The sequence below is a fragment of the Dasypus novemcinctus genome, chromosome 9 (assembly GCF_030445035.2).
Source record: "Dasypus novemcinctus isolate mDasNov1 chromosome 9, mDasNov1.1.hap2, whole genome shotgun sequence".
NCBI lineage: Eukaryota > Metazoa > Chordata > Mammalia > Cingulata > Dasypodidae > Dasypus > Dasypus novemcinctus.
The window spans coordinates 94,563,967-94,708,145 of NC_080681.1; the positions used below are offsets into that span (position 1 = coordinate 94,563,967).

The window sequence follows — 144,179 nt, forward strand, 5'->3', positions numbered from 1 at the left end:
TTATTGTAGGCTTCAGCTTTTTTGGGTCCTTTTCATAATCTCCATTGCTATATTGATATTCTCTTGTGTTTATCTATTGTTCTCCTGACTTCCATTTTTTCCCCTTTTAAAAATATATTTATTTATTTATTTGAGGTACCGGTGCCAGGGATTGAAACTGGGACCCTCATATATGGGAAGCCCGCACTCAATCACTGATTTACACCAGCTACCCAGTGTTTGCTTTTTCTTTCCATTTGTTTGTTTTGTTTTTAGGAGGTACCAGGGATCGAACCTGGGACCTCATACATAGAAAGCAGGTGCTTAACCTCTTGAGCTACATCTGCTCCCCTCCTGATTTCCTTTTGTTCTTTGTCCACACTTTCCTTTAGCTTTTTGAGCATATTTAGGATTGTTTTTGTTTTGTATTTCATTAAATTGTCCTACATATTAAATTTATTTTGTATTAGAGAAATTGTAGTTTTACAGAAAAATCACGCATAAAATATAGAATTACCAGTGGTAATTTGGAGTTATGTAACCCAGAAAAACATAATCTACTCTTTAAACTTAATCCATTCCTATGTGGAAACCCATTGTAAGTAGGGCTTTTTGATGAGGTTACTTCAATTAAGGTGTGGCTCAACTCAATTGGGATGGGTCTTAATCCTGTTGCTGGAGTCTTTTACAAGCAGAATGAAATTCAGACAGAGAGGGAGAAAACCACAGGAAGCAAGAAAACGAAGGTCAGAAGAAGCTGGAAGAGAAGGGAGAAGCCAGGAGAGGACACCATGTTCTTTGCCCAGGACCAACAATCACCAAGAGCGAGCCCCAGAATGCCACTCTTTGGGAAGAAAGCATCACATTGATGATGGCTTGATTTGGACTTGTCCTAACCTCAAAATCATGGGCCAATAAATTCCCACTGTTTAAGTCAACCCATAGAAAGATACTTATTTGGGCAGCCAGAAAACTAAAACACTACTCTATTATTAACATCTTTCATTAGTGTGATACATTGATTACAGCTGATGAATAGGACGAATTTTAAAAAGTCTTTGAAATATCCCAGGTCTGGTCCTCTTTATTGATGCTTTCTAATGCTTTAATCTTCTCCTTTGCCTGGGTCATCACTGCCTGTTTCTGTAATCTTTTGTTGAAACCTGGACATTTTGATATTTTAATTATCATTGGAATTTAGACTCTGGGGCATCTCTTCCTTAAGCTTGTATCCAACTAGTATATGACAGAACTTTCCTTGAATGCCAGGAGCTAACAACAACAAAATAGTAATAAGAGATGGTAAAAAAGAAAACACCTTTCCCAGTTTTTGTAGATTGACCCATAGAAGTGCTCTCCTTCAGAGCTTATGTATACAATGAGTCTAGAAAATAGCTCCAGTCAAAGTGTAGAGGGCCTTCCTGATCCTCTCTGCACATGTCTTTTCTTGGGCAAGTGCATTTGGCCCTACAAATTCTTCTTATACAGGTTCAAAATATCTCCTTTTCTCTAGAATACAGTTTTCTTATGGTCTTGGGCACTGTATTATATGTCCTACAGCCAGCAATCCTTTGCCCCAGATAGCATGACTTGACTGCTCTCCCACAGTAGTCCATAGTGAAGCTCTCTGAGCTGCCTTCTACATGCAGGGCAAGTTTTGGACACTGAGTCACTTAGCTACCACATGTTACTTCCCTCACCAAAGTCTTTTGCCATATGTTGGAGCAAGATGTCTGCCGATGTCTGCCAGGGTTCAGGCTTCCTGGGTTCCTCTCTTCCCGGGGCTTACTTCTCTTTCCTCACAACCAACCTCCTCTCTGTGCTTACTTCCCAGGGCTCCAGCTCAAGACTCCAACCTCCCTTCCCTATAGTACAGGTTCTCTGTAAGTCCCGTCCACCAAGGGGGGGACTGAACGTCCTAATGCCATGGCCCAATCAATGCCTCAATCATTATTTAATCAAGTAAAAGTAAAACCTCAGAATCCAATACATCCTAATATGCCCAGAGGAAAAGATGAGTTTACAAACATAATCCAATATTTCTTTTTGGAATTCATCAATAATATCAAACTGCTACAGCTGGTAAATCAATAAATAATTATACTGGTTGAAAAAAATCATGTAAACAACAGGAAGATTAAAAGGTAGAAATTGTTAACAGAATTGCCTTTAGTACTTTCAGTACTTCCTTTAGGAAGTGAGATTGAGTAAGAAACAGGGAGGAAGTTAGACTTTATCTTCTCTTTCATGCTCTTCTTAAAATTTAAGATAGTATGTAAGTGTGCCTCTACATGGTAAAAAAATTTTGAAAGCTTTAAAAGTTGTCTTAATGTTACAAAGAGAGAAAGAGAATTATATTCTTATCTATTGGGTAAGAAGATAGATGAAGGCATTTTCTCAAAAGTTTTTAATATCAACGATATGTTTGATATAACTTTCCCACTTAACAATAGTTAAACTAAGAAATCTTGACATTGTTTTTATCTATTGCTGCCACTAGGTAATGGTATCATGGTCTTTTTTAATGGCTCAGATGACAGAAGTAGATTGTTTCTCATCTAAGGGTATTTACTGTATTTGGTCATTTGGTACAATTGTTCATTTTATTGAAAAGCAATGTAAACTATAATCCATGCAGTGCAGCAGTGCTCCAAAATGTATTCACCAAATGCAATGAATGTGCCACAATGATGAAAGAGGTTGTTGATGTCGGAGGAGTGGGGGTGCGTGGGGGGTATACGGTAACCTCCTATATTTTTTAATGTAACATTTTTTGTGATCTATGTATCTTCAAAAAAATACAATAAAAAGTTTAAAAGGAAAAAAAGAAAAGCCAGTAGGTGTGTAGACCTTGATTATTAATAAGCATTTTTAATTAGTGAGCAACTTTATTAAAAATTCTTAATCTATATAAAGATTTTTAATTTCTTGAGTGCAAAATAGAAAACTGAAACCTATGAGCTTAGACACTTTATGTCGCTGTTGTTTCTTGAATTGATATTCATTGTATATACTTTCAGTACTCTCTGAAGTTAAGTTGAAATTCAGGCTTTGCAAGTTCTCACTTGTTATTACAGTTTTATTAAGCTTCAGGGGTTACTTATTAAAATAACAAGGTGGAATTGACTTAAATTGAGAGAATTTTCCTTGGGTCACACAAAATGGTTCTTCTTAGAACCAAATACAGAGGAAGTAGAAGATATAACTGTTGGTACTTCTCTACATAGATATTTTTAGCTACTTGATTTTAAAATATTGGTGGGCTCTGGGGAGGCCAAGGGAGAAGACGGACCAGGGGTTGAGCTTTGTGGGATGAGCTGTATTCGGATAAATAGAATAAGGATGCTGAGCCTGTTCTAGAATGTAAAAGGCGATTTGGGCAGAGTAGAAAGACAGGATTTTCAGGGAATACCATTTAGCCCTCAGAGAGTGAGAGTAAGGGGTGATAGGTTTGGAAAGATGGTTTTGGTTTTTATTTTGGGTACAAAAGCTTGAAACATAGCCTGAAAACTAGGAAGAAGTATTGGAGGTTGTATTAGTCAGCCAAAGAGGTGCTGATGCAAAATAACAGAAATCTGTTGGTTTTTATAGAGGGAATTTATTTGGGGTAGAAGCCCATAGTTACCAGGTCATAAAGCATAAGTTACTTCCCTCACCAAAGTCTGTTGACACTTGTTGGAGCAAGATGGCTGCCGACTTCTACAAGTGTTCAGACGTCCTGGGTTCCTCTCTTCTTGGGGCTCATTTCTCTTTGGGCTCAGCTGCTCTGCTTTCTCCACAAGGCCGGCTGTAGACTATCAGGCAAATGGCTTATCTGTCTTCCCCGGGAACTCTGCTGTGTCCAGTTGAGCCTTCTCTCCTCCCTCGCAGATCTCCTTCTCTTTGTGTTTACTTCCCAGGTTCCAGGATCTAAACTCCAAACTCCCTTCTCTGCAGGGCTGTTTCTCTGTGAGTCCCCACCCACCAAGGGCGCAGGGACTCAACATCCTACTTATGTGGCCCAATCAAAATCTCAATCATTATTTAATCAAGTAAAAGTGAAACCTCTGAATCCAATATAATCTAATATGCCCAGAGGAGCAGACTAGTTTACAAACATAATCCAATATCTATTTTTGGAATTCATAAACAATATCAAACTGCTACAGAGGTTTTTATTTTGTTTTAAGAAAATCAGCTTATTGTTCTTATAAAACATGTATTTTTAGTGTTAAGAATTTAAGCAATGCAAAAAAAAGCACAAAGAAAAGATTTTTTAAAACCCTTAAATCCTATTATCTAAAAATAGTATTACCCTTCAGTGAACATCATTCTAAATATCTTTCTGTGTGTATATACAGATAGACTAATAGAGAAATAGGTACATTTATGTATATATACACTTTTTAAAAATTGCATCATAATACTTGTTATTTTAAAACTAGTAAATTCAATTTTACTTGAATTTAACAGACTAAAAGAAGTTAAGAGAAAAGATGACTTGAAGTAAGGGTTTATTAACTACAAGAGCTATTATTTCTTAAAAATATCAAATTGGTATCTAGTGATTTTTGACATTATGTTGTTTGGTCTTTTTAAAAACATGTTTTTGGGTTTTTTTAAAGATTTATTTTTTATTTATTTCTCTCCCTTCTCCCCTACCCCCCATTGTCTGCTCTCTGTGTCCGTTTGCTGTGTGTTCTTCTGTGTCTGCTTGCACCCTTGGCAGCACCAGGAAACGGCTTCTCTTTTTTGTTGCATCTTGCTGCGTCAGCGCTCTGTGTGTGCGGTGCCACCCCTGGGCAAGCTGCACTTTTTTCATGCAGGGCAGCTCTCCTTGCAGGGCACGCTCCTTGCGTGTGGGGCACCCCCATGCAGAGGTGCCCTTGCATGGCACAGCACTCCTTGAGTGCGGCAGTTCTGCACATGGGCCAGTTCATCACATGGGTCAAGGTGGCCCTGGGTGTCTAACCCTGGACCCTCCCGTATGGTAGGCAGACACTCTATCAGTTGAGCCATGTCTGCTTCCCTAAAATACATTTTAAATTATAATCAATTGGCCCTGATGTAAAAGACAAGGCCATTAACACACTCCATGCTATTTACCACAATCCTTTCTCACAGGTCCAAATATTTCTTAGTCATGTTATTTTACATTGTTAGTTTGTCTAACATGTATATTCTAAAAAGAATAATTCATACACATGTTCAGTATTAATTCATTATTTAAATGGATTCAGTGCTCATCACATATCCTTTTACCAAGACTTCCCTTTTCTTGAAGTCTTAATTTTGTCTGTTTCTTAGTATTGTCTCTTTTAAGTATTTTCTCAAGAAGAGTTTGGGAGAACTCTTTTCTATGAGTTCTTTTATTATATTTGTGAGAATCTTCCTAGTGCCTTTATTATTTTCCCAAGATTGTAACTTTATTTATTAGATAAAACTTTTACTTTGAATGTGGTTTAGAGTCATAAGATGAAACTAAAGAATTTCTTAAAAGTTTTTGCTTGATCAAAACTAACATAAAACTATAACAGATTATATTATAACTCAAATTGACAAACCATTTTCTAAAGTAATTCTCTGATTTATGCTATCATAATTTTCTTATGGAATACTGGCAAAGAATGTAAAGTTACATGTGTAACAAATGGTAAAAAGCAACTATTTTGTGGTTTGAATAAGATGAGTAAAAATATACATGCATTACTCAAAAATATTAAGGTTAATCTCTCTGGAAGGTTAGCTTGCAAATAAATAGAAGAAACCCAAATCTGCATACTGTAAAAGCTGTCCTCTTCAAAATTCTATTTTTCCAGGTAGATACTTCTTCTATTTATGGTGTGTGAGTTGGATCATTTTTCCATTCATTTTGCAATTGATTTCCAACTTTGCCACTTCAGGTAGTTCTCCAAATTTTATTTCTTCTACCTCTAATTCTGTAAGAGCAGCCAGAATTTTTCAAACTCTACTGGTAATTCCATTCTTTCTAAACTCATCTTTTCTCATGGTCAAAATGTGTATTAAAGTTATATCCATTTTCTTTAATAAATTTGCCAAAAAGTTCAAGTCCCAGACCACGTAAAAATATTTCCAGATCTCCAAATGCTGTATATGAACTAAATATGTGATCTTTCTCTTTATCAGAATCTGTTGTCAACAGTTTAAAAATAGTCTTTTTTAAAAAGATTAATTTAATTTATTTACTTCTCCCCCCACTCCCCCTACCCCCATTGTCTGCTTTGTGTCCATTCACTGTGTGTTCTTTCTGTGTCTGCTTGTATTCTCATTAGGCGGCTCTGGGAACAGATCCTGAGAACTTCCAGAGTGGGAGGGACACAATCTTTCTCTTGCACCACTTCAGCTCCATGTTCTGCTATGTCTTCTCATTGTCTCTCCTCTGTGTCTCTCGTTGCGTCATCTTGCTGCGCCAGCTCTCTGTGTGGGCCAGCACTCCTGTGCAGAGCAGCACTCCCACGTGGGGCAGCGTTCTACGTGGGCCAGCTCGCTGCACGGCCAGCTTACCTTTATCAGGAGGCCCTGGGCATCGAACCCTGGACCCTCCATATTATAGATGGGAGCCCAACTGCTTGAGCCACATCCAATTCCCAAATAGTCTCTTCTTTAGTTAATTGTTGAAGCTTTCCTTCCAATGGTTTTAAAGATAAAGAAAGAAAGCTGAAGATCTCTAGATGTTTATTTCTTTTTCCAATTGCACTTGGTGTCTTTCCATCTTTGGTTTGTAGCATTTTATTAGCTCCAAGTTCAAGTAACTTCAAAACTACATGTTTATGACCCTAACATGCTGCCCTTGTTAAAGCAGTAAAACCATTCTCATCCTGGGGGTTAACCTCTGCTCCATGAGCAACAAAGACAGCAACAACCTGAGGGTGACCATCTTGTGCAGCATACATGATTGGAGTCATAATTCTCCTACAAGCAACATTTGGATCAGCATTTCTTGAAAGTAGTAGTTCTACACACTTCAAGAACTGTTCCTCTGAGCCACGAACTGAACATGCAGTTATCAGAGTAGTTTGCTTATCCTTATCGAAGCTTGCACTGGCGCCTCTGTCCAAAAGGACCCAAACCAGCTCTACATTGGCAATGCTAACAGCATACCTAAGAGGAGTCCATCCATACCGAAAAGTGGAATCTACGCTAATGCCAGAATCCACAAGTTCCTCCACTAACACAGTATCTCCTGTGGTCAATGCTTTCTTAAATGTTTCATTCTTTTCTTCAGTGGATAACGGCCCTGTTAATTTCTGAGATGCCTGGTCGAGATACCTTATCTCCCAGCCATCATTCTTGCTGTCCCTACTCTTCCTTCACTAGTTACTGGCAAGCCTCACAGTCCCACTGCTGCTGCCATACCCACCCGGCCACTCTCTCCAAAACTGTAACTTTTAATTTTAAAATAATTTCAAACTTATAGGACAGTTGCAAAAATAACGCAAACCCCATAAAGGAGAACCCCAACACACCAACAACCCTCCAGATACCCAGACTAACAATTTTAACATTTTACCACCTTTGACTTATCTATCTTCTATCTATCTATCTATCGATCTATCTATCTATCCATTTGAGAAAAGGTTGCACACATAATACTTATGTGTACAGTTCCTACAAACAAGGGTTTTCACTTATGTAGTCACTGTAAATGCAGTTATTAAGTCCAAGAAATTTAACATTGTATAAAGCTTACATTCTATATTCCATTATTTCTTATGTCCCAATAATGTCTTTTTGAGCCTTTTCTCCTCCATTTCTTAGATCCCATCCAGTATCATGTGTTACTTTTAATTGTCATTCTTTAATTTCCCTCCTTCCCTCCTTTCTTGCCTCCCTCTCTCCCTCCCTCCCTCCGTCCTTCCTTTCTTTTTAAATTGTGGAACATGTATACGTATATACAACATAAATCTTCCTGATGGAAGGAATAAGGCTGTATACTAGACCCTAACTAAAACATCTGGATAGGGCTTAACAGTTGCCCAGTATTGCCAGATGCCTTAAAATTATCAGTGCTCTAGGAAGTGGATGTGGCTCAAGCAACTGGGCTCTGAGCACTTCATTCACTCACACACTTCAGAAAGACCAAAATGATAGAAATAATGGGTAAGTGTGTGGGGGAATGCTTTTATAACATCGCTCATCAGGTCTATACTCCTTGTCAAACATGTCAACAATACAATCCAGGAAAGCTATTAAAATTTGCCATGGAACATTCTCCTTTACCTACCAGGCCCATGCTAATCTGGCATATAGACTTTATCCAGCTTTTCCCTTCTCATAAATATGTGCTAGTAATGATCAGTATGTTCTCTCACTGGGTAGAAGCCTTCCCTTGTAGACAAGCTACTTTCTTTTTTATAGCCAAGAAACTACTTGGGGGAAGTAGATGTGGCTCAGGAACTAGCTCCCATCTACCACATGGGAGGTCCATGGTTCAGTTCCCGGTGCCTCCTAAAGAAGACAGCAAACTGGCTTGATGGGCAGGTGTGACAAGCTGACATAATAAGATGATGTAGCAAGAGACACAAGAAGAAAAACTTAATGAGAGACACAGCAAAGCAAGGAATAGAGGTGGCTCAAGCAATTAGGCACTTCCCTCCCACATTGGGGGTCCCGGGTTCAGTTTCCAGTGTCTCCTAAAGACACAGCACACAGCAAGTGCAAACAACAAGGAGGGCAGGGAGAAATAAATTAATTAATTAATTTAATCAAATAATCTTTTTTAAAAAAAGAAACTACTTGAAAACATCATTCCAACTGGGGGTGGCTCCACCAAATTTCATAGCAATCAAGTACTCATTTTACAGGACAAATAATTAATGAAATATGCAGGTTTCCCTGTATATCAAAGGCAGTATTAGCCCATACCACTCCCAATCTTCCAGCCTGGGGGAAAGGACCAGCAGGATAATCAAACAACAATTAGCCAAGCTTACTGACTTTCTAGAATTACCCTGGCCTAAAATATTTCCATTAGTCCTGCTCAACTTTCACTTAACCCCTTCAAAAAGCATACTCACCCCATAAAATTACTTCCTCACATGTTTTATAGATCCTAATATTGCTCAAGAAGACCTTAAATCTTGTGAAGCTCTAATGAGCTACTCTCAAGCTTTTGTTTCAGAGGTTGAAGATGTCTTTGAAGGAGGAGACCATCACCTAACTCCAAATGATCCCAAGAGTCTGCAGTCTGGAGAATATGTGCCCGAGAAAAGATATCAATTTAAAAATTCTTTGGAACATGACTGGAAAGAACCTTATCAGGTCCTCCCCACCAATCAATGTGCTGCTAAACTTGCTGGTATAGGCCCTTGGATATACCTATCTCAATTTAAATGAGCATCAACTAACCGTTAGAAATGTATGCCACTGGCGACTGCAATGACAACTGATATGGACAGCTTTCCCCAAGACCCATGGATCAAGAAACACACATTCTTTCTTTTTCTTTCTCCTTCTCTTTCCTTCTTAGTCCCTTGCCATTTGCCATCCTTCTTCCCCCAGCTGTACAAAGGGCTGCCAACCTGGACTATTTATCAAATTGCTGGGTATGTGTTAATTTAGACCTCACTGAAAGGGCACGGTTATTGGCTGTACCTATAGACATTCAGACCTGGATAGATGTAAAAGGCATAATTCACATAGACCAAGTAGGGGACAAAAGGGATGGGTAATTAATAGATAAATATTAGAAATGGTTGCCCCATTGGACTTATCTTAATCTTGAAGAAAAGGGGGCCCCCATTGCACAAATTTCCCAGACTGTAATGAATTTCTCTCTTTGCATAAAGAATGATAACAGCACTGGACCTTATCTAGGGACTATCCCAGTCAATCTCTGCAATCAGACCCTTCAGTATAAACAAGAGGAAGGTACATGGTATCCTCTCTCTAATGACACAATAATTAAACAAGACTCTGTTGATGATGTACTTGACATTTATTTAGAGCTAAATGAAACAGCCTTTCCTACCGTTGGAAACATTTCAAGATGTTGGAAAGCCTGCTGTCCTTGACTATAATGCAGACAATCATACTATCTGTCTAGACCAATTCTTAGGCTTCACTTGGACACAGGTGCCTAACAGTACTTCACTCATTTATAATCATTCCCACACCTTACTCTATCAACTACACTGTAGTGTCCATTATTCACACTTTTTGACTAGGACCCCATGATTTTACTGACTTTGCTAGTAAAGACGCAAACTCCTGGATATCTGAAGTCCAAAAGAGAGCAGTCTGGCCAGCATGGGTTATTTCTTCCTCTGTGGAATGAACACCTCTATGTCCTTACCACCAGCCTGGAGTGGGACTTGCACAATAGCAGGCTTACTCCCTGACCTAGAGACTAGGGACCTTCTTGGATATTGATTTATATGTCCCTCATAAGGGCTGGGAAGTTTTCAGTCATTATTTCCTCAAATATTCTTTCTGCCCCTTTTCCATTCTCTTCTCCTGGGACACCCAATAATGTGAATGTTTCTGTGTTTCGCATTGTCATTCAATTCCCTGAGACCCTTCCATTTTTTCCAGTCTCTTCTCTTTCTGTCCTCCTGTTTTTTCCAGTTCAGATATTCTGCCTTCTAAGGCACTAATTCTGCCTTCAAGCAATTCAAATCTGCTACTATATGCCTTTAATGTATTTTTTATCTCATCCATTTTGTCTTTCATTCCCATAAGGTCTATTACTTTTCTTTGCAGGCTTTCAAATTGTTCTTTATGCTCTACCAGTGTCTTTTTAGTATACTTTACTTCTTTAGTCATATTTTCTGTAAATCTTTGAAGTGATTTAGGAGTGTGATTATCACTGATTAATTGTATTAAATCCTGTATCTCTTCAGGATATTTGGTTTGTTCTTTTGCCTGCGCCATCTCTTCCTGTGTCTCTCTGTCCCTCACCCTCCCGGGAGTTGTGTAGCACTCTTCTGGTCTGCTGACCCCCAAAGCAGGTCCCTCAGACAACTTTGGCTCTTTCTCTGTTGTTTTTGTAAGAGCATTCAACTCTGCCTGTTAGCCTTTTGCCATTGTTCCACAATCCTCTCCAGGCTGCTTTAAAACTGTCTTTCGGCTGTTGTTCAACTTCAAAGAAACACTTTAAGAAACATGGATGATTGGGAAGCAGACTTGGCCCAATGGATAGGGCGTCCACCTACCACATGGGAGGTCTGTGGTTCAAACTCCAGGTCTCCTTGACCTGTGTGGAGCTGGCCCATGCGCAGTGCTGATGCATGCAAGGAGTAGCGTGCAACGCAGGGGTGTCCCCCGCGTTGGGGAGCCCCATGCGCAAGGAGTGCGCCCTGTAAGGAGAGCCACCCAGCGTGAAAGAAAGTGCAGCCTGCCCAAGAATGGCACCGCACACATGGAGAGCTAACACAACAAGATGATGCAGCCAAAAGAAATACAGATTCCCAGTGCCACTGATAAGGATAGAAGCGGTCACAGAAGAACACACAGCAAATGGACACAGAAAGCAGACAACTGGGGAGGGAGAGAAGTAAATAAAAAATAAATCTTTAAAAAACAAAACAAAAAACATGGATGATTAAGGCAAAAAACACAATTACTTAAAAAAACTCTCCAGTCTAGGCCCCACATGCACAGAAAAAGCCTGGTGCTACCTCAAATGATAAGTGAAAGAATTTGTCTTAAATTAGAAAATATTTAAGGTAAATATGTATAAGGTTTTATGATGCTGCATTTTAATTGACTTTTTCATTAACAAGTAACTATCAGTCCCAACAGCATCAGAAAGGGCAGTGGGCTTTTCCAACACTCTTAAACATCCAAGAGGTACTCATCAGTCTGGAAGCCCTGTCTTTCTGGAACACAGGCATAGTTTTCCTTTTCTGTGCTTTAGCTCATGCCACATTTCATATTTGACTTTGAAAATCCTACTTTTCCTTTAAGATCCAGAATAAATACCACATTCTGCCACGATTAGCCCCGGTGGAAATTAGCCCTCCCCTTACACATTTCTAATAGAGAGGTGAGTCTTTCCTATTCTTTTTCAAAATATTTTTCTTCCAAAGGCGATGTAGTGCAGTGGTTAAAAGTAACAACTCAGTGGGGGAGAGGGGTCAGTGCATGGCAACTCTATTTTCTGCGTGATTTTTTCTGTAAACCTACAACTCTCTAAAAAGTGAAGTCTATTAAAAGGAAGGGGAAAAAGGTAAGGACTTTGGACCTAGCCCATTTGCCTTCTCTGTGACCTTGGGTACCTTACCCAAGTTCTCAGGGTTTCAGTATCCTAACCCGTTAAATGGCGGGGAGACGAGGAGAGGTGTATACAGCGTTGCCATACAGATTAAATCAATTAATAGATGGTAAAACACTTAGAATAGTGCCTGATAGGTAGTAAACGCTGAATAAATGTTAGCATTTTGTTTGTTAAGCATTCAGGCAAGTGCAAATAATTCACTGTAGCGGGTGATCTACGAGAGAGCAGAATCCCAGGCCTAGCCAACAGTCGGCCAGAGGCACCTGGCAGCTTTGCGCGCTCAGGTCTGATGCGCACCTGGCTGGGCCGGGCTGAAACTCAGAAGAAGATGCTACCGCCCCCGCCCGCACCACGCCCAGGCCGCGGCCGCCGACTCCTCCGGCGCCGCGTGCCCGCGGTCATGTGATTGGGCCAAGATGGCGTCGCGCAGCTTCTTCTGCCTCTTGGTTACAGTTCTTCTGCCCGCGTCCTGCGCGGTCTCGGCGCCCGCGCGTCTTGAGCCGCCCGCGCCGCTTCCGCTGGTGATCTGGCACGGGATGGGTGAGTGAATGAGAAGAGGGTAGAATGGTTTGGCGGCTCTTTCCCTCTCCAACCTTGGTTTCCGCAGAAAGAGGGTATAGGGGACAGTGGTCACGTAGCGCCCGGCTGGCCCAGCGTTTTAGAATTTTGGAGGCTATCTTGCATTCGGAAGGGAGAGGGGGGCTCTTTTCTGGTGAGCGCTCATAGTGCGCTGTGCGCTGTGCACTGTGCTAGGAGTTTCACGGGCTGTCCTGGTTTCTCGCAGCCGTAGCGTCAGGATGCGGCACTCGGCACTCGACCAGCAGGCATCTGGCAACATTATCGGGACATCCATTCTTGTATTCAATCGCACATTCAACAGGGATTTGTTAGGCACCTACAGTTCATTCATTCAACACCTAGTTATTCGGTTCTTGCTAGGTATTGAGGTTACAGCAGTGAAGTAAAAGACTAAATTGCTTGCTCTTTTATAAGTTACTTTCCAGTGGGAAGGAGAGACAATCAGTCAAAATAGTAAAACAGGTATCAAGTGCTGATAAGTGCAATGGAAAAAAATTAAGCAGGGAGGGGGATAGAGACTGTGGAGGCAGAGACTTGTAATTTTATAGAGGAAGGTCAGGAAAGACTTCACTGAGAGTGACATATGTGCAAACCTTGAAGTGTGTGAGGGAAGATCCCATGAAGATTTCTCGTAGAAGGAACAGCAACTGCAAAGGCCCTGAGGCAGGAGTACATATGGCACACTCAAGGAATAGCAGTCAGGTCAGTGTGGCTTTTAACTGAGTGAGCAAAGGGAAGAGGATAGGGGTTTAGATCAGAGAGTTAGGGAAGGTACAGATGTCGTTGGGCCCACTAAGGCTGTTGTAGGGACTTTGGCTAGAGTGCGATGGGAAGCTTTCGGGGAATTTTGAGGAGATAAGTGACAGGATCTGACTTAGACTTAAAAGGATTGCTCTGGTTGTTAAGAATAGATTGTAGGGGGTCATGGACAGTTTCAGGGAGACAGGTTAGGAAGCTACTGTGATCCTTTAAACAAGACATGATGGTGGTTTGCATTGGCATAGTAAAAATGGAGGTTTTGAAAAGTGGTCAAAGTTTGAATCTATTTATATGTATATATTTAAATAAAAGTTTATTGAAATATATCATTCATATATGAACATACATAAACATTAAGTATATAGTCAGAGTTCTGAACTTACAAAACAAACATGTATATCGTCATACAGGGCTCCCATAAGTCACCCCACTGACAACAAGTTTGGATATATTTTGAAGGTGGAACCAATGGGATTTGCTGACAGATCATATGTGGGGTGAGAGAGAGAAGTCAAAGATTACTTCATGGTTTTTGACCTGGACAACAAGAAGGATGATGTCACTTTACCAAAATGGGGAAGCCTGTAGGCTGAGCAAATTTAGATTGGGGAGAAGATCAAGAGTCTGATTTTGGATTTATTAATATTGAGATGCTTGTTAGACACCCAGGAGGTGTTGTATAGACATTTGGGGTGCAGAGTCAATGACGGAGAGATACAGACTGGAGATTTAAGTAGGTAACCTTCATCATATGAACAGTATTTAAAGCCATGAGAGTAGGGGAGATCGCCTAGGGAGTAAGTGCACATAAAAAAGGAAAGCAGTCCACGGACTGAGCCCTGAGGCACTCCTACATTTGAGGTTTCAGGAGAAACTAGCAAAGGAGAGTGAAGGAACAACTAGTATAGGTGGAGGAAGGTCAGGACAGTGTATTGTCCTAGAAGCCAAGTGAAGAAAATGTTTCAAGAAGAAGGGATTGATCAACTGTATCAAATGTTGAAGAGTCAAGTAAGATAAGGACTGAGAATTAATTATTGGATTTAGCAATATGAAGAGTGTTAATGATTTTAACAAAAACAGTTTCAGTGGAGTGGAGAGCGCAGAAGCCTAATTGGAGTTAGTCAAAGAAAAATACTTGGAGAGGAATTATGAGCATAAACTTTTAAGGCCCTGTGCCAGCTGTAGGGCTACAACAGTGGGATTGAAAGAGGACACAAGATAAATACTCTTGTGTTCTCCCAGAGCTCCAAGTTAGTCCATAGAGGAGGCAGTGAAATAACAATTATACTTCAGTGTGGTGAATGTTGATCTGAGAGAAACAGAAGATAGTCGAGGCCTCAACTTTTCTTTCTTAAAAAAATGTTTCTTAACCTCCTCACAGGTTGAAAATAGGATGATTAAGTTCAAAATGGGACATGAGCTCAGTCCACATCTCCCACTCAGTGGTCAGTAAGTCTGCTTTCACTTCTTAGCTCTGGCTCCTTTAATACAGGAAGAGAAACTGAACAGGGACCAGGATGAGGCAAGTAAGGTACCTCGGGTGCAGAATTTAAGGAGGTTGGATGATGGAAAAATTTTGGCAATGGATGATGATGATGGCGGCACAACTTCATGAATGTAACACACTGAATTGTCTATTTGAAAGCAGATAAAATGGGAAATTTTAGGTTGTATATAAGTTACCAGAAAAAAAAAAAAAAAAGACCATGGAACTATGCAATGCAAAGAATGAAACTGATGTAAACTATGTTAACCCTAATATAACTAACTCAGTGGTATAATTATAATATTGTTTTATCAATTGTAAACAAAGATACCACACTAATGCAAAATGTTAATAATAGGGAAATTGTGCGTTTAGGGGGGTGATGTATGGCAGTGCTCTACTTTCTGCAGGATTTTTCTGTAAACCTACTACTGTAATAAAAAAAAGTAGTGAAAAAAAAGAAAAATCTAAGGAGACACTTGCTCTCAAGTTGTGCAAGTTAAGAGTTAAATAATGTTTGTATTCATGAGTTTCCATCATTGTTTTTGTTGGCTAGGAGATAGCTGTTGTAATCCCTTAAGCATGGGTGCTATTAAAAAAATGGTTGAGAAGAAAATACCTGGAATTTATGTCTTGTCTTTGGAGATTGGGAAAACCGTGAGAGAGGTAAGCCTGTTCATAGTTCTGTTCCTTTGAAGGTTTGCTGACTGGTGTCAGAACTGTCCAGTTAAAATGCTTACCTTTCCAGACGAGCAGAGCCAGCCAGCCGTAGCCTGCACCCTCTCCTACACACTTACCCTTAGACACCCCTTCTTCCCCCTCCCCCTCCATCCCCCATACTCCCCTTCCTCCTCTGTACTCTTGCAGGGGCCACCCTTGCCTTCCCTCTCACTTCTGTTGTTCCTCCCCTGGCCTCCTGCCCTTCCTCTTCCCACCACTTCCCTTTTCCCTCAGTTGCCTCCTGCCTGCAGTTTTTGGTATTCACCCTCACCAGTGACCAAAGAATTGACCATCCAAAGTCCAGCTCCCCAGAAAACTGCTGGACTTGGACACCACCATCTTGGCTACTTAAGCATGGTAAGGAAGTTGGCAGTTAGCATCGGAAAGAAGGGAGAATCAGTTAAGAAGATGCACAAGGAGAGTGGTGCATGTATCAACATCTCAGAAGGGAAATGTCACGAGAGAATTATCACTTTGGCTGGGCCCTCTATTGCCATCTTTCTTTTTTTTTTAATTTTTAAAAAATTTTTCTGACTCTTTTTTTTGTCTTTATTTTTTTAAATTACATTAAAAAATATGAGGTCCCCATATACCCCCCACCCCCCTAATGCCTTCTTTCAAGACTTTGCTATGATCATTGACAAACTAGAAGACATCAGCTGCTCTGTGACCAATAACACAGCTGCTAGCAGACCCCTGGTCACCCTGAGGCTGGTGGTCCCTTCTAGTCAGTATGACTCTCTCATTGGGAAAGGTGGCTGCAAGATCAAGGGACACATGAGAAAGCACGGGGCTCAGGTCTAGGTGACAGAGGATATAATTCCAACTCAGCTGAGCAGGTCATCACTATTGCTGACATTCTCCAGTCCATCACTGAGTGTATCATACTGATCTGCTGGTCATGTTGATGTCCCCTCTGAAGGTCGTGACCTTCCCATACCTTCCAGTTCTCTGGACATCTTTGCAGGTAGTCAGGACAGATACAGCACAGGCAGTGACAGTGTGAGCTTTCCCCACATCACCCTGACCTGGAGGGACCACCTCTAGAAACTTGTACATTCAAGGACAGTATGCCATTCCACAGCCAAATTTGACCAAGTTGCCCCAGTTGGCAATGCAAACAGTCTCATTTTCCTAGGTTGCATGGTAACAACAGATTCAGTGCATGTGTAGATGTATCTACTCAGGCTACTTCTCATGAATTCACCATTCCAAATGATTTGATTCGCTGCGTAATCGAGCATCAAGGCACCAAAATCAGTGAGACCTGTCAGATGCCTGGGGCACAGATCAAAATTATGAACCCAGTGGAAGGATCTTCAGATAGGTTACCGTCACTGCATCTGCCACCAACCTTAGCCTGGCTCAATATTTAATTGGTATCAGGCTTTCCTTGGGGACCCGTGGATGGGGCGCAGTGTGGACAATATGGATGCACGTGTGATCCCTTTCTGCTGTTCACCACCACCCATGATCCATCTGTGTAGTTTCTGAACAATCAGCCATTGCAGAATTTAAAGATATTGTAGGGCGGCGGACTTGGCCCAGTGGTTAGGGTGTTCCATCTACCACATGGGAGGTCTGGGGTTCAAACCCTGGGCCTCCTTGACCCGTGTGCAGCTGGCCCACGTGCAATGCTGATGCGCACAAGGAGTGCTGTGCCACGCAGGGGTGTCCCCCACGTGGGGCTTGGAGCGCGCCCTGTAAGGAGAGCTGCCCAGCACGAAAGAAAGTGCAGCCTGCCCAAGAATGGGCAACACGGACAGCTAACACAACAAGATGACGCAACAAAGAGAAACAGATTCCTGTGCCGCTGACAACAACAGAAGCGGACAAAGAAGAAGACGCAGCAAATAGACACAGAGAACAGACAACCAGGGTGGGGGGGGGAGGGGAGAGAAATAAATAAATAAATCTTTAAAAAAAAAAATTTTGTAAATTTTAAAGGGTTTCTAAAAACCGTCCATTTGTGAGTCTCACCCCCCCACGCCATGGCTCCCTCATCTGTTTGTTCATTGTTTTTTGCGCTTGTTGTCTGCTTGGTTTTGTTTTTGTGTTTGTTGTTTTTTTGCTCGTTGTCTGATCACTGTCTGTTTTTTCTTTAGGAGACACTGGGAACCAAACCCAGTACCTCCCATGTGAACCATATCCACTCCCTGCTTGTTTTATTTCTGCTCATTGTCTGCTCTGTTTTTTTGTTTTGTTTTGTTTTGTTTTGTTTTTTTACTCATTGTCTGCTCATTGTTTGTCTTCTTTAGGAGGCACCAGTAACCGAACCTGAGACTTCTCATGTGGGAGGCAGGTGCTCAACTGCTTGGGCCACATCCATTCCCCTGATTTTTAAATTAAAGCATTTTATAATCCCTTTCTCTGTTCAGCTGTTAATGCTGAGTATTTAATTTTATAAGCCTCTTCCTGTTTTTTGTTTTTGCTCTTGAATTTTTTTCCTGCTTGTTATGGATATATAAGAATGGAATATTAATACATTTCAGTTTTAGAATGTAAAAAAATATATTTTGAAATTTTTAAAGCAAACTAAAAAGTAGTAAAAAAAAAAAAAAGAAAAAACAAAAAGGAAACATGTTCTAACCCATGTGACCATTTGATTTTAAAGAAACCCAGAACACTAGCAGCTCTGCATTAGAAGTCAGTCGTCCTTGCAAAATCCTATTTAGGTCTGTAATGTCAGGAATTTTTTTTTTAATTGAAAGATGGACTAGAGCTTTTTCTTTGCAAATAGAAGCTGGATGCCACAGTGGAAAAATATAAAATTTTGGCAAGAAATCATACAATGATTCTTTAACTCTTGAGTGCCTTATATGAGGACACCAACGTAAACAATTTCACCTCTTAGAGGCGATGCCAATGGTTGTTTTCAGCCCCATTCTTTTTTTTTTTTTTTTAAGATTTATTTATTTATTTAATTCCCTCCCTCCCCCGGTTGTCTGTTCTCTGTGTCTATTTGCTGCGTCTTGTTTCTTTGTCCGCTTCTGTTGTCATCAGCCACAGGGGAAGTGTGGGCGGCGCCATTCCTGGGCAGGCTGCGCTTTCTTTCGTGCTGGGCGGCTCTCCTTATGGGTGCACTCCTTGCGCGTGGGGCTCCCCTACGCGGGGGACACCCCTGTGTGGCACGGCACTCCTTGCGCGCATCAGCACTGTGCATGGGCCAGCTCCACACGGGTCAAGGAGGCCCGGGGTTTGAACCGCGGGCCTCCCATGTGGTAGACGGACGCCCTAACCACTGGGCCAAAGTCCGTTTCCCCAAAATGAGTTTTTTCTTTTTTTTTTTTTTTTGAGGTCCCAGGGCTGGAGATTGAACCCAGGACCTCATATGTGGGAATCCAGTACCCAACCACTGCGCCACATCAGCTTCCCTAGCCCCATTCTTTCACTTCCTTGTGGCTTCTTTTTTAGGACGTGGAGAACAGCTTCTTCTTGAATGTGAATTCCCAAGTAACAACAGTGTGTCAGATTCTCACTAAGGATCCTAAATTGCAACAAGGCTATAACGCTATGGGATTCTCCCAGGGAGGCCAATTTCTGTAAGTCCCTTTCTGTGATGTAGCACCACTTACATGAAATTGATTTTCTCCTTTTACTTAGATAGAACTGCTCTGATTCTTTTGAAATCCTCAGCTGTCTTGGAAAGGAAACTAGTCTAAAATGTCCTATGTAAGAAACTTTATGAAACTTAATTTATTTTCTATGAAAAAATGAAGATTTATGTTTGCCCTTATCAGAAGCATATCCTTAAAACTCTGTGGCTTTAGGGAACCATGGAGGATTAAGTAGCTTGGTGTGTAAAGCTGATCTTGATGATACATTTCCACCTAACAGAACTGACAACTCTTTTTTTTCCCAGGAGGGCAGTGGCCCAGAGATGCCCATCACCTCCCATGATCAATCTGATCTCAGTTGGGGGACAACATCAAGGTAACTTTGATTGCTTTTTTCTTTTTTTCTCTGTTCTAACCCATGTAACCATTTGATTAAACAAAACAAGACCAAAAAAAAATAGCTCTGTTTGCAAAAGAAGTCAGCTATCCTTGCAAAATCCTGTTTCTGTTGCTTGTGTCATACTAGTTTGAATTGAAGAAAAATAGGAAGAGGCCTGGAACACAGATGAATCATCAGGTGGCCATCCACTTCTTTCCAGTTAAATTGGCATGGTTTCATGGAATTGAGATGGTTGCAGCCATGTAGCAGGAGGTGGTCGAAGTATTAGGAAAATCTAATGACCTTTCCTTGCTTCCTGACATTGGCAATGTCCTATTGAATTTAGGCTTAGGTAAAGACTAGTGCCTAAGATTTTTTTTTTTTTTTTAAATACATCTAGACAAACTGGTTTATTCAAAGAGGTACAAACTCATATAAGCTATTTTTTCTATGGCAGTGGGGACTGAAATTCTCCTTTTGATTTCTTTTTTTTTAAAGATTTATTTATTTATTTAATTTCCTCCCCTCCTCCGGTTGTCTGTTCTCAGTGTCCATTTGCTGTGTCTTGTTTCTTTGTCCGCTTCTGTTGTCGTCAGCAGCACGGGAAGTGTGGGCAGCACCATTCCTGGGCAGGCTGCGCTTTCTTTCGCGCTGGGCGGCTCTCCTTACGGGGTGCACTCCTTGCACGTGGGGCTCCCCTACGCGGGGACACCCCTGCGTGGCAGGGCACTCCTTGTGCGCATCAGCACTGTGCGTGGTCCAGTTCCACACGGGTCAAGGAGGCCCGGGGTTTGAACTGCGGACCTCCCATGTGGTAGACGGACGCCCTAACCACTGGGCCAAGTCCGTTTCCCCTAAGATTTTTTGTCTATAAAATTAAGAGCAAAGACTAAACCCTTTGGAAACCAATAGGTTTTCTATTTAGACTGAATTACATGCTTTTGGGGAGGCCTTTTTCTTTGGACTAGACATTTTATCTCTTGTGTTAGATAGAGCTTTAGCTGGTATGGTATGGAGGCAGAATGATTCTACTTATTATCAGGAAACTTGGATCTACCTATTCTGTTACTCAGGGGCAAGTAATTTGGTAGCTTAGGTTACTTTCACAGATGGGGGAAATTAAAATTTGGCCCTGCCCATCTTGTGGGAGAATGAAATGAAATAATAGGTAGGAAAATACTTTTTAAATGTATAAATATTATACAAATACCAGTTGATAAAAACAGCTTTATCATTCATTCATTCAACAAATATTTTTTGAGCACTTCCTATATGCCAGGGACAAGACAGACAAGGTATCTGCCTTGATGGAGCTTTCCTTCTAGTGGGGGGATGAGGGGAAGGAAAAGATTGACATGAAATAACTAAACAAATATAGACAGTGGTAACAGTGATAAACAGGAAAAAAATCGGGATAATATCTGAGAGACAGAATAGTGGTTATAGTGGTTAAAGGTGTGGGCTCTGGAGCCACACTGCCTGTGTTCAAACACTGGCTCTATCATTACTGTCTAACCTGGACAAAGTTTTTAACCTCTCTGTTTTAAAGTTTCCTATCTCTATTTTGGGACAAATAATGATATCTATTCAACATAGAAGTTGTGAGGATTAAATTAATTGCTGCCATAAGTGCTATAACTATGCCTGGCAATGAGAAAACATTATTGATGAGGGTAAGAGTATAACTGGGCTCGAAGCCAAACTCAGCATGTAAATGCAATGCCTTCCCCCCAGCGTGGGACATGACACCCGGGGATGAGCCTCCCTGGCAACGAGGGACCACTATCAACTACCAACTGATGATGCAACTGGAAAATGACCTTATACGGAAGGTTCAATGCGGATCAGCAGAATATCCATGTCTACATAAAATACCATGACTTTAAAATGCTGTTTGACCTAAAGTAAGGGGGAAATGGAAAGGAGAAATGAGTTTATATGGCTACGAGTTTCTAAAAAAGAGTCTGGAGGCTGGCAGAAGGTTTGCCCTCATGCACAACTGAGCAGAGTCAGAGAGACAGATAAAGCAGATACAACCCCCAGATATTGGTTCCTTTGAGGGCTAAAGAGACCCATGGGAGTTATGGTCATGGCCGATGGGGTTAACTACCAGGGCAGATGGCCCCTCTTTGGAAATGGTGTTTATGTGTGGTGAATCTGGACTCAGATGGGATCTCCCTTCATAAGACTTTCATGCTAATGTGCTGGAGGTGCAGTTAATGTTGGGGTTTAAGATATATTTAGGGGATTTGAATCTCTGGACTGACAATGTGATAGCCAGATCCTGAGCCTCAACAGACTCCAGCAACTACAATCTGATTTATTGGACTTACCACACTCACCTAAGATGGAGTTGAAGAAGGACAACCACCACACCATGGAGCCTAGAGTGATTACAACTGAAAATGGGAGGATTGCATCCAGCATCCAGGTGGAATCTGAGCCTCCTCTTGACATAGAGGTGCAATGGACACAACCAATCCAATGTCCACATAGAAGAGGTGGCATTGGATTGGGAAAAGTGGACATAATGGACAAAGGGTATGGGGAAAGGCAGGAAGAGATGAGAGGTGGAGGCGTCTTCGGGACATGGAGCTGCCCTGGATGGTGCTTCAGAGGTAATCACCGGACATTGTAAATCCTCACAGGGCCCACTTGATGGAATAGAGGAGAGTATGGGCCATGATGTGAACCAATGTATATGAGGTGCAGAGGTGCCCAAAGATGTACTTACCAAATCCAATGGATGTGTCATGATGATGGGAACGAGTGTTGTTGGGGGGGGGGGAGAGGGGGGGGTGGGGGGGGTGGGGTTGAATGGGACCTCACATATATATTTTTAATGTAATATTATTACAAAGTCAATAAAAAATAAAAAAATTAAAAAAAAAAATTAGAAAAATTAAAATAAAAAAAAAATAAAAAAAAAAAAGAGTATAACTGGGGGAAGGGACTGGAGTGGGGAAAGGGTGCTACATAATTAGGCCAGTTTGATAAGGCTTCTTCCAAGCTAAGACCTGAGAGATGAGAATGAACGCAACCATGCAAAGGAGGAAGAAAAGCACATCCTCAGGGAAGAGCAGGTGCAAAGGACCTTTGCCAGGAAAGAGTATGAGAGCACCAGAAGGAAACTTGTTAGGTTATAAGCTCTCAATCTATTATTTTTTAAGGAATAAATGGATGAACCAGCAGCTGACTCTTATTAGGTTGTTGATGGTTTCTCACAGTGCTTTGCACTTGGTCGATATTCAGTACATGCTTATTGAATGAATGGATATTTGTCTTCTGTCACTGCAGGTGTTTTTGGACTACCTCGGTGCCCAGGAGAGAGCTCTCATGTCTGTGACTTGATCAGGAAAACACTGAATGTTGGGGCTTACTCAAAAACTGTTCAAGAACGGTATGTATGGCTGGCTGAAAACAATACAGAACTGTCGCTGTGGGAAAATGTTGTGCAGATGTTCATGCTGTCAGTGATTTCCAGAGTAGTTGCTAATGATACTCAAATGAGATATTTTTTGTAAAAACCTTTAGAAAATACTAAGCCTAAGGAATTACTGTTCATATTTGGAGGACAGATTTTTTCTGTTGTTAGCCTCCTATATCAGTGTCACCATCCACTCATGTATTTGGGTGTTCATTCAAAAAATACAGAATCACTTTGGGAATATGTTCTTTTGCATTTGTTTCCAAATTTAACTATATATCAGGATACCTGGCAATTAATTAAAAATAGATTCTAGGGCTCTGTCCCTAGAAATTCTGAGTCAGGAGGTCTGGAATATTCTAGGTGATAACTGGGATTTAGTCTCAGCCAATGTGGTTCTGGTATCCATCCTGCTGTGTTCCAAATGTATCATTCTTGTCTCATAATAACTCTTTGGTTCAACACCTCCTTGAAGCCATTTTCCAAGGCACAGCCTTGTGAATGACTCACATAGAAGGAGCCTGCAGCTAGCTCTCCTTTCTTTTCCTGCCCATTGGCTACATTAGATTGCCACAAATCTCTCTTGGGTCCACAGTGCCACCCCATGGTCAGGGCAAGAAACTAAGATGCTTTATATCTACCTCCTTTTGTTCCCCTCAGGCTAACTCAAACCATACCATGTTTTACACATCACCTGGTTTTTATTAGTTATACCAGGTTATTTATATCCTACCAAGTCTCTGTTCTCATGGATATGTTTGACCTCTTTAAACTCCATTCTTCTTTTTCTTCTAACTCTTACCCAGATACCTTAGAAAAATCCATCCTTTTCTTTCTTTACATTTCTTTGTTTTGTGAACCAAAACACAATCCTTGGCAATCAGAATTATATTAATAACTATAAATGAGCAGTCTGGGCGGGAGAGTAGCATAATACCTGGGTATGGATGAAAAGTGTTAGATTAATGTGTTTATCTTCTCTTTCTCCTTAAACATTAATGAAGTGATAACAAACAAATAAAAAGGGATAAACTCACAAGGGGGAAGAGAATAGGACAGGAGATAAGAGGTAATAAAAGATGCTAACATGTTCTTGAAAGAGATAAAGCAGATGAGTGAGTGATAATTATTTTAGTAAAGCAGAAGAAGCTGAACCTTTATGTCTGTAGAGGGAGACACCAGAGGAGAGCAGGCTAACTTTTTTTTATAGCTCAGAAAGCCTCAGAAATTAGAGGTATAAAATACCTTGGAAGGGCTAAAAACAGATTTTCCTTGTTGGAAATGTGTATAAGGAATGGTCAGACTTCCCAGTCTCTAACTTGCATATCTAACTCATCTTACCCCACCCTGACTGGAGAAGCAAAATTTATTCTTTGGAGAAATTTAACTAGAGAAGCACCAGACTTGGGAATATGAAGCACAGAATGGTGGTAAGGTGCCATACTGAAAACCCACGCCCTTTCCTTCTACTCACCTTCCAAAATGAGAACAGCCAGGCTTATTGCCTGCTAGGCAGAACTTTGGTGGACTTCTCTCTGGAAAAATTGACTGACCCAAGAGAAAAAACTTACAAATTGACATTTTAGAATCTTCCAATAAATCAGGTCTCTCCAGGATTTACTAACATACTGGGGAAGATGGGGCTTTTTATTTGACATTAATCTCATTTTGTAACCATTACCATTTGTTCCAGTGTATTAGAGGAAAATGTTGAAATAGATAACTGTAACTATCAAAAAAAAAAAATATATATATATATATATATATATATATATGAATAGGGAGCCAAGGACCACCAGACAGTTGTCTGGAAAAAAGCTTCCAACATGAAGGACAGACCAAAATGAATAAAAAGTAAAGAGGAAGAAACAGCAATTCACGGATCAGAAAACTTAAAAACAAAACAAAAAAGCCTGTAATTATTATCTTCAGAGAGATAAGAAGAGATTGCATCCATGACTCAAGAACAGAATGCTAATAAAATCAATAATCAGAGTAAGAGAGAGAAAATCTTGGAAATTAAAAATGATAACTGAAATAAAACATTTATTAGAGATATTAGAGAATAAAGAAGTAGAGGGAAAAAAAGAATGGAAAAGAAAATTAGAGTAATTCAGGAACTCCAATATCTGACTAATAGGAGTTTTAAAAAAGAGTACAAAATGGGGGCCCCACACAGGAGGACAGGCTCCAGCGAGGATGCAAGGAAATTGGAAAGTGTTTTCATGACCCTGAGAAATAGTATATGGTGCTACAAAATATTGAATGTAAGGATCAAACAAGCAAATGTAGAGATGACTTCTGAGCTTAAGTTGCCCATGATGTACAGAGCTATGCATTTTCTGGTCAATGTGATTAATCCCACCCAAAATGGGACCAAGAATTTCATATAGAGCTTCTCCAGATGTTGAGAAAGCCCGCTGTGTTTGGTTAGGAGGACATATCCTACATCTGTGGCTTCTGATACATCATCAAAAGATATAGCCAGAGGAAACTCATAGGATCATAGTCTGCTTAATCAATACCACGTTTACCAGCTTTGGTGTAAAATGCCTCTAAACAAAAAGAAGTTCTAGGAACGCAGATGTGGCTTAAGTGATTGGGCTTCCACCTACCACATGGGAGGACCCAGTTTCGATCTCTGGGGCCTCCTGGTAAAAAAAATCATTTCTGTGTGACATGCCAGTGCCTGCGCAAGCGATTCATGCAGCAAGATGATGATGCAACAAAAGAGAGACGAAGGAGAGAGTCAAGGCAAGGCACAACAGAAACCAGGAACTAAGGTGGCGCAATTGATAGGGAACCTCTCTCCATATCAGAGGTCCCCGGCATTGAATCTCGGTGAATCTTAGAGGAGAAAAACAAGAATAGCAGATAAAAAGAGAAATAGACACAGAAGATCATACAGCAAATGGACACAGCAAAAAACAGCAGGGCAGGGGGCGGGGGGAAAAGAAGTTCTAATGCTGCAGCCCCTGCAGAGCACACCTCCCTTTTTCTGGGATGGGAACTTCCTCATTTGGGAAACTCTTTCTCCCTCTCATCCCAACCTGGAAGCCCCAGCAACAGATTTGATAGAACCAAGTGGTGGTCATGAGTCTCAAGTAGGCCTGAGATTTTTCAGACTGGGCACAGGCAAAGGGATTTAGCCCCTCTCTGATGTAGAAGAAGGGGTAGCTCATACACAATAATGAATGATGCTTACCCATGCACAGCAAATCTCCACAGCTGTACCCAAGGTGGCCACAACCACCTGGACTATTAGCCAGAAGCCCACAACTTTGCTTCCAACTCAGCAAGGCAATCTTGGAATGCAATTGAGGTTTATAGTATTATAGAGGTCATTTAATTTTTTTAAGGGAAATTTCAACAGTCTTACTTAATGCACAAATGGACAGATACAGTATTTTGTCTTAGGAAAAAGGCATCACCTACAGGCTATTTTCAAGGGCTTGTTCTATCCCTTGCTAACACTTGGCTTTTGAGAAAGGTGTTTGGTGCTTCAGTTTCTGTTTTCTCTATTAAAAAAAAAAAAAGGATTAATATATAACCTACTTATATTACAGAATTCTGAGATGATAAATAAGAGAAAAAAAATAAAAGCACTTGGCAAACTGTAACATAATAAAAAGGCAAATGGTTATCATCATAAATGTTAACTGTTTATTGATTATAATAAATTGTTTAATAATAGTAGCTAATATACACAAATTCATGTGCATAACTTTGAAAGATATATGTGATCTAAATGCTATGCTCCATGTTAAAAACAGAAATGTTATAATACAGACTTTTTCTTTTTTCATAAAAAAGGACTATAATTGTTTCTTTGTCATAAAAAATAAATGCCTTGACATTAAAGTAATTTGTTAAATTAAAACAATAATAAGTGTTCAAGTGACATTCTAATTCCCAGCTTTAAGGAATTATTTTCAATGTAAAAAATCAAGTTAATTTGAGAGTCAAAATCAATCTTCTGGAAGAAGCAAGCAGACTTAAAAATATATTCTGTAAAAATCACAACAAAATTTAATGGGATAGTTTGTAAATCTGCTTTGCTTATTCAGTAAGATACTATCCAATCATTGTATACTTATTTTCATATTCTGTTAGTGCTCTGAATTCAATAAACTTGAAACATCTGCTTTTTCTTCCAAATCTGTTATATCTTAGAAGAAGGATATCAAGGGGAAACTATAAATAAGGCATTCAGCTACTCATGGTTTTGAAAACTGGAGGCCGTGGTACCTAATCTAGATAGTTAAAAAGTTATATTTTTTTAAGTTAACAAAAATTAATATTGTACTTAAGCATGAAAGGTTTAGATTTTTCAATTTTGAGTCTAAAAATTTTAAAAACTAGGATCAAGATGGTGGAATGAGAAACTTTAGGGTTCTATCCCCCCACAGAAGCTTTGAAGAACCAGCAAGAATTGGCAGAAACATCTTTCAGGGCAAGGGCCAAATCAAGAAAAAGACCACTTAAAAGCTCAGTGTGGCGCCAGCCCATGTTCCCAGTGCAGATCTCTGGTTCTGGTTTCAGAGGGAACAGAGTAACCCTCTTTACATACTAGGAGCATGTATGTCAGACCCAGTCTGTTTGGTGGTGGCCTGAGGGACTCCCAGGCCCAGAACGTGCCCTGCACGTAGAGGGTGGCTCACTCGAGTTATACTGCCAGTAGCAAGGATTGTTGGCTGTCAGACATACTGTGCAGTGCCTGGGATTGTGCGAAAACTGTTCCTAAGGAAGAGGGAACATTTGTATCCATGTAAATAGGGGGGTTCCTCAAGCCATAATACATGACGGAGGTAGGAGGCAGGGAGGCCCCGGTGTTTTGCCTAGAGCTGTTGTCTAAATTCGTTTTATAGATGAGCTCTGAAGAGGAGCACTCACACAGGTGAATCAGCAAAGACTGGGAAAGGTGTCTTCTTTTTTATCTTTTATTTTTGTTAGCTCCTGCATTCAAGGAATGCTTTAACACTAGCTGGATGTAACCTTAAGGAACAGATGCCTCAGATCTAAATTCCAGCAATACATATTAAAATATCAAAGTGTCAAGGTTTCAACAAAAGATACAAAACATACAAAGAAACAGGAAGTCAAAGGAGAAGGTTAAAGCATTAAAATCTGTCAGTGAGAAAGATCAGACCTGGGACATTCCTGACAAAGACTTTTAAAAAATTATCCTAAATATGTTCAATTTGCTAAGGAAAATACGGACAAAGAACTAAAGGAAGTCAGGAAAAAGATAGATGAATACAAAGAGAATATCAATAGGGAAATAGAAGTTACAAAAAGAAACCAAACAGGCCTGGAGACCACAGTAGTAGAAATTTTTAAAAATCTCTGGGGCTTCAACAGCAGAAGAAATAATTTATGACCTTGAAGACAAGACAATTGAAATCATCTAATCTGAAAGAAGACGGAATGTAGAAAAGTGAACAGAGCCTGAATAACTTATGGGACACCGAAAGGAGAAGGAAAAGAGAAAGGGGCAGAGAGAATATTCAAAGAAATAATGGCTGGAAATCTCCCAAATTTAATGAAACACATGAATATACATGCTCAATGAACTCCAAACAGGATGAGTCCAAATAGACCCACACTGTACCGTGTTACAATAAAACTCAGATGCCAAAGATACAGAGAGAATTCTGAAAGCCTCAAGAGCAAAGCAGTGTGTCATGTACAAGGGAGCCTCAATAAGATTAAACACCAATTTCTCATCAGAAACATGGGGGCAAGCAGGCAATAAGAAGACATATTTAAAGTGCTGAAAGCAGAAATTGCCAAACAAGAGTTTTATATCTGGCGAAACTGTATTTCTAAAATAAGAACAGAATTAGGACATTCCCAGATAAACAAAATGGAAGTTCGTTATCACTAGACTGGCCCTACAAGAAATGCTAAAGGAAGTTTTTGCAGGTAGAAAGGAAAGGACACTAGACAGTTGACTGAAGCATATGAAGAAATAAAGATGAGATAATGACATGAGTAAATATAAATGCCAAAGTAGTGATAAATCAATGGTTTTGGACTCATGCAGTTTAAATATATAATTTGGGACAGGAACTACATAAAGGTGGGGGATAGAGGAGTATGGGGACTTAGTTTACGTATACTATTGAAGTTAAGTTGGTATCAAAGCAAACAAGAATGTTATAGATTTAGGATGTTAAATTTAGGCCCTGTAGGTTCTGGGAAGATGGCCGACTAGTAAGACACAGGACTCTCTTCTTTCCCAGAAAAATAGCTAAAGGAGAGGCAGAAACAGCATGGAAACAATTCTTTTAGGGTTTCGGACACCAAGGGAAGGCTGGACACAGCCCAGAAGAGAGAGGGACAGAGGAAAAGAATTGTGACCGCAAAACCATGGGTTAAAGCCACAATTACCAACATCCTCCCCCACCCTACAGATACTTTTGAATTTTCAGGCCTTAAGATTGGTGGCTACAAAGGGGGTCCCAGGGACCCACCTCTCTAGAAAAGGGTTGAGAGAGGGACACAGCCTAAGGCTGACTCAGCTGTTGACCCACAAAATTTGGTCTGCTGTGTCCCATAAGCCCTTCCAGGCCAGGTGAGGCTGCACCATTGTTTGCCTTGGGAGCCAGCAAGGGACTAAAGAGATCCAACCCTCTCGATCTCCCTCTTTACTGACATGGACTGGTTGTTGAGGACATAGAGCGGAGTGGAATGATTTCCTACCTGGGAAAAGAGAGGGGACTGTCAGCAAAAGCTGGAGAACTTTGAATTACGAAGTTTCTTAGCCTTCAGGCAAGATCCTCTATCACATTGATCCAGTCTGTGTTGTAGCAAACATATTCTGACCAGGCACTGAACTGAGAGGACTGCCAAAGAGCGCCATCTGCATGAGGGCCAAGGATGTGCATATAGGGAAATTAAAAGTAAATAAGTAAGAAAACTTAACAAAGATGTAAAGCACTTATATTCAGAAAACTACAGTGCATTGTTAAAAGAAATTTTAAAAGATCTAAATAATTGGAAGAATATTCTGTGCTAATGGATTAGAAAACTAAATATCATTAAGATGTCAATTCTACCCAAATAGGATACAGATTCAATGTATTTCTGATAAAAATTCTATCAGCATTTTTTAAACAAATGGAAAACACAATTATCAAATTTATTTGGAAGGGAAAGGGCCCTGAATAGCCATAAACATCTTAAGGAAAAGTGAAGTTGGAGGACTCTCACTTCTGGACTTTAAATCATATTACCTAGCTACAACAGTAAAAACAGCATGGTACTGGCATAAAGATTAGACATCTAGGCCAATGGAACTGAAGTGATGGTTCAGAAACAGACCCTTAACATCTATGGTAAAATGATTTTTGACAAACCTGTCAAACCCCCCCAGCTCAGGCTGACATCTTTTGAAGAAAAGGTGCTGGGAGAACTGGATATCCATATCCAAAAGAAAGGAAGAAAACCCCTATCTCACACCTTATACAAAAATTTACTCAAAATGGACTATAGACCTAAATATAAAAGCAAAAACCAGGAAACGGACTTTGGCCCAGTGGTTAGGGCATCCGTCTACCACATGGGAGGCCCGCGGTTCAAGCCCCGGGCCTCCTTGACCCGTGTGGAGGTGGCCCATGCGCAGTGCTGATGCGCGCAAGGAGTGCCATGCCCCACAGGGGTGTCCCCCGCATAGGGGAGCCCCACGCGCAAGGAGTGCACCCATAAGGAGAGCCACCCAGCGCGAAGGAGGGAGCAGCCTGCCGAGGAATGGCGCCGCCCACACTTCCCGCGCCGCTGACGACAACAGAAGCGGACAAAGAAACAAGACGCAGCAAAAAGACACAGAAAACAGACAACCGGGGGAGGGGAGGGGAATTAAATAAATAAAAATAAATCTTAAAAAAAAAAAAAAAAAAAAAAGCAAAAACCATAAAGCTCCTAGAAGAAAATGTAAGAAAACATCTTCAAGACCTGATGGTAGGTAGTAGATTCTTAAACCTTACACCAAAAGCACAAGCCATGAAAGAAGTCATGGATAAATGAGGACCTCCTTTTGTTATATAAAGGACTTCATCAAGAAGGTGAGAAAGCAGCCCACTCAATGGGAGACAATATTTGGAAACCACATATCCAATAAGGATTTGATTTCCATTCTATATAAAGAGATCATACAACTCAACACTAAAAGAGCAAGCAACCCAATTTTGAAATGGGCAAAAGATTTAAATAGACATTTTTCCAAAGAGGATATACAAATGGCCAAAAAGCACCTGAAAAAAACGTTCCATATCACTAGCTATTAGGGAAATGCAAATCAAAATGACAATGAGATATCATAGAACACCTCATAGACTGGCCATAATTTAAAAAACAGAAAACAGTAATGCTGGAGAGGATGTGGAGAAATAGGAACACTCCTTTACTGTTGGTGGGATTGTAAAATTGTGCAGCCTCTTTGGAAGACAGCTTGGCAGTTCTTCAGGATGCTAAATATAGAAATACCATATGATCCACCAATTCCTCTACTAGGAATATATCCAGAAGAACTGAAAACTGTGACATGAACAGACATCTGCACACTGATGTTCATAGCAGCATTATTCACAGTTGCCAAAAGGTGAAAACAACCCAGGTGTCCATCAAACGATACATGGAAAAACAAACTGTAGTGTATTCATGCAATGGAATATTATGCAGCTGTAAGAAGAAATGAAGTTGTAAAGCATATGACAACATGGATGAACCTGGAGGACATTATGTTGAGTGAAATAAGTCAGACACAAAAGGACAAAAAAAGGGGGGAGCAGATGTAGCTCAGTGATATACAACAGCAAACTCTAAATGATAGAAGAAAGAATAAGTAATACAGAAGACAGAACAGCTGAAATCGAAGAGAGAAAAGAATGGAAAAGATTGAGCATGGGCTTGGGGAGTTGAATGATAATATGAAATACAACAACATATGTGTTATGGAAGTTACAAAAGGAGAAGAGAAGGGAAAAGGGGCAGAAAGAGTATTTGAGGAAATAATAGCTGAAAATTTCCCAACTCTCATGAAAGAAACAAACCTTCATGTCCAAGAAGCCCACCATACCCTAATCAGAATAAATCCGAACAGACCTACTCCAAGACACATACTATTCAGAATGTCAACATCAAAGATAAAGAGAAAATTCTGAGAGCAGTAAGGGAGAAGCAAACCATCACATACAAGGGACACCCAGTAAGGCTTAGTGTGGATTTCTTATCAAAAACTATGTAGGTGAGAAGACAGTGGTATGATACAATTAGGACACTGAAAGCCTCTTTGGAAGACAGCCAAAAATCCTTTATTAAACTATCCTTCAAATATGAAGGTGAATTTAAAATATCCACAGAAACTAACAGAGTTCATAAAAAAGAATCCACCTTTGCAGGAAATATTAAAGGAAGCCTTAGAGCCTGACAGAAATTGACAGGGGAGAGAGGCTTGAAGGAGAGTATAGAAGAAAGAGTAGCAGAAAAGATATCCAAAAAAGTAAAAAGACAGACAAAAGTAATATATGACACATGAATCCAAAGAATAAAATGATGGAAGTAAATCATGCATTTAGTGTAATATCATTGAATGTGAGTAGATTAAACTCCCCAATCAAAAGATATAGACTGACGGAATGGATAAAAACACATGAGCCATCCATATGCTGCCTACAAGAGACTCACCTTAGACCCAGGGATAGAAACCAACTGAAAGTGAAAGGTTGGGAAAAGATGCTCCACGCAAACAGTAACCAAAAAAGAGCAGAGGTAGCTATACTAATATTGAACAAAACAGACTTTAAATGCAAAAAAAGTTATAAGAGATACAGAAGGCCATGATATATTAATAAAAGGGACAATCCACCAGGAAGGATTAACAGTCATAAATATCTATGTACCTAACCAGGGTGCCTTAAAATTCAGGAGGCAAACTCTGGCAAAACTGAAGGATAAAATAGACATCTCTACAATAATCAATGGATACTTTAACATACCATTTACATTATAAGATAGAACAACTAGACAGAAGATCAACAAGAAAACAGAGAAATTGAACAATATGATAAACAAGCTAGACTAACAGACATATACAGAACTCAGTGGGTTATGTATTCTTCTCAAGTGCTCATGGATCTTTCTCCAGGATAGACCACATGTTAGGTCACAGTGCAGCTCTCAATAAATATAAAAAGACTGAAATTATACAAAGCGCCTTCTCAGATCATAATGGAATGAAACTGGAAATCAGTAATAGATGGGAAAGAGCTAAATTCTCAAATATGTGGAGCCTGAACAATACATTCTTAAATAATTAGTAAAAGAAGAAATTGCAAGTGAAATAAGTAAACATATTAAGATGAATGAAAATGAGAACACAACTTATCAAAACTTATGGTATAGGGAAGTAGACTTGGCCCAGTGGTTAGGGTGTCCGTCTACCACATGGGAGGTCCGCGGTTCAAACTGGGCCTCCTTGACCCGTGTGGAGCTGGCCCACGTGCAGGGCTGATGCGCACAAGGAGTGCCGTGCCACGCAGGGGTGTCCCTGCGTAGAGGAGCCCCACGTGCAAGGAGTGCACCCTGTAAGGAGAGCTGCCCAGTGGGAAAGAAAGTTCAGCCTGCCCAGGAATGGCACCGCACACACGGAGAGCTGACACAACAAGATGACGCAACAAAAAGAAACACAGATTCCCGTCCCACTGACAACAGAAGCGGACAAAGAAGAACACGCAGCAAAACAGACACAGAGAAAAGACAACTGGGGCAGGAGGGAAGGAGAGAGAAATAAAATAAATAAATAAATAAATCTTAAAAAAAAAAAAAAACTAATGGTATACAGCGAAGGCAGTCCTGAGAGGGAAATTTGTAACTTTTATAGCCCTAAACTCCTATATAAAAAAGAAGAAAGAGCTAAAACTGAAGGTCTAACTGAAAAACTGGAGAAACTAGAAAAAGAACAGCAAAGCAAGCAGAAGGAAGGAAAAAAATAAAGATTGGAGCAGAAATAAATGACATTGGGAAACGAATGTAGCTTGAGCAATTGAGCTCCTGTGTACCATATAAGGGATACAGGTTTTGATGCCCAGGGCCTCCTGGTGAAGACAAGCTGGCTTCTGTGGCAGCTGGCCCACATGGAGTGCTGGCCTATGCAGAGTGCTGGCCCGCTCAGGAGTGCCGTCCCATGTGGAGAGCTGGCGCAGCAAGATGATGCAACAAAATGAGACACAGAGGAGAGATAATAAGAGATGCAGCAGATCAGGGAGCTGGGGGCAGGGAGGGGAATAAATAAATCTTTTTTAAGTAAGAAATAAATGACATTGTTAACAAATAAACAATAGAGTAAATCAACAAAACCAAAAACTGTTTTTTGAGAAGATCAAAAAATTGACAACAAAGGAAAAAAGAGAGAAGATGCAAATACATAAAATCAGAAATGAAGAGGGCTAAGTTACAACTGACCCACAGAAATAAAAAGGATCATAAGAGGATATTAGGAGGAAAGTGGATATGGCTTAACTGATAGAGCATCCACCTATCATATAGGAAGTCCAGGGTTCGAATCCAGGTCCTCCTGGCCCATATGGTGAGGTGGCCCACATACAGTGCTGTTGCATGCAGGGAGTGCCATGCCGTGCATGGGTGTCCCCTGCATAGGGGAAGCCCACATGCAAGGAGTGTACCCCACAAGGAGAGCCGCCCCATGCGAAAAAAGCACAACCTGCCCAGGAGTGGCACTGCACCCATGGAAAGCTGACGCAGCAAGATGATGCAATAAAAAAGAGACACAGATTCTTGGTGGTGCCAAGAATGCAAGTGACACAGAAGAACACACAGTGAATGGACACAAGAGAGCACACAATGGGGGGAGGTGGGGAAGAAATAAATAAAAAAGAATATTATGAGAAACTATATGCACTATATACCAACATACTAGACAACCTGGATGAAATGGACAAATTCCTAGAAATGCACAAACAACCTATATTGACACTATAAGAAATACAAGAACTTAATAAACAAATCACACTTAAAGAGATTGAACCCATCATCAAAAATCTCTCTACAAAGAGAAGTACAGGACCAGATGGCTTCACAGGTGAATGCTGCCAAGCATTTCACACAGAATTAACACCAATCCTGTTTAAATTCTTCCTGAAAATTGAAGATGGAAAGTTGTCCAACACATTTTAAGAAGCCAACATCACCCTAATACCAATGCCAAATAAAGACACTACAAGAGGGAAGTGGACGTGGCTCAAGCAATTGGGAGGCCCATGGTTTGGTTCCTGGTGCCTTGTAAAGAAGACAGCAAGCTGGCATAACAAGATGACACAACGAGAGACACAAGAAGAAAAACATAATGAGAGAAACAACAAAGCAGGGAGCAGAGGTTCCTTGTACTTCCTAAAGAGGACAAGCAGGATGGCAAGCTGGTACAACAGTTAGGTGCGGGGAGCTGACACAATGAGATGACACAACAAGATGACACAAAAAGAGACACAAGAAAAAGTATAACAAGAGATACAACAAAACAGGGAACAAAGCCTAATCGCTTAAGCCAGATGGGAAGATTAAGATTGCTTCCCACATTGGAGATACCAGGTTCAGTTCCCAGTGCCTCCTAGAGAAACAAAGAAGACGAACAGACACAGCAAGTGCAAACAAGAAGTGGGTGGGGAGAGAGAAATAAATAATATAAATATTTAAAAAAAAAAAAAAAAAGACTACAAGAAAAGAAAATTACAGACCAGTCAATCCAGCATCCTTTCTTGAAAAATATACTTCAAAAGATAGGAATAAAAGGAAAATCTCTCAATATGCTAAAAGGCGTATATGAAAAACTCACAGCCAAAATTGTACTCAGAGGAAAGAGTGAAAGCTTTCCCTTTAAGATTGAGAACAAGACAAGGATGCCCACTGTCATCATTGGTAGTCAGCATTATGCTAGAAGCTCTAGCTAGAGCATTTAGACAAGAAAAATAAAAGGCATCTAGATAGGAAAAAAGGAAGTAATATTCACTATTTGCAGATGACACAATCCTATAATTAGAAAACTCTGAAATGTCAACGACAAAGCTACTTGAGCTTATAAACACATTCAGCAAAGTGGCAGGATATAAGATCAACATGCAAAAATCAGTAATGTTCTGTACACTAGTGTTGAACAATCTCAGGGAGAAATCGGGGAAAATTCCATTTTTTTAAAAGATTTATTTTGTTTATACATTTCTTCCCACCCCTTTGTTTTTTACTTGCTGTGTGTGTCTATTTTTCTTCCTTGTTTCTTTAGGATGCACTGGGAGCCAAACCTGGGACCTTCGATGTGGGAGGGAGGTGCCTAATTGTTTAAGTCACCTCCACTTCCTGCTTTGTTGTGTCTCTCATTATGTTCTCCTCCCAGGGTCTTTTGTTGCGTCAGCTCACTGTGCCTGCCCATCATGCCAGCTCACTGTCTTCTTTAGGAGACACCAGTAACCTCTGCTTTTGCTTTGTTGTGTCACTTATTATGTTTTTCTTGTATCTCTTGTTGTGTCATCTTGTTGCACCTGCCCTTCGCACCAGCTCATTGTCTTTTATAGGAGGCACCCGGCATCCAAACCAGTGACCTCCCGTGTGGTAGGCAGGAGCCCAGTCGCCTCTCTGCTTCCCTCCATTTTCAATAACAACAAAAAGACTCAAATACCTAGAAATCAATTTAACCAAAGAAGTACAGAACCTATATGCAGAAAACTGTGAAACAGTGTTTAAAGAAATCAGTGAAGACCTAAACAAATGGAAAGAATTCTGTGTTCATGACTTGGAAATATCGTGAAGATGTCAATTCTACCAAAACTGATTTATAGATTAAATGCAATACCAATCAAACTCCAGCAGCCTACTGTAGAGAAATAAAAAGGCTATCAACAAATTTATATGGAAGGGAAAGGGCACCTGAAGAGCAAAAGTGTACTAAAGACGAGCGACATGGGAGGAATTTCACTGCTTGACCTTGAAACATATCACAAAGCTACAGTGATCAAACAGTATGGTATTGGCATAAAGGTAGACACATCAATCAGTGGAATAGAAATGAGATTCCAGAAATAAACCCTCACCTATACAGTCAACTGATTTTCAACAGACCTACCAAAGCCATGTTAACAAGACAAAAGAGTCTCTTCAACAAATGGTACTGGGAAAACTGAATATCCATAACCAAAGGAATGAAAGGAATATCCATAACCAAATGAATCAAAGACCTAATATAAAAGCCAGGACCATAAAACTAGTAGAAGAAAATGTAGGGAAACATCTTAAAGACCTTGTGATAGGTGGTTGTTTCTTGGACCTTATACCCAAAGCACATACAACAAAGGGAAAAATAGATAAATGGGATCTCCTCAAAATTCAACATTTTTGCACTTCCCAGGATTTTGTCAAAAGGGTGAGAAGGCAGCTGACTCAATAGGAGAAGATATTTGGAAATCACATGTCAGATAAGGGTTTAATATCTAGGATATGTAAAGAGATATTATAACTCAACAATAAAAAGACAAACTACCCAATTAAAAACTGGACAAAAGACCTCAATAGACATTTGTCCAAAGAAGAAATACAAATGGCAGAAGAGGGAAAAAAAACACATGAAAAAATGTTCAACATCACTAATGATTAGGGGAATGGAAATCAAAGCCACAATGAGATAATCATTTCATACGTATTAAAATGGCCATTATTAAAAAGACAGATAACTACAAATGTTGGAGAGCTTATGGAGAAAGAGGAACACTTTTTCACTGTTGGTGGGAACATAGAGAATGGTACAGCTACTGTGGAGGACTGTTTGGCAGTTCCTAAAGAAGTTGGGTATAGATTTGCCATGTGCCTCTGCAGTACTACTGCTGGGTTTATACCAAGAACTGAGAGCAGTGACATGAACAGACATCTGCACACCAGTGTTCATAGTGGCCTTATACACAATTGCCGAAAGTTGGAAACAACTCAAATGCCCCTCAACATATAAATGGGTAACCTGTGGTATATTAGCATGATGGAATATTATGCAGCTGTGAGAAGAAATAAGTTGTAAAGCATATGACAACATGGATGAACCTGGAGGACATTATGTTGAGTGAAGCAAACCAGACACAAAAGAACAAATACTGTATGATTGCACTACTATCAGCTTTTCAGTATAGTGTGTAATGTCATGGAGTTAATAACATGATGATGGGTCACCAGAAAATAGAATCAGGTTAGAGAATGGAAAGCTGAGGGTTAACTTGTGTAGAATTGGTAAAAAGGATGTATGTTAATATTTGGAAATGAATAGAAGAGGTGAAAACCCAACACGATGTTTGTAACTAACAGTAGTAGTATGTGGGTAAGAAACTAGTTTAAAGGGAAAGTCTAAGGTCATGTATATTACTAAAAGGAAAGCTAAAAAATGTAACATGGGACTGTATAGCATGGTAAAACCATGTGAAATATAAATATGGGTAAAATTGCATATATAAGACCATTTTTCTTTGAAACTGAACAAATGCATGTTAATACAAGATGTTAATATCAGACAACAAAAACTATTATGCTAAGTGAAAAAAACCAATACAAAGTACTACATATTGTGTGATCCTATTTATATAAAATTCAATATAAAACATTTTATAAAGATGAAATTAGATTAGTGTTATGTAGGGCTGGGGAAGGACTGCTAAAGGGTGTGGAGGTTTTTTCTGGAGTAATGAAATTTTTCTAAAATTTTTTGTGGTGATGAATACACAATATTGTGATTATACTAAAAGTCATTGATTATACAGTTGGGATATATTGTATGGTATGTGAATATATCTCAGTAAAAACTGCTTAATAAATAAGTAACTGCAAGAATAGCCAGAAATAGCAGCTGTGTACAGCAGGGAAAGCATAGAGAGGAGTGAAGAATTTTCTTGTTTGTTTGTCTGGTATTATTATTATTATTATTATTACTAATGAAAATGCTCTAATAACAATTGAGGTGATAAATACACAAATATGTGATTATACCAAATACCATCAATTGTATGCTTTTTTCTCCTTTTTAAAAAATATATATTTTATTTATTTTTAAAAGATACATAGATGACATAAAATGTTATATTAAAAAAATATAGGGGATTCCCATGTGCACAACTCCCCACACCTCCCACTTCCCCACATTAACAACTTCTTTCATTAGTGTGGTATATTGATTACAATTGATGAACACATTTTTTAAAATTTATTTTATTTATTTATCTCCCCTTCCTGCCCCCCCCCACCTGCCCCAGTTGTCTGTTATCTGTGTCCATTTGCTGCGTGTTCTTCTTTTAGTCCGCTTCTGTTGTCAGCGGCACGGGAATCGGTTTCTTTTTGTTGTGTCATCTTGTTGTGTCAGCTTTCCGTGTGTATGGCACCATTCTTGGGCAGGCTGCACTTTTTTTCGCGCTGGGTGGCTCTCCTTACGGGGCGCACTCCTTGCGCGTGGGGCTCCCCTATACGGGGGGCACCCCTGCGTGGCACGGCACTCCTTGCGCGCATCAGCAATGCGCGTGGGCCAGTTCCACACGGGTCAAGGAGGCCCGGGGTTTGAACCGCGGAACTCCCATGTGGTAGACGGACGCCCTACCTACTGGGCCAAGTCTGCTTCCCTGATGAACATATTTTAGAGCATTGCCACACATCATGGATTATAGTTTACATTGTAATTTACGCTCTCTCTTACTTCATTTGGTAGGTTATGGAAGGATATATATGTCCTGTATCTGTCTTTGCAATGTCATTCAGGACAATTCCAAGTCCCAAAAATGCACTATATTACACCTCTTTTTCCCTCTCCCTGCCTTCAGCAACTCCAGTGGCTACTGTCTCCACATCAATAATATAATTTCTTCCATTGCTAGAATCACAGTAAGTCTATATATGTAGAATACCAGTAAGTCCACTCTATCCCATATTTTATTCCCCAGTTCTGAGGATTCTGGGATGGTGATGCACACCCACCTCTAATTGAGAGGGGCCTTCGATCCCATATGGCTGATGGATGGGACTCTGTTGCTTTCAGTTGTAGACTCTGTCGATTCCCTGGTGTGGTGGTTGTCCATCTTCACATCCTTGTTAGCTGTCCTGGGTGAGTTCAGTGAACTGGAGAGTATATGTTGCAACTCCACTAAGGCTTAGGGCCCAGCTGGCACATGGACAGCCCAAAGCGTCAAGTCTCTTGGACATATACCTACAAACTCCAGCGCCAACTATAGGTTTAATAAAAGGGACAGAAGAGGCAGTATAGAGAAGTCACATCTGAGTCCAACTCTGTTGCATTCAGGAGTACAAACTCCAAAGTAGGACCCCCTGGCAAGGCATCAAACTCAGGAGCTATCTGTCACGACTGTAGGACCTAGGTGTCTCTATAGCCCTCAGGATGATTGTACACTTTGGATAAATTGTATGCTTTATTAATATGTGCCAATAAAATTGATTTGTTTAGAAAAAGAAAAAAGAAAAAAACTTAAGTCCCATGGTAACCATGAAAAACTATCAGAGAATATGTAAATTCATGGGGAAAGAAAATAGATTACTAGAGGTGGGGGCATAGACAGTGGGGAGTGAATGCAAAATGAGTGTAGGTTTCTCTTTGGGGTGAAGGGGAAGTTCTAATAATGGAAGGTGGTGAAGGTACTGCAATATCACAAATGTGATTAATTCCACTAAATGGTATGCTTAGAAAGGTTTACTATGGGAAGAATTATGATTTTGTTTACAATTAAACAAAAAGAAAGAAAGAGAAATTAAAGAGATAATGTCATTTAAATGTAATACATGAGACTGGGTGGGATCTAATAATGGAGGAGAAAAGATTCAAAAGGACATTATTAGGAGAGCGGGAGGTAGCTCAAGAGTGGGAGGGAGCATGAGAGCAGGAGCCACAGGCAGGCAGGTAGTGTCTGCCTTCTGGATCCTGGATCTGTGCCTGTCCTCAGGGGCAGCGAGGGGACTCTACTGTTGACTGTGAGACAGGCCGCTAGGGGCAGGGACCCCCACTGTGCAGTCCCCTCGCCATCCCAGGAGCATGAGTGCAAGCTGGATGCAGGGCTCACCAAGTTCCTGCCAGCTGAATAAAATGCATCTGCACAACTCTCCGCCAGAGGCCCACACAGACCCCAGGGCTGGCAGAGTAGTGACAGAATCCTGTAGGAGCAGGCTGTTTTAGGAACCTACAAAGCACGAGGTGTCTGGCCATCTATCTACAGAGACTACACCAAAATTAGTGCTTGTTCTAGGTGCTACAGGCAACATTTCTTATTTGCTGTGCTTCCTAATCCTCAATTTCTTCTTTTCTGTGTGTACTGATTTCAGCTAACAACACTATCCCCTTTCCTTTACATCTTTCTGTCCTCCATCATTTATTGTTTCTCTTACATTCCATCTCTCTGTTTAGTCCCCAGTATTTCTCACTTTTTATCTCTAATACCTCTATTCTGATTTCTGTCTTTTACTCACTCTTTATTTTATTGTCCTTTCTTTTCTCTTTCCCTCTCTCCTGACCACACTGGCCTTTTAATTACAGGTTATACTCATTATAGGTTCTCCACCTTTTTACTGTTGTAACTCTACACAGCTTACATGAGTTCAGTGTCCATTCTGCTAGATCTCAATATGGGTCTTCTGCTAACATTCACTATCAATATTGCTATTAAATTTTTCTTTTCTTACCCCTTTTGCTTTCTCTGGCCCTCATATTTTCCTTCAAGGGAACTTAGCCAGCAACAAGGAAATAGAATAAAAAGAACAAAGTGACAAAGAGAAGACTTAACACGCACACAAAAACAACAACTAATTAAACCTCGAGACAAAGAAGCTAATCAACTGCGTCAACCCAACAAGATAAAATGATGACTAGACAGCAACAAAAAACTACAGACCATACCAATAATCAGGAAAACATGGCCCAATCCAGTGAACAAACTAAAAACCAGGAAGAGGAGTGGAACATCGAACAGTTGTTTAAAGCTCTCAAAACATGTATCATGGACCAATTTAATGAAGTGAAGGGAGAGATTAAGCATATTAAGAAAAGACTTGGAGAGCATACAGAAGAAATTGTAATCATACAAAAAAAGATAATGGATATAATGGGGATCAATAGCACAATCCAAGAAATCAAAAATACACGCTCAGCAAATAACAGCAGATTTGAAGAGGCAGAGGAAAGAATTAGTGATGTGGAAGACAGTACATCTGGAATCAGATACTAGAATTGATTGATAAAAAGATAGAAAAAATCCAACAGGGACTTAGGGACCTGAATGACAACACAAAATGCACAAACATACACATTATAGGCATCCCAGAAGGAGAAGATAAGGGAAAGGGGACAGAAGAGGTGTTGGAGGAAATAATGGCTGAAAACTTCCCACACCTATTGAGGGAGATGCATGTACATGTCCAGGAAGCACAACGCACCCCAAACAGCATAAATCCCAACAAGCCTACTCAAAGACATATACTTGTCAAATTATCCAATGCTTAAGACAAAGAGAAAATACTAAAAGGAGCAAGAGAAAAGAGAACCATCACCTACAAGGGAGGCTCCATAAGAGTAAATGCTGATTTCCCATCTGAAACCATGGAGGCAAGAAGGCAGTGGTATGACATAGTCAAGGTACTAAAAGAAAAGAATTTCCAACCAAGAATACTCTATCCAGCAAAGCTAGCATTCAAGAATGATGGAGAGTTGAAAACATTCACAGATAAACAGAAACTAAGAGAGTATGCCAATAAGAAACCTGCCCTTCAAGAAATACTGAAGGGAGTTCTGCAGGAGGAAAGAAAAAAAAAACAGGAGAGACAGAGTTGAAGGAGAGTATAAGAAAAACTAAAACAACAAAAAGAAAAAAAAATCAAACATAAGGCAAACACAAATCCAAAAAAAATATGACTAATATAAGTAATTCCTTGAAAGTAATAACACTGAATGTCAATGGATTAAACTCACCTGTTAAGAGATGCAGATTGGAAGATTGGATATGGAAATATGACCCATCTATATGCAGTCTACAAGAAACACATCTTAGACCCAGGGATTCAAGGAGATTGAAAGTGAATAGCTAGAAAACAATCTTACAGTCAAACAATAACCAAAGAAGGGCAGGAGTGGCTATATTACTATCAGACAAAATAGACTTTAAATGCAAAACTATTGTGAGAGACAAAGATGGACACTACATATTAGTGAAAGGGATAATCTTTCAAGAAGAAAGAACAATCATAAACATTTATACCCCTAACAAGGGCATCTTCAAATATGTTAGGCAAACACTGGAGAAACTAAGAGAAGGAATAGATGCCTCTACAATTATAGTGGGGAACTTTAACACACCACTATCACCATTGGACAGAACATCTCAAAAGAGAATCAATAAAGAAACAAAGACTTTGAACAATATATTAGAGGATCTGGATCTAATAGACATATACAGAACATTACACCCAAATACAGCAGGATATACATTCTTCTCAAGTACACATGGATCATTCTCCAAGATAGACTACATGCTAGGCCACAAAGAAAGTCTCAATGAATTCAGAAAAAGATTGAAATCATACAAAATAATTTCTCTGACCACAGTGGAATGAAGCTGGAAATCTGCAAGGGCCAGAGACCCAGATTTGGCACCAAGATACGGAAATTAAACAACACATTCTTAGAAAAACAGTGGGTCAAGGAGAAAATCTCAACAGAAATCAGTAACTCCCTTGAAACAAATGAAAATGATAACACAACATTCAAAACTTATGGGATACAGCAAAAGCTGTACTGAGAGGGAAATTCATAGCTATAAATTCATCAAAAAAGATGAAAGAGAGGGCAGACTTGGCCCAGTGGTTAGGGCGTCCGTCTACCACGTCGGAGGTCCACGGTTCAAACCCTGGGCCTCCTTGACCCGTGTGCAGCTGACCCATGCTCAGTGCTGATGCGCACAAGGAGTGCTGTGCACACAGGGGTGTCCCTCACATAGGGGAACCCCACGCTCAAGGAGTGTGCCCCGTAAGGAGAGCCACCCAGCGCGAAAGAAAGTGCAGCCTGCCCAGGAATGGTGCTGCACACATGGAGAACTGAGACAACAAGATGACGCAACAAAAATACAGATTCCTGTGCCGCTGACAACAACAGAAGTGGACAAAGAAGACACAGCAAATAGACACAGAGAACATACAACCGGGGTGGGAGGAAGGGGAGAGAAATAAATAAATCTTTAAAAAAAAAAAAAAGAAGACTAACTGCACAATTAGTAAAAAAAAAAAACAACAAACTAACCCCAAAGAAAGAAGAAAGAAAGAAAGAACAGAAATCAGAGCAGAACTGAGTGAAATAGAAAATAAGAAAGCCCTTCAAAAAATAAAACAAGGAGCTGGTTCTTTGAGAAGATCAATAAAATTGACAAACCCTTAGCTAGACTAACAAAGAAAGAAAAAAGAGAAGATGCGAATACACATAATAAGAACTGGGAAAGGGGATATCACCACCAAACCCACTGAAATAAAGACTATCATAAGAGGCTACTTCAAAAAACTATATTCCAACAAGAACAACAATTTAGAGGAAATGGACAAATTCCTAGAAACACCTAAGCTGCCTATATTGATGAAAGAAGAAATCGATGATCTCAACAAACCAATCACAAGTAAAGAAGAGAATTGGTCATTAAAAACCTCCCAACTAAGAAGAACCCTGGGCCAGATGGCTTCACAGGTGAATTCTTACCAAACATTCCGGAAAGAACTAATGCCAAACTTGCTTAAACTCTTCCAAAAAATCGAAATAGAAGGAACATTGCCTGACTCATTTTATGATGCCAACATTACCCCTAATACCAAATCCAAACAAAGACACCACAAGAAAGGAAAATTATAGACCAATGTCTCTAATTAACTTAGATGCGAAAATCCTCAACAAAATACATGCTAGTCATATTCAACAACACATTAAACGAATTATACACCACAACCAGGTGGGTTTGCATTCCTGGTGTGCAAGGATGGTTCAACATAAGAAAATCAATTAATGTAATATACCACATTAACAGATTGAAGGAAAAAAATCACATGATCATATCTGTAGATGCAGAAAACGCTTTTGACAAAATACGGCACCTTTTCTTGATAAAAACACTTCAAAAGATAGGAATAGAAGGAAACTTTCTGAACATGATAAAGAGTATATATGAAAAACCCGGGAAACGGACTTTGGCCCAGTGGTTAGGGCGTCCGTCTACCATATGGGAGGTCCGCGGTTCAAACCCCGGGCCTCCTTGACCCATGTGGAGCTGGCCATGCGCAAGTGCTGGATGCGCGCAAGGAGTGCCGTGCCACGCAGGGGTGTCCCCCACGTAAGGGAGCCCCACGCGCAAGGAGTGCGCCCGTGAGGAAAGCCGCCCAGCGTGAAAAGAAAGAGCAGCCTGCCCAGGAATGGCACCTCCCACACTTCCTGTGCCGCTGACGACAACAGAAGCGGACAAAGAAACAAGACGCAACAAATAGACACCAAGAACAGACAACCAGGGGAGGGGGGGAGAAATTAAATAAATAAATAAATCTTTAAAAAAAAAAAAAGAAAAGAAAAACCCACAGCTAACATCAATTACAATGGTGAAATCCTAAAACCTTTCCCTCTAAGATCAGGAACAAGACAAGGGTGCCCACTATCACCCCTTCTATTTAACATTGTGTTAGAAGTTACTTGCTTGAGCACTGAGGCAAGAACCAGATATAAAAGGGATCCAAACAGGAAAGGAAGAAGTCAATTTCATTATTTGCAGATGACATGGTCCTATAGATAGAAAGCCCTGAGAAGTCTACAACAAAGCTTCTAGAACTTATAAATGAGTTCATTAAAGCCGAAGGTTATAAGATCAGTGTGCAAAAAATCAGTAGCATTTCTGTACACCAATAATGAGCAATCTGAGGAGGAAATAGAGACACAAATACCATTTACAATAGTAAGTTAAAAAATCAAATACCTAGGAATAAATTTAACCAAAGATGTAAAAGACTTATACACAGAAAACTACAACACTGTTCAAGGAAATCTAAGAAGACCTAAATACATGGAAGAATATTCCCTGTTCATGGATAGGAAGACTAAATATTATGATGTCTGTCCTACCAAAACTGATCTACAGATTCAATGCAATCTGAATAAAAATCAACACAGCATTTTTTAAAAACATTTTTTATTTTTATTTTATTTCTCTCCTCCTCCCCTTTCCCCCTCCCCCCCCCCCCCCCCCCCCCCGTCTGTTCTCTTGTGTCCATTCGCTGTGTGTTCTTCTACATCTGCTTGCATTGTCAGGCAGCACTAGGAATCTGCATCTCTTTTTTGTTGCATCATCTTGCTGCATCAGCTCTCTGTGTGTGCAGCACCACTCCAGGGTGGGCTGCGCTTTTTTCACCTGGGGCAGGCTGTCCTTGCAGGATGCACTCCTGTGTGTGGGACACTCCTATGTGGGGGCAGCCCTGTGTGGCACGGCATGGCACTCATTGAGTGTGGGCCAGCTTACCACATGGGTCAGGAGGCCCTGGGTATTAAACCCTGGACCCTCCGTATGGTAGGCAGATGCTCTATCAGTTGAACCATGTCTGCTTCCCAAGCATTTTTTAATGAACTAGGAAAAATAACTATGAAATTTTTTTGGAAAGCAAAGAGGCCACGAATAACCAAAGACATATTGAAAAATAAAAATGAAATTGGGAGGAATCATACTACCTGACTTCAAACATACTGCAAAACTACAGTAGTGAAAACAGCATGGTATTGGCAGAAGGATAGACACACTGACCGATGGAACCGAATTAAGAGTTCTGATATAGATCCTCATATATACACTCATCTGATATTCAACAAGGCCACTAAACCCACTCAAATGGGAGAGAATGGCCTCTTCAACAAATGGTGCCTAGAGAATTGGATATCCATGTATAAAAGAAGGAAAGAGGATTACCAGCTCACACTTTATACAAAAATCAACTCAAGATGGATCAAGGACCTAAATGTAAGAGCCAAGACCATAAAGACCTTGGAAAATAATGTAGGGAAGGATCTACAGGACCTTGTAATGGGAAATGACTTCATGAACTCACACCCAAAGCATGAGCAGCAAACGAACCAATGGTTAAATGGGACCTTCCTCAAAATTAAAGCCTTTTGCACCTCAAAGGAGTTTGTCAAGAAAGTGAAAAGAGAGCCTACCCAATGGGAGAAAATATTTGGTAACCATGTATCTGTTAGGAGAGTTATATCCTGCATATATTAAGAAGTCCTATATCTCGAAAAGCAAAACAACCCGTTTAAAAAATGGGGAAAAGATTTGAACAGATGCTTCTCCAAAGAAGAAATACAAATGGCTAAAAAGCACATGAAAAAAAATGCTCAAAATCACTAACTGTTAGGGAAATGCAAATCAAAACTACAATAAGATACCATCTTACTCCCATAAGACTGGCAGCTATCAAAAAACAGAAGACTACAAGTGCTGGAGAGGATGTGGAGGAATGGGAACACTCATCCACTGCTGGTGGGAATGCAGAAGGTCCAGCCATTCTGGAGGACAGCTTGGTAGTTTCTCAAAAAGCTAGCAATGGATTTGCCATTTGACCCAGCAATTCCACTGCTGGGGTATATACCCAGAAGAACTGAAAATAAGGTCACAAACTGATATGTGCACACCAATGTTCATAGCAGCATTATTCACTATTGCCAGAAGTTGGAATCAACCCAAATGCCCATCAACAGATGAATGGATAAATAAACTGTGGTCTATACATACAATGGAATACTACTCAGCTATAAGAAGGAATACAGTACAAACACATGTGATAACATGGATGAATCCTGAGGACCTTATGTTGAGTGAAGCAAGCCAGGCATGACCCCTCTGAAAGCAAACAAGCTGTCTCAGAGAGCTAGAGACTGGAGGATAAGCTTAAAGGAATTTGGGGGGGAGAGGAAGGTTGGGAGCTGACGCCTACATGGGTGAAGTCTATGATAAGCTGGAGGTAAGATTTGTACAGGGAGGGGATAAGATGGGGGCATAGGGATACCTTTGGGTGGGGCTTTGCGGGCTTGAGAGGGACTAGGGTTGGGAGGATGGGTCATTTCGCCCAAGGAATTGGAGGGAGGGATGGGGGCAACAGTTGAATATGGGAGACTATCAGGTACATGGTTGAAACTATAATGTTGAGAAAACTCTTTAGAAAATATAATAAGAAAGGATTATGTGTTTAAGGTGCTTAACACACCTTAGGGTGTACTGGCGGGGGGGCTCTGGTACAGGGGCAGGCTTCTAGGGAGTGTGTGAGTGCTCATTTTGTTATAGTGTGTTTTATTATTGGTGGAGACCCATACAATGAGTGTGAAAGTGTACCTACATCCTGGGGAGGATTGATGTTCTCAGAGGGAATTGTGTCTTTCGGGAGAATCGGGGGCTCCCAATGGGTTAGGGCTGTCTAGTATGTCAAACCCTCAGCATTGTTGCAAGTATCTGTAAATCTGGTCCCTCAAGTAGTGAAGATTGATTGTCACTGTGGGCCCTGAGGGGAGGAAGAAGAGAGGTATAGAATAGATGGAAGCAGGGCAACTGGGGTGTCGGAATGTTGGCCAGAAGGGTATCGGGAATGAAAAACAAAGAGAAGACTGGGATCAGGGGGTCTAAGAGCACAAACTCATTAGAAAATTTTATTGTTTACAAGGGGCTCTCTGTACACCCCAGTCTACATGAGAACAAGCATCAACATGCAGTTAATTAGTAGCATTACTCATGATCTAAGGAATTCAAAAAATCTTATCTCAAGGTGCAAAGTCTTAAGTGTTTTATTTACTATAAAATATATGTGCTCATTTTTATCTCTGCCTGTGGCATCATCCTGATAGCCATCAAGCATTCAACTGTTGCATTCCTTATGTTGCAACCGTAGCCATGGAGACAGCACGTCTCTCCTTGCAAGACCACTGTGCCTCAGTTTCCAACACTGGGGGGCAGTGAAAGTGCTCCATAAGATCATGTAATGATGGATATAGGACATGTTAACTTACACCAAAATTGTATAAAAGTCTGTAAGCTAAAATGTAAACCAGGGGAAACGGACTTTGGCCCAGTGGTTAGGGCGTCCGTCTACCACATGGGAGGTCCGTGGTTCAAACCCCGGGCCTCCTTGACCCGTGTGGAGCTGGCCATGCGCAGTGCTGATGCGCGCAAGGAGTGCCCTGCCACGCAAGGGTGTCCCCCGCGTGGGGCTCCCCCACGCAAGGAGTGCGCCCGTGAGGAGAGCCGCCCAGCGAGAAAAGAAAGAGCAGCCTGCCCAGGAATGACGCCGCCCACACTTCCCGTGCCGCTGACGACAACAGAAGCGGACAAAGAAACAAGACGCAGCAAATAGACACCAAGAACAGACAACCAGGGGAGGGGGGGAATTAAATAAATAATAAAAATCTTAAAAAAAAAAAAAATGTAAACCATAATGTAAAACATAAGGAAACTAAAAATTTTAAAAGGAAGGAAGAAAAGGAGGGAGGGAGGGAGGGAGGAAAGAAAGGATGTAGACACTTAGCAAGAAATGAAAGAGAGTGCCTTCCCACTGTACATACAGGGCAACACCTATTACAGTGATGAAAGGCAAATGTTAAAAACATTTCATTTTTTTAATACACCAACTTAATTTTACTTTATTTTAGTATTTCTAAATTAGTATGTATTCTATTTCTAAACTTTAAACCCATCACTATATTTCCATTTCCTGTTAATTGAATTTGACATTATATTAGTCTTCATTGTTGAAGAAATTCTGGACCACAGTGAGATTCAACTATGGCAGGGGAGGAACACTGGTTGGGGTGTTACTGATGGGGAGCACATGGGTGGGAGGGAGTTCTCCAGGGCATGTATATAGGGGACATAAAAATGTTCTGATATATGTTGGATATTTTCATAGTAATTACAGTTACAAACATCAACTGAGGGAGTGCTGAGTTCCTACCCAGGGGAGCTCTGTTACATTCCCCAGTGGAACAGCCATAATCCCCCAAGGGCAACAGCAAAGACCAACAAGGAAGTATGGTCGAATAATGAGCCCTTAGTACTGATTACTATGCTTATGAGCCTGTGTACCTGAAATATGCACTAGGCCTAGAGCTGCAGGGTGCCTAAGAGTTACCTCCTGAGAGCCTCCATGTTGCTCAAATGTGGCCACTCTCTAAGCCAAACTCAGCATGTAAATGCATTCCCTTCCTCTCAGCATGGTATGTGACTCATGGGGTTGAGCCTCCCTGGCACCAAGGGATTACTACCAATCACTAGCTGGTGATGCAACTAGAAAGAGACCTTCAATAAAAGGATGAACTCAGACCAGCAGAATATTTCAGCTTACATGTAGGATCCTGTGTTAAAAACTGCTTTTTGACCTTGAATAAAAGGGGGAAATGGCAAAGACAAATGAGTTTATATGGCTAAGAGGCTTCAAAAAAGAGTCGGGAGTTCATCAGAGGGGTTGTGCTTACACACGCTTCAGCAGGACCCCAGAAAAAGCCAAAGTAGGTACAACCCTAGGTACTGGTTCTCCTGAAGGCTTCGGAGGTCCACGGGATATATGGTCATGGCAGATTTGGAGTTCTGTGCCATGTCTGAGTGCCCTACTTTGGAATTTGTGCTCCTGAGTGTGATAGAACTAGACTAAGATATGATCTCTCTACACATGCCTCTTCTGTCACTTTTACTGAACGTGTGGTTGGCACTAGGGATGGTGTTTACTCAGGGGACTTGAATCTCTGGACTGCCCATGTGTGCCAGCTGGGCCCTGAGCCTCAGCAGAGTTGCAACTCCTACTCTCTGGTTCATTGGACTTACCCACGTCAGCTAACAAGGAGGTGATGATGATCAACCACCACACCAAGGAATCAAGAGTGCCTACAACTGCAAGCAGAAGAATTGCATCTGTCATCCATGTGGAATCTAAGCCCCCTCTTGATCTAGAGGTGGAGTGGACATCACCATTCCAGGATCCACAGAATGGAGGAATAAAATATGGATTTGAGTGGACTTACTGATATTCCACTATAAAAATATTGTGACTAGTAATAGAAGAAATTGTAGTGTTGATGTGGAGAAATTGTCAACAGTAGTTGCTGAGGGCAGGGAGAGGGAAGAAGAGATGTGATGTGGGGGCATTTTTGGGACTTTGAGTTGTCCTAAATGATATTGCAGGGTCAGATGCTGGACTTTATATATCCTGCCATAATCCACTGAATGTACTGGGGGGGAGTGCGAACTACAGGGTAAACTATTATCCATGTGGTGCAGCAGTGTTCCAGAATATGTTCACCAAGTGTGATGAGTGTGCCACAATGATGGGAGAAGTTGTTGGTGTGGGAGGAGTGGGGTGGGGAGGTCGGGGGTATATGGGAACCTCTTGTGTTTTTTAATGTAACATTTTTTGAGATGTATATATCTTCAAAAAAATACAATTTACAAAAATTATGGGGGTGGGGGGTTAGGGAGTGGATTATACGGGAACCTCATGTTTTGTGTGGGGTTTTTTTGTTTTTTTTTTTAAGATTTATTTCTCTCCCCTCCCCCCCAGCCCCCCCCCCCCGGTGGTCTGTTCTCTGTGTCTGTTTGCTGAGTCTTGTTTCTTTGTCCGCTTCTGTTGTTGTCAGTGGCAGGGGAATCTGTCTCTTTTTGTTGCATCATCTTGTTGTGTCAGCTCTCCATGTGGGTGGCGCCATTCTTAGGCAGGCTGCACTTTCTTTCGCACTGGGCAGCTCTTCTTAAGGGGCACACTCCTTGCATGTGGGGCTCCCCTACGCGTGCGTGGCTTGGCACTCCTTGTGAGCATCAGCACTGTGCATGGGCCAGCTCCACACGGGTCAAGGAGGCCCAGGGTTTGAACCGCAGACCTCCCATGTGGTAGACGGACGCCCTAACCACTGGGCCAAGTCCGCTTCCCCCTCATGTTTTTTAATATAACATTCTTTGTGCTCTCTTAACTTTAATAAAGTGTTAAATAAAAAATATATATATATATATATATATAAAGGACATTTTTAGGACATAAGAACAGATTGGAATATAGAATGTAAGCTTTACTTCAATGTTAAATTTCTTGAACTTGATAACTGCACTTAAGGTGATTACATAAATGAATATCCTTGTTCATATGAAATGTACAAGGCAGTATTATATGTTTAAGGAGTATGATGTGTACAGCCTGCTCTCATATGTTCGGAAAATTATGGATGGTAGATTAGATGGATGATATAGATAGAAAGGTAAAGAAAGGTGATGGGGAGAAAGAGAGAAACAGCAAAGGTGGCAAAATGTTAAAATTGGTGGATCTGGGAAATGGTGGGACTGGGGGTGTGCCGGAGTTATCAGAATGGGATTTGTAGTATCTTTTTTTTTTTAAAAGATTAACTAATTTATTTATTTCTCTCCCCTTCTCCCCGCCGCCCACCCCGGTTGTGTTCTGTGTGTCTGTTTTCTTTGTCGTCGTCTTTGTCCGCTTCTGTTGTTGTCAGTGGCATGGGAATCTGTATTTCTTTTCATTGTGTCATCTTGTGTCAGCTCTCCGTGTGGGCAGCGCCATTCTTAGGCAGGCTGTGCTCTCTTTTGCGCTGGGCGGCTCTCCCTCCGGGGTGCACTCCTTGCGCATGGGGCTCCCCTATGCGGGGGACACCCCTGCGTGGCACAGCGCTCCTTTGCACGCATCAGCACTGCACATGGGCCAGCTCCACACGGGTCAAGGAGGCCCAGGGTTTGAACCATGGACCTCCCATGTGGTAGGCGGACGCCCTCACCACTGGGCCAAGTCCACTTCCTGGTTTGTAGTATCTTTGCAACTACCGTGTAAGTTTGAAATTATTTTTTAAGTTAAAAAAATACAAAGGAAAAAAAGAAAAAAAAAAGTAGGGAAAGAGCAGATTGGAATGATCAAGGAAATAATACAAGAAAATATCTCAGAACTACAGTTGTATTAGTCAGCCAAAGGGGTGCTGATGCAAAGTACCAGAAATTTGTTGGCTTTTATAAAGGGTATTTATTTGAGGTAGAAGTTTACAGTCACAAAGCCATAAAGCATAAGGTACTTCCCTCACCAAAGTCTGTTGCCACATGTTGGAGCAAGATGGCTGCTGGTCTCTGTGAGGATTCAGCCTTATTCTTCCAAGCCTTGGGAGGTCCCAGCTCCTTCTGTTTTCAGCTGTAGGCTACCACAAGGCTCATCTCTCTCTTCCCCAGGGCTTGTTTCTTTCTGGCCTTTCTCAGCTGTTCAGGGCTCTGGTCTCTTCAGCTTCAAGCTATCAGGTGAACAGCTCGGCTCTCTCCTAGCGCCTCCAGCAATCAAAACTAAAATTCTCTGTGTTCTCCTCCATGTATTTACTTCCCTGTCTTTGACTGAGCATCCATTTATATAGCCCATAAAGGTGTATGTGGGGGAGAGGGGGTAGGACTCAAACCAAGTCGCCTAATGATGTGGTCAAATAAAAGCCCTAATCTTGATTTAATAAAGTGAAAGTGAAACATCTGAACCTAATAACAATCTAATACACCCAGAGGAATAGATCCATTTACAAACACAATCCAGTATCTAGTTTTGGAATTCATAAACAGTACCATACTGCCACCAAGTATCCAGGGCAATGAGTGGGGAAAACAAACAGAACAAGCCCTCACCAAGGGATATATACTCCTGGAACACTAGGGGTAAATAGATCGCAGTGAGGCCACATACAGAGAGACTTCTTTTTTTTTTTTTTTTTTTTATTTTATTTTTATTTAATCCCCCCCCTCCCCTGGTTGTCTGTTCTTGGTGTCTATTTGCTGCGTCTTGTTTCTTTGTCCGCTTCTGTTGTCGTCAGCGGCACGGGAAGTGTGGGCGGCGCCATTCCTCGGCAGGCTGCTCTTTCTTTTCACGCTGGGCGGCTTTCCTCACGGGCGCACTCCTTGCGCGCGGGGCTCCCCCACGCGGGGGACACCCTTGCGTGGCACGGCACTCCTTGCGCGCATCAGCGCTGCGCATGGCCAGCTCCACACGGGTCAAGGAGGCCCGGGGTTTGAACCGCGGACCTCCCATATGGTAGACGGACGCCCTAACCACTGGGCCAAAGTCCGTTTTCCCCAGAGAGACTTCTAATGGCAGCAGACCCCTGAGAGCAACACTACTAGCTAGAAGGCGATTTGCTTTTTTTATATATTGAAGGAAAATGATTTCCAACCTAGATTTCTATGCTTAACCTCAAAGTAGTAATCAAGTGTGCGGGGAAAATAGTTATCTGCAGACAGGCAAAAATGGAAGAAGAAAAAAAAAGACCTTTCCTGCCCTCTCTCTAGGGGGTTGTTGGAGACCCTAGCTCTGTGACCTTAGGTGTCTTTGAGCCTCTTCATTTTGCTCATCTCTAATATGAATTTAACAGTACCATTTCCCTGAAGAGTTGTTGTGAAGAGTAAACAAATTGGGTGTAAAGCATTTAGTGCAGCGCTGAGTTAGTATTGAGTAGGGAAGTTTCAGCTGTTATCACTAAGGGTGCTGTGTTAAGAATTGTTACTCAACTTTGTTTTTTCTGTATCCTTTGTTACAAGTATTGGAATGGTTTTGTTTTCTCTTTCAGTCGCAGTGTAAAATATTTCATTCATAATTTTGTCAAATATTGATCTACTGATACATACCAGTCCCTACTGTAGGTCCTGGGGATATAGTGGAGAACAAGACAATTAGGGTTCCTTGCTGTCAGGAAGTAACATACTAGTGGGGAACGGGTCCTCCAAGGAAACAGATACACTAGATAGCCTCTAATAGTGATAAGGCCATGACAGAAATAAACAGACGCTGTGGCTGGGAGTCGCGGAAGGGGTACCTACTTTGGACAGATGGTCTTTGAAGAAGAGGATCTTTAAGCTGGGATCTGAAGGATGAGAAGGAAAGAGCAAGTGAGGAGCTAAGGAAAGAGGGAACAGGCAGAGGGAATAGCAAGCACAAAGGCCCTGAGGCTGGCCTGCGCTTGGCCTGTTCTCGGCCAGTGTGGCTAGAGCTTAGTGTTAGAGAGGAAGAGTTGGACGGAGAAGTAGGGCCTTCATCTTTCAAGGACTGGTGGGCTGTGTTAGGGGTTTGGATTTTATTCCAAACATCATGGGAAACTACTGGGAGGTTTTAAGCAGTGGAATAACATGGCCTGATTTATGTTTTTGGAAATCTCCACTGCTTTCTAGAGATTAGATTGTAAGGGAGTTAGAGGAAAAACGGCGATAGTTAGAGGGCTGTTGCTATGAGGGATGGTGGTGACTTGGACACGAAGGTAGTGATGGCAAGATGGAGAGAAGTGGAGGAGCAGATGTGGCTTAAGCAGTTTAGCACCCATCTCCCACGTGGAGGTCCTGGGTTCAGTTTCCAGTGCATCCTGAAAAAACAAAAACAGCAAGCAAACCAAATGAAAAACCAACTCGGGGAAGGCAATGTGACTCAGTGGTTGAGTGCTGGCTTCCCACATATGAGGTCCCAGGTTCAATCCCCAACCCCCAGTACCTAAAAAAAAAAAAAAGTGGAAAGAAGTGAAATGACTTGAGGTACATTTAATAATGTAGATGAAATGGACCTGTGAGCAGGCTATAGCTCACCATTTATAAAAGTTTCCATGGAAAATGAATTGAGTTCTCAATAGCTCATTTACAGATTAACTTTTAGAATATTTTTCTAATTTTATAAAGTTAATTTATTTGCTTTTTCTTTTTTATGTTTCTTTTTTCTTCATAGTTTAACTTAGGGTTCACTGTTTCTATTGTGTAGTTCCATGTCTATTTTTTTATTCTAGTACAATATATGCACCCAAACATTTCCCCTCTTAAACACATTCAGATATTTAATTCAGTGCTGTCAATTACATTCACCATCCATTACCATTTTAGTTTCTTTATATAGGCAAAATATCATTTTTTTAAAAAATCAACTTTATTGAAACATATTCACTGTTCACAAAAGGATATGTTATGCTAAACAGTCCCACATTTCATCTTTTAGCTTTCCTTCTAGTGATATACACAACTTTAAAGTTTTCCTTTCAACCACTATCATACCCATATATTAAAATTAGTGCTGCTAATTATTAATACTATAATATGCTTTCACCTCTATCCATTTCCAAACATTTAAAAACAATTTTTTTATCAATTCTACACAAATTAAACCTCAGCTTTCCATTCTCTATCCTCATTCTATCTTCTGGTGACCTATATTCTAGCTATTAATGCCATGAATTTGCTCATTATACTTAGTTCATATTAGTGAAATCATACAATATTTGTCCTTTTTGGTCTGGCTTGCTTCATTCAACATAATGTCCTCAACTTTCATCCATGTTGTCATATGCATCATGACTTTATTTCTTCTTACAGCTGAATAATATCCCATCATATGTATATACCACAATTTATCTGTTCATCAGTTGGTTGTTTCCATCTTTTGGCAATGGTGAAAAATGTTGCTATAAGCAGTGGTGTGTAGTTTTATCTGTTTGTGTCCCTGCTCTCATTTCTTCTGGGTGTATACCTAGAAGTGGTATTGCTGGGTCATGTGGCAAATCTATATTCAACTTGTTTAGGAAGTGCCAGTCTTCCACAGCACCTGTACCATTCTACACTCACACCAGCAGTAGAAAGTATTCCTATTTCTCCACATCATCTCTAACACTTGTAGTTTTCTGTTTTTCTAATAGTGACCATTCTTACAGGTGTGAAATATTTCATTGTAGTTTTGATTTGCATTTCCCTAGTGATGTTGAACATCTTGTCATGCTTTTTTTTTAAAGATTTGTTTTATTTATTTCTCTCCCCTTCCCCCCGCCCCAGTTGTCTGTTCTCTGTGTCCATTTGCTGCGTGATCTTCTTTGTCCACTTCTGTTGTCAGCAGCACAGGAATCTGTGTTGTTTTTTGTTACATCATCTTGCTGGCTCACTTCTCCGTGTGTGCGGCGCCATTCCTGGACAGGCTGCACTTTCTTTCGCGCTGGGCGGCTCTCCTTTCGGGGCGCACTCCTTGCACATGGGGCTCCCCTATGCAGGGGATACCCCTGTGTGGCACGGCACTCCTTGCGCGCATCAGCTCTGCTCATGGGCCAGCTGCATATGGGTCGAGGATGCCCAGGGTTGGAACCGCAGACCTCCCATGTGGTAGACGGATGCCCTATCCACTGGGCCAAGTCTGCTTCCCTTGTCATGTTTTTTTTGCCATTTGTATTTCCCAGTTAAAAATGTCTATTCAAGTCTTTTGCCCATTTTTTAATTGGGTTGTTTGTCTTTTTATTTTTGAATTGCAGGATCTCTTTATGTATCCTAAATATTAAACCCTTATTGGATATGTGATTTTCAAATATTTTCTCCCATTTAGTAGTCTGCCTTTTCACACTCTTGACAAAGTCCTTTGACATGCAGAAGAGTTTACTTTTTTTAAGATTTTATTTACTCCCCCTCCCCCCCATTTTTTGTTCTCTGTGTCCACTCACTGTGTGTTCTTCTTTGTCCACTTGCACCCTCGGTGGCACTGGGAAACTGTGTCACTTTTTTGTTATGTCATCTTGCTGCGCCAGCTCTCCATGTGTGCGGTGCCACTCCTGGGTATACTGCACTTTTTTCACATGGGGCAGCTCTCCTTGCAGGGTACACTCCTTGCATATGGGGCACGGGGGCACCTCTGCATAGTACGGCACTCCTTGCATGCAGCAGCTCTGCAGGTGAGCCAGCTCACTACACAGGTCAGGAGGCCCTAGGTATCGAACCCTGGACCCTCACATATGGTAGGAGGACACTCTGTCAGTTGAGCCACGTTCGCTTCCCAAAAGAGTTTAATTTTGAGGAGGTCCCATTTACCTAATTTTTCTTCCATTGTTTGTGCTTTAGGTGTGAGGTCTAAGAACCTACTTCTTACCACCAAATCTTGAAGATGCTTTCCTATACATTATCTTCTAGGAGTTTTATGGTCCTGGCTTTTATATTTAGGTCTTTGATCCATTTTGAGTTGATTTTTTTATAGGGTGAGATCGGGGTCCTCTTTCATTCTTTTGGTTATGGATATCCAGTTCTCCCAGCACCATTTATTGAAAAGACTGTTCTGTCCCAGTAAAGTGGACTTGGTCGGCTTGTCAAAAATCAGTTGACTGTAGAGGTGAGGGTCTATTTCTGAATTCTTAATTCCATTCCATTGATCATGTATCTGCCTTTATGCCAGTACCATGCTGTTTTGATCACTGCAGCTTTCTAATATGCTTTAAGGTCAGGAAGCATGAGTCATCTGACTTCACTTTTCTTTTTAGGATGTTTTTGGCTATTTGGGACCCTTTCCCTTCCAAATAAATTTGGTAATTGAAGTTTCTATTTCCTTAAAGCAGGCTGTTGGGATTTTGGTTGGGACTGTGTTGAATGTGTAAACCAATTTGGGTAGAATTTACATCTAAATGAGATTTAGTCTTCCAAACCATGAACATGGAATGGCCTTCCATTTGATTAAGTTTTGTTGTTGTTTTTTAATACTCTTTTATAGTCTTCTGAGTACAGGTCTTTTACATCCCTGGCTACATTAATTCCTAGATATTTGATTCTGTTAGTTGCTTTGCAAATGCAATTTTTGTCTAGATTTCCTCCTCATATTTTTCATTACTAGTATATACAAACACTACTGATTTTTGTGTGTTGATCTTGTATCCTGCCACTTTGCTGAACTTGTTTATTAGCTCTAGTAGCTTTGTTGTAGATATTTTGGAATTTTCTAAATAAAGGATCATGTCATCTAAGAAGAGTGAGAGTTTTACTTCTTTTCCAATTTGAATGCCTTTTATTTCTTTTTCTTGCCTAATTGCTCTAGTTAGAACTTCTAGCACAATGTTGAGTAGGCATCCTTGTTTTTTTCCTGATCTTAGAGGGAAAGCTTTCAAACTTTCTCCTAAGTACAATGTTGGTTATGGGTTTTTCATATATGCCTTACATCATGTTGAGGAATTTTCCTTCTATTCCTGTCTTTAGAAGTGTTTTTGTCAAATGCCTTTTTGCATCAATTGAGATGATCTTGTGGTTTTTTTCCTTCAGTTTCTTATTGTAATGTATTACATTAATTTTCTTGTGTTAAATAAACCACCTTTGCAAACCAGGAATAAAACCCACTTGATCATGATGTATAATTCTTTAAAATATGCTGTTGAGTTCAGTTTGCAAGTGTTTTGTTGAGAATTTCTGCATCTATTAATCTGTAATTTCCATTCTATTAGTATCTTTATCTGGCTTTGATATAAGTGTAATGTTGGCTTCATAAAATGAGTTAGGCCATTTTCCTTCTCAGTTTTTTGGAAGAGTTTGAGCTGGATTGGTATTAATTCTTCTTGGAATGATTGGTAGAATTCACCTGTGAAGCCATCTAGTTCTGGGCTTTTCTTTGTTGGGAGCAAAATCTCATTGTAATACATGGCTAAGCCGTCTGAGACTTGAAAAGGCAAGTAGTCCAAGTAGAGTGCTAGGCAAGGGGACAGTGAAAGTTTACTTTATGTAAAGTAATGAAATGAAATACTTTGCATTTATCCTAGGTTACCTTTTTTTTTCTTTTTAAAGTGATACCAGGGATTGAACCCAGGACATCATACGCGGGAAGCAGGCACTCAACCACTGAGCTACATCTGCTCCCCAATTAGAGTTGGTTTTCTCCTTTGTTTGTTTTAGGAGGTACCAGGAATTGAACCTAGGACCTTGTACATGGGAAGCAGGCACTCAGCCACTTGAGCTACATCTGCTCCCTCTAGGTTGCCTTTTTGTTATTTAGGGATTCTGGTTGGAAGGAAGAAACTAAATCAAGTCAAAGTATATTTAAAAAGGGATTTCATACTATTTTGGTATCCAAAGGCCTCAGTGGGACTGGAATCAAGAAATGGGAGCTTTCAGGAGCCAAGGTAGTCTCTCCAACTGTTGTTGTCTTTGCTTCTCTCTCTGTCCACTGCTTTTTTCTCTGTGCCAATATGCTATCCATATGGTGAAAGATGGCTTTGCACAGCTTCCCAAGTTTTAATCCTCTCTATTTAGGAGATTTTTTGTCTGAAGGTAAAATGTCTTGGCCCCAATTTCAAATTCTTGGGGAAAGGACTCTGCCCCAGTACAGGACAAGTGTTCACCTCTGCTCTCATAAGCTATGGCCAGAGACCTTTAAAATTTTTCAAATATATTTATAAACTGATCATAGAATATCACTCAGACTGCTTAAGACCTGACTCCTGCTTCCTTTACCCTCAGTCCTATCTGCTTCTAGGCATGAGGCACTGCCATCATCTTGATTACATAAGACTTTAAGTACCATCAGGGTAGTTTTGGGTGGGTCATTCCTATTGGAGAAATTTTTATTTCTCTCCCTGCCAATCTGGATAAAGAGCCCCAATCATGTTCCAATTACACCCCTTTCCCAAAGGATTTCCCTCCAGGCCCATGCTGCTGTTGTTTTTTTGTTTTGTTTTGGTTTGGTTTGGTTTGTTTTTGGTGGGAGTACTATAGATGAAGGAACTAAGTGTAAAACAGCCTCTGGGAGGCCTTTGGTAAGGCTATCAATTTTGGCAGGGAAGCCCTCCAGACATACCAGAATACTGAAAACTGGTGTCATCATTAAACAATATAAATTCTTTGTGATTGAAAAGTTAGATCTCCATCCTAGTCTGAGGATGGCAAGCTAGATGGAGAGAGACATGGTAGAAAGAAGAGGCAGAGGTGATGATGTTTGATCTGAGTTTTGCAGGATGAGGAACAAGGGAGTGTGAGGGAGATGGGGTTGTGGGGACCAGGAGAATGATGTGATAAAGCTCAGTGCCACAGGACAACCAAATATTGATGAGAACATTTCCTAAGCCTTTTGAGCTATCTGTACTGTGCTGAATAGCCAGTGCTTGTCTCAGGTCTCTTGCTGATAAACTTGTCTACCCTAATACAGAAGAAACCTCAGTGAACAGGAGCTGGGTCTCAAATCAATCCCCTTTCTTGTGGTAATTTGCATAATAGAGGCTCATTAAGTGAGGGTGAATTTTGTCCTTTTCAAGACTGTGCATTTGACCTTGGGGGATTGGTCTTGTACTTTTGAAGTACAAGCTGTGCTATATGACATACAGCTTCGTCACCGTCATTCATTTTTCTTCTTACAGCCTGGTGCAAGCAGAATACTGGCATGACCCCATAAATGAAGATGTGTACCGCAACCACAGCATCTTCTTGGCAGATATAAATCAGGAGAGGGTAAGCACCCATATCAGGTTACCATAGTTGTGTACTCATTTTTCTCTTCAGGGCATCATAAACAAATCAGCTGTTTTCCCAAAATATCCTTTTTATCTAAAATATCCGAGGCAGGACCTGGAAACAGAAATTCTCTTGTTTTTTTTGGGGGGGGAGTAGAGGGGGGTGGAGAGGAGGGATGCAGAGTTTGAGATTCACTTCCTTTTAGGGAGGTTGATATTATTTGGCTCTGTTCCCTTAAGTCCTTCCCCTCTCCTGGTGTTGAAGAAGCAGGATAAGCTCATAATTTTGTTTCCTGGGATATGTAGAAATTCCCAGCTGCTGTCTTAAGTAGGGAGCCTTCTTGGGTCCCTTTGGGGCACATGGAGGCTGCAGAATGGACTATGTCCCAGACAAGAGGATGGTTTGAAAGATTCTGGTAAACTAGATGGCACAATTACATTAGTTTTATCTTGAAGGAATTTTTTAAAACTGAAAATTTGAAGGGAAAACAAACTAAAAAATACACAGAAGTGGAGCAGGTGGAGCTCTGGTTAATAAGCATGTGCTTCATGTGCGGGAGGCCCCAGGTTCAATCCCTGGTACCTCCTAAAAACAAAACAAAACAAAAAACACAATAATACAATGCAACCACCTAGAATGTAGTTTCTTATTTCTCTGGCAAGAAGCCTCTCTGGCCGCTTCTGGAGGGCACAGTGGCAGCTTCACAGCTGCACCTGTTATGCCGTTGTCATTAGGGGAGTATCAGGCAGATAGGACTGTAAGAAAAGGCTGTAAAAATATATTCTGGGCAGGGAGCTGGCAATGCAGCCCATACCCATGGGGGAAACATAGTAGCCTTTGGTCAGGGATATTAGAGCCTGAAAATAGTGACCTCAAAGTGCTGCTGGTCTTTCCTCCAGGGTGTCAATGAGTCCTATAAGAAAAACCTGATGGCCTTGAAGAAGTTTGTGATGGTGAAATTCCTCAGTGATTCCATTGTGGATCCTGTGGATTCGGAGGTGAGACACTAATTAGGACACAACATGCCAGGAGAAATAGGAGTAAATGGCACTACAATGCAGCTTTCTGCTGAAAAAAGCCTTCAGTACTTTCTACCACCCGTTGTGTGAAGCAGTTCTTCACCTGAGGTCCATAAATGGACTTCTGAGAGTTGTTAACCCCATGCAATGGTATATAAAATTGTGTAACAGTAGTCTGTGGGGAAGATTCTATTTTCATCAGATATTCAAAAAGATCTGTGACCTAATAGAGGTTTATAACCACTAGCTCAGAAGTTTATAAAACCCTAAGCTTGGCATGCAAGGTCTGCCTTGATCTGGCTTTACCCTGTCTTTTCAACCCTTCACTCCCCACCTCACTCTTTGAACAAGCCATACTGTACTATTTGAAGTGCCCCAAACTTAGCATGTGCTTTTACTCTTGCGTGCCTTTTCTCATGCTTTTCCCTCTTTAGCATGCCTGCCTTGGCTTCTCCATCTGACATGCTCAGTTGTCAAGGCCAAACTCAAATGTCACTTCCTCTGGGATGCCATCCCTGGTCTAAGCAGAACTGCTTCCTCTTTTGTACTCATCAGCCTCTATTAGAGCACTAAGCACGTTATGGCAAGCCAGAGGTTGGCTAACTATAGCCATAGGCCAAATCCAGCCTGCCACCTGTTTTCTTAGGGCCCATAAGCTAAGACCAGTTTTTACATTTAAGTGTTTGGGTTTTTTTTAAATCAAAATATTTTATATGTGAAAACTATATAAAACTCAAATTTCAGTGTTCATAAATAGTTTATTGGAACACAGCTATCCTTATTCTTTATACTGTCTGTGACTGCTTTTGTGCTACAGTGGTAGCATTGAGTAGTCAGGACCATGTGGACCTTAAAGTCTAGAGTATTTCCTGTTTGGCCTTTACAGAAAAAGTTTGCTGACTTCTGTGCTAAACTATTCGTTGTTCCTCTGCCTCATTAGACTGGAATCTTCATGGAAATAGAGAACATAAATACATCCTTGAATGTCTAGAGTTCTGCATAGGTATTTACACAAGGTAGTTGTCCAATAAAAGTAGGAAGTGGCAATTCTGGGGAAGTGGAAAGCTCTTTGTAAAGATTAACTCATCCCTCCAGATCCTCTCTTAGAGATGATTCAAGACATACCCTTAGGGAAGCGGACTTGGCCCAGTGGTTAGGGCGTCCGTCTACCACATGGGAGGTCCGCGGTTCAAACCCCAGGCCTCCTTGACCGTGTGGAGCTGGCCCATGCCCAGTGCTGATGCGCGCAAGGAGCGCCCTGCCACTCAGGGGTGTCCCCCGCGTAGGGGAGCCCCACGCACAAGGAGTGCACCCCGTAAGGAGAGCCGCCCAGCACGAAAGAAAGGGCAGCCTGCCCAAGAATGGCACTGCACACATGGAGAGCCGACGCAACAAAAAGAAACACAGATTCCTGGTGCCGCTGATAAGGATAGAAGCAGTCACAGACGAGCACACGGTGAATGGACACAGCAGACAATTGGGCGAGGGGGGGAGAAATAAATAAAAAATAAATCTTTGAAAAAAAAGACATAACCTTACCCATTTGTTTTTCTTCCTCAAGGTTTATGTTCAGTTTGTTGGTGGTCTTAGCTACTAGCCAGTCTCAAATTTAGTTTGGCATTGTGAGCCATTCTGATCTGACTTTGTTTTTCTTCCCTTCCTGCAGTGGTTTGGATTTTACAGAAGTGGCCAAGCCAAGGAGACCATCCCCCTACAGGAGACTACTCTGTACACTCAGGTAACTGGGAGGACAGAGATCTGTCTTAGGTCGGTGCTGTCCTTTTAGCTCTTGCTTCCTGAAGCTGTTAGGTCCTTTGGTGGTAGAGCCCTGTTCTGTACACATCCCTCCCACCCCCTGAGCACTGGGTGCATATGGTACTTCTGACTGAGGTCTCAAATGGGTGGGGTTTGTTAGGTTGTTGATTGTTGTGCTGGCCTATTTGGTGCTGGTTTACAGAAATTACTGTATCCTGAAGGTGGAAGGGCCTGCACCTCATGGTTTTCCTCTATAAGCCTACACAAGGGACACATCACCTCTGTTTGATAAAAAGGTTTGGAATTGGCTTCCTTTGCTAGTATAAAGTCTACTACAAATCCAAGAAGCCCTTGTGTATAATGAATGTATAGAACAGAAGGGTGTTATTTTAAATCATCCAGTAGATGTAGACCTCATGTTAAGGCCACCCCCATCTTCTAATTAGGCACTGACATGTGAACTCCTCCTGCAGGATGAATGAAAATAGAGTAGGTCCTGTTTCTCAAGTACAAGTTGCATCATCTCCAGTTTCAGGGCCTTTCACATGGAGGATTTTATATTGGAGATAGACTCTCCCAAAAACCCACAAATGCTACATCTAAACAAATCATCTCTTGCTAGAACTCCTTCAAGTAATTTCAGAGACCTATCATCTCTCTTGGCCTTTTTCTTACATTTGGTCCCCCAGCTTGAAAAAGGTAAAAGGAAAGAGTAACTCCTCTGATAAGCATTTTAGAAATTACAATTAGGAACTTCCTCATTGTGAAACAAAAACTGACAGTTGTCACAGCAGAAGCACCATTCTGGCACTGCCCAAACTGTTCTTCCCAACCAGAGGTGTACTTGTTCTATGGCTCCCAAGTTATGGGGAATGACATTTTCAATGAGATCTGAAAGTTTCTCTAGTTTGGTATATAAGGGTTGGCTGTTTAAGTTCATCTAGCTAATTTTCTCCTCTCTTTGGCTCAGCCCCATTTAACTATGACATTTTGAGGCAATTTCACCCATAGTTTGCCCACCCAGCTTGGGGAAACTTTCTAGAAAGTAGAATATAAAAAACTTTATGTAGAACAATCTTAATTGCATGTGCATTCTCAGTATTTGGAAAAAAACTGAAAGGCATCCGGTTTGGCATTTTCTACAATACGCCTCCATTATTTCAAAACTCAGGAAAAATTCTGCGTTTTGAAAATACTCAAGTTAACATTGTTACTTCATTGTTTTACCCTAAAACTTGATGGTGTTTCTCTTGCAGGACCGCCTGGGGCTAAAAGAAATGGACAAAGCAGGGAAGCTAGTTTTCCTGGCTACAGAAGGGGACCATCTTCAACTGTCTGAAGAATGGTTTGATGCCCACATCATCCCTTTCCTTGAGTGAAACCCTTGCAGTTTACATCAGCGCTCAGGTGGCCCCAGCACTTCGAAACCACATGGGGAATAGTCCCCTTGATGCCCAAGCCTGAGCTCAGATCTAGCTTGCAACTAATCCTCTCCTGTCATTATCTAACATTCCCTGCTCAGAAAGATCGAAGATCTGAATCTTATCCTTTGCGCCTCATCTTTATCACCATATGGTATTGAATGCAAGTTTAAATAGTTAATAACCATGGAGATTATTTTACCACCCTTTGATGTGGTCAGGCTGCTTTAGGAAGGCAGTCTGTTTCAGATCAGTGTCAGAACTGTGCCCAAGCCCAGAGGAGAATGAACAAACTAAAGGTAGGTAGATGTTAAGGGCAAACACCTTCTCTGGGGGCCCCAGTAAAAGTCTAGCCACATTTCAAACCAAGAGAAAAACCCAGTACGCAGTCCTGAGTTACATAAATGCTTTCTCAGTTTCACGGATGGAGATTTAACCATTGCTTGGAAAAGTCCTCTGATTTGGATAATGAATGTTTCTGCAAAATTTCCTAAAGTTGCTCTCCTCAAGTATGTTGCCTTTTGTGGTGTCTTAACAATTACTAGGCAAATTCTACTCGCCCACCATCTTAACTCTGTAGCACTCATTTTGATTTGGCAGGTAGGAAAGCAGCACCAAACTGGGTTGTTTAAAGGAAGATAGCTTAGACAGTGAGGTGAAGAAAAATGATCGAGTGAAGTGAAAAATGAAGATGGTTGGTTCTTTCCATTTCATCCTTGGTTTCTTAATATGACTAGTGGTCCGGATTCTAGGATCACTTTATTGCTACCTTTAGCAAATAATGGTAGGAAACATGTGAAGAGAACAGGCTTTCTAACTTCTATCCCCCAAAATCACATTTACTGGTATACTCCAAATTGTTTCTGATACGCTTCGTGAATTGAAGGAATATTTCCACAATAAGCTTGGGAAGTGCTGCATATTCCTCCTCTTAAGAGACCAACCCACATGAGAATATTGAGGACTCTAAGAATTCCTGTTACTTTAAAGAAAACTAACCTTAATCTACCATTTCCCACAACCACTGGAACATGGATATCTGAATCCCTTCTTCATTCCCATAAACAATTTTAAGAAGACTCTTCTGCAGAATGCATCTGGGACAATGATTAGCTATGCTTTGATGGAAGTCTTTGATGAAAGTACCTTGTTAGTACTGTTTTACTCTTCATGATTTTTTTCTTTCCCCCTATGAAGCCTTATTCTTCTACTAAAAGATGAGGATTAAGAGCAAGAGATGGGAGGATGTGAAAAGTTTAATTTTATCAAGTTGCCTAAAATAAAGAATAGTTTCTTATCTCTGATGTCATTTTTCAATATTTTTACTCTGTAAATAGTTAAATAACTAAGCAAGTTTGGTATTAACTTTATTTTCTGTATAACTTTAAAGTACATAAAGGATTATTTCCACAGGCCTCAGGAAATGGGTAGAAGTCACAGGACAATCTCTCTCCCAAAAAAGTTGCATATTTTGGTAAGTGTTTGTCCTAGAGGGAAAAACTGAAATTTAAATTAGCAATGCTATGCAAGGTTCTGCCATAAACAGAGACCTAAAACCATTCTGCAGTGGAGGTTTTGGTCTTTTGTTTAGGTATCTGGACAGAAGCCATAAGCTGTTGAGCATGACAGGAAAAAGAAGGCAGTAAAAATGGATGGCAGGCACCTAGCATGGAAGAAGGAAGGAATGCCAGATTCCTTGGAATGGTGTGTTGTTTTTCCTTCCCACCCCCAACTCCCTTGTCTTTTTTAATTTATCTCTGTAAGAAGGTGCTAGGCAGAGATCCCAGAGAAATAATGGGTCAAAAACTCCTTTACTTTGCTACACTACAGCAGCTGGTATAGGAGAACCTACTATCTCATGGTTCAAGCAGACCCAGTATGGAATGCAAAATAAAAGGAATGCGTATAAGAAACAATTTTGTTTGGAATGCTAGATGGCCAAGCCTCAGCCTTTGGTCCAGTGCAACCCTTGTCTCACTTGTCAACAGTGAAAAATTAGTTTGGTTAGAAGAACCAACTGGAATCGTACCAGTTGCTATCCTCGTGGTCTTTGTTAGAAAAATGATTAACTTGTGTGAACATTCTTATCTGTTATTTTCTGGGGATTATTTTATTCTTCCCAAAAAATTGTTGATAGAGTAAGCCCTGAAAGCTGAAAACTAAAACCCACTAATCCTGGTCTGCAGTTCCAAAAGAATAGACTGGTGGTGTGGTTAAGCTGATATAGAAAAGCTATACCTTCTTGCAGATGATCAACTGACCTGCTATCCCACCCCAAATCTTAGCCTGAGGTATATTTCAGTGAAGGCAGGTAGCTGTGCTTCTCAGCAGAGAAGCAGTTTAAGAGCAGAAAGGTAGAGGAAATCTAGAAAAGAACCGTCTTAATACAGATTTATCCCATGATGTGAAGGGAGAGGGCAAAGAACCCAGTGGCACTTCGCTTATCCAGCAATTTCTGTCACTGTGGTGACCAACTTCCGCCCGTTCCATAGGGTCTTGAACTGCTCAGGGACTGGGAACTCATTCTGCAAATAAAGAGACAAGAGGCTTCAAAATCTGAGCTAGACAATGACATGGGGTCAAATCTCACTTTTTTCCCAATGCTTGCATCCACTTAACTCTGAGAGCAGGGTTGGATGTAGTAAGAGATAGAACAGAACCCATCTGAGAAAACCAGGCTATGTAAATGACAGTGCCACATCTTGGATTACCACCTCTCCTACCACTGACACGAGAGCAAAGGCAAAAGAACAAAGGCAGACGAATGCAGAACTGAATCTATTAGTTCTACTAGTCACTGACCTTGGACAGACTGTTAAACCTATGAAAAGGAGAATGTGTATGGCATTACAACACCAGCTCAATGGGATGCTGTGACTCATTTCTACTCTTGCTACCCTGAGTATCTGCTCAATTTAAGAAAGGCAGAAATCACCCTCCTGTGGAGCTCCATTACCTGGGGCTGCCTGATGATTTTGTGTGCTTGATGTGTGCACTGATGCATTTTATCTTCTCAGTAGTGCATAATGTCTATCAAATAGCTTTCTCCAATGCAAGAAATCTGTCCCTTCTGTTTTGACATCATATAACTAAAGAGATGAAGAAACTTACAAAGTCACCACCTTCTGTAGGAATTAGGACATTCATCTCGGAAGATTTGGCACTGACTATCTCACAATCCAGGGAATTCTTGCTCAGATAAGTGTGGCAGCCATCTGTTTTGTTGATGGAAATGGTTGGCACTTTACCCATTACCTGCAGAGAAAAACCAATAATGCTGAGTCCCAGCAGTTGAAGGGAACAACTGTAAATTATGGAAAAGGCTTTCACTCTTCACATGATTCAGCAACTACATGAAAAGTTCACAGGTGCACAACAATGGATGCTAAGGGCAGGCTGGGATGGATGCTGGGAGGAGCTCACTATAGAACCTACTCTTCTACCACATCTAAAACGTATCACCTTACAGATTTTGTAGAATCTGATTCCCAGCAACACCTGTGGATCTGCTGTATCTCTTTCAATTAATTCCTCAGGGACTAAAAGAAGACAGGATATTAAGTTACCTGAACTTTGACATCCCTACTATTGATTATCTCCACAATGCCCACCACGTCGTCAAACACCAGACCAAGTTTCTTACAGTTATCTAGAAAAAGAAAAAGGAGGTCAACAGGTTTAACTTCAAGGAAAGTAATATATTTAAGAATCTTTACAGAGGGTCCACTCAGGCTCTAGGACCAACGTGGCCTAGGCCAACAACAAGGACTCACCTACTGTAATGGAGTTAATTTTGCCCTTGATTTGTAATGTTGTGTTGACACACTTGTATATGTAAGCCACCTGTTTCAGCTCCGTATCGTCAATCACCAGGTTAGAAACATTCTCCTGATTTTCCTGTTAGAGAGATATCCCTTTCAGGAATCTCATCAAGGACATAACCACCTCAAAAACTGAAGTCCTCAACTTTTTTTCTTGCCATCTAAGAATCCCGCACTCATTTATCCATGCTCCCTGTTTAAATCTCTGGTGCCCACCCCTTGTTTTCCAGTCCCAGTATTTTTAACTTACCACTCTCCACTTCTTGCCTTCCAGTTCAAGTAGAGCTGGCTCTTTCTTTGCAGCTGCTTTGGGGGAGGGACTTACTCCTGGTTTAGGTGCAGAAAATGGTTTGGGGCCACTGCGTACTGGACCACTCTGAGACTTCAGGGAAGGGTTCTTGTGAGTCTTCATGTCATCAGATACATGTTTCAGAGCTGTAAGAACAAAAACGCCTGATTCCTGTTCTTCACACCAGGGGCTCTGGGCTGAGACAATAACTAACTTCTACTATCAGAAGTTAAACTGAACTTTAAAAAATTCGAAGCCAAAACCAGTGCCTTTGAGAGATTCTCCCACATAGTTTTGAAGAAGCACTTTTATAATTTCTCTTCTCCCCCAAGGTTAAATTATATGTTTCCATTTTTAAAGTAAAGCACGGAACATCTGGGTATATATTTGGGGCAGGCAAAACATTTAAATGCACACAAAGAAAAGACCTAGAAATACAGCAAAAATATACTCAAACAAAAAATGTATGTATTCTTACATATGACACAAAAGCAAAAGAACAAAATAAACAATCAAAATTAACCATTTTTTTGCATCAAAGAATATTTATCAAGAAAGGAGAAGATAACCTACAGAATGGAAGAAAATAACTGGAAATCATTTACCCTGTAAGGATTTAATATCCAGAATATAAAAAGAAGTCCTACAGGGAAGCGTATTTAGCTCAACTGATAAGAGTGTCCACCTACCACATAGGAGATCCAGGGTTCAAACCCAGGGCAGCCTCCTGACCTGTGTGGTGAGCTGGCCCATGCGCAGCGCTGATGCATGCAAGGAGTGTCCCCCTCAAGGAGAGCCACCCCATGTGAAAAAAGCACAGCCTGCCCAGGAGTGGCGCCACACAGAGAACTGATGCAGCAAGATGATGCAAGAAAGACACAGATCCCTGGTGCTGCTAACAAGAATGCAAGCTAACGCAGAAGAACACACAGCGAATGGACACCGAGAGCAGTCAATAGGGGGCGGGGGGGAATAAAAAATAAATAAATAAAAAGTCCTACAACTCAAGAACGAAAATACAAACCAATTAAAAATTGGGCCAATGACTTGATTAGCCATATCATAAATTTTTTATTTTGTTATGGTTCTCTTTTATTGATAGATATGCAGGAGGTGTTTCTAGGAATGGCCAATTTTTATTAAAATATATTTTTTTAAATGGAAAATAAGTGTTGGTAAGGATGTGGATAAATTTGAACTTTCATGCATTGCTGGTGGTAAAATGGTGCAGCAGCTATGGATAAGTTTGGCAGTTCCTCAGAAAGTTAAAACACAGAATTATCATATGACTCTGCAATACCACTCGTAGGTGTGTAACTCAAAGAACTGAAAGCAGGGACTCCAAGACACACTCATACACCCATGTTCATAGCAGCAGTATTCACAATTGCCAAAAGGTGGAAACAACCCAAGTGTCCATCAGTGGATGAATGGATAAACAAAATGTGGTATATCCATACAATGAAATATTCAGCCATAAAAAGGAATGAAGTTCTGATACTTGGTACAACATGGATGAACCTTGAAAGCATTATGTTAAGTGAAATAAGACACACAAAAAGACAAATACTATATGATTCTACTTATATGAAATATCAAGAATAAGCATATTCAGAGCAAAGTAGATTAAAGTTTATGAGGGCTTGCGGGGGTGAGGTGCAGGTATTGCTTAATTTGAGTAAAGAGTTGCTGTTTGGGGTAATGAAAACGTTTTGGAAATGAATGGTGGTTTTGGTAGCACAACATTGTAAAAGTAAATTAATGCCACTGAATTCAACACCAAAAAATGGTTAAAATAGCAAATTTTATGTTAAATGTTATGTTTTTTAAAAATGTATGTAGTTTTAAGAGAAGACAAAAACTAATATGTGCTACTAGAGAAAATTTTTAAAACAAAAAAACCCTCATCCACACTGACACTAACCCCACACATAATCAGTCTTGGCATTTGAAATTCTTCCAATATTTTTTCTATTCAGTCCTTTATTTTTCTGTAACCATACAGTTTAACAAATTTCACTTCTTTCATCAATTAATAAAATTTTCTCACATTATTGCATAGTTTCTAAAAATTTATGTTTTAAAGGGAAAACATTTTCATCATCTCCCTTAGCAGGCACACACATACCTTGCTCCTGAACATGGCCCAGTCTATGCTAACTATGACCAAAACGGAGCAACATTTTAGCCCCACCACTTTTTTTTTTTTTTAAGATTTATTTATTTCTCTCCCCTCCCCCACCCCACCCCGGTTGTGTTATCTGTGTCTATTTGCTGCATCTTGTTTCTTTGTCCACTTCTGTTGTTGTCAGCGGCATGGGAATCTATGTCTCTTTTTGTTGAGTCATCTTGTTGTGTCAGCTCTCTGTGTGGGTGGCGCCATTCTTAGGCAGGCTGCACTTTCTTTCGCGCTGGGTGGCTCTCCTTATGGGGTGCACTACTTGCACGTGGGGCTCCCCTATGGGGGGGACACCCCTGCGTGGCACAGGCACTCGTTGCGCGCATCAGCACTGCACATGGGCCAACTCCACATGGGTCAAGGAGGCCCGGGGTTTGAACCGCGGACCTCCCATGTGGTAGACGGACGCCCTAACCACTGGGCCAAGTCCGTTTCCCAGCCCCACCACTTTTTGTGGTTGGAGTTTAAATACTAGTTTTGGTTCATTCTGTTTTCTTAAACACTACATGGTTCATTGTAGAAAATAATTTAATGGCTGTATAATATTCTACCAAGAGGACATAACCATAGCTAATTATTCCCTTACTGTTAGACATTTAGGATATTACACCATTTTTAGCTATTATAATAAATAATGTTACATATAAAATTTGTTCTGTACTTTAGATATTTTTTAAGGGTAAATTTATAGAAGTAGGTAAAAAGTGGAATTCTTGACCTGGAATTCCAAGAGGGTTGTACAATTTAGATGGCCACCGGCAGTGTATAAGGTTGTCTACTTTTTCTATAGGAATATTGAGTAATTCTTATGCAAATTTTTGTGTGACTGGTATAATCTTCTGGGGAAGCTAATACCTCTCACCTGGTTCCAACCACATGACTTCCCAATGAGACCACTGTGTTAACATGGAAAAACTCTGGTAAAAACTGCCAGTACCATGCCTTTGCACCAATAGGGTACTCTACATATGTCACTTAATGTTAAGTCACTCTTCCAAGAGGCAAAGGTCTTCCCCCAACTGTAATCAACCATTGCCAATTTCCATTTAAAACAGTTCTGCTCACCCTCTGGGCAACTTAAAGGAACATTACACTCCAAATGAATTCTCCAGAACACAGGCCAGGGTGCGAGGGTTCTGGTTTATAAACTAAATGGAGCTCTGATTGGTAAGGTCTAGCCCAAACAATTTGCTATACCAACTCTTCCTGCCAAAGAATTCACTTACCATGTGTGATGCTCTCCCCCTGATTAATCTGGGCAAATAGTGCTGAGCGTGAAGCAGTGTCATCTGAGCCTGAACTGGTGGGGACTGGTGGGGGGGGAGGTCCTGGTGGGGGAGGAGGAGGACCCGATCCAGCAGAGGGTTCAGATGGCAATCCACTCAGTTCTTTTGCCACAGGGCCCTGGAATAATAAGTGCACATAGCACAGTCATCCTCTTCGTTTCCCTCTATACCATTCTTAGTAGGGCCCTACCATGTGTCCAGATACATGGGGTACCCATGCTCCCTATCCACACCCAACTTGGGTTTATTCCTTTTTACTCATTCTCAAAGACCCAACTCTTAATTCCATCTCTCAACCTTCATATTTATTCTTTGGCCTCTATCTAATTCCAGCTCTAAACCCACATTTCTAAAAATCTGAAATCTCCCTTAGTTTGCACCAGTACTTCAGACTTGATAGTCCTAAGCTGATTTCATCATGTTTTGTCTACTCCCCTACCTGTAAAATCAACCCTATTTCAGCGAATTTACCACCCAAGCTTGACTCTCCAATCTATTCTGAGTCTTCTAACTCCCTTAACCTCTTTATTAAATCTTTCTATAATATTGGTTATATCTCCTACAAATCCTTTTGTACCAACACCTTGCACCATGACCACTTCCACAGACTGAGCATGAGCCCTTATCCCTGACCCATACATTAAGATTCTTTTAAGGACAAATCTGATCATTCTAACTCTTTTGCTCAAATACCTACAATAGTTACTTATCACCTACTATAAAGTCCAAAATATTAGCCTGCCTTTCTAGCCTTTTCTCCTAAAAATCTCAAACCATCTCCCCTTATTGAAGCCAGAGATGACCAATCTCATCATTTACTGTTTAAGCTGTGCCTTATGCTAATACCCCCATTTCTCCCACTTCTCCCTGTTCAATACTTTTATCAAGTCTCAGAGCAGAGTACGTCTTCCAAGTACAATCTCTCGCAGTAAGAATACTCTTCTTCCTCCTCATACTCTAAAACCTGTATCTTTATTATCACATTTAGCTTTTTGGTTTTGTATCTCTTTATTTAGCTCCTTGAGGGCTGGGAGAGTATAACTCATTCCTCTATGCCTCCCCTCCAGCACCAGTCACTGTCCCTGACCCATGATTATTGCAAATGAATAGAATTAAATATTCCTTCTCTTCTGCTCTTGCTTTCTTTACTCTCTCCTATTTCTCTCCCTTTCCTTCTCCTCCTTTTCTTTCTACCCTTCATTGAAAAGACTATGGCATTCCTTCTTGGACCTATGTCCTGAAGAGATAAAGGGAGGAAGAAAGGAAGTTCTCACTAACCGTTTTGCTCCAGACCAGTCCAGTGGTATGATACTCTTTAATGTAAGCCTGTAGCTCTGTCCATATACTCAAGTAAGCTTTGACCCAGTCCACATGCTTCTTATCCCTGGGAGAATTAAAGAACTTGTTACAGGCAGTCAGGGTATATTACCATAATGGCGCCAGAATCCCTCCTTTTAATGAGTTCACATCCTACTGCCTGAGGCATTTCTTAGGCTCAGCTTAAAGGCAGCTTTTCTATGGTCACTGAGCTTTTGTTTTTTTACAGCCTATATGTTCTATTACTCTAATTAGACCAAACTCCATTAAGATAGGGACATTGGATTATATTTCCAACTCTCACAGCAGTGTTTCTCAAACTTTTTTTTTAAATAGAACTGTTTTTTTCCCCCAGAGTACATCTTGTACAGAATCTAATATATAAAACTATCTTATAAAAGACAAATGGCATGAAGTCATAGTGGTGAGAACTCTTAAGCATCTCTGTGGAACTCTAAGGTTCCAAGAAACTCAACTGCCTTATTCTTATATGCTCCCTAGGGGGGGGAAATTCCCTTTAGGAGGCAATAATCAGCAAGAAATTTAGAAAGGACACAGCACAATGTTTGATTCAAAGCCCCTATCTTCTATATATATTAGCTGGAAGATTTTTAGGTTATTTTGCTGAAAACCCAGCTTCCTTAACTGTAAACTGATGGGATATAATCAAAACATTGCAATGCTTAATTCTTCAGATAGCTGGAAGGATCAAGGAAGTGCCTGGTGTTCTGGGACACAACACACATATGAAGGCTTGTTCCTCACACACAGTAGTTACTCAACAGATACTGGCTGAGCAATGATGCATGTAAGAAAGGAAAGGTTTGGGTAGCTATGAATCCAAGATATAGCTGACCTGGCAGTCATGCAGCTCAAAACTAGCAGTGGAGAAGTCAGGACTGATGGGCATAGATGGTTAGATATATAGTGACTCCCCATACTTGATAACTGTTATTGGCCAGACAGCCTTACTCACACTATATCTGACTGCGTGAATGGTGAGGTTAATTTCCTAGTAAATTCCACTGAATCCTTTGTCACTTGTTCAGTTAAAAATCCTTAATAAGGAGCAAAATCTTGCATAAATGGACAAATTAAAATTAAGTCCATACTACCTCCTGCAAACTCTCCTAAACCTGGAGGGAAACAGATAAGAAAATGAAAAGGGCCTTTATCAAACCACAGAGAAAAAGCAGAAGCAGAAATTCTTCCTGTTTGCAAATGCACCTTCTATGAGTCAATGTTTAGCAAGCTTTCCAGAAAGAAGCCCTGAAATAAAGAGAACCAACACAGCAGCCACAGGCAGACTTAATCCCAAAGCTCTACTCCAGCAAGTAACCAGCTTGCTTATTATCCTTTACCCCTTAAAGAAAAGCTGGACTTACACATCTTTGTACTCCTTGAGGACTCGATTTGTATAAAACATGGCAGCATCATTCATTTCTTTCACATATGGGCCAGGTTTGGGAGCCTAGAAAAAGACAAACTGCCAGTGACCAACAGCTTCTCTAGGCCTCTAGCCAGATCTTCTTACCTCTTCCATTCCACCCCTTTCATTCCCTGGAAACTGCACTGCTCACCATAGCCACCCAACCCAGGGCCTGGATGCTTTCACTGACAGCTGACAGATGATTGAACAACTTGCTGCCTCGGTTCTTCTCCCGAAAGGTTATCACTTCTTGGATCTGCTCTGAGATGGGTGCCAACAATTCAGAAAGCTTATTCTAAGAAAAGATGCAGGAAAAATTCAGGTTAAGATCTCCACTGAAGGTAACACCAAGAGTAAATATAGCTGTCAATGCTACTGTATTTTATTTTGTAACTCCACTTTTTACCTTCTTTTTTACCATTTATCTTCTAAAAGGCAAATGCATAGAATGTAATGATAAATAAGGGTTCTGGCCTCATAATGTAAAAACATGTAATCTGTGACTAGAACTACATAAAGGTGGCAGGGACAGAGGGGTATAAGTTTGTATTATAATATCGAAGTTGGTATAAAATCAAACAGACTGTTATAGATGTAGAATGCTCTAAATTGAAGCCCCATAGTAACTATAAAGAACATATTGGAGAATATGCAAGCTCATAGACACAGAAATTAAGAGTAATGGTTGTGAGAGGCTTGAATACAGGGTGAATGGAGAGTTAATGCTTAATGGGTATAGGGTTTCTGTTTGGGGAGACAGGAAAGTTTTTTAATAATGGAAGGTGGTGAAGGTATTACAATATTGTGAATGTGATTAATACCACTGAATGGTATGCTTGGGGTGGAGTGATTGAAATGGGAACCTTTATTTTATATATATGTTCCCACAATTAAATTTTGAAAAAAATGACCAACTAAAGAGACAATGACAATTAAATGCAATATATGATCTTGGATAATATCAAGCAAGAAAGGAAAAAGGTTCAAAGGGACATTACTGAGATATATGGAAAAGCTGGAATATAGACTGCATGCTTTATATCAATATGCATTTCTTGAACTTGGTAACTGCACTTAGGTAGTTACATAAGTGAATAAACTTTTTCTTAGGAATTGTACATAACATTTAAGTGTTCAAGAAGCATGATGTATACAACATATCCCTCAAGTGTTCAGAAAATGGACTGATAACAGAAAGAGATACAGATTGATAGACTGATAGAACGATATGGCAAGTGTGGCAAAATGTTAAAATTGGTGGTTCTTAGTCTGTGAAGGGGTAGAGTAGAGGTATATTGGAGTTCTCTGTATGGAGTTTGTATTATTTTTCTAACTTTCCTGTAAGTCTGAAAGTATTTCAAAATTAAAAGTTAAAAATAAAAATGTGTGTATCTTCATTCAATTTTCTGAACACCTCAATTCTCAAATCTAAACAAAAAACAATCTAAAGCAGGAGCTAGCAAACTTTTACTATAAAGGACCAGACAGTAAATATTTCAGACTTTGCAGGCCATATGGTCTCTGCTGTAACTACTCAACTCTGCTGTTGTAGTGCATAAAGTAGCAATAGGCAGTAAGTAAACAAATCGGCATAGTTGCCTTCCAATAAAACTTTATTTACAAAAACAGGTAGCACGTCATATTTGGCTTGCAGGTTGTAGTCTGCCAACTCCTGGTCTTAAGCAGCAAGGGAAATATAATTGCGTCTCAACTGCCTGCTTTGCTGCAGAAAGTGTGGGTTTGAAGAAATGGCTTAGTAAAAACTCTTTAATCATTCAGCACAGATTAACAATAAGTGATATATTTAGCATTATCTTAAACTATTTTTACATTATGTAGGCATGCCAAGGGTCCAGAGGTTTTAATATAGCATTAGCATAAAGACTTGTTTTATTACGCCTCTCTAGCCAGATGCAAACAAAGCAAAACTAATAATTTTGTCTCTGAGAAAAATATAATTCTCTAATTCGACTTTTCACACCTTGGTAGCATAAAATTCTGAGGTAGGAGTAAAAGTAAAGGGAGCTCCTCCAACCAGTGAAGGATGAAAAGAGAAGCAGTATTTCTGGATTTTTAGTATCTCCACAGCAGCATGACTAAAGCCCATCCATGGGAAGCTGACATGGCTCAACTGATAGAGCGTCCACCTACCATATGGGAGGAACCAGGGTTCAATATCCAGGGCCTCCTGACCCGTGTGGTGAATGGCCCACACACAGAGCTGCCACCTGCAAGGAGTGCTGTGCCACGCAGGGGCGCCCCTGCATGGGGGTGCACAACGTGCAAGGAGTGTGCCCTGCAAGGAGAGCCGCCCCATGTGAAAAAAGCGCAGCCTGCCCAGGAGAGTGGCACCGCACACATGGAGAGCTAATGCAGCAAGATGACGCAACAAAAAAGAGACACAGTTTCCCGGTACCACCAAGGGTGCAAGCAGACACAGAAGAACATACAGCGAGTGGACAAAGAGAGCAGACCATGGGGGGGGGGGGGGGAAGGAGGGGAGAGAAATAAATAAAATAAATCTTTTAAAAAATAAATAAGTAAAGCCCATCCACAGTAATAGCAAGAGAGCAACCTCTCTATGACCCAAAGGGCTTAGGGGACAATATGATGAATTTGGACTCAGCCAAAGTATCAAGAGGCTAAATGAGGCTGTCTATTGAGAGAAATAGCAAAGTCCCAGGAACAACTACAGTTCTAAGCAATGTGACAGAAAAAAAGCAAGGGTAGACCAGTAAATACTCAATGGCACATTCCCACAATGGTGCTGTTAAGTCTGATTTTACCTTTGCGACTTGGTATGGATGCACATTACCATGAAACTAGTAGGTCTAATTAAGCATGTTGAGATAACTTAGCAGGACCTTCTCATCTTGCTGTGGCATTAAATTAAAACAAAACCAACTAGCAGTGAACTTACACCTGCTGGTTGCTGGCACTGAGAAGCTGTAACCAAGAGAGCTCGCTTCAACTTGAGACCTGTGTGGACCATCTCCGCCTGCCGGAAAAGGGAAGAATCACCTATCAACAATAAGAATAAATTGAAACCTCCACTTCCATATATACTGGAAGCAACCCTGGCTCTTTGTGTTGTTTTTCCTCAGCTTTCAGAAACTGATCACTGAATTACATATACCACTGTTCCTGTTGGAATTAATTGGGGATACATAGCCAGAGCTGGAAATGAAGATAATCAGGGTTAGCCTTAGGTGAAGTCAAGTTAGTAACTGCATATGCAGTAGGATATGAAATCTCTCCTACTTTACATCCCAAAAAAAAACCCTTTTCTCAAAAACTGAGAGTAGAAGGTACAGGACTAAATTTATGCCTAAAATCCTTAAGGTATTTATTACTTTAGGTTATAGCTATTAGTAATTAAATCAATTTTGTAAGCTATAACCAGCACTTCATTAAGTGAAATAAAACAAATTAAAGAGTACAGTACATCAGCTTGAAATTATTTCCAAATAAATAAAAAAAAAACTGTAAACAAATAAAAGTATAGTACAAGTAGCAGAAGCAATGTTTTGTGAAATTTCTATCTTAGTTTCAAATTTAATATATATTTCTTACTGAAGGTCATGGTCAAAAGTTTAAGAAATATAATGTTATAAAGCACTATTAAAATATAAAAATTCAAAGAAGGAAATTTATTTTTTCTAGAATTGCATTTAAAATACAGACATGATTATTTAAAAATTTTTCAAATGCTATAGAAATGGTATAAAAATGCAAGCCCCACACTCCTATCAAGTACCAGCCCCACTCCCTAGAGATAACATCACTCCAACAGATGGTGTATAAGAGGTTCAAAATAGATCATCAGAAGGCCAAGCAATCAGTCTTGCTGAAGGGTGAGGAAGATCCTAAACATGGTTACTGCTTACAAAGGATCACTCAACAGACTAGGGGAAGATTTTGAGTTCCAAAGTGAGAGAAAGAATGTAATGTGAGTGTGGGGAGCTGGTGGTGACTATGTGGGAGGCAGCACATGAAAGGAGGTGGGTGGAGAGGCACTCGTCATTGCCTACTTTGTATTCTTGCTGTGGGCTAAGTGTGAAAATAACCCATATTAGCATAACTAATAACTATCAAGCATAATTTTATAAATGCTAAACCATGATAATGACTCTTTTGAATAAGCTATCCTAAGCTTGGTTATATAACATGTTGGGATCAGACTGGCAGCATGTTCCTCACCACAGAGATGAACAGAGCCACACTTTATGTACCAGGCAAGCTTTTGTATAAAAGAAGCCCACAAAGAATATGTGATTAAAGCAGGGACTAGAAAAATATCAGGAATCATTCCAGTTCTTGAACTGAGCCTCCCTCAATACAGGTATTAAAGGAGCCAGGAGCCTCACAAAGGGTTCTTAAACCACGAATAAGAGTCATTTGAGGAAAGCCACCAGTCCTTAAAAGAGAAAAAAGGGCAAAACATCCTTACATGCTTCTGCACATCTCCCCCAATCTCTTTACTGATCTTCAGGTACTCTGCTACAGGACCGGTAAGCAGCAAGTCAAATGCTTCCACAAAAGGAGCTGCTCCTGCCAAAGACAGACACACCAGAAAGAATCAGTCATGCATCCAAAAGATGGTTCTTAACACACTTTCACCTGTAAGTGGGGAGGCAAAATAATAGAGACAGAATACTGGAATATGAGTCAGGAAACCTGGGTTCTAAGTTCCCAATACTACCACTAACTGGTTGTGTGGCCCTAAATCCCTTTTCCTCTCTCAGCTTAATTTTCTTATATATAAAATGAAGACAAAATGATCCTTCAACGTTCCTTTTAACTCTTACATTCTATAATTCAATGCATATGCAAAATGTCCAATTTGCCAATCATTTGAGAGGGGAAATTCTAATATAACTTGTCACTTGACTTACACTGGAGTCATTTTGCTAAAGAAGGAACAGGAAATATCACACAAGCAGGAAGTTCTTGTGTTAAAATAACTTAACCACAGAGCTTTCTGCACAAGTCACTTCCTTATCTGATAACAGCAATATAAATTACAGAAGATGAATCTCCTAGATTCAGTTGTTAGGAAATTAGCTCCAAAGGACAGAATTTACTGCAAGAGAAGTTTCAGGCCAAGACAAAGTATCCTAAGCCAAATAAAGCCAAAACAAAGTATTCTACTGGAATACGGATTGCTTACCTTTTGGATTACTGTCTCCATACCCACGGTGCATGTCAGAGACCTGGGATACTGCCTCCAGACGACCCACTGCCCTCTCTAATCTTTCTACCAGATTTTGCATGTCTGCCATAATGTTACCACCTGTTGAAACAGATCAAATGTCACTTATTGTCCTATTATTACATAGCATTAATAGAGAAGAGACAGAATACTCCTGGGGGAACGGGGAGAAGAGGACGCTAATTCTAAGAAACAGAATCATTTAATAATAAAATAAGATGGAAAAATAGTCTAGCATATTTGCAAATTCACAAAGACCTCATTAAACAAGGAAACTGCCCATGAGAAGGTAATCACTCTAAGTAAATGCTTACTCATTCAAATATTTAGCATTTACTAAGATACCACCAAATACTTGTATAGGAATTCAGAATTTACAAAGTATAGCCATATACATTATCTCATTCCAAACCTCCCAACAACTTTGCAGGAATGGAAGGATAATTACTACACTCTTAGAGCTAGGAAACTGAATTTCAGTGAAGTTAAATTATTTGCCTACAGTCACAAAGCTGTACTCAAATTCAAGTCTTCTGGCTCTTAAGTTCAGTGTGTATGGCTTTTTTCCTCACAACTTCCTACTGCCTGCATGTAGAACATCCCAACCAAGATGAATAGCTAACTCTGCCCTCAATAACTTAAAGTCTAATAGGGGAGACTTGTTATGTTCACTAATAACTATAAAACCAAGTAGAGAAGTTTTTTAAAAGTGGCATAAGAAAGTTATAGAGAGAATGACATGGGATTTCACAGGGGCAAGAGTATCTCAGCTAGAAGGATCAGATAAGGGTAGTAAGAAGAAGCTGCCATTTGAGCCATTTGAGGATAGGTAGAATCTGGACATGTAAGTGAAGAAGGAGAATGAACACATCCAGAGCAGCTTGTTAGAGATCTCTCATAAGGACTTACTTGAACTAGCTCATCATTCAGTGTCTACTATCAACCACTAGAAAGTAAGCTCCAAGAGAAAAGTAACCTTGTCTAGCTTGTTGCCTATTATCGTCTATCATCTAGAACACAACCTGGCATGTAGTAGATGTTGAATAAATATTTATGAAGTAAATGAATCTGAAGTATAGCATTTCACAACTCCTGAGGAACAACCGTTCTGAAAATTGCCCATACAATACACATAAGGAAGTGTAAGATGTTATCAGTACACACCAATGTAAAGTGTTTAAGACCCTAAGTGATCTCTTAAAAATCAGTCAGTGAAATTTCAATCAAAGCCTTGACTTGGAGAGATTCCATTTCCTCTAAGCATTAATTAGGTCGGGTAACTGAAGCTGAATGAACTTAACTCCCTTGAAGCTGTATAAAATGACCATAACAACTACATGCCAGGATATCTCAACGCAACATTGTCCTCCCTGTGGAAGAGATAGGCAGCTTACAAGATAAAGTAAGAAGACAATATAATCCCTGACCATTCTTCTCTGTGTATGAGCTCTGGTCTCTGAGCTCAGTGATTTGTCAGAAAATGTTGTTTAAAAGAAAATCAAAGAAGGAAAAAAAAAAATCAGAATGCAACTCAAAACTTTCCACTCTCTGGCCTGGAAAAGTAGCAGAAGCCTCCAAGTCTTTGCTCTGCTTACAAATGGGGAAAATTAGAAACAGCCAATATTTATGTTGTACCACCATCACCCAAGTGTCCAAGTTGCTGCCCTGTTCCATTTTGAGTGAAAGCCAGGGACAGACTCACATAAATTCTAAATCCTAGGGGAAAAGGCAGCAACTACAACAAACTCCCAAGTCACTTTCCATTAATAGATACCACTCCAGTTCTGTTATAAAACATGTTCCTTCCTATACAATGGATGCTACAAATTGAGACCAATGTTAACCTGGAGATGCAGTACAAGTGTCCTTAATAAAGGCTTCCAGGCTTGGTGAACACTTAGGAATTTCAAATGCTTAAGAATACAGCTTCATGGGATTTTGGTTCCCTTTTTTCAAAATTTATTTCATACTTGTAGGCTTTCACTACTAAACAATCTAAAGTTTTGCTGCCACCATTAGGCAAAATTAAAAAAGATAATAATGGGTCTCATTTATAGGTAACCTCATTTTACCACTAACCAAATGAAGAACAGTACCTGATTTTTTTTGGGAGAATGGGGTGGGATAAGATTTGAAATTTATTTGAAAAAAGACTGCTGAAGCTACTGAAAAACACACCTCTTCTTTATTTTAAACACACACATACACTCTTCAAGTGATCATATCCACTCCTAAGCCTTCAACTACCATTGTGGCAGTACCACAAAGCCCAACTGCCAGGAGGTACTGCCACAACTACCTATAGACTAATGACTCTCAGATCAACATATCCATCTCAGGTCATTTTTCTAGGACTCAGAATTTTATGTCCAGCTACCACCTAGACATCTCAACCTGTATGTACCAAAGTCACCACAAAATTAAATGTCTAAAACAGAACTCATCATCTTCCCTAACATTGCCCCTCCCAACACTTATCCCTACTGTATGTCTCAGTGATCCAAAATGATCAATCATCACCTGATTGATCAAGCTAGTAACCTGGAAACTGTTAAGCAATACAGTATAGTGGTTAAGAGCGTGGTCTTTAGAAAAGCCAGATAGATTGGGGGTCTGAATGACAACACTCACTGGCTCTATGACTATGGGTAGTTATCAAACTCTGAGCCTCAGCTTCCTCATCTGTGCAATGGGGAACCACAAAATCCAAAGGGCTGAAGTGAGAATAAATGAGGAAATACATGTAAAAGTGCTTGACATAATTCTGGAAAAATAGTATGGACTCCATAAACCTTAACTAAATTATCTTCTTCCTTACTCCCCCATACCAAACCAGTCATCCAAATCCATAGGGTTCTAGCTTCCATATCTCTTGAATAGATGCCTCTTGCCTTCATCCTAATTGATCAAAGTTAGGTCATCATAACTCTTAACTAGAGTACTCCAAGTAGTAGTTTCCCCTAATTCTAGTAATAGGCTCTCTTTATCCATTCTCCAGATTATAGTCAAAGTAATCCTTCTCAAATGCAAATATAATTATGATACTCTTCTATTTAATTCTATTCAACACTCCCCAGAGGGTAGAGTCCAAACAAAAGTCTCAATAAAGTCCTGCTTTATCTCCTACCACTCCTCCAGTCTTTCCTCTAGCCTCTCCTTTCCTTGGCACACTACAGCAACCTAGAACTACTTGCATTTCCCAAAACAAGCCATGCTTTCCCTCACTTCTGAGACTGGTTCTTTCCCTTCTCAGTCTGTTCCCATAACTCCTACTGTCTTTTAAGACTCAGTTAAGGTGTCATCTCCTCCAGGAAGCTTTTCCAGTTTGGTATGCTTTTACCTCTTAATCTGCTCCCTCCCTTTCCTGGAACTTCTATTGTTCTTTAAGTCTCAGTTAAGGTTATCACCTCCCCCAAAAAGCTCTTCCAGTGTGTTCCCACATACATGTACTTATAGCAACAAAGGCACAGGTTTAATATCATCTCTTTCATAGTCTACAGGCAATTAACCACCGTAGGGCAGGAACCATGTCTTATTTTTGAAATTCCAGTACTATAAACACAGTAGAAATTATGGTAGGTTAATAAAGGTCCTTAAAAAAAAAAATAAGGGCCTTTGCCAACTCTCCCTTTTTTTCTCCCTTCAAGGCAAATCTCCCTTCAAGGCTCCCTTCAAGGCCCCTTTTTTCCTCCCTTCTAAGGCTAGGCTTTGAGCACAAATCTTCTGAATCCTAGCCTGAGGGTCTTCCTAACAACACCTGCTTTTCAGCTAGCACAGTATCCAAGCCCCCACTGTTGCTGAGCACAGCACTGTGAATTCAAAGCCTCTTTACGGTGTCTTTAGTTACATCATTAGCAACTTTTCTCTGCCTTCTCCATGGAGGCCAATTTTTTTTTCAATCAAATTCAGGATAGATGACACATATTTGGATTGCAAATGTTTAAAATAAGATTCCTCCCAAAAGATGCATAATTGCCAAGGCAGAACTCTATAGCTCTGCCTAATCTTGTTCCTTGCCATTTCTGATTGACAAAAGCCAAGAAATACCAGCCTTCATAAATAAATGTTCAAATTCCTATCCACTTAAGCAATCATCATAAAAAGCTTCAGGAAGAAGAGGTGGTCTTAATCATACAAGTCTAAATAGGACTAGAACTCAGGTGACTGAAGTTTGAATCCCAACTCTGCCACTAATTGAAACTTTAGCATGGTCACTTAAGGGATTATAATCCTCATTTAGTACACAGAGATGTTTGTAAGGATCAAAGAAGATGATTTAATAGATGTGTAAAGTTCACCTTTGAAGCCTTAAAATTTAGTTCAAAATGTTACTTTTGTATACCATCTGCTAGAATATATGCTCCAATAGGACAGGGGCTTAGCTATCTCCTCACGCTCACTCTCCTGTCTCCCAGCACCTAGAACAATATGGCACAAAGAAGATGCTCCTAAACAAGAGGTGAATAAATGAAAGTGCTTAGCACTGTGGGAATTGCTGAAGAATTGGGAGACACATGGTCCCTGCCCTCCATAAGTTTTTCATTCTTTCATTAGGAAGACCAATACAAATGAAATGTCAAAGGAATAAATATTGTAGGGGATATTTTTTAAGGTTCTGTTACAGATTATCTAACTGCGGTTGGATTAGAGAAAGATAAGTATTAGCCTATATTTTGGAGATTTTTCTTTGTAGGATGTTGTTACGATTCTGAACCATAGAAGACTATCTGCCAAGAGTTCTGAGGAGGAAAGTGGACTTGGCCCAACGAACGGATAGGGCATCCACCTGCCACATGGGAGGTCTGCGGTTCAAACCCCAGGCCTCCTTGACCCATGTGGAGCTGGCCCATGCGCAGTGCTGATGTACGCAAGGAGTGTAGTGCCACCAGGGGTGTCCCCCGTGTAGGGGAGCCCCATGCGCAAGGAGTGCTCCCTGTAAGGAGAGCCACCCAGCGCGAGAGAAAGTGCAGCCTGCCCAAGAATGGCGCCGCACACACGGAGAGCTAACACAGCAAAATGATGCAACAAAAACGAGACACAGATTCCAGGTGCCGCTGACATGAATACAAGCAGACTCAGAAGAACACACAGCGAATGGACACAGAGAGCAGACAACGGGGGTGGGGCGGAGGGGAGAGAAGTAAATAATAAATCTTTAAAAAAAAAAAAGAGTTCAGAGGAGATCAATGAGGACTGGAAGATTTAGAAGCAGAGTAGGGCATCTTGATGGAATGGTAAGAGTAAAAAGGGAATATATTCTGGAGTAAATAAAAAGACAAAGAGGAAGGGAGCAGATGTAGCTCAAGTGGTTGAGTGCCTACTTCCAACGTACCAGGTCCTTGGTTCAATCGCTGGTATCTCCTTAAAAAAAAAAGGGAGAGGGAACAAGCACGCTATACATAGAAAGTGTGAGTGAACTGTTCACCTAGAGCATCAGGTGAGTGCTGGAACATCATAGGAAATAAAGTTGGATAAGCAAGTGGGGCCAGATTATGAAGGGCACTAAACACCAGGCATTATCTGGATTTGATGTTATGGTAAATGTGAAGTCATTCAAGGGTTCTGAGTAAAAGAATAATGTGATGAAAGCATACTATTTAGATAGACTAATAAACAGGATGGGATTTGGAAAAAGGGAAGATATCAGGGCTGTAAAATAAAAGGGCTATTGCAAAAATATATTTCAAAGGAAAAAGCCACAACATATGGTGTCTAACTCAGATACAGACACTAAATGAAAACAATCAATTAACCAACAAATAATCCCTCGAGGAATTGACAGCCACCTGAATTAAGTGCTATGGCAAACGTAAGAGTAAAATCATTTCCCTGCCCTGAGGGAGTCTAGCAGGAGACAAAACTACCTTCCACTGAACCACTACCTCTCCAGATTAAGAAAGAGCTAGAAATCATCTTGTAAAAACACCATCTGATGCCAGAACAGTCTTTTCAACATTCTCAGCAATTAGTCAGGCAGCCTCTGCTCAAACACCTTCAGTGATGGAAAACCTGAGACTTCTGGAGGCAGTCCATTCTATTCAGACAGCTCAAAGTATTAGAAAATTTGTCCTTATATGGAGGCAAAATCCGCCTCTCTGCAATTTCCACCTACTGGTCTCGTTTCTGCCCTCGGGGGGTCACACAATACAAGTGTGCATTAAACAGAGAACAAGAACTTTGAGTACAGCAGAATTCAGAAAAGGGTATCAAAGGTGATTCAGAGTTGAGGATATGGGGGCCTAAGAGATGATAACACTAGGCAGAACAGGTTTGGGCACATTCTAGTTATAGTTAAGGCAAGAAGACGAGATCAGTTTTGGATATGCTGAATTCAAAGAGAAGATGAGGCTTCTAAGTGAAATGTCCAGTTAAGTAGTTAGAAATAAAATGTGAGGAAGATCAAGTCTGGAAATACCACAAAGTCACAGAAAGGATAAGCTCTTGGAAGGATATTATGCAGAGGGAAAATTTAAAAAAAAAATATATATATATATATATATATACACACACACATATATGCATACATACATACATATATGAGCTTGATTCTCGAGCAATTTCTTGTGGTTTGACAAAAAGAAAAAGCATAAATGGTTGCTGACTCCTGCTAAAGGCTGCTTCATGCTCCCATCATTCTAGTAACTCAAGGATAACTCAAACCCTTATACCTATTCAAGGAAGTTACTCAAAAGTTAACGGAACCAAGTATTAATCTAGGTGATTAAACTAGTGATAAAAAGATTAAGCCAGTGGTATAAATTCTGACTTGAATAGGAAGTAGTTATGCTTAAAATATTTTCTATTTGCCCAATAATTGTTCTTCTAAGTCATACCCTTAAGTAAATGAAAAAAGGAGAGCAACCTTAGAAGTCTGCCTGTATTCTATTGTAATCCAACAGATATGCTTCAAAATGTTTCTCATGACCTGAGATTTTATCCTAGGAAAATAATCCTAAAGAAAAAGTGAAAGTCAGGATGATGCTCACTGCAATGTTAGGAACCAAATAAATTTAAAAGAATTTAGATCTCTAATATACAGAGGAATGGTTAAATGTGCTGTGGAAATTTGAAGAGAATACAAGATATACAATATATGTCATATTAGGGTTATGGATGATTTCTCCCGCCATGTTTTCCAAACTTTCTTTAACATAGTTAAGTAATTTTTTAAGACTGAAAAACAGTAACAAAAAGCAGCTCCACTCAGATATATCCTCCTAAACTACTCCTACCAATATAGAAATTCTCATCGTCAGGCTCTAACATGTCACAAAGCAAAACCTAGACAAGCAGATAGGAGATACTTACATGTTGACTGGTTTAACCCAGAAACCAAAGAACAAAACACCACTTTACCCCAGTAAAGATGCCATCTAAATCTCTCTCAAATCAGGAGCCACTATTGTTCCCCTTAGCATTTGGTTTCGCTGATGAAATCAATGACATTTACTACCTAAGTCAATGCTACCTGAGGTTTAGATTAAAAGAGAAAGAAAGGCCTATCTTTTAGGAAAGAAAAGAATTCAACCCTGTATCAGTGCTTTTCTCCTGTTCTCTCCTTACACACAGCCCTCTATCTGAAACTCCAGAAATGAGTAAAGCTAGTAATAGTGTATAAACTGAAGTCAGACTTGGAACCTAGCTGTTTCAGTGGTCTGGCGCAAAGGGGTAATTTTGTATGGCCATGGGTTCCCCTCTCTGCCACATTCAAGGAATATTATGAAGACTAACTGTACTGAGCACTCAGCAAATCCTTTCTATATACCTGACATAGTATAAGAGAAAAACTGCACTGGGTTACTTTAGTCTGGGTGATTGTTTTAATAGAACAGCATTTCCTAACCTCATACATAAAGATCAATTCAAGGTGGCAATCACATTTCTAGCTATATATCGAGAAGAATTGAAAGCAGGGACTCGAGCAGATATTGGTACACTGATATTCATAAAGGCATTGTTCACAATTTGCCAAAAGGTGGAAGCAACGCAAGTGTCCAAATTTGTCAATTTGCCAAAAGGTAGAAGCAACGCAAGTGTCCATCATCAAATGAATGGATAAATAAAAATGTGGTATATACATACAATGGAATATTATTCAGCCATAAAAAGGAATGAAGTTCTGATGTATTCTGCAACACGGATGAACACTGAAAACATCAAGTTGTGTGAAATAAGACACAAATGGACAAATACTAAATGATCTCACTTATCATGAAAAAAGTAGAACATACATATTCATAGTCAGAAACTGGAATATAGATTACCAGGGCCAAGTGGGGGAGGGGAATGGAGAGTTAATGTTTAATTGATACAGAGTTTCTGTTTGGGGTAAAAAGTTCTGACAGTGGATGATGAAAGAGGCACAATTTAGTGTATGTAATTAACACCACTGAATTGTATATTTGAAAAGGGATAAAAAGGGAAATTTTAGGTGGTATATAAGTTACCATCACACACACATACATACATACAAAATAAACACAACTGTACAACACAGGAGAGTGAACCCTAATGTAAACAGCAAGCTAAAATTAATAGAATAATTATAATACTGTTTCATCAACTATAACAAAGATACCACCATAATGCAAAATGTTAATAATAGGGAAAACTGCATGTGAAAGGGGGGCATATGGGAACTCTGTACTTTTGCATATTTCTATAAACCCTCAAGTGCTCTAATAAAAAATAAAAATTGAAAAAAAAGATCAATTCAAGGATGCCATATGTCCCTAGCCATGATTCAGCTACAATTAAAGATATGAAAAGATCTAAGGTATAAGTCTATAATTAACTTAAACATAGGAAAAAAACAAACAGAAAAACAAGCGTTCCATTACACATTTCAACTCAACTATTTTTCAACTGAATGGAAAAGTCTGTCTGGTAATACAAGGCAAACAAAGTTGCACTGTAGCTGAGGAATATTTCTAGACCTTTGCCTCTTTTTTATTAGATTTACATGGTGGTATATCAAGAACACAGAGTTTCATGATGAATGCTATAGCTGCATTAATCTAAATACAATGACACTATAAAAATGTTATCAATCAAAAGAAACATGAGTGTCAACTAACTTTATAATGTAAACTATATAGTTTAAAATAAACGATAGTCCCTGTCCACAAAAACGAAGCAGTTTAAAGGCAGACAACATCAGCATGAACAAAAAAGAATTCACTTATCTGCAATATAGGAGAGAGTGAAAATCTGAATTACACTGTCAACTAACATGAAACTTTTTTCTAGTGTCTATCAGTGACACTTCTCTATTAAAATCCCGTCCTCTGAGATGTAAAAAAAAAACAAAAAAAAAAAAACCAGACAGGTGCTTCAAGGATCAACCAGGAATTCATTTCTTAGATGTCTTAGAAAACACATTCATTCAATGCAGAGTACCAAGTGCTTACTCCATACTCTGTGCCATACAGTCTGCTCTCAGAGAATTTAGTAGGGGAGATAAGGCACTGTACAATAACAATTATGATATTTGCTAATGCAGTGGTTCTCAATTAGGGACAACTTTGCCCTCCAGAATACTTCTGGCCATGTCTTTAGACATTCTTGACTGCCACAATTGAAGGAGTACTACTGGCATCTAATGAGTAGAGGCCAAGGATGCTGCTAAAAATCCTACAAATGCATGGCAGAACCACCCCACAACCAAGAATTGTACAGCCCAATATGTCAAATCTGATAAGGTTGAGAAACTCTGTTTTAATACAATAAGGAGCAAAAGGGAAGAGCAAAATATGCAAATAAATTTTAATACAGTTAAACTTTCTAAATTAAAAAATAAAATCTGTACCATCCACTGAAAACTAACTGAAGATAAGAGTCCAATTTTATAAGTTGGAAAAGTAGTTTAGACTGATTCTTTGGAAATACGAAGCCAGCAAAGGATAACAAGATGTAAATGATTCTTTTTTACAAGATAAGTCTGGTTGTTGTAGAGAAGTTGAAGTACAGGTATGAAAGCCAGGTTAGTAAAAAGGAAAGAGGGAAGTGGATGTGGCTCAGGCAATTGAGCTCCTGTCTACCACATGGGAGGTCCTATGTTCAGTTCCCAGCGTCCCCTGGAGAAGACGAGCTGGTGCAGTGAGCTGGTGCAGCAAGCTGAAGCAACAAAGAGACACAATGAGAAACAAGGCAGAGAGTGGAGGTGGCTCAAGTGACTGAGTGCCTCTCTCCCACATGGGAGGTCCCAGGTTCGGTTTCCTGTGCCTCCTAAAAAGAGAGCAAACACAGAGAGCAGACAGCAGGTACAAACAATTGGGGGAGGGGAATAAATATATAAAATAAATCTTAAAAAAAAAAACAGAAGGAAGGAAAGAAATTGATGAGGACAATTCAAAGACTATAGGATTTGGTTAAGATATGGCTTGAGGATCTTCAGATTAAATTTCAAATGAGAGCGTTCATCTTTCAATGACACTTTTCATTTCTGGTTTCAATTAAAATGAATGCTTTGCAGAAAACTAAAAGGAGGCATCCCTGGTTAAAAGAAAGGAAAAAAACCCAACTTAAATAAATGTATATGTAAACAAGAAACATGGTGAGAAAAAAAAGATTACCCTCAGGTCAGAAACAACAATTAAGACATTCTATAAATTGAAGAGCTAACTTCCTCAAAGCAAAAGTATACTCTCTCACTTAAATCTTAATACCACCACTGTCAGTTTACATGCAAGTTGTACTTTACAAAGCACTTTTCATTGCTACCATTTTATTTAAACCCCTCTAAGACATCAATTATGCCCAACTGATTGACAAAGTATTTCTGGAGAATAAAAAGGCAAAAAGTACCTAGAGAAATTTCTGAATGCTGGACCACAGCAAATCGAACAATTAGCAAACTGTAAACCACAGAATAAAATCCAGGTGCTTTTACAAGGCATCAAAAGCCATTTACAATCTGCAAACATCTACCTTTTTTCTGGTTTTATCTTCTGCCACAAACTCCGGGGCCAGTATTTCACTGAACAATATAGGCTCTTTCCTGCCACCACATCTTAGCTCTTAGCGTTTCTTCTAAAGAATTTTAACTTAGATGTGCTAGATGTGCTACAAATACCTCAACCTAAACGTTTCCTTAGCATGGCTTACAAAGTCCTTCACAGATGATCACTTCCCACATCCTCCACTTCCCCAAGCATTAATGGAACCCCAGTCACAATGAACTAGTTTTTCACACTTCCATGTCCATGCTTCTCTTTCTCTTGAAATATTTTTTCCAGATTCACCACAGCGTTAAATAAATCATGCAGATTTAGCTTCCCATTTCATCCACTGGCTCAGGTATACTTCCTCTATGCTCTCATAATCCCCTGTCCTTACAGTGCACCGTCACATTGTACTGCCATCCCTGACTTGTCTGCCTACTTCTCCACTTTAAGCTCCAGGCAAACAGCTGTATTTTCAGCCTCACACATATTAAGGGCTCAGTAAATGTTCAGAGAATGATGAATGTGTTGGGCTGCCCCCCGATTTTCACTTGAATAGAGATCCTTACAAAGACCTTCAACTGACACAGTTTCCATATACCAACCTCTAAAATGTTCTCATTTCTTCACCAAGCTAACTGCTATTCATTCTTCAAATTTCAACTTAAATGATGCTTCCTCAGAAGTGCTTTTCCTGCCGCCCGTGTTGTGTACTTCCACAGCACCCTGCTGTTCTGTTAAACGCCCCTGCAAACACTGTTAGGTCCTGCACTGTTAGGGCAGGGTGTAGTTTGGTTTTAGAAGGACACTCGAGATCTGGCAGTGTCTGGCAGAGAATGGGAACAATTTTTACACTGAATTTAATCCTGTGAGGTGAGAATAAATTTCGACTTAAAAGATAAGAAAACTGAGACTCAAAGCAGTTAAATAAGACATAACATGGCCACAGATACTTAGCAGTGAGGCCCGATCAAACCTGACCCATTCGATTCCGGGTCCGATACTACACAACACAGACTTCATAAAGTGAAACTGGCTTTTCAGAACAAGAGCAGGAGACCAGGAGGAAGGGGAAGCTATCTGAATGCACATACAAGCACGTCACCCCTCTCTTTAAAAAAAAAAAAAAAAAAAAAAAAATCCCCAGGCACTCCAAACACCTGCCTTAAAAAATAAAGTTCCACGCAGCTGGTGGTCTTCCCTGCGGCTGCCCGCGCTGCAACACTGGCAGAAAGATCACCTCACAGTAGAAAGGGTCGCCGGGAATGAACGTGGGAAGGTCTGGGGCTGGAAATCTAAGGTACTGGGTCTTGGTTTCAATGGTTTCACTATTTATGTGGCCTTAGACCAGTCTCTTTTTCTTTCCCGAAGCTCAATCTACCCATCAGTGCAATGGGGACGAGACGGGGATAGGAAACACTCTAAAGTTTCGGGTGCTCCTTTCAGTTAGGGCACTTTAGGAATGAGGGCTCTATAGAGGTTGATGGCCAGACCAAGGAAATCGAACGGAAGGGGCTCTCCGGTACAGCCCGGCTCAGCTGGTCACCCTGGCCCCACCTCAAAGAGACCGCGCCCAAAAGTCTGGGTCGGCCTGAGGGCCTTAGCCCCGGCCCCCTCGGCTAGGTTCACCACCGGCGAGTAAGAGGGAGCGTCATTAAAACGCCAGGGGCCGACGGACAACAGAGAGGAGCCCAGTCCCTAGCCAGCCGCGCACCCTCACCTCAGAGTTCTACCTCACCTCGGGACGGCGAACAGCCGCTCTCCACTTCCGGCAAGAACTGCCCAGCAATCTTCGCGCGACCCACTTCCGGGACCCTACTGGGCGCGGCACCGCCACCGGAAATGAGCCAGCGGCTGAAAAGCTAGGCGAAAGGGGAGTAGGGTAGCAAGTCCGGTCGCCCTGCTCGTGACTCCGCCCCCTGCTCACTACGCCGCGCTGAGAGAGGTTGCGGCTATCCCCCCGGGCACGCAGAAAAGAGCCCTGCCCCTAAGGCGGGAGTAGCCGTGGAGGGCGTGCTAGACCAGGCTCCTCAGTCCTCTAAAGCCAAACCAGCAACGCCCTCTAAGGCTCCGACCAATAGAGGGCTGCAGCTACTTGCTAAACGCCACCTCTGGAGGGCAGCTAGTGGCTAATACACCTGTCAGTTTGATGTCAATGACAAATGCAGGTCCCTTTTTACTTCAGCCTGGAAGGGGTCTTGAAAGGATTTAGCGGGCAGGAGTCCTGGGCCGCTTCACCTGTTTATGGGGCCGGGAACCACCTTTCCGCCTCTCTGGGCATGCATGCCTCTGTTTATCACAAACGGAAGGAATTAGTGTGGACAGTGTTCTGGGAGGATTTGCAGAAGTTGGGTGTGGGGAGGGGTCAGTGAGGGCGTTGTGGGCCCAGGTTCAGATTTCTGGGCGCTGCCACTGCCGCCGACGGGCTTGCCCGGCTCACCCCGCTCGGGGCTAGGAAGGTGGAGGAAGAAAACTCGACTTTGACCGCGCTTCCTGTTCGTGCGGTGCGCTTCGTGACCATAGATGGTCAGGTCTGGGGCCGCGCGCAGCCTCCGCCCCGCGGTTTTAGAATCCTTCCTCCCCGCGCACTGGGTGGAGCCCCCCGGAATAACGTGAGCGGAATTAAAGAGCACATTCTGCCCGCCTCCGCTAAAAGGCTTTGAGGCAGCCTCGCCCGGGCTTGAGCGCGTCCAACGCTGCTGCCGCACCTCTCCGGAGGGGTTCCGCTAAGTGCGCGCACCGCGCAGGGATGACTTCGCTTCCCTGCTTCTTGGGCTCGGGATAAGGTCATTGTTCTCACAAGGCTCACATTTTCTAACCGGTCATTATCCTCCCACAGAGATTTATTTCTGGAAAAAAATTGGCGAGTGCTACAGTTCCCCCCTTTTCAGTTTATAAAACTGAAAGCCTGTGGCAGCTCCGTGCTTCAAGTTGAATGCGGCGTTATACCAGTCACTCATTCCTCAAATAACAGCCCTTACAGTAACAGCTACCATTCATTGCACGCTGACTACACGCCAAGCCTGTGCTGAGTGTTTCAAGTGCATTTTCATGTAATCCTAATAGTAACTCACGGCGGTGGGTACCATTACGGGCCCCTGGTTTCAAATGAATAATTTGCTGAGGTCACACAGTGACTGTTGGAACTTTGAAGGGAACACATCTGCATGACTCTAACTCTTATGAGCTCTTATGAGCTTAATTAACCCCTTTGATAGACCATACTGGAATCAGGAGACACACACACTGGGTTCCAGTCCTGGCAAAGGCCCTTTACTAAGGGTCAGACTGGTCCTCTTCCCGATTTTATGTTTGAAAGAAGATGACAACATGAAAAAATATGGCACAAAAAGTGTGTATTTCTAATATTTTTTAAACCCACTTCTTTATTTATTTTTTAAATTTCTCTCCTCTTACCCCACCCCCTGCCCCTGCTGTCTGTTCTCTGTGTCCAATCGCTGTGTGTTCTTCTGTGTCGCCTTATATTCTTTTCAGCGGCACTGGGACTCTGTATCTCTTTTTGTTGCGTCATCTTGCTACATCAGCTCTCCGTGTGTGCAGCACCACTCCTGGGCAGGTTGTACTTTTTTTGCATGGTGCAGCTATCCTTATGGGGTGTACTCCTTGCACATGGGCCTCCCCTACGTGGGGGACACCCCTGTGTGGCACAGCACTCCTTGCACACATCAGCCCTGTGCGTGGGCCAGCTCACCACATGGGTCAGGAGGCCCTGGGTTTGAACCCTGGACCTCCCATGTGGTAGGCGGATGCTATCAATTGAGCCAAATCTGCTTCCTTCAAATATTTACATTTAACAAAATAATACTATGACACACAAAATATATAACATAGAAAGGCTAAATTTGATGTGTTTCATGTATGTAAAGGCCAGCAAATAGCTCCCTGGCCCTCCTTGTAATTGGTTCTACATTTAGCCCTTCTAAATCTCTTTCTGGATTAAGGACAGGATATTCATAGAACCATATATGCATTCTAGAAGAAGGGGGAGAGAAAAAAAGGAAACAGAAGAAGGAAGAATTCCTCATCTATAAAATGGAGGTAAATCCTTGGTGTAGTAATGAAAAGCAGAAGCAATAACCCATGTGAAATCACTTTGTAAAATGCTTTATTGGTCAGTTATTCTTACTATATTCAGGTCCTAGACCCTGGAGTGCATACATGAAAAAGTCACAACACCTGCCCCTGAGGAGCTTTAAATTTTTAAAAATCTAAACACATGTACCAGTAACTCCAGTGAAAGGCAGTTTTTATAGCAGTATCTGTCACTTTTATTTATTCATATACTGAAAACATTTTATTGAGTACTTCTTATGTGCCAGGCACCACGCTACTTTGTACCAAGCACAACTAGGGATATAGCAATGGATAAGTCAGCCCTGTCACTGCCTTCATAGAGCTTCAGTGTATCATAGAAATAGGTATTGCCTTATGGGGTGCTGCAAAAGACGTGCTGACTTCTGGCTTCCAGCTTTTTTCCTCCTCACTGATCTTGCCCATTGTCCAACACCCAGTACCTCATCCATGATGGGCTCTCATCAAGCACATGTTCAGTGAGTACCTTGAATTCAAAACAGTAGTTTCCTGCACTGAGATGGATATGTAAAACACTGCAGAGCTGACATGAATAAACAGTAGCAGAGATGGCTAAGATGTGAGGTTCCTGTAGAAAAGGAATAGAAGATAAGACTGAAAAAAAGAGGCAGAGCAAGCTGTGCCAGGCAAAAGAGGTAAAATCCTAATCTGAAAGCAAAGCAGAGCTAGTCAGATTGTATTTTAGAAATACATTTCTAGCTGCAGTGTAGAGCATGGACTTGAGTGAACAGAAATAGAGGAAGGGGGCCTGGTAGGAGATCCATTGAGGGTCAGGGCTGTGGAGTGGGGATGCAACAGAAAGAATAATGCAGGAAACATCATTCTTATAAAGGGGATAATTATGATGATAAGAGACAGATAAATGTAAAGGAGGTAATTTGAATATGAGCTTTTAGACTAGGGCTGGTTTTCCAGGTATACACTTTCATTAAATACTACTTTCCCTTCCTGGCAGGTATCACAATCCTAATTAAATAATTATTTTGTGCATTATTTTTTAATGTCTTGCTCTCCTGTAAGTACTTTGAGGGTAGAGTCCTTGCCTATCTGGCAAAGTTATTACTCAAAGGATATGGGGGAAAACTGACTAAATGAAAAGGGTGAGAGGGGGCAAAGTGGCTCTGAGGCATGCAGCATGGGTGAATGGAAGGTGTGAGGTGAACTGTACCTGGGTTTTGGGACTTTGTGCCTAAGACCTCAAAATCCAGCCAAGGAAAAGAAAGGAGAATAAGAGTGCAATAGTTAATCATTTTGTAAGCAAGAATCACCAATTGGGGGAAGGAAGTGTGGCTCAACTGATAGAGCATCCACCTACCACATAGGAGGTCCAGTGTTCAAACCCAGGGTCTCCTGACCTTGTGGTTGTGCCCATGTGCAGTGCTTCTATGCACAAGGAGTGCCATGCCATGCAGAGGTGTCCCCTGCATAGCGGAGCCCCATGCTCAAGGAGCACGCCCTGCAAGAAATTGCCTAACACGAAAAAAAGCACAACCTGCCCAGGAGTGGCGCTGCACACACAGAGAGCTGACACAGCAGGATGACGCAACAAAAAGAGACAGATTCCCAGTGCTGCTGACAAAAACGCAAGTGGACACAGAAGAACACACAGCAAATGGACACAGAGAGCAGATGATGGGAGGGGGGGGACGGGGCGGGGGAGAGAAATAAAAAAATAAAAATAAATCTTAAAAAATAAATATATAAATAAAAAAGAATTGTCAATGGGGAGTTGACCAAGTCCCATGGATGCCCCCTCATCATCTATTATGCCACTTTCTTATTTTCCATGGATTACAGCACATTCTAAACCTGCAGAATTGCCTGATCTCTGAGGGTGCCACCCAAGTGTCCTCTTTATCTCTCAAGGTTTCAGACACAGAAGTCTGGCAATACATCTGGAGCTTTTCCTGGCCTGGCTGGGAGGCCTGCCTGCATCTGTGCAGCCTGGCTCAGAGCCTGCCTGCATTTAGGCAGATCCTGTATCCCCCTGCTAGAAGGGGCTACTGACAGACAATAGTCTATGTGAGCCTTTCTTTCTTCCCTTCCTAGGGTAGGCCCCAGGCTCCAACCTGAGCTAGAGTCTGAGGTCCAAAAATTGGCAAATGAAATATCAGCACTACAGTACAGTGGTTAAGATCTGACTTTAAAGTTTCTCTAACCTGAACCTGAACCCCACCTCTGCCACTTATCTTGATCAAGTCAGTTAACATCAGAGAAGTATCTTAATACCAATCTTGAATGGTTGCTATGAAGACTAAGAGAAAATTTATTAAAACATTTGGCTCACAGTAGACCCTGAATGAGAAGTAACTATTAATATTCAATACAGAGAACCTACTGTCTGTGTCCCTGGTAAAGGCCACTAGGGAGCAAAATAATGTCTGAATTGTCAACACCCTGGATGGTGCCACCAGAACCATTGCCATTATTGCCCCCATTGCCAGAAAGGATTTCCCTCGGTCTCTGCTTCTTTGTATCACTACCTTTTAATTTAAAGTCCTGTACCCTAAGCTACAAGCAATAGTAGATAAATCAGGAATATAAACGCTTGTAGCTGCAGGTAACAGAACACTTGATTGTGGTGACATTAAACAAATTGTTATATTGTTCTCATCTACAAGAAGACTGGAAGTAGGCAGTTTTACTAGCTCAGTAATGTCAGAGATGAAATCTCTGCAATTCCCTTCACCCTACCCTTATTGTTGCAATGTGGCTGTTGCCGTCCAAGCTATCACATATTGTTGAAAGCAAGAAGAAAGGAAGGGGATGGAGGTACATCTGAAATTGGAAAGCAGAGATTTTCTGAGGAACCACACAAAGCATACCATGCTTTCTGTCTCCTAGCCAGAATTAACAGTGAATAAACACCCCAGCTTTCTTGTCTCTTGGACACTTCCGAAGGACATTGCACAGTCTTTCTGAGAGTCCCCAAAAGGATTGCATCTCAGTTGCTCACGGCAGTAAACTGTTCATTAACTAACACTTCATTGGCTTTCCTTCCTTTACTATCTCATTTGTCTCAGGGAAACCAAACTAGAGAGAATGGAACTGGCTGGGTCTACTATACTAAAAAAGTGAGCAGTAAGCATTGTCAAGTTCAATAGTGTAAGGTACACTCTGTTTCGTGTTTGGGAGATTGCCCAAACATATGAAGGGAATTTAGGTATCCAATAAGAATGTTAGGAATCCACTATAATAAACCCCTATGACTACCTAATATCAAAATATACCTGGGAGAGGGTGTGACTCAAGCGACTGAGCACCTGCTTCCCACATGGGAGGTCCCAAGTTCAGTTCCCAGTGCCTCCTAAAAACAACAACAGCAACAACAACAAACAAGCAAAACAGACCAAAAAAAAAACAACTCAGGGGAGCCAGTGTGGCTCAGTGGTTGAGCACCAGCTTCAATCCCCAGGCCCCAGTACCTCAAAATATATATATATACATATATACAAATATATATATATAAATATATATATATACCCTTTTTCTCTCCTTACAATTAAAAAAAAATCCAACTAAAACAAGCCTCCCTTCCTTTTGTAACCTTGAAGTCACTCATCAATTACTTCACCCAGCATCAAGTTCAAGATCTCTGAATAATGTTCATTCTTCCTCCAGTACCATAATGATCTTGCCTCAAGGTTCTGTAGCCTTTGAGCTAAACTTTAAAGTTAACCACCACACCTACAATACCTTATATATGTTTGCAGAGAAGAGAAAGGAAAGAAGAAAATTAGATATAATATGTATATATTAACTGCCACAATAAGAAATCTTTCTTTAATTGGCCACAAGGCCTTAATTGATAGTTTTTACTTCAGCTATGCACTATCATTCCATGTTTACTTTGTCTTCAGCCAGGACCACAATTCATCAGGTCATAGCTGATGGAAAGAAAAAGAGAGCATGAAGAAGGCATGCTAATGTCTTAAGGGCCTAAATCCAAAAGTGACATATATCACTTCCTCTTACATTTCATTGACTAGAACTAAATCACATAGCTTCTAGTTGGAGCTATAACTGAATTTTCTGTAGGTGACCCAAGCCTCTTTCTTAAGGGTTTGGAGAACTTTATGACCCTACCTGTATAATATTTCCTTTGGTTTTCCATTGATTTTTAGCAATGGACATAGCAAAACTAGGAAATACCAGGTATCCTCTGTATTCTATTCATAGTCCTCTCTTCCCCCATTGTATAGTGACAGTTCTCTTTCATCTTGATAATAGACTCATTTGCCTCCACCAACTATCATAACCAGTGATACATTGATAAAGTTTAACAACAGTGTCTCCAGGGAGAAAACCCCTGATATGTAACATTTACTATGTTCCATGGTGTAAATAGTCCCATCATGGCTAGTTTTAAGCTATCATTACTTCACTAAATATTATGTTGGGAAGAGATACACTATGATACACAGAATAATGGCCCTCCAAAAAGTCCCTATCCTAATCCCAGGAACCTGTGAATATGTTACCTTATATGTAAAAGGGACTTTGTGAATTTGATTAAATGAAGGGTCTTGATATAGGGAGAGTCTTCTGGATTATCTGGTTATTTACTTGGATCCTTATAAAGGAAAGAGGGAGGCAGGAGAGTCAGAATCAGAGAAGTAGCTGTAACAGTAGAAGCAAGGTTAACTGGAAAAAACAGAAAAAGGATTTTTTCCTGGAGCTTCCAGAAGGTATAAGTTTCTGCCAACACCTTGATTTTAGGCCCATGAGACCCATTTCAGATTTCTGACCTCCAGAGCTGTAAGATAATAAATTTGTGTTATTTTAGGCCACTAAATTTGTGGTAGTTTATTATAGCAGCAATGGGAAATTAATAATGCACACAGTTGGCTCCTACGAGCCTATATGAACTGGCTCCAGTACAAATACTCAACTAACCTCATGTTAGTTTGCCAGGGCTGCTATGACAAATACTATAGAGTGGGTTGGCTTAATATCTCTCAGCTTTGAAGGCTAGAAGTCCAAAATCAAGATGCTGGCAAGGCCACGCTTTCTCTGATTGATAGAGCTTTGGTGTTGGCTATCCTCCATCATATGGCAATTCCTTTCTCTCCCTGTATCTGCTCTTCTGTTTTCCACTGGCCTCTGGCTTCTCTTTTTTCTCCAGTAAAATCGATTAAGACCCACTCTGATTCAGTTGACCACATCTTAACTAATAATCATACCTTCAAAAGGTCCTATTTCCAAATGGGTTCATGCCCACAGGAATATAGATTAAGATTTGAACATGATTTTTATGGGGTCCACGATTCAATCCCCAACACCAATTTTTTTGTGTGCCTGTTCACATGACAAGCCCAAATTGGCAAATTGTTTCCAATCCAATGAAACTATTGCCATGTCTTCTGGTGAAAGCTTTCCTCATATAGGTAGTAAGAACTCTGAATAGCCATGCTCAGACTCACAGAGACATGAAGCTAAAACTAGAAGTAATTCTTCAGGCATAATATCCCATTGTCTTCCATGTTTAACCCATTCTTCTGGGATCCATCCATTTTGGCTATGAGTGAAACACCAACACACATTAGTTACTTGTTAGGTTCAGATCTGATACTGCATCCTATAGAACACTAATCTAATCATGTACTGGACACTTTTTTGCCCCTAGACCCACCTTTTTACTCAGCAATTTCTATGGCAACTAACTGCATGCCAGTGTGACCAAAGACTCAATTGCTTTCCCCAAATATTTATTGCTTTCTGCCCCAGGTCTTCTCTATCACCACTGCATGGAATGCTTGCAGGAATTTGTGCAGCCATTTAGACTCCCGAGTCAACCTGAAAATACCAAACTGAAAGTACAAATGGGAAAACCCTTCACCACTGAAGTAAATTCTTCCCTCTTCCCTCTTGTGTGGACAATTAAGAGGCATATTCTACACAGCTACTAAGAGTATCTCCAGGGAAGCAGACGTGTCTCAAGTGATAGAGCTTCTGCCTACCATATGGGAGGAACTGGGCTCGATCCCTGGGGCCTCCTGGTGAAAAAGAAGAAGAGAAAGCAGGCCCACATGCCAAGCCAGTGTCCACGTGGTGAGCCAGTGCCCACACAAGTGCTGGCGTGGTGAGCACAAGTGCCCGTGTGATGAGCCATTGCCCATGTGAGTGCCCAGTGGTGAGCCAGTGCCCACACAAGTGAGTCATGCAGCAAGATGATGACACATCAAAAGAGAGACAAGGGAGAGTCAAGGTGAAGTGCAGCAGAAACTAAGAACTAAGGTGGTACAATTGACAGGGAACCTCTCGCCACATCAGGGGTCTCCAGGAGCGAATCCCAGTGAATCCTAGAGAAGAGAAGACAACAAAGACAGTAAAAACAGCAGGGCAGGGAAACGGACTTTGGCCCAGTGGTTAGGGCATCCGTCTACCACATGGGAGGTCCACGGTTCAAGCCCCGGGCCTCCTTGACCCGTGTGGAGCTGGCCATGCGCAGTGCTGATGCGCGCAAGGAGTGCCCTGCCACACAGGGCTGCCCCCGCGTAGGGGAGCCCCACGCGCAAGGAGTGCGCCTATAAGGAGAGCCGCCCAGCGCAAAGGAGGGAGCAGCCTGCTGAGGAATGGCGCCGCCCACACTTCCTGTGCCGCTGACGACAACAGAAGTGGACAAAGAAACAAGACGCAGCAAAAAGACACAGAAAACAGACAACCGGGGGAGGGGAGGGGAATTAAATAAATAAAAATAAATCTTTAAAAAAAAAAAAAACAGCAGGGCAGGAGGAAGGGAAGGGGAGAACATAAATATATAAATAAATAAATCTTAAAAAAAAAAAAAAAAGAATATCTCCGGGGAAACTGAGCGCCACTTGCTCAAAGCTGGTTCACCCATTTTTTTTCAATGTATTTTTTTAAAGAATTATTTATTTATTTCTCTCCGTTCCCCCCTCCCCCGCACCCGGTTGTCTGTTCTCTGTGTCCATTTTCTACATCTTCTTTGTCTGCTTCTGTTGTTGTCAGCGGCACGGGAATCTGTTTCTTTTTGTTGTGTCATCTTGTTGCATCAGCTCTCTGTATGTGCGGGGCCATTCTTGGGCAGGCTTCACTTTCTTTCAAGCTGGGCGGCTCTCCTTATGGGGTGCACTCCTTGTGCGTGGGGCTCCCCTATGCGGGGTACACCCCTGCATGGCAGGGCACTCCTTGCGCACATCAGCACTGCGCATGGGCCAGCTCCACACGTGGATCACCCATTTTTGGACTGGTTTTCCCTCCTTGCCTATTTTATTCTTCCCAGTCTCCAACCTCTATTCCTTGGGATCACTTCCTAAAATAAATGAATTATTTGCAAGTCTTTCTCTACAGTTCTACTTTTGAAGGGAATTAATACTTAGAGATTTGGTAGTAGGAGTGATGCTAGAAAGTAGACTCTCAGGATAGGATTCAGAATCTGTATTACTTATCAGTCAGCAATGAGGACCCCATTCCTCATGGTAAGAGGAGTGGTGACAACCCTGGACATGCAGTAGCCTCTTAATTACTGCAGCTCTTACCTGTGGTATATTGTGATGAGGGGTAGAAGGAAGGTGTAGCCTTGGTTTAGAAGGCAGAGGTGGCATGTGAATGGTATGGGGGCAATGGTATTATAGGGATTATGGTGTTGGCTGGCTTTTGTTAACGGCTTTTGAAAAAAAGAAATGATAGGATCTGGTTAGCTAGTAACTCAAATATATATGTCAACCCTGAATCTAGTGATACACTGAGCTATATTTGTTTACTTCTCCTCTTTCATTAACTACTTCTTTTTTCCCTTTCTCTGACTTCTCTGCTGCATGTGATAGTTCCTAAATGTTGGTTCTTAGATGATTTATTCCTTGCTCTCTACATTATTTCCAAACATGAGTTTCTTTGTCCCTTGTCTTCAGATGTTATCTTTTTTTTTTTAAGATTTATTTATTTATTTTATTTCTCTCCCCTCCCCACTCAGTTGTCTGTTCTCTGTGTCTATTTTGCTGCATGTTCTTCTTTGTCCGCTTCTGTTGTCAGCGGCACAGGAATCTGTGTTTCTTTTTGTTGCATCATCTTGTAGTATCATCTTGTTGTGTAAGCTCTCCGTGTGTGCGGCACCATTCCTGGGCAGGCTGCACTTTCTTTCGCGCTGGGTGGCTCTCCTTATGGGGCGCACTCCTTGCGTGTGGGGCTCCCCTATCCCGGGGGACAGCCCTGTGTGGCACGGCACTCCTTGCGCGCATCAGCACTGCGCATGGGCCAGCTCCACACGGGTCAAGAAGGCCTGGAGTTTGAACTGCGGACCTCCCATGTGGCAGACGGATGCCCTAACCGCTGGGCCAAGTCCCCCTTCCCTTCAGGTGTTATCTTGATTCCAATGTCTTTGTGGTGTGTTATATAGCTTTAGGTGTTAAAGCATCTTGCTCCAGATGTGCTCGACATTGGAAAATGTGTCAGAGCCAGTAAATGGCCACAAGAGGGCAATCTTGCTAATCTGGGCAGCACAAAATCCAGTTATCCACTCCCGTCCAGTTGGAGATGAGGGGACTAGCAAGAGGATTTCATAGGTTTTTGAGAGCCTGTTCAACACTGGGCCTTTTAATATATTAATGTTTGTTTTAATATTTGCAAAATTTTTAATATTTTCAAGTTAGATTGTTCAGGTCAGGGTCAGAGTCTAAATTTGAAACCAGAATTTTCTGACTACAAAGCCTATGCTTTTTCCATTACCTAAGTGAATCTCAATCTACAGCTGTATTCTTTTTTTAATTACAAGTAACAGAAAACCATCATGAGCTAGTTTAATAACAACAAAGCATTGGGAGTGCCTCCTGGGAACCAAGAGCATTAATGATGCCTTGGCTTTAAAAAGAGAATGGAGCCAGGAACTAGAAACCTTCAAGACTTGGGGGAAGAGGGACAGAAGTGAGGGTAGAGAGAGAAAAGCTGGGGGCCAAAGAGATTAAGCTCTACTTCACTCCTCACTTCACTTGGAGTAGCCCCATTTTAATGCATTTTCCATATTGGGACTCCATGCATGGTTTTATTTTAAAAATAAAGATTCAATGTTAATGTTTTTAAACCACTGGTAAATTATTAAACCATTCTTCCATTTTTGTGCATTTAAGGTTTTTTTCCTCAGTTGTTTAATAAGTAAAACTGTGATGAATATTCGTGCATATTGTACTAAGGCAGTGCATGAAACCCTGGAGCATTTTGGTTTCTCCTGGCCCTTACAGCCTCCCTTGGAGAGGAGAGGGAGAATAGCCTCAGGCAGTTCTAGCCTATGCCCACAGCACAGTGCTACTTGGGCCTTCTGTGGTTGTCAACCAGTCCAGAAATGCTTAGCGAGCACCTAACTACATGCCAGGCACTATTGGGAACTGTGGCTACAATGATAAATAACGTAGGCACAGTCGGTTGTCATGGAGGAAACACTCCAGGGTGGAGACATGCCCAAAACAAATATAACAATCACAAGTAATGCTGCCAAACTGCAGTTCAGAAGGTTAAGGAAACACAGAGAGAGCTGAGTTATCTGGGGGTGATTAGGGCAGGCTGCCCTGAGGAAATGCTATTTAATTTGAGATTTAAAGGATAAGTAAAAGTTAACCAGACAGAGAGAACAGAGAAGAGCTATTCAAGTATAAAGAAAAAGTGTACAAGCCCAGCGATGGGAAAGAACATGGCAGGTTCAAAAAACTGATAAAAGAAAAGTGTGCCTGGGCATAGAGAATAAAGGGATGTGACTCGCGATTGAGGTAAGAGAGACAGCAGAGTCCCAATCATGCACAGTCCAATGGGCCATGTTAAGGATTTTGGAATATATTGCCAGGACATTGGGAGGTCTTTGGAGGACTTTAAGCTGAGGAACTGTACTGTCTTATTTGTGTTTGAACAAGAAACAAGAACACTCTGACCATAGCATGGAAAGAAGCCAAAGTGGATGCAAGAGGCCCATGAAGGGGAGCTTATGCAGAAGCTTGTGCAAGAGATTACAATAGGGAAGCAGATTTGGCTCACCTGATAGAGCGTCCACCTACCACATGGGAGGTCCAGGGTTCAAACCCAGGGCCTCTTGACCCATGTGATGAGCCGGTCCTCAAGCAGTGCTGATGTGTGCAAGGAGTGCCATGCCACACAAGGGTGTCCCCCATGTAGGGGAGCCCCATGTGCAAAGAGAGCACCCCTTAAGGAGAGCTGCCCCATGTGAAAAAAAGTGCAGCCTGCCCAGGAGTGGTGCCGCACACATGGAGAACTGATATAGCAAGATGACACAACAAAAAGAGACAGATTCCCGGTGCCACTTACAAGAATACAAGCAGACACAGAAGAAACCATGGCAAATGAACACAGAGAGCAGACAACTGGGGCAGGTGGGCAGAAGGGGAGATAGATAAATAAATAAATAAATAAATAAATAAATAAATAAATAAATAAATAAATAAATAAATCTTTAAGGAAAAAAAGAGACAACAATGGCTTGAACTAGGGTAATAGCAGGAGAGATGAAAAGAAATGGACAGATCTGAGAGTGAATGACATAAGAGATAGAAGTGACAGGACCTAGTTATTGATTAGCTGTAGGGAGGAAGAGACAGGGAGAGTAGTCAAGTAGACTCCTGATTTTCTGGCTTAAGCAGCTACCTGGATAGTATTTCCTTACAGACACTGGAAACACTGGAGGGAGGGTAAGTTTGGTGGGCAAAAGTAATAAGTTCTGTTTGTTCAATTTAGGTGTCTATGGGATTACCTGAATACGTAGGTAGACATATAGGAATGGAGCTCAGAAGACAAGTCTGGTCAGCAGGTGTGGATTTAGGAGTCATAGGATTAAAAGAATATAGAGTGAGACAGGAAGAGTGTCAGAGCTACTGATAATCTACAACATTAATAGCAAGTTAGAAGAGAAGCCAGAAAAGGAGGTTTTGCAGAAGCTACCAGAGAGGTAGTAGAAAAGCCACCAGCATGTGGTTCAAGAAAGCCAAAGGAAGAAAAATGTTTCAAGAAGGAAGTAGTGTATACCTGTACTAAATGCAATAGAAAGATCAAATAAAAAGAAGATAGAGGGGAGTGGGTGTAGCTCAGTAGTTGAGTGCCTGCTTCCATGTACGAGATCCCAGTTTCGATCCCTGGTACCTCCTAAAAAAAAAAAGAAGATACAAAAATATTCACTGGATTTAGAAACATGGAGGCCATTGTTGATCTTATCAATAGCAATGTTTTAGTTTATTTGGCTTCTCAAACAAATACCATGCACTAGGTTGGCTTAAACTATAGGAACTGAATAAATGGCTCATGGTTTTGAGGCCAGGAGAAATTCAAGTCAAATTCAAATCAAGGCTGCATCAAGATGATGCTTTCTTGTTGAAGACTGGAATTCTGGGGCTGGCTGCTGGTGGTCCTTGGTCCTGGCCTCCTCTGTCACATAACAATGTATATGGTAGCCTCTCTTGGCCTCTCCCTTCTCTTTTGGGTTCCATTGACCTTGATTTTCTTGCTCCTTGTGGCTTTCTTTCTATCTGTCTGAATTTCATTCTGCTTATAAAGGACTCCAGTAATAGGATTAAGCCTCATCTTGATTGAGTTGGGCCATATCTTAATTGAAGTAACCTCATCCAAAGGTCCTACTTACAATGATTTCACACTCACAGGAATAAACTAAGTTTAAGAACATGTTTTTCTAGGGTATTGAGGTGGTTTGAAGCTGTATGTACCCCCCAGAAAAAAATGTTCTTAAATCCAAGGATCACTGACAGCCAGCTCCAGAATGCCACCATCTTCAGGCAGAAAGCATTGCCTGGATGATGCCTTGATTTGGACATTTTCCCAGCCAATTTTCACATTGTCTAAGAGGAATCATTTCATGGTATTTGCTTGAGCAGCCTAGGAAATTAGAGCAGGTACATATAGCTCCAAACTACCACAAGCAATTTTTTTTTAACAAACCCATTTTATTGATACATATTGATAAAGCATAAATCCATGCAAAGTGTACAATCAATGGTATTCAGTATAATCACATATTTGCGCATTCATCACTTCAATCATTTTTAGAGCATAATAATAAAAAACAAACAAACAAAAAAACCTCATCACCACTCAATCTCTGTTTCCCCTGCTATACATGGAGGCTATTCTGTTTCCATCTCTAGTCTATTTGTATTTATATTTTATAAAAAGTCTTATATATGCAATATCACCCATATTCGCAGTTTACATGAAGTTTCACTATTTTATACAGTTCCATGTTAAATTTTTTAGCTTTCCTTCTAGTAATATACATGACCTTAGACTTATCTTTTGAATCACTGTCATACCAACAAATAGCTCTGCTGTTACAAACACTGTGATATGCTTTCACCATTTCTATTCACTTCTAAAGATTTACAAGCAACCTTTCTACCAATTCTGCACAGATTAACCCTCAGTTTTCCATTCTCTATCCTTATTCTATTTTCTGATGACCAGTATTCTAATTATTAACTCCATGAGTTTATACAATATATTTAGTTCATAGTAATGCAATCATACAGCATTTATCCTTTTGTGTCTGGTTTGCTTCACTCACCATAATGTCCTCTGGGTTCATCTATGTTGTCATATGCTTCATGACTTCATTTCTTCTTACAGCTGCATAATATTCCATCATATGTATACACCACAATTTGTTTATCCATTCATCAGTTGATGGACACCTGAGTTGTTTCCAACAGCAATTATTATAGAGTGGTAGTAGGTAGGGAAAGACTAGATAGGAGTGGGATGAGACAAGCTGTTAGGGACAAAACTCCACAAATTCACAGTTCAACATCAAACACAATACATACACCATAAAAATTTCAAATAGCCCATAACACATTAACAACATAATGAAAAACTGAATTACCCCTGCCAAAGACATCACAGATAGCATAGAATTCTGACAATGGGATCCAAGATTAGGAAGTAATTTTTTTAGGAAAAATGGGTTTGAGTTAATAAATTATATTCAGAAACTTTCACTCAACATTAGAGAATATTTTTTTTCAAGCATTTCCATGGATCATTTACAAATATTGACCACATTCTAGGTCACTGAAAAAAGTTTCAAATACCAAAACATCAGTATTATATTTACCATATTGTATGTCTACAATGTATGTCTACATCATAATTGAAGAACAATAATAGCAACAACAACATACCCTGTACATTTGGAAAAATTAAATCATACTGCTAAATTGATCAAACAAAATATAAAACAGGAAATCTGAAGATGCTTATAACTGAATGATTAAAAAATAGTATGCGTTGAAACTGTGAGAGAGATGTAGATAAGGAGAAACATAGAGCCTTGAATGCTTATATTTAAAAAAAGAAGAGAAGATAAGCTAAAATTTAAATAGCTAAGTATTAAAGAAGTTAGACAAAGAACAGAACTGATCCTAAGAAAGTGAAGTGATGAGCTAATAAAAATAAGAATGGAAACTAAATAAGCAAAGCAAAAACCAAATATATATGATAAATTCATGTGATAAAGAATGTATTGCAAAAGTTGAATCTTTGAGAAGAGTAATACAATAGATATACCTCTGGTGAAAATGATGAAATAAAAAGAGACAAAGCACCAAAAAAACCAGAAGTATAAAAGAGGACATCCTACAAATACAATGAGCATTGCTGGTAGAAATATTTGAAGACTACCTACCATAGCCTTCCCTCTGGCCAACATGCTCCAAATCCATTTCATGTGAAAAATGTACTCACCCTCTTCCTGGAGCCCTCAAAATCTATCCCATCATTGCATCAATTCAAAGTCCAGGGTCTCAGCACCTAAATGAAGTCTTTAGATGGGAATTCTCAAGTATGGTTTCTCTTAATCTGAAGACCTGTGAAATAGAGACAAGTTATCTGCAACATAATCATAACATATAGTGGTGTTAGGGAGATAGGATAACTGCAATAAACACTCCTGTTCAAAAGGGGTGAACAGAAAGCATGTAACAGTCACTGGTCCATAGCAATTCTGAAATCCCAGCTAGGTACATATTTTCATTTCCTTGATTGGGACATAGTCCTACATCCTGGGAGTGATTCTCTGTGGCTCTGGGCTCCATTTCCTGGACTCTTGGTTTTGTACTTTGAGTCATCCTTTTCCATAAGAATGGCTCATGCTTGCTCCTGTATAACTTTCTCTGCCTGCTTCTTGCCCATAGCACATCGGGAGCTCCAAAGGCTCTTTTCATTTTGATTTGTCTCTGCTTTTGAGTTCACAAAAGCCATACCCAACTGTCTTCAACATAGGTCTCTCTCTGCCTTAGTGTGAGAGGCAGTATGTATAGCAGTTTGAAATTATTTTACAGATCCCCAAAAGAGAAATATTGTTTGTAAACTAATCTTTTCCTCTGGGTGTGATGCCCTTTAATTGCATTAAATTCAATTGAAGGGACTTTGATTAGATTACTTGTTAATATTTCATTAGGGCTTTTGATTGGATTGCATGAATGAAACATGACTTAGGTTGAGTCCCTGGCTCTTTGCTGGGTCTGATATAAATGGACTCAGATGGACAGTCACAGAAAAAAGGGAACTGCCATGTTTGATTCTGCCTTGTGAGAGAAAAGACTCCAGTTTTGCCCACAGCTGAGCTGCAAGAAAGAAGCACTAAAAGAAAAGCCCTATGACTGGTTGCTCACGGCTGAACTCCAAGAGACAGTAGACTCTGGAGCTGAAACCTTGACAGAGATCAGCAGCCATCTTGCTTCACCATCTGGCAACACACCAGGATAAACAGTAGCTGACTTTGGTAAGAAAGCATCTTGGCTAAAACCTCAGTTTGGATATGTCATGGCCTTGGAACTGTAAGCTTCCACCCCAAGTAAATCCCCTTTATAAAAGACATCCCATTTCTGGTACTTCACATCAGCAGCCCTCTGGCAAACTAAAATAGTATACCATCGGAAACACTTAGGATTCCTTTTTTTTTTTTAAGTTTTATTTTATTTCTCTCTGTCCCCATTCCCCCCATTGTCTGCTCTCTGTGTCCATTTGCTGTGTGTTCTTCTATGTTTGTTTGTATTCTCATTAGGCAGGTCCGGGAACCAATCCTGGACCTTCCGGAGTGGGAGAGAGGCAATTACTCTCTTGCACCACATCAGCTCCCTGTTCTGCTATGTCTTCTTATTTTCTCTCCTCTGTGTCTCTTATTGGTTCATCTTGCTGATGTAGTCGCCACTCCTACGTGGGACATGGCACTACAACACAGGGCAGCTTTCCTGTGCGGGGTGGCATTTCTGCATGGGCAGGCACTCTGTGTGGGCCAGCTCTCTGCGTGGGCCAGCTTACTCTCACCAGGAGGTCCTGGGCATCCAACCCTGGACGTCCTATATGGTAGATGGGAGCCCAATTGGTTTAGCCACATCCATTTCCCACTTTGGATTCTTAAAAGTTTTCTTTTCTAGTAAGAGAAATAATGTAAGAGACATTCTGGCATTCATAGAGGCCCCAAGCCCCAACATTTACTTGAAAAGATCTATGAAAGATCTTAAAAATTTCTGAGGTCTTGGTATCACATTAATGCAAAATGGTAATAACAGGGAAAAATGTGGTTGTGGTGGGGGCGGGGGGAAGGGTGGATAGGAACTCTGCTTTCTGAATGCTTTTTCTGTAAACCTACAACTGCTCTAATAAAATATTAAACAAACAAAACTTTCTGTGATCTTAACAAAGGCTTACAGGTGGAATATTTTTTTAAAAATAGGTTTATTTTATTTATTTATCTCTCCCCACCCCTCACTGTTTGCACCTGCTGTGTCTGTTCATCTTCATCGTTTCTTTAGGAGGCACTGGAAACTGAACCAGGGACTTCCAATGTGGGAGGGAAGCGCCTAATCACTTAAGCCACCTCCATTCCCTGCTTTGACATGTCTCTTGCTATGTTTTTCCTCTTGTGTCTCTTGTTGCAGCATCATCTTGTTGTGTTAACTTGCCACATCTGCCCATTGCAACAGCTTATTGTCTTCTTTAGGAGGCACCGGGAACCGAACCATGGATCTCCCATGTGGTAGGTGGGAGCCCAATCACCTGAGCCGCATTCGTTTCCTCAGATGTAGTCTTGATATCATCTTTATCTTGAGACCATTCTTCCTTTGAGAAATTCTGCTGGCTAGAAAGACTGTCCTGAGCTTCCTATGTATCCTCTAAATTCTTCTCAAAAGCTGAACAATTATCTTTTTAGCTTATCTCTTTCTTTCTGTACTGCATCATAGGTAAAAAATCCATTTGACACTTTAAGAATTCTGCCTAGAAATCTCATTAGCTAAACTCACTAGTATATAAAGTATACTTTCCTATTTTGTGTTTTACCACAGGCAAACATTCTTCTAAACTTTTTGCCACTACATAACAAGGGTTGCCTTTTCTCCAAACTCTGATAGCAATGTCCTTGCCATCCTTCAGTCTTCACTAACAGTCTCCTTGTGGCCCTTCCAGCTTCCAGTCACTGACTGGTCTCAAGCCATTGCCACATGTTTTAGGTTTATGTCACAGCAGCACAAAACTTCTGCTGTCAATTTATGTTCTGGTTATCTATTACTGTATAAAAAACCACACCAAAACTTGGTGACATTAAGCAACAATTTATACTCTCTCATGCTCCTGTAGGTTGAGTGGGTTCAGCTGGACAGTCCTAATTTGTCCTCTTTCATGACTGGTAGGGCTGGGGCTGGGGCTGGACATCTGTGGTAGTTTGAAGTTTTTACGGACCCCAGAAAATACCATGTCCCTAGAACTAAGCCATTCCTGTGGGTGTAAACCTATTGTAGGCAGGATCTTTCCTTTTGATTAGATTACTTCAGTAAGTCATGACCCAGCGTGGGTCTTAATTCTCTTTCTCGAGTCCTTTATAAATGAGATGAATACGGAGAGAAGGGGCCTCAGAGGCAGAAACCCCAGAAGCTGCAAGAGAAAATCCCAGAAGCCAGAAGCTGAAATAAACAAAACACAGCTCAGAGAGGAACCCATAGAAGCTGAGAGAGAAAGCCACAAATGAAGCAGCCAGAAGCTGAAAGCAACAGATCCCAGAAGAGAATGCAGAGACAAGCAGAAGCAGACACTGCTGTGTGTCTTTCCACTTGAAAGCGGAGCCCAGGATTACCTGCAGCTGGTCTTCAGGGAGAGCGTGTCACCTGATGATGCCTTGACTTTGACATTTTTCCAAACTTTAGAACTGTATTAGTCAGGCAAAGGGGTGCTGATGCAAAACACCAGAAATCTGCTGGGTGTTATAAAGGGTATTTATTCGGGGTAGAAGCTTGTGGTTACCAGGCCATAAAGTATAAGTTGCTTCCCTCACCAAAGTCTATTTCCACATGTTGGAGTAAGATAGCTGCTGATCTGTGAGGGTTCAGGCTTTCTGGGTTCCTTTGGGCTCAGCTCTACTGTTTCCTCCACAAGGTCAGCTGTAGACTATCAGGCGAATGGATCTGTCTCTTTCCCAGGGGCTCCAGCTTAAGACTTCGGCATCAAACTCCAACATCAAAATTCCAACATCAGAAACCCTCAACTCTGTTCTTTGTCATGCCTTTTATCTGTGAATCCCCACCCACCAAGGGGTAGAACTCAATGTCCTAATGACATGGCCCAATTAAAGTCCTAATCATAACTCAATCAGGCCCAGGTACAGATCAAATTACAAACATAATCCAATATCTATTTTTGGAATTTATAACCATATCAAACTGCTACAAGAACTGTAAGCTTTTAAGCTAATAAATCTCCATTGTAAGAACCAACTTATTTCTGGTATATTGCCTTGACAGCTTAGCAAACTAAAAACAATATCCAAGATGGCTCATTCATAAGCCTGTATTCATAAGCTCTGCTGGGAGCTTTGGCTGGGAGAGTCCATCAGAGTACCACAGCATAAGATTCGAGTTCTGAGAGGAAGTCTTATTATCTATCCATGTTTCTTACTCTCTAACCTTAGTCCCAGAATAACACTTCCTCTGCATTCTATTGATTTAGCAAGTCAGCACTCTACAGGTTAAGCAAGGCACTAAGACCCACCCAGGTTCAAAGGGAAGGCTACTTTAACAACAGTCAGGGAAGGTATTGATGATGTTCATCTCTGTAACATATATGCATATAACCTCAACTTAAAGACCATTTTATCCATTTCAAAAAAGTTATTCAGGAGAAACGGACTTGGCCCAGTGGTTAGGGCGTCCGTCTACCACATGGGAGGTCCGCGGTTCAAACCCCGGGCCTCCTTGACCCGTGTGGAGCTGGCCCATGCGCAGTGCTGATGCGCGCAAGGAGTGCCCTGCCACACAGGGGTGTCCCCCGCGTAGGGGAGCCCCACGCCAAGGAGTGCGCCCATAAGGAGAGCCGCCCAGCACGAAAGAAAGTGCAGCCTGCCCAGGAATGGCGCCGCCCACACTTCCCGTGCCGCTGACGACAACAGAAGCGGACAAAGAAACAAGACTCAGCAAATAGACACAGAGAACAGACAACCGGGGGATGGGGGGGAATTAAATAAATAAAAATAAATCTTTAAAAAAAAAAAAGTTATTCAGGGAAACAGATGTGGCTCAAGTGATTGTGTCCCTGTTGGAACACAATATAGGAAGTCCAGGGTTTGATTCCTGGAGCCTCCTGGTGAAGGCAAGCGGTCCCTTGCAGCGAGCTGGCCCTCTCAGAGAGCTGGTCCATGCGGAGTGCTATCCTGAGTGGAGTGTTGGCCCATGCAGGAGTATTGACCCATGCAGGAGTGCTGGCCCGCACAGAGTGCTGGCCCGGGCAGTAAGCTGGCGCAGCAAGATGACACAACAAAAAAGAAACACAGAGGAGACACAATAAGAGGCACAGCACCCCAGGGAGCTGAGGTGCCACAAGAGACTGAGCACCTCTCTCCCATCCAGAAAGCTCCAGGATTGCTTCCCAGCGCCACCTAAAGAGAAGACAAGGAGGCACAGAAGAACACACAGAGAGCAAACGAAAGCCCGAAAACAATGGGGGGGGGCACAAGATAAATAAATAAATAAATCTTTTTTTAGAAAGTTATTTTGTTTATAATTAGAATTGTATTAAATGTATTAATTTTAGTAGATTGGATGTCTTAAATCTTCCTATCAATGAATAGATATTCTCCTATTTGTTTAGATTTTGTTATATAACTTACATTTATATTTGATCTGTGAGAGGAACTTCCCTTCTGGTGCAAGAATATAAAAAAAGTATTGGGAAGCAGACGTGGCTCAACTGATAGGGCATCTGCCTACCATATGGACGCTCCAGTGTTCGATTCCCCAGAGCCTCCTGACCTGTGTGGTGAGCTGGCCCATGTGCAGTGCTGCTGTGCGCAAGGAGTGCCGTGCCATGCAGGGGTACCCCTGTGTTCGGGTGCCCCACACGCAAGGTGTGCACACAGCAAGGAGAGCCGCCCCGTGTGAAAAAAGCACAGCCCGCCCAGGAGTGGTGCCGCACACACGGAGAGCTGACACAGCAAAATGACGCAACAAAAAAAAAATGCATTTTCCCAGTGCTGCCAGATAATGCAAGCGGACGCAAAACACACAGCAAATGGACACAGAGAGCAGACAACCGGAGGAAGGGGAGAGAAGTAAGTAAAAAATAAATCTTTAAAAAAATAAATAAATAACAACAGAAATAAAAGTATTGTGTATTCTCTGAACATTGCTAAAGTTCCTATATAAGACTGTATTTTACAAGTTTATGATTATTAATTGTGCCCAAGAAAATTCAAAAACATAGAATAGACAAATCAGAATCATTGTGAGAAGGAAAGCCTTCATGAATGTGAATTATGGATTTTGGCTAAAGCAGTAGCTCAAAGCTGGAAACTCCAGAAGTTCTTGGATTCTTATTCATTCATAAATTGATTGAACTGAGAAATGGTCTCTTCATCCTTACTGGCTGCCTCCCTTCTCCTTAGCCTAGAAAAATTAAACCAAAATGAGGTTATTGATCTTAGGCAGGTATTCTGTGAGAGTACATAAGGGTAATCTCTACCATGATCATTATAGCTATTATTTAGTGAATACCTACTGTGTGCTAGGTAATGGCTAGGCACTTTACACCTATTAGACCCATGTATAAACATTTTAATTTAATACATGATACAACAAATGAATGGGAATAGCACTGTATCAGTTAGGGTCCAACTAGGAGACAGAAACCACACAGAAATTTGAACAGGGAAAGTTTAATATAAAGAACTATTAACTAAGCAGCTGATGGAATTTACAGGAGATTGAGTAGTAAGGAACAAAAAGAAGTGTAAAGAATACAGGAATTGCAAATGTAAGGAGCAGTCACTACCCCTCGGGCAAGATACAGTGCCCAAAGAAGAGTCCCATCTGCTCCAAGCCTGAGAGCCAGAACTCAGAGAGGGAAAGGCTACTGTTCACTGGATAGCAGAGAAGTTGCATTAGGTGCCACACTGTGGAATTTGCTGGAAGATCTCCCCAAGAGGATGCCAGGGGATGCTGCTGGCTACTGCACTATATAGGGGCCAGGTGCTGGAGAAGTCTTTTACTGCAGGAGGAGTGACACAGAAACTGCATTCTGCAGTAGTCTGACTGGAGAAGAAAACCAGCAAGAAAAAAAACCTTCTTCTTCCAGTGTCCCTCCAGCACCCTCTACTGACAAAGGTTTTAACATCATGCCAGCTGACAAAGGTAAAATATTTAAAGAGATCAGCTTAATTTTGCTGAGCTGGCAATAAGGGTAGCTTTGGAGCTGTGAGGCACTGCATTGAAAACTGGTGCAAAGACTGGATTGTTTAGTAGATGGTGTTTGGAAAATGGGCTCATGATATGGAGACAAATAATATTAGATTTCTTCCTAATATCTCATTTAAAGATGAATTCCAAATAGATTAAAGACTTAATCATGAAAGGTAAAATTATGAAATTAATAGAAGAAAATGTAGGAAGATATTTCTTCCTACAGGAAAGAAATTTTCTTTAACTTAAAAAAAAAGTATAACTTGAGGGGAAAAATTAATAGATTTATTATAATAAACCAGGTTTTTCAGTTCAGTAAAGAATTACAAGGACGAAGTTAAAAGATAGATGACAAAAGGGAAAATATATTTGCCATGTCTAAACCAATAAGGGATTATTGTCTACAGCAGGGTTTTCAAAACTTTTCTATAAAGGGCAGACAGGGGAAGCAGATGTGGCTCAAGTGATGAGGCCTCCCCCTACCATATGGGAGGACCTGGGTTCGATCCCTGGGGTCTCCTGGTGAAAAAGAAGATGAGAAAGCGTGCCTGCACGGTGAGCTGAGTACCCAAGCAGGTGCCCATGTGGCAAGCTGAGTGCCCACATGGTGAGCTGAGTGCCTGCATGAGTCCCACGTGGCGAGCCAGTGCCTGCATGGCTAGCCAGTGCCCACGTGGTGAGCAGAGTGCCTGCACAGCAAGCAGAGTGCCTGTGTGGTGAGCCAGTGCCCGTGCAAGTGAGTCACACAGCAAGATGATGATGCAACAAAAGAGAGATGAAGGGGAGAGTCAAGGTGAAGTGCAGCAGAGACCAGGAACTGAGGTGGCACAATTAACAGGGAACCTCTCTCCACATAAGGGGTCCCCAGGATCAAATCCTGGTGAATCCCAGAGGAGAAAGATGAGAAGACAAAAAGAGAAATAGATACAGAAGACCACACAGCAAAAGGACACAGACAGCAAAAACAGCAGGGTGGGGGCAGGGGCCAGGGCAGGGAAGGAAAAAAAAGGCAGACCATAAATATTTCATGTTTTGTGATTGAGATGGTCCCTGACACAACTACTCAACTCTTCAGTTGCAGAGGGAAAAAAGGCATAGACAGGGAAGCAGCTGTGGCTCAATCAGTTGGGCTCCCATCTACCATATGGGACTCCCTGGGTTCGCGACCCGGGGCCTCCTTGCGAAGGCAGGCTCTCCCACACACTGTGGAGTGCCACTGGCCCACAAGCACCATGGAGTGCCACCCAGCCACAAGCACTGCAGAGAACCAACTCAGCAAGGTGACACAACAAAAAGGGAGACAAGCAAAAACGCAAAAGAGCACACAGCAAACAGACACAGAGGGCAGACAGCAAAACAAGCCGCAAAGGGGGCGGGGAATAAATAAAAATAAATACAGACACAGAAGAGCACACAGCAAATGGACAAAGAGAGCAGACAGGATGCAGAAAGTCACAGGGGGAGGATTAAAAAAAAGTTATAGACACTCTGTAAATAAATGGGTATGGCTGTGTTCTAATAAAACTATATATACAAAAACTGGAGGCAAGCCAGATGATTTCATCTTCAGGCCATAGTTTGCTGACTCTTGATCTAAAAAATATAAAGAGGGAAGCAGATGTGGCTCAAGCAATTGGGTACCCACCTACCACATGGGAGGTCCCAGGTTCTGTTCCCGCTGCCTCCTAAAGAAGACGAGCAAGACAGCGAGCTGACATGGTGAACTGACACAATGAGGAGACACAATGAAAGACAACAAGCAGGGAATGGAGGGAATCACTCAAGCAATTAGGCAGGGAATTGCTCAAGTGACTGGGCACCTCCTTCCCACAGGGGAGGTCCTGGGTTTGGTTTCCAGTGCCTCCTAAATAAAGAAGATGAGCAGACACCGAGAGCAAACAGCAAGCTCAAAACAATGTGTGTGGGGGGCAATAAATAATAAAATAAATCTTTAAAAAAAAATACAGGGAACTTGTACATGCCAACAAGAAAAATACAGCAACTCCAATTTAAAAAAAAAAAAAAAAAGGAAAATGATAGGAATAAGCAATACACAGAAAAGGAGACTCAAAAGGATAACAAACATTTGAAGAGATGCTCAATTATAATCATATAAATTATTAAGATATTACTTTATGCCAGATAATGAAAATTAAGTAGATAATGGCAGAGTTTATTGGAGAAATGGGAACTTTCAAACACTGTTGGTGGGAGTGAAGACTGGTGCAACCGTTTTGTATACTTAATGACCCAGCAAATCTGCTCCTGGGTCTATATCCCAACAATTTCCCATACAGGTCTATAAGGGTTTATGAACTAAAATGTTCACTGCAGCATTATTTGTCATGCTAATGAGTAGAAGCAATCTGTGTTTCCATTTTTTGGAGAGTAGATATATAAAAATGGTGAATATATAACCATGTAGTACTATGTAGGAGTTGGGGGCAATGATTAGACATATACTTAATAACATGATGGATCTTAGAAACAGTGCTGGTTTTGTTGTTGTTGTTGTTTATTTTTTAATTTTTTTAATTTTTTAAATTTTTGCTCTGCCACAGTCTCTAATGGAACAGCACAGTGCTGGTTTTAAAAAGTAAGAGGGAAAACAGTTATAAGCACAATAACAACTTATGTAAATTCTAAATATATGAATACTCTACATACAAACAATATACATTTTGGGAGAACACAAACACAAAGAAACACGTTAAACACATTATAGTAGGGAAGCAGACTTGGCCGAATAGATAGGGCATCTGTCTACCACATGGGAGGTCTGCGTTTCAAACCCCAGGCCTCCTTGACCTGTGTGGAGCTGGCCCACGTGAAGTGCTGATGCGCGCAAGGAGTGCCCTGCCACGCAGGGGTGTCCCTGCATAGGGGAGCCCCACGCACAGGAGTGTACCCCATAAGGAGAGCCCCCCAGCGCAAAAGAAAGTGCAGCCTGCCCAGGAATGGCGCCGCACACACGGAGAGCCCGCCGACACAGCAAGATGACGCAACAAAAAGAAACACAGATTCCTGGTGCCGTTGATAAGGATAGAAGCAGTCACAGAAGAACACACAGTGAATGGACGCAGAGAGCAGACAACGGGGGGGGGGGGGGGGGGGGCGGGGAGGAAAAGAAATAAATAAAAAATAAACCCTTAAAAAACACACACACACACATTATAGTAGTTTAGTAGTTGCCTAGGGGGAGGAGAAAAAAGTGGGCTCTGGAGCAACAGGGAATTAATACATATATATGTACACAAAAACAAAAGAGGGATACCACATTGTCCAGTTACAACAATGTATTAAGAAATGAGAATAATTTACTGCAACTGAAGTTTAAAAAAGACATAATATAAAAATCCAGAAAATAGGAACTTTTATTTTGAAGAAGGAATGAAGAACCTCAGCAGAGCTGTGGAATCCTACTTGGGTTTAGACTTTCCCTCAGGCTAGCATGTGAGGGCGTGTGCTGGCTAGTGACTGAGGCAGCGTGAGTAACGTGTGAGTAACAGTGTGTAATGTCTGCTTGAGGTTACTGAGGTTTGAGTGACTGTATTCTAAATTCTGAAAGCATACAAATGACAACCAAATAAGTGTAGGGCATATTTGATTCGGCCTACCCGTGTATAGTACCTAATATGCATAGTATGATTCCATTTTTATTTTTAAAATTACAATAATATTATATTTTATTACACACATACAAAGAAAGGACTTTGCTCTAAGCTGTTGACCGAGTTATTCTTGCAGTAGGTGTGGCAGACACTGGTCAACAATTCAGCAAGTCTGTTTCCACTTCCTCTTTTTTTTTTTTTAAGATTTATTTATTTATTTATTTCTCTCCCCTTCTCCCCCCACCCGGGTTATCTGTTCTCTGTGTCTATTTGCTGCTATCTTCTTTGTCCGCTTGTGTTGTTGCCAGCGGCTTGGAATCAGTGTTTCTTTTTATTGCATTATCTTGTTTCAGCTCTCCATGTGGGCAGTGCCATTCTTGGGCAGGCTGCACTTTCTTTCATGCTGGGCGGCTCTCCTTACAGGGGTGTACTCCTTGCGCGTGGGGCTCCCCTACACTGGGGACACCCCTGCGTGGCACGGCACTCCTTGCGCGCATCAGCACTGCACATGGCCCAGCTACACATGGGTCAAGGAGGCCCGGAGTTTGAACCGTGGGCCTCCCATGTGGTAGATGGACGCCCTGACCACTGGGCAAAGTCTGCTTCCCTCCACTTCCTCTTGGACACTCAATTGTTTAAACTTCCTAGTTTCCCTTGCCGATAGCTATGGCCTGAGATCTGGACAGTGGGATGAATGCTGGACAATTCTCCATGCTCTTTCTCCTTCTATGGTAACTTTGAAAGTTGTGTGTTGAAGATGGAGACAAAAAATAGAAGGAGACTGGGTTACTGAATCATTGCTTGGATATGAGCAGTTCAGTGATTAATGAGGAAATACTGTTCTGGGTTTCAGGAATGAAATAAACTTTTTTTTTCCTCTCCTCTTCCCCCCTGTTGTCTGTTCTCTGTGTCCATTCACTGTGTGTTCTGCGTCCGCTTGCATTATCAGGTGGCACTGCGAAACTGCATCTTTTTTTTGTTGTGTTATCTTGCTGCATCAGCTCTCTATGTGTGCAGCGCCACTCCTGGGTGGGCTGCACTTTTTTCACATGGGGTGGCTCTCCTTGCAGGGCACACTCCTTGCATGTGGGGCATCCCTATGTCGGGGCGCCCCTGCATGGCATGGCACTCCGTGCATGCAGCAGCACTACACACGGGTCAGTTTACCACACAAGTCAGGAGGCCTTGGGTATCGAACCCTGGACCCTCCATATGGTATGCAGATGCTCTATCAGTTGAATCACTCTGCTTCCCTGAAAATAAACTTTTATTAAGCATTTGAGATTTAGGATTGCTCTGTTAAGCTGCTAATGTGGCATTAATGTATGCACTAGAATTATAGGAAACTTTTGACTTTCTGCATTTTGTATTTAGATATTGTTTACATTTTATAGAACTTTGTATTGCATTTATAATCAGCATTATATGCAATATAGATTTTTAAAAATAAGTGTTTTATAATTTATAATCAACTCTTCCTTCTTGTTCTCTGAGTTATTCCTTAATATTTTGGTGGAAAATGCAAAGTTGAATGGTATTATCAAATGACTGGCAGTCATTCCAAAGTCTATAAGTATAGTAATCTGCCTGCTACCCATTTTTGTGTTTTTTTTAAATTAAAATATAATTCACGTGTCATAAAATTCATCATTTTAAAGTATATAATTTAGTGGCTTTTAGTATATTCAGAAGGTTGTACAAGCATCACCACTGTCTAATTCTAATTTCATCACCCCACAAAGAAACTCTGTACCCATTAAGCAGTCATTCCACCTTCCTTCCTCCCCCCAGCTCCTGGCAACCACTCATCTACTTTCTGTTTCTATGGATTTGCCTATTCTAGACATTTCTTATAAATGGAATTATACAATACATGACCTTTTGTGCCTGACTTCTTACACAAAACATTATTTTCAAGGTTTATTCACATTGTAGCATATATCAGAACTTTATTCCTTTTTATGGCTGAATAGTATTCCATTGTATGGATATACCCCCTTTTATTTAGCAATTCATCAGTTGATTGACATTTGGGCTGTTTCTACTTTTTTTACTATTTTGAATAATGCTGCTAGGAACATTTGTGTACACATTTTTGGGTGAACATGCATTTTCAATTCTTTGAGGTGCGTACCTATGAAGCAGGCTAGTAAGATAGGAAATTAACAGATGGATCTGGAACCTGGCAGAGAGTCCACGTGGCCATCAGCAACCCCCAAGATGGCTGCTGGAAGACTCCCACCCCCAGGATTCTGCTATCCAGAACAAAGACTTCTGGATGCAAAGAAAAGCCCTGGATATTCCCTAGGGCCTTTATCACTAAGGGATTGATGGGTGGGGTAATCAATCAAAACAACAAACAGCTGGAACCCCTTCCCTGCCATTAGCAAAGAGGTGGAATAATTAATAGTTTATAAAGCAAACCATAAGGCCTGAGCGCTCTGGCCCTGCTCTCTTGCCTCTGGACCCGCCCCTGCTCTCTGTGTGCCACTCTCACCATTTTTCCTCTGCCACGTGCCCACGCAAGTAAACCTGGGGATTTATAATCTATAATGGGAAATTGTAGCTTGTAAATCAGCCCTCTTTAAATCTTTTCTTTTTTAAAGATTTATTTCTTTTAATTCCCCCCCTCCCCCCGGTTGTCTGTTCTCTGTGTCTATTTGCTGCATCTTGTTTCTCTGTCCGCTTCTGTTGTCGTCAGCGGCACGGGAAGTGTGTGCGGCGCCATTCCTGGGCAGGCTGCACTTTCTTTCGTGCTGGGCGGCTCTCCTTATGGGGCGCACTCCTTGCGCGTGGGGCTCCCCTACGCGGGGGACACCCCTGCGTGGCAGGGCACTCCTTGCGCGCATCAGCGCTGCGCATGGGCCAGCTCCACACGGGTCAAGGAGGCCCGGGGTTTGAACCACGGACCTCCCATGTGGTAGACAGACACCCTAACCACTGGGCCAAGTCCTTTTCCCTCTTTAAATCTTTTTACCCCCTTCCTTTCTACTTGGGACCCCTGCTCTGTTATTTTCTCCCGTTTCTCTTTCCTCCCTACCTGAATAAATTACTGGCTTAACTCACCCGGTATGCTCTTGAAATTCATTTCTGCAGCATAGCCAAGAACCTAGATAAAATCTGGTAACACCTAGGAGTAGAACTGCTAGGTCATATGGCAGCTCTATGTTTACCTTTTTGAGGAACTTCCAGACAGTTTTCCATAGCTGCTGTACCATTTACATTCCCACCAGCAATGCATGAGGGTTCCAATTTCTCCACATTTACACCAAAACTTATTATCTTTTAGCCATCCTAGTGGGTGTAAAGTGGTATTTCATTGTAGTTTTGATCTGCATTTCCTTAATGACTATTTTTTTAAGTACTTTTTAAAAAATTTCTCTCCCTTTCCCCCCGTTGTCTGCTTTCTGTGTCCATTTGCTGTGTGTTCTTCTGTGACTGCTTCTATCCTTATCAGCAGCACTGGGAACCTGTTTTTCTTTTTGTTGCATCATCTTGCGGCGTCAGCTCTCTGTGTGTGCGGCCCCATTCTTGGGCAGGCGGCACTTTCTTTCGCGCTGGGCGGCTCTCCTTGCGGGGCACACTCCTTGCGCATGGGGCTCCCCTACACAGGGGACACCCCTGCGTGGCACGGCACTCCTTGCACGTTTCAGCACTGCACATGGGCCAGCTCCACATGGGTCAAGGAGGCCCAGGGTTTGGAACCGTGGACCTCCCATGTGGTAGGTGGATGCCCTATCCCTTGGGCCAAGTCTGCTTCCCCTTAGTGACTATTATCATTTCTGTTTTAATGCTTGTTTATGTGTGTGTGAGTGTGTGTGTGGTGTGACAATTACCTTGTTATAGTGACAAGATATTTATGGATTATATGTTGAACAAAACATAACCTACTGAAAAAAGTTGGGTCTATTCCCTCCCTCATCCTCCATTCACCTACCCTCCACACACAATCATATAATTTCATTATATAACAGGGTAGTTAGGTTGGATGCAATTTGGGAGTCAGGGCTTCTAATGAATGAAAATCAGTAATACCCCTCCTTCCACCCAAAGGTATCTATCTGCATCCATTGACTTCCCAGGAGCTCCTGAGAAACAGTCTTGATCTCTGTTCCACTGTTTGATTCGAACCCAGCCAGCTTATCCGATGGATGGGTATGGCCCTGACAGATTACAGACTGCAACTGTACTCTTGAGAGAGAACTGAAGAGAAGAAGGAGGAGGCTGCATGAGGCTGGCAAAAAAAAGAGCAAAATCTAGCAAGAGGGATGACTATGTGAAGGGAATAAAGGGCCACTGCACCACACCACACAACAGGCACCATTCACACCATAATCCATGTGAATGGCACCCCTTGGAGTTTTCCATAGTGCAAATACTGTAAGGCCACACCCTGGGTGGTGGTTCTGGTACCCTTCCAGAAACTTTTTCCAATACAGACACTATGGAAATACGCTGGGGGAAATTTGCTATGTGCAGGTATTGAAAAAGCTAGATCACTAAATACCACCTAATTTCTGGGTCCTGTCTGCTAAGAGACCCTCCTAACTGAGCTCATTGTCCTCTTTGCTAACTGAGCTTCTCCTAACTGATCTTAACACAGAGGGATCAACTACTGATTAAGGTTCATTGGCTACAAGAGACAGAAACCAACTCAGGCTAACTTAAGTGAGGGGAGGGGTTGGGAAATCAAGGAATTTATTGAAAGAAAACATGATAATTCATAGGCTCAAAATACAACCTGAACAGCCAAGTTCAGGAATGGGGGCAATTCTGGAGATGTAAGTAACAGCAACAAATAGAAAGTCCCTTCAGGATGCTGCCGCCGGAATGAATCAGCTTCAAGATTTTTCTGTCCTCCTTTTTTCCACTAAAAGATTCTTCAGATTTCCTCAAAAAGAATTTCCAATTGGCCTAGTTAGAATTAAATGTCTTCCCCTTCACTATGGAAAAGTGCAGAACTGTGATTGACAGCCTTATCTAACCGGCATGCAATGGGGGAGGGGACATTCTCTAAAAGAAGGCGGTAGAATACTGATAGAGAAAAACAACAGATGTCCTCTACATCCCAACCTCAGGTTGCCTAGCAACGTCTTCCCACTTTTTTCATACCATATACAATTTTTAAAATACCTCTGCTTAGCATAATGTAATTATCTCACATGCAAATAAAAATATACCCAACTTCTTCCAAAAGGAGATAGCCCATGTCCAGTTATGGTATCCATTCTTTCTTTAGTTCTATCATGATCTCCTCTTCATATTTTGCAATTTATGGACAAAATGACTAACATTACCAATCCACACCATACAATTTCTGGGGGAGAAGAAAAGGAAAGAGAAGGGTAGTCACTTTTTAAAAATATCTTTCTGCATATATAGGATAAGGAATACCTCAATAAAAGAGAAAAAAAATATCCATGACACATCAAGGAAGGAAATATAGGTAGAGGCCACAGTCCTCACTTACAGAACTTTTTGTGATGCCTCTCCTGCCCCACCCAATCCACATTCCCTTACCTATCGATTGGTAGCACATAAGGTGGTTTAGTGCTTTGCCAGGAGCCTTAGCATCATTAGCACCTAATGATTCTCACCTGCCCTTGTGTAGGCCCCTCCCATATAAATAGATCCTAGAATATTTTAGATTACTGAATTATAGCCCTCCTCTAGGTTTACCCATATCATCTGCTCCCAGACTTACCATTCTGGTTTTCAGTTCTCTCTTCAGTTCGGACCCTGGGAATTTCTCATTATTTTTACTAGTTCAGCTATGCATTTCATTAAAATTTTGTTAGCATTTTGAAGTGTTTATAATAAGAATGTTTTCAGATTATCTAGTCTGTCACACTGCTGAACTTGGATATTCTGTGCCTTTACTTTTCTATCTCCCCAACTAGCCTGCAAGCCCCATCGGGACAGGGAAGATGCCTTATTGAGAATTGTATTCCCATGATCCACACTGTGCCTGGTACATTGTAGGCGTTTATTACATGTTTGTTGAGCGAATGAATGGATAAATCAATGATAAAGCACACAGAAGACTTTTTCCCATTTAACGAGATTCTCTTTGACAATTGTCTATTGTTGATAATTAAACTTTGAGATTTGCCTTTTGTATATCAGTTTGGCCTACAAACATGGTGGTCATTTGAGGCTTATTTCTTGTTAGGTTCATTTTTTTTTAAGCCTTGGAAACCCCCAGGGGAAGTGGAATTTGGTTATGCTGACCTAGTTAGAATATAGACAGGACATAGGTTTCTCCATATCAGGATAAAAGAAACAAAATTTACTTGCATAAGTATATTATTTGCATTGATATTTACAAAGCCTGTTCTTTAGCAGATAATTATTTTAGTGACTAACTTGAAAATTTGCATTTTTCAGAATAGGTATCCTATAGGCTGTGGAATTGGCATGGTCAATTTTGTGATCAAAAGAGAATTCTTGATTTTCTTTCTCCAAACCTGCCCTTCCCCAAGTCACCCCCATTTCCATAATTTCCCCTAATAGCTCAAGCCAAAACCCTAAGAAACAACTTTTAATCCTCTCTTTCCTCCCACCTTAGCCCCCACTGTACATCTGATTCATTAGCAAGTCCTGTTGGCTCTTCCTTCAAAATATATTCAGAATCCAACCTCTTCTCAGAAGTCCTACCTACTGAGTCTAAGAATCCATCCTCTCTTGCTGAACCTACTGCAACAGCCACCTAACTCATCTGCCTGCCTTTACTCTTGCTCTCACTATCATTTCTCCACAGAGCAGTCAGGATGAGCTTTCCAAAACACAAATCAGATCATGTCAGATATATAGTCATGGGTCGATTCAAAAGATAGCTGGAAATCATAGGCTCTTGTGTTATTCCTGATCACACCGCAGGAAGCCAGAAGCCATCTCATAAAAATGGTGGGATGTTCCATCCCTAAAATCCCTTATAAAAAAAATAAGAAGGGGGTGGCAGATTTGCTGCTATGTAGAGTTATAAATAGCAGAACTTGGCCTAATCCTCTTGGCTCTTCTCCACACTTCATTGTGCACTGCAAACAACCTATAAACAATCAGCATGAGAATGCTGGAAAAATATTCATAATAACTCAGATGTTTTCCAGAACAGTTCCTGTTGTTCTATTTGCTTCGCTCCTTACAAAGTTGATCTTTGATGAGCTGGTGAAAGGCTGGTTCCTCTGATCACCCAGGCTTGCTGCTCTGATGTTATGCCATCCACTCAGGAGGAATGAATACAGCATGGTTTGGACCTTTTCCATGCTGACTTCCAGAAGGACTCCTGGCCAGAAACACAGTGTGCAAAAGACGATTTTCCAAATCTCAGATGGGCACAGAGGCATATTTACTGAGAAGCTGATGAAACTTATGATTCAAGACCTCTGACATGAGCCCTTTTTAAGGCCCTGTACCTAATTTTGTATTCATACTTTTGCATTCATTTTCTTAAAAAGAGGCCTTTGCATTCCAGTTCACAACCCCTCTTTTCCCTGGTTTTGGACCTCACAGCAGCTAGATGACAGCTACTGAAAGAAAGAGGATTCAGAATATTGATGACATGAGAAACTGACACAAAGAGTAGCAAAAGCAGGGTCTCTGGGACCTTCCATTTGCCAACCCAAGGCTATCATTCACCTGTGAAGCCTTCTGTCCTAACCACTCCAAGTCACTCAACATTCACAGCCTTAACTCAGCAAGCACTGTTTTTTGTCCTTCCCTGCCAGATTGCCACCTACCTGGACATCTATGAGACTCTGTTGGAAAATATGTCCCCAAATATCTTGGTTATGAAACTATCGGCATGATCAATTCTTCCCCACAGAACAAGAAGAAGACCAGTTTGCAATAGGTAGCGCCCCTGTGTCTTGCCTCCTTACCACCTAAATGTGTGCTGTAGTTCTCTGAAGTCTAGGCAGGATGCCTTTGAACTTCTTGGAACACAGCAGGCTCCTTAGCTTTTTGAACTTAATCAGGAGTGAGATGCTTTGCTTTGATCTCTGCCCCAAGCCACATACAATGAAAATACTCTGGATCTGTGCTTATGTAGGTAGTTCCATTCTGAGGCAGAATTGTACAACATGTTTTAACCAATGCAGACATCCCCTGCTGCCCATATCTGATCATATAAGTCTGTGCCTTAGCTCCTCATCTCTAACGTGGGACATTAAAGACTTACTGAGCTACATCTTGAAGAATAATTATATACAGTGTTTAAGAACCACCATAAAAAAGAGACCTCCCCCCAACCCCAACTATATAATCATCAGGCCCCACAAAAGCCAACTCTAACTTTAAGGGGTGACAAATATAAGATTTCACTATCAAGAAACCTTAATCTCTACTTAGAGACCAAATTAATAAAAGATCAATATACTCCTGATTAAACTAGATAAGCAGAATTTTCCACATTTCCTAGCAGCATTGAAGCCAATGTGACAACTCAAGTTTACAGTTCTGTTTGAAAAATCACTCTGCTTCTCTAACTTTACCTAATCTATGCCTTTCTCTTATTTGTTAATGTTATGCAGGAGGAACCAGTAATCTTGGTTCCAGTGGATTCCTACCAGCAGATTGCACAGTTGAAAAAAGGTAACACATTTTTCCTACGTCCATACAACTGCACAGGTAATGGTTTCTTAAGGAGGGTGGATTCCATAGATAAAAGATGCCACTTGATGGGTTTAGATGTCCAAATTGTGGATTCAGAGCTGGAAAGAGCTAAATTGCTCTGCATACCAGAGGAAAACAAGTTTGTGAATTGAGGGTAGCTCTGAAGACAGAGAAGTGTTGGATTCCTCTAGGTTCTTGGCTATGATGCATTAAAGAATTTATAAACATGCAGGTTTAATTAACTAGTAAAGACAATTTATTTGGGAAATGGGGGAAAGAACAGAGCTTGCTGAGAAATGAGAGAGAAAGACAGAAATACACACCAAGAATTGGTGTGGGCCACTCTAGGTAGAGCTCTGTCTCATGTTGAAGCAGGCTTGTAATTTAGGGAATCAATAGATGGATCTGGAACCTGGCATGAAGTCCACGTGGACATCAGCAACCCCAAGATGGCTGCTGCAAGACCCTCCCCCTAGATTCTGCCATCAGAAGAAGACTTCCTTTGGATCCAGGAGTAGCCCCTGATATTTCCCCAAGGACTTTATCATTGGGCCCTCCTGGAAGATTGATGGGAGAAATAAGCAATCAAAGTGGTGAACAGCTGGAACTCCTCCCATGCCATTAGCAAAGGGGTGGAATAATTAGCAGTTTAAAAACAGTGTGATTACTTTTTAAGCTGTTAGTTATTACTCCCCCTTGCTAATGGTAAGGGGATGGCCCCTGTGGTTTTTAGTTACCCCACCTATGGTGGGGGCCAAAGGTGAGACTTTTTTGAAATATCTGGGGCCAAGGGGAAGTCCCAGAAAGAGAAACTGGGACCTAAAGGTTAAACTCAAGGTTTCAGCAAGGTCTTGCAGCCATGTGGTCCACTGGCCATGTGGTCTACAGACCAGGTGGCCTGTCAGCTATGTGGTCTGTTGGCCATGTTGTCTGTCAGCCACATTGTGGGTTGTTTTTTCCTCCATTACCCTATACTAACCTGCCTCAGATCCAGAGGGAGAGGAGATGGGAAGGGGGAAGGTTGGGTGTACATGAGGTTAAATGTAAGTGATAAAACCATAGAGTGGCAGGATAACTGAAATAAATTTTAAGATCAGAAATGTCTCATGCAAAATCAAAGTGTGAATCACTTCAATGTAAAGGCTTCCTTCATCTTCTCTCTGTCCTCCAAAACAATCTTCTATGATACTTACTAGCCAAATGAAATCTTTGCACAATTAGAGTTTTGTATTTTTTTAACTTGGAACAAGAGGTCAGACCATACATGTGAAAGGAAGGCAGATTACATGAGAATATAATCTCTGGGATTCACAGAGTTTTTAAGGCGTCAATGGATTTCCTCCACAAGGTTTGGGGTTGAAGATTACAGGCAATTTAAAGTAATTTCAGAGGACAGGCTGTGGGGGGTGGTGTATGTTTCTTGATAAATAACCTAGGTTGTGCGTGTAAGCTAAATATGTTAATTCAAATTTACCTGGAATGTGGAAGATATGGTGGGGGGGGCAGATAAGGTGTTAATTCAAACTTACCTAAAGAGTATGTATAATTCAAGACCTACCTGATACTCAGATAAAACACGTGAAACTCTAAGAAGCTAACAAAAAGTCCTTTTGCATATACACAGCACCATTTGACTCCCGACTCCTACATCCTCTGAATAAAAGAAATCCAAAGGTCCTATTCGGGGCTGGGGTTTTTGAACAGGAAAGTTCCTGAGCCTGGCTGGTCGTTAATAAATTTTCCTTCCCAAAATTATTACTGAGTCCTGGCCTTCCATATGCGATCATTGAATCTGTCTGCTTCCACAACACAGGGAACTAGGCTACATATAAACCTATGGAGGGAAGTGAACTTGGCCCAGTGGTTGGGGCGTCCGTCTACCGCATGGGAGGTCCGTGGTTCAAACCCCGGGCCTCCTTGACCCGTGTGCAGCTGGCCCATGTACAGTGCTGATGCCTGCGATGACGCAACAAAAAGAAACACAGATTCCCGTGCCGCTGACAACAACAGAAGCGGACAAAGAACACGCAGCAAATAGACACAGAGAACAGACAACTGGGGCAGGGGACAGAAATAAATAAATAAATAAATAAATAAATAAATCTTTTAAAAAATAAAATAAACTAAACCTATGGAGATGGTCTCTTCTTTTCCCACCTGGCAAGGTATATCTCAAGAGAGGGAAGAGTTCTGGGTATCACTCTTGTTCTGACTCCTTGGTTGTGTCATCTCCTTTTGGCAGGTTGTTCCTTGATGCCCAGTAGTCTACAATGAGGACTACTGCTTAGGACCACCGAGCACAGCAGTGCAGTACACAAAGGTGCCCAGCCCATGTTCCATTCACCAAATATATACTCTGGTATGGTGCTGAGACCACTTAGAGAGGGGCACCTTTTTCTAACTTGTACCAGGGGCCCAGTGGGATAGAGGGAGGCCCTGCTGCCACAGAATGTGTCAGAATAGGCAGGGGAAACTACCCCTCCTACACCTGTCCTATATAAATCTCCTCACCTACCTTTCCCTGAAGGTTTGTATAATTCTGCACTCTTGGGTTTCAGTAATTGTTCCTGCCCTAGCAACCTCATTCCCTTTAGCCCGGTAATTTGCAAAGCTGCCTTTCTCACAATGGAGTTAAGCTTCACTTTGGAATGCAGAACACTTTTACTGATTTCTTTGATTCTTGGCCTTCAAACTGTGCTCCCTTAAGGCCTGCGGGAACAATACGCAGGCCTGTTGAAAAGCCAGGTACCCCTTAAAGGCCTCTCCCTTTTCTACACAGACACAAAGACTCTGCCAAAGCTTTGAAACTAAACCCTTAGACTCCTCCTGTTTGTGCTTGTGTATGTTACAAAGAAAGGGGCCTAGAGAAGGGAGCTGGAAGGGGACAAAGAGGGTGGTTTTTTTCTTCTACACCATTGTTGGCATTTTCTGAGTTTCCCAGAATGAGTTTACGGAAGCTCAGGAAGGCTTTATAACTTGCCCAAGGTCACCCAGCTAGCAAGTGGTGCATTGGAAGCTGATCCCAGGACTCCAGATTTCAGTATATCGCTCTTTCCATTATAGCTGAGATATTCCTGGAAAGTTGAGGCTGGCTGCCAGACCTGGAATACAGAGGTTCTCCCAAAACTTCCTCTATTAGGAGAGAAACCCACTGCTGTCCGTCAGCTAGTGGAAAATATGATATAGTACCTAAATATCTCTACAGTGAGAGAGCTAAAGTACCTAAATAACTACCTCGGAAGGTGTTTGCCCACCCCTCACCCCCCACCACCACCAATTTGTGCTACCTGCCTCTGCCCTTTGTGGCCGTAGTTGCTGAGACCTGCAATTGCTCCCTGATTCAAACTGGGCCAATAAAGTGTCTCGGGAAAATCTGTAAGTAGAATCAGGGTGTCCAGTTCAATCTGGGATGCTCACTTGAGCAGAGGATGCAGAGGAGATGTGTACTTGGGGACTGTGGGTTGGCGGTCTTCCACCTGCCTTGTGAAACAAGAAGTTGAGCAAATGGTGTGGAGTGAGAGGAAGGATGATATATGAACAGACAGAAACAAATGGAAAGAGATTCTTGGTGTCTTTAATTCCTGGTTCCAATGGATTCCTACATCATTTGGGGAGTATAAAGAACTTGGGACAGGGATGCTGCCTCCCAAACCTATCCCAGAAGTCTCAGCATGAAGGATAGCAAGGTTAGAAAAAGAGCAAAGATCCTGCATCGACAAAAGCTGCAGGGCTCAGCCTGGCTGGGGACTCAGTGGATTATTGATGTGGACAAGACAAACAGCTTGACTTGAGAGAACCAGAACCCGGAATTGTTAGAACTCAGAAGGTTCTGGAGAAGTTCCTGGAGAGGTTCCAAGAAGGAACTGAGGGCTGCCATGAGAATCTCTCCCAACAGAATCTCTAGATTCTAGTTTCTACATTTGCCCGTCATTTCCAAACCACAAATGAATAACCACTGTGGTGGTTTGGGTCTTTTGTGGACCCCAGAAAATTATGCTCTCGGACAAATCCATCCCTGTGGGTGTGAATCTATTACAGACGGGACTTTTTGGTTATATTAGTTAAGGAACTTCCTTTTGATTATATCACCTCAGTAAGGCATGCCCCGGGGTGGGTCTTAATCCTCTTATTGGAGTCCTTTATAAATGGGATTGATACAAAGAGAGAAAGTCACAGAGACACACAGGAGTTCAGAGAGAAAACCCCAGAGGGTGAGACAGAGGGTCTCAGAGACTGGAGGCTGGGATTGACAGAACACAGAGGCACAGAAAGAGGCCTCTGGAAGCTGAAAAAGGAAGCCCCAGAAGCCAGGTAGCTGAAAGCAATGAGACCTGGAGGAGACTGATGCCTTGATTTGGACATTCTCATAGCCTCAGAACTGTAAGCTTTTAAACTAACAAATACCCACGGTAAAAATCAACCCATTTCTGTATGTTGCCTTGACAGCCTTTAGCAAACTAAAACACCCATTAATCAGATATTTTCATGTAGAAAGAGACCATACAGTATAGTTTAATGGTTAAAAGCCTCAAGAGGGACAGAGACTGCTTGGGTGACTCTGGCAAGTTTCTTAGCATGTGTTTCTCCACCTGTAAGATAGGATTATAATAGTACCTTTTAATGAATACCGCTAATGATGCTGCTATGAACAACCTTGTAAGCAAATATGGTCAATCATTAGTGATAGGAAATTACCTTAAAGTCTAAGACAAAACTCTTCAGTCATTTCTGTGCAGTAAAAAAAAAATCTAATGCAGGATCAGTTTATATGCTTGTCTTACTTCCCTAACTTCAAAATATCTTTGATTCAAGTAGAGAAATTTAAGTCTCCAGTTACCCACAGATTTTCATTTTTAAAATCATCTCTCATTTTCTTTTACCTTTGAGCTTTGCTTCAAAAATCTTTAAAGTCAAAACTACAGTCTAAGAAAATTTTGTTCTTTTTTTCTTTAAAACACTTAATTCCCTCATAAAACAGTAGGGTAATTTTCTTATTAATGTGTACAATTTTTTATTGTTCACTTATTTAATGTATTTATTGAGCATATAATATTAATACATGCTGGACACTCTTCTGGCAGTGGGGATATAATAGTGAACAAAACAAAGTTTCCGCCTGCATGGACCTTAACATTCCAGTGGGGGAAAATGGAATACACAAATAAATAAATCAGGCCATAGTAAGTGCCAGGAAGAAAAACAAAGAAGGGTAATCAGAGGAAGGGTATGTTTTTTAAAAATATAAATGTTTAATTGCAGAACTCTCCAGTAACATATTTGAGCAGTGTGAAGTAAGCAAATGAGCCATGTGAAAATCTGGGGTAATAGTGTTCAAGCAGAGGATAAAACAAATGCCTAGACTCTGAGGCAGAAGCATAATTGGCAGATTCAAGGAGCAGCAAAGAGGCCCATGGGGCTGGAATGCTGGGAGCAGGAGATAAGCTCAGAGGTGGCAAGGCTGTGGCCTCAGGCTCCAGCAGCCATGGCAAAGACTTTGGTTCTCACTCTAACTGAAATGGAGACTCATTGGAGGGTTTTGAGGAAAGGCACAACTTGACCTAACTCACAATTTTAAAGGACCACACTGGCTGCCCTGTTACTAATGAAATGTAGGAACCAGGATGGAAACACAGAGACCATTTTGGAAGCGGTTTTAACAATTCAGGGAAGAGGTGACCTGACTTGGACCTGGGTGGTAGTGAAAAAAAAAAAAGCCATCAAATTGGAATGTATTTTGAAGGTAGAGCCAACTGGACTGGCTAATAGATTAGATGTAGGATGTGAGAAAAAGCCAAGTATCAATAAAGATTCTAATAGTTTCAGCCTGAGCAACTAGAATGATTAAATTACTGAACTAAATAAATCTGGAAGGGAAAAGGCAGGTATGTGTTGGGGAGTAGATTCAAGATTTTGGGGGGAAGTGGACTTGGCCCAGTGGATAGGGTGTCCATCTACCACATGGGAGGTCCACAATTCAAACTCCGGGCCTCCTTGACCCGTGTGCAGCTGGCCCACGTGCAGTGCTGATGCGCACAAGGAGTGCCCTGCCACGCAGGGGTGTCTCCCGCATAGGGGTGTCCCACGCGCAAGGAATGCGTCCCGTAAGGAGAGCCACCCAGCGCCAGAGAAAGTGCAACCTGCCCAGGAATGGTGCCGCACACACGGAGAACTGACACAAGATGATACAACAAAAAGAAACACAGATTCCCATGCCGCTGACAACAGAAGCGGACAAAAATCAGAACATGCAGCAAATGGACACAGAGAACAGACAACTGGGGTGGGGGAGAGAAATAAATAAAATAAATCTTAAAAAAAAAAGATTTTGGTTTTGACATGTAAATTTTGAGGTACTAGAGACAGAGACACCAAGTTGAAATTGAATATACAAGTCTGGGTTCAGGAGAGAGGATGAGGCTGAATAAATAATTTGAAAGTCATTAGTGTATTTAAACTCATGGGACCACAGAAAATCACTTAGGCCAGTGATTCTTCTGGCTGAGATAATCTACCTCCTAGAGAAAATTTTGGAAATTTGCCAAAAAAATTTTTTTTGGTTGTCATGATGATCAAGATAAGTATGATCAAAGGTTTAGTGGGTGGGGCCCGGGCTGTACTTCAGTACAAAGTACAGTCCTGCACAGCAGGACTAGGCCCCTAGTCCACGTGACTTTCAAATATCCCACTGGACATTCATTTGGTGAAAAACATGGAGCCTACCTCTGTCCTCCACATAAACAGAAAAAGAAAGGGGAAGAGGGTAGATGAAGCAAATAGGGAAAAACATTGTTAAATATAGACACTGGGTAATAAGTTTATGGAGATATATTGTACATATTTTCACTACTTTTGTCTGTATGTTTGAATTTTTTAAAAGAAAATGTTTATTAAATAAAATAAATAAAATTAAAAGAAGGAATTGGGATTGATAGGTTTGAGAATCACCAACCAAGTTAGGGAATGTAGACAAGGAAAGAGGTCTAAGGACTGGGTGCTGGGGCACTCCAGGTAGAGGTTGGGAAGATAGGTAGGAAAAGCCAATGAGGGAAGAAGGAAACAGAGAGACGAGTAGTCAAGTGGGTGTTTCGAGGAGGACATGATCGTTTAGTCTGCAGCTGGGGAAGATGGAGGACAACTAAGAATGGACCATTGGATTTAGGAACATGGAGGTCATTGGCGACTTTTACAGGAGCAGATTCTGTGTAATGATGGGGTAAAAGCCTGGAACGGATTCAGGAGAGAGTAGAAGAGGATGCGAGACAGAAGATAGAGTCAACTTTTGAGATGTTTTGCTGTAAAGTGGATTAGAGAAATGGAGTGGTAGCTAGAATGGAATGTGCTGTCAAAGGAGGGCCTTTTTTTATTTGGTTTGGATGAGGTTTTTTTTGTTTTTGTTTTTGAATTCCGCCCCCCCTCCCCCACTCCCCGCAGCTTGCTTGCTGTCTGCTCTCTGTGACCATTTGCTGTGAGCTTTTCTGTGTTTTTACTTGTCTCCCTTTTTGTTGCGTCACATTGCTGAGTCGGCTCTCTGCGGCACTAGTGGGCCAAGAGGCCCTCCGTGGCACTTGTAGGCTGGCGACTCTCCACGGCATTCGGGTGAGCCTGCCTTCACAAGGACATGAACGCAGGGCCTCCCATATGGTAGACGGGAGCCCAACTGACTGGTTGATGTTTTAAGATGGTAGATGTTGTAACATGTTTGTAAGCTGCTGAGAATGCCCCAATAGAGAGAGACAAAAGAAGGAAGGTGTAGAAGAGAGACAAAATAACTATAGAAGGAATATGCTTTAATAAGTGAAAGAAGGGATCTGATGCACTGGTAGAGGGCTCACCTTTAGACACAAACAAGGACAGTTCACTCATTGTTGAAAAAGGACGGCAGACCATGTGGGCACAGTTGCTGGTGGGTATGTCAATGAGATGGTGAGAGAATGTAAAGGTTTCTTCTGATTGCTTTTCTCAAAATAAAAAGTAAATAAGAGTGAAGATGGGGAGGAGGGCTTGGAAGTTTGAGGATACAGAGGGTGTGAAATAGTCTGCTAAGAAAGTGAGAGAACAAATGGACTAAGGAAATGAGTAGACTATGGGCCCATTTGAGAGCCCATTTAAAATGAAACTAGTCAGTGTAGTTATGTATTTTTTTCAACCATGTTCAGTCTGAGATTTGGATTTAAACAGGAGTCTATCCAGGCAAGAGCTATAGAAGGAAAAAGGAGCAAGAAAATAATGATAATGCTACCATGGAATCTAAGGGTGGTACATAAGCAAGGCGAAGGATAGTAAAAAGGTAGTGGGTCAGGAGGTTGGTAAATTATTGGACTCAGGGTACTAGAGATAGTGATTTGGTTGTTTTTTTTTTTAACATTTAAAAAGCTTTAAATGTTGAAAAAAGGTAATAGAAGATATTAAATTATAAAAGATATTAAAAGATTAAAAAATGAAGGTAATAAAAAATACTAATAACTAAGTTGAATAGTCATTGAGTGGAAGTTCCTTAAGTGATATTGACGCTGCATCCTTCCCTGAAGGTCCCCTCCACTGAGGATGTCTCTTACTACATCCCTCCACTCCCAGCGATTCCCAGCTGTCACTGCACCTTCACGAGGTAGCTAAGGCCTCGGTGCCCAGCACCCACATCTAGCCTGTGGCTGACTGCTCCCATGACAGACTCCTCACTCACTCCAAGGAGGCTGGGAATACCAGATGGAGAGAAATTGATATTCTAAGGTCTAAGCCAGGACTATGATACAAAGAGGGACAAAAGCAGGGCAATACCTTGGAAAGGTCCAATGGTGGTAGTCAAATAATGGGATGCTTAAAAATAATCAAAATACTGCCTTGAACTTTAAGATCAATGGACATGTTTTTTAAATTTAAAAAAATGGAAATTTCATAAAATTAATAAGTAAATTTCATAAGATTACTGGATACAAGATCAGTATACAAAAATAAAATGTATTTCTATATACTAGCAACAAATAGTTGAGAAGTAAAATTTATAGAACAATACCACCCACAACATCAAAAATATCAAATACCAAGGAATAAATTTTTGAGGATATGCAAGACCTTGGCAAAGAAAACTATAAAATATTTTTGAGATAAATTAAAGACCTAAGATAAATGGGAAGACGTGCTTATGAACTGGAAGACTCAGCACTGTTGATATCAATTATTTTCAATTTGGTGTATAAGTTCAATGCAATCCAATCAAAATTCCAGCAGGTTGTGTGTGTGTTTATGTGTGTAAATTGACAAGTTGATTCCAGGATTTATGTGGATATGCAAAGGAACTAGAATACTCCAGAAATCTTGATGAAGACAAAAAAAAGTTGGAGGACTTACACCATGAGATTCTAAGATTTACTATAAAGCTGCAGTAATTGGTGGTAATTTTGGGTCAAGGAAAGGTGAGTAAACCACTGGAATGGAATAAAGAGAAAAGAAATAGACCCATATATATATTCTCTTTTGATTTGCATTAAAGGTGCCACTGTAATTTAGTAGGGGAAAGATGGCCTTTTAATAAATGATACGGGAACAATTGGACATGTCAGGAATCCTGACTCTAACTCAAACTATACACAAATATTAATTTGAGGTGGATCATAGACCTAAATACAAAAACTACAACAATCAAACTTCTAAATAAAAACAGAATATTTTTTATATTGGGTGGGTAAATTTTCTTAAACAGATTATAAAACAATGCAATAAATCATAAAAGAAAAAAATGATATAACTGGGTTTAATTAAAATTAAGAACATCTTATGATGAAAAGACATCATTATGAAGTAAATGGTAAAGTCAGACTATAGACCGATAAAAAACTCATATCCAGAATATACAAAGTACTCCTACAAATCAAAAAGGAAAAGGCAAACATACGGTTTAAAAATGAGCAAAAGACTTGCCAAATATTTCACAAAAGAAGTATATTCAAATAGCCAATAAACATACAAAAAGTGCTCAAAATAATATCTGATGAAAGAATTCAAATGAAAACCACAATGAGATACCCTACACACACATTCAGGAGAAAGGCTAAGATTTAAAACAACAGCAACAGTCAAAACACTTATCATTATCAAGTGTTCCAAGGATACAGGGTAACTGGAATTTTACGTTATTATCTGGCAGTTTCTTCTAAAGCCAAACATACACCTACCCAGCAACTCCACATCCAGATATGTAACCAAGAAAAATGAGTTCGTGTGTCCATCCAAAGACTTGTATAAGAATGTTCAAAACAGTTTTATTCATAACAGACAAAAATCAGACAAAACCCAAATATCCATCAACAGAAGAATTAAGCAATTTGTGATATATTCATTAAGTGGAATATTATCAGCCATAATCAAAACGAATGAACTACTAATACTCAGAGAAACACAGATGAATCTTAAAAAAAGAAAGAAGCCAGATGCAAAAGGATACATACTGTATGAGTCCATTCATAAGATATTTAAGAATAAGCAAAATTAATCTATGGTAATAGAAATCAGATTAGTGGTTCTCTGGTGGATTGGGTATTGGTTGAATGGGGCACAGGGAATCTCCTGGGTTGATGCAAATGCTCAAAATCTTGAACTGGGTGGAGGTAACTTGGGTGTACACTTACATAAAGCTTGAGCTGTAGATTCAAGATTTGCATATTTTTCTACATGTAAGCTATATCCCAATAAATAATTTTTAAATAGAGAGTTTCTTACTTACAACAGCAAAATAAATGCAAGCTCTTTACAGAAAATTAAAACAAGTATTACTAGAGGAATGATACCAAACCTTGAACTCATGTCTGGGTTCTATTTCAAATCTCTGCAGATCTGCAATAGGACAGAGGGAGTGTTTTATGCAGATGCCAAAGGGATTATATAGGATCTGTGGGCGCAAGCCACAAGAAGACAGTTTACATGTTAGATAAGGAAGACCTTTTCACACTAAGTGCTCTCCAGAAACGAAACAAGGCTGCCTCCAGCCATAGCAAGCTGTCTGCCAAAGGAGCATCCAAACAGAAGGCAGCCAGCCAGCCAGCCACAAGTCAAGGATGTTTAGAAGTCAGCCAAGCAACAGGTAGGGGGTGGATTAGACACCCTGGGTCTCTTCCCTTGTGGCCTCTGTCACTGGGACCCTTTAAAGATAGCAGGGAATGGAGCAGCCCCTCCTACACTCTGCCCCTATCCGTTAGCGTCAACAGAAATGACCAAGCCCATCTGCTGGAAACCAGACTTGTTGTGGAACCAACTCTGGAGTCTGTGCCCTTAAAGAAGTGAAGGACAAAAGTTGAAGTCCTTAAGAAACCGACAAATTTGGTGGGAAAACAGAATGAACTCTTGGCTGGGCGTGAGACCTGGATCCTATTCTGCTTCTGCCTCTGGATGGCTTTGTGATCTTGGGCAACTTCCTTGTCCTCTCTGAGCCTGGGGACTAGGCTGGGGGGGTCCTATGCTTTTCCCAGTATTGGCATCAAATGATGCCACCTGGGAGTTCCTAAAGCGGAAGGTGCTAGAATGAGTCACTGTCATGACTGTAGTGGAAGACAGGAGAATCAGAGAGGCCTGATTGTGCCACCTGTTATGATACTATAATGCAGATAGTCCTGCACCACCATCACCCACTTCTCTGACCTGAGGCCATACTAGGACATCGTAGACTCCTCCAGTCTAAACAGGCCACCTTAGATCACCTTGAGGGGGTGCCCAGCCCACCCAGCCCTGAGCATTTTTAACAGGATCTCTGCCAGACAGAAGGCAATTTCCCAGGTGGTGAGCAATCAGGGCTCACCCTGGGCTGAGCCTCTTTAGGGTTGGGCCTCACCCCGAAAAGGGCTTTAGATTACAGCAATAAGGGACTCTCTTGATTGCCATGGTGATGTGAGCCCCATCCAGCAATGCCCACCTGCCCTGGAAGAAGAGCGGAGGCTCTGGATCTAATCCAAAATACCCAGTCCTAAACCTTCTCTGGCTCCCTACCTCCCCTGTCATTGCTGCTTTCCCCTCTTCTTCCTGCCTCCCTTCTTTTTTTCAACACCCACCATATGTATAAACTTTTTACTGTAGTATTGTAGTAACATATATAAAACTCAAATTTTCCCACTTTAAGTACTTTCAAGGATAAAATTAAAAAGTATCAATTACATTCACAATATTGTGCCAACATCACCAAAATCCATTACCCCAACTTTTTCATCACCTCAAACAGAAATTCCATCCCATTAAGCAATAACTAAAAAAAACAAAACAAACAAACAAACAAAAAACAATAACTACACTCCACACACTTTGGTTCCTGATTACCTGTATATAATCTACTTATCTGCCTTTATGAAATTTGCTTCTTCTCAGTATTTCATGTGAATGAGATCATACAATACTAGTTTTTTTGTGTCTGGCTTATTTCACTCAACTTGATGTCTTCAAGTTTCATCCATGTTGTAGCATGCATCAGAACTTCATTCCTTTTTATGGCTGAATGATATTCCACTGTGAATATGTGAATATATTCCACACTTTGTTTATCCATTTATCTGTTGGTGGACACTTGCATTGCTTCTACATTTTGACTATTATGAATAAGGCTGCTATGAACATTGGGGTGCAAATATCTGTTTAATTCTCTAATTTTAATTCTTTGGAGTATATACCAAGAGGTGATATTGAGATTGTATGGTATTTCTATTTTCAAATTTCTAAGGAACTGCCAAACTGATATCCACAATGGCTGCACATTCAACATATATTATTGACTCCTCTTCTATGCCAGGCACTATGTTAGGTCCTAGAGAACCAAAGACTTCTGATTCATGATAGACCCTGACCTCAAGGAGCTCACAGTCCAGTGAGAAAGACAGAAATGTACATATAGCATTGTTCTGAAGGAGCCTGGAGGAAACTGACCCAGCCTGGAAGAGTCAGGGAAGATTCCCAAAGAGATGATACTTTAGCTTGTCCTGCAATACAAGAAGGTCTAGGCAGGGGGTCCAGGACTGAAAACTAAGTCATATGGTTTAACCAAGAAATATTTCATTTATTTATTCCTATTGGTATTTTGTTGCTTTCATAAATGTGGTCTTCTCTTTCACCTTATTGGACGGCTCTCCTTATGGGGCGCACTCCTTGCGCATGGGGCACCCCTACGCGGGGACACCCCTGCGTGGCATGGCACTCCTTGCGTGCATCAGCACTGCGTGTGGGCCAGCTCCACACGGGTCAAGGAGGCCCAGGTTTTGAACCGTGGACTTCCCATGTGGTAGACTGATGCCCTAATCACTGGGCCAAGTCTGCTTCCCTCACTTTATTTTCTAATTCAGCACTGAACAATAGGAATTTTCTGTAAGGATGGAAATACTCTATATCTGCACTGTTTAATATGGTAGCCATTAATCACATGTGGCTATTGCGTGAACTTAAAATGTGACCAGTGTAACTGAGGAACTAAATTTTATTTAATTTTAAGCATTTAAAATTATATTTAAATAGTTCCATGTTGGCTAGTGATTATTCTGTAGAACAGTACAATTCTAACTGATTGTGTTTGTATATATAAAGGGTATTGTTTCTTATATTAATTTTCTATCCCATTATCTTATTGAATTTTCTTGTTGTTCATAATAGTTTTTCAGTTGATTAACCTGGATTCTTTTGGGATATAAGCATAGCATTGACAAAAAAAAAAGATAATTTTATTATTCCTTTCTACTTTTTTCTTGTCTAATTACATTGACTAATATTGCCAATGAAATGTTAAATAGTAGTGGTGATAGTGTGTATCCTTTTTCCTGACTTAGTGGAATTTCTAAATGTGTTTTTCCTTATTTGTAAGAAAATAATACAAACTGTTCTCTTCCCCAAATTTGCTCATCATCCAGTTCTGCCTATGTTAGTGAGCAGAGATACCACTCCTTTTTTTTTCCAAATTAGAAATCTGGGCATCACCTTCCTTTTTTCTTTTTTTTTTTTTTCTCTCTCTTGCTCCCTCCATCTCTTTCTCTCTCGATTATATCCAGTCAAACTATTTGCCACATTTGCCCTCTTTCTCCCCATCTCCACTGCCACCACCCCAACCTGGTTCTTTTCATTACCTGCCTACATTACAAGAGCATCCTTTACATTAGTCCTTCTGCTCCCAATTTGACTCTCTCCAATCCTTTCTCCACAGAGAAGCCAGTGTTGTCTTTCTAAAGCCTTGATTTCTCATATGGATCTCCTACTTCACACTCTTCAATGGCTTCCCTCTTCTCTTAGGATAGACCAAAATGTTTAACATGGCCCCAAAGGCCCTGTGCAACCTGCCTCTGCCTCCACTCCCAGCTTCATCTTGCATCGCCTCCCCTCAGTCTTTGTGCTCCAGCCACACTGTTCTTTCCATTCCTTGACTCCTTAATCTCCCTGTCCTCTGAGCTTTAGCACATGCTTGTTCTTCTCCTTGGAAAACTCTCCTCCCTTCTTCTCTTTACCTGGCTAACTCCTACACTTCCTTTAGATCTTAGGTCAGGAGCTTTCAACCTTTTCCGAGTCTGTTATACATTTCCATAGCTCCTTGCTCTTCCTTGTAACATTCATGACACTCATATTTACTCAGTTAATATTAGTTTTCTCAGGCAGGGAAAATGTCCATAAAGGCAGATCTCTGCTGTATCTCCCACACTTAGCCAGAACCTGACACATAGTCGGTGCTCCTTTAATTAATATATGTTGACTGAACTACAAAATACTTCCCTGGAATCATAATGCATAAGTAGCCTCTGTACATTGCCTCTTCTGATTTGAAGGTGGCAGGAATATTAGGCCCACACTTTGTAGATGGGAGTCTCGGAAGGGTGATATGGTATGTCTACCACCCCAGCCTGAGCCACCACCAATCTCAACTGAGTATTATAAGTATTATAAGCCTCCAAATGCTCTCTTCCATTCAACTTTTACCCCTCTCTAACCAGTCAGGGCAGCATTAAAAAAATGTAAATCACTTTTCCACTTAAATCTCTTTGATGGCTTTTTGACTGCTGTCAAAATAAAATTCAAGTTTTTACCATGGACTACAAGGTCCTGGATGCTCTGGCTCCCACCCACCTCTCCAATTCTGCTCATACC

General features: G+C 41.1%; 2 protein-coding genes and 2 pseudogenes across 6 annotated transcripts; 2 read left to right on the forward strand and 2 right to left on the reverse strand.

Moving 5' to 3' along the window:
• Nucleotides 1-5,683: 5,683 nt before the first annotated feature.
• On the reverse strand, nt 5,684-8,212 carry LOC101432777 (ankyrin repeat, SAM and basic leucine zipper domain-containing protein 1-like; annotated as a pseudogene).
• A 4,378-nt stretch (nt 8,213-12,590) lies between these two features.
• PPT1 (palmitoyl-protein thioesterase 1) lies at nt 12,591-66,893 on the forward strand. Its single transcript, XM_004450628.3, has 9 exons — nt 12,591-12,736; nt 15,577-15,686; nt 19,155-19,282; nt 19,603-19,673; nt 22,974-23,076; nt 61,301-61,391; nt 62,294-62,392; nt 64,080-64,151; nt 65,425-66,893. Exons 1-9 carry the CDS (start codon nt 12,613-12,615, stop codon nt 65,545-65,547), a joined length of 921 nt encoding a protein of 306 aa, XP_004450685.1. The 5' UTR covers nt 12,591-12,612; the 3' UTR covers nt 65,548-66,893.
• LOC139439687 (poly(rC)-binding protein 2 pseudogene) lies at nt 16,219-17,287 on the forward strand (annotated as a pseudogene).
• Nucleotides 66,828-94,119, reverse strand: CAP1 (cyclase associated actin cytoskeleton regulatory protein 1). Of its 5 annotated transcripts, XM_071217527.1 has the most exons (14): nt 93,804-93,825; nt 92,671-92,891; nt 81,081-81,203; nt 80,361-80,461; nt 78,831-78,908; nt 76,062-76,205; nt 75,867-75,952; nt 74,443-74,548; nt 73,105-73,282; nt 69,661-69,845; nt 69,363-69,486; nt 69,156-69,238; nt 68,701-68,844; nt 66,828-68,114 (listed from the first exon to the last, which is right to left on the reverse strand). In XM_071217527.1, the coding sequence occupies exons 3-14, from the start codon at nt 81,190-81,192 to the stop codon at nt 68,031-68,033; spliced, it is 1,425 nt and encodes a 474-aa protein (XP_071073628.1). In that variant the 5' UTR covers nt 81,193-81,203; nt 92,671-92,891; nt 93,804-93,825; the 3' UTR covers nt 66,828-68,030. The 5 variants fall into 5 exon arrangements, with proteins under 5 accessions (XP_071073628.1, XP_004450686.1, XP_004450687.1 ...); XM_004450629.5 differs by lacking the exon at nt 92,671-92,891 and having other exon boundaries at nt 93,804-94,119; XM_004450630.5 differs by lacking the exon at nt 92,671-92,891 and having other exon boundaries at nt 93,786-94,047.
• Between the last annotated feature and the right edge of the window lie 50,060 nt (nt 94,120-144,179).

Bases quoted from the DNA above. Each gene is read 5' to 3' on its own strand.
- PPT1 (XM_004450628.3), top strand. From the start codon at position 12,613: ATGGCGTCGCGCAGCTTCTTCTGCCTCTTGGTTACAGTTCTTCTGCCC. The intron at 61,392-62,293 runs GTAAGCACCCAT...TCTTTCCTCCAG, and splicing joins CAGATATAAATCAGGAGAGG to GGTGTCAATGAGTCCTATAA. The intron at 64,152-65,424 runs GTAACTGGGAGG...TTTCTCTTGCAG, and splicing joins AGACTACTCTGTACACTCAG to GACCGCCTGGGGCTAAAAGA.
- CAP1 (XM_004450629.5), bottom strand. From the start codon at position 81,192: ATGGCAGACATGCAAAATCTGGTAGAAAGATTAGAGAGGGCAGTGGGT. The intron at 69,846-73,104 runs GTAAGTGAATTC...TTGTTCTTACAG, and splicing joins GGGGGAGAGCATCACACATG to CTCTGAAACATGTATCTGAT. The intron at 69,487-69,660 runs GTAAGTTAAAAA...TCTCTCTAACAG, and splicing joins AAGGCAAGAAGTGGAGAGTG to GAAAATCAGGAGAATGTTTC.